The following is a 144179-nucleotide window of genomic DNA, read 5'->3' on the forward strand; positions in this document are numbered from 1 at the left end:
TTGTTTTTGTTTGTTAGTATGGTTAATATACCTAGATAAAACAATTTAAAAGGCAAAAGCATTGATTTTGACTCATATTTCAGTGGGTTCAATGCACAATCACATGGTCCTATGAACTTTGGCAGAACATCATGGTGGAGGTATGTGTAGTAGTTTCTTCACCTCATTTCAAAACAGGGAAGAGTCCAGAGACAAGATACCCTCAATGATCTGCTCCCAGTAACCCACTAACTCAAGCCAAATCATAACTGTCAAAATCTGCAGACCCCTCCCCAAATAACACTCCTAGCTAAGTACCAGATTTTCAGTACATGGGCTTATGAGGGGTGTTTCATATTCAAATAATAACTGTGTTATGCATAAAGTATAATAGAGAGAATTTTCTTTTTTCTCATTTTTCCAAAAAAAGGGAAATAAATAAATATGTGATAATTTATATAGCATTAAATTCAGCCACTAAAATTTCCAATTCTGAGGTTTTTAGTATGCACAGAGAGACATGAAAAGATCATAATGACCTAAGTTTGGAATGCTTTCATGATAACAAAAAAAACCTACCATTACTCCGTAGCAATCTCTTTTTCTATCCACTTTTCTTGCATGACAATCTTCAGTAAACAACTTATTTGTTTTTCTCCTCTGTCAATTTGGCTATTCTTGTCTCATATAAATGGGATTATACAATATGTTTCCTTGCACAAATGACTTCCTTCAGTAAGAATGATGCTTCCAAATCTGTTTATGTTGTCATATGAATCAGGACTTTGTTCTTCCTTGTCCAAAATTATTTTATTTATGGTTATACAATATTTTATATGTCTAATCATTCACATGTGAAGCATTGGGTTGTTTCTGTTTTGTCAATTATGAATAATACTTCTGTGATCAGCAATGTTTTTCTGTTTTTCTGTGGATCCTTGTGTGTTAATTTTTTCATATATAACAGGATCATGGGGTCATATGATAATTCAATGACTAGCATTAGAGGAACTCTCAAAGTATTTTTTTTGTCAGTTGTGGAGCCTGAACTCTGAGCCTGGTATTGTCCCTGAGCTCTTCCTCTCAAGGCTAGTGCTCTACCACTTGAGTCACAGAGCCACTTCTGGCTTTTTCTGCTTATGTGGTACTGAGGAATCAAACCCAGGGCCTCATGCATGCAAGGTAAGCGCTCTACCACGGAGCCACCTTCCCAGCCCTCAAAGTATTTTCTTAAACATTATAGCTATGTTTTAAATTCTGAAAGTCTATATAGAATCTTTTCACATTTTCATCACAATTTGTTGTCTATCTTTTATGATGGTCACTTTACTGTAAGAAAAGCGATACATTATTATTTTATTAATATACACTCCCTAACAAGTTAATGTTAAACATTTTTTCATGTACTTATAGAATATCTGGTTTGAATAAATGTCTCCTCAATTATTTTCCTAACATAATACTATTTATTTCATTATTAGAATTGAATTATGGATACTGGATACTGGGTCTAACTGGTACAATCATGGCATTTTGGCAGATGATGGGGAGTTTCCAAAAATTGTTAGAGGTGAAATTCTACTTTCTCATTTCCACCCCTAGGTGATAGGTGCCTGAATGCCCAGAGGCAGTTGGGGCAGGGACTTGTACAACAGGATCAGGGCCTACCAGACCTGTACCATGAACTCTTGAGAGTCTTTGAACTCTGAAGATTCCTGTAAACCTGTTCCAGCAGCACCACTTCCTAAACCTGTTCCCTAAGCAAGACTTTCCTTGGGTCTCTTGAACTTGACTGCCATTGGGCCATGCCTCCTGTCTCCCTACACCAAGGCATTCTTCTCCAACTCTCCATTAGAGTTGATATGGTTTGTTGAAATCTTTTTTAACCTGAATTTCTTTATTTTATTTTATTGTAAAGATGCTTTACAGAGGAGTAACAGTTACATGAGTAAGTTAATGAATATATTACTTGTCGAACATTGTTACCTCCTCCTCTTTTGTTTTTCTCCTACTATCCCTTTCCCCCTCACATTCTTCATCCCCTCCCACTCCACTCAAGTTGTAAAGTTCATTTCCAACAGTGTCTTGTGAGTATCATTGTTGTAATGGGTCATCCTTTGTCCTTGTTTCAGTATTTTGTTAGTTCCCATCCCATTCCCCTTCCCCTCTCCAAATTAGATAATTGTATATGCAAGAAGCAGGACACCAAAATCAAATACAGTGACAACAGGGGATATGCCATAGGGGGAACATACAAAAGAAATTTTAAAAATCACGTAGAACATTAAAACAAAAAGAACAAAGGAAAACCTCTTGTGTCCATATATTGGGGTTCATTTCTCTTAGGATCATCTTATATGGTGATATGTACATAGCTTTTGAGCTTTTCTGCTCACCTGATAAGATTATCCTAGATGTATACTAATCATTGCAAATAGGGGAAACCATGGGATCTCTATTTCTTTGGGTCTGGCTTACTTCACTTAATATGATTTTTTCCATTTCCTAACAAATGGAGTGGTGTCATTCTTTCTGATGGAAACATATATACATATACATATATATATATATATACACACACATATATGAATATATACATATATATATATATACCACATCAAATCAAAGAAAGGTTGAACAAATGGGATTACATTAATGGCAAAGAACATAGCAAAGAAAATAGCTAGCAAGATCAATAGAAACCTCACCAACTGGGAGAAGATCTTCACTAACCATACAACGGACAAGGGCCTCATATCTAAAGTATAATTCAAACTCAAAAAATTAATTCCCCCAACAACAAATCTCAAAGAAACAACTGCCTCATTAATAAATGGGCTATAGACTTAAAGAGAGACTTCTCTGAAGAGGAAGTAAGAATGGACAATAGACCCACGAAGAAGTGCTCAACTTCTCTGACTATAAAAGAAATGCAAGTCAAAACATTGAGTTTCTACCTCACCTCAGTTAGAATGGCTATAATCCGGAAATCAAATAACAAAAGATGCTGGATGGGATGTGGCCTAAAAGGAACCCTATTGCATTGTTGGTAGAAGTATAAATGTGTTCAATCAATCTAGAAAGCAGTAAGGAGGTTCCTCAAAAGACTCCACATAGAGTTCCCCTTTGATCCAGTAACCCACTTCTGGGCATTTACCCAAATGATCACAAACAAGGCCATACTAAAGCTACCAGCACAACTATGTTTATCACAGCAGTATTCACCATAGCTAAAATATCCAACCCAGATGCCCCTCAGTAGATGAATTGATCAAGATTTCTTTTTTCTCGATATTCATTCTACTACCCTCATGGTTCAGTGTCCTAACAGTATTAAATGCATTGCAGGCTGGAGGCTTTCTAATAAAGACTCCCCATTCAGCCTTTCAAAATGTGGCTTCTTTGTATCTGGCAAACAAATACTCATATAACAGATTAAAAGAAGTATTTATATGTTCTGTTTAGTAACATTTATAGATAATTTGTACATATTTTTTCCCTGTATTGCTTCTCTTTTCTTGCCTTCTTACATTCTTGATGGCTTGGTTTACAGTATAAACATTTTGATTCTGAGATAGTCTGATGTATCTGTTTCCTTAAATTTTAACAATGATTTTTAAAAATCCAATTAAATTTTATGACTATATATGTATGTATTTTTTTTCTTCAAACACTTTAATAGGTTAAGCATTTTTAAAATAAGTTTTATATTGTGAGGATTCTGTACAGAGGAGGGGTTACAGTTACATGAACAAGATAATGAGTACATTTCTTATCAAGCATTGTTGCCTCCTCCTTTGTTTTTCCCCTACCAGCCCTTCTCTCCCACCTCTACAACTACAATCTCCCCACCCCCACCTCCCACCTAAATTGTAAAGTTCGTTTTTCGACATAGCGTCTTGTACATCACATTGTTGGAATGGATCAACTTGTATCCCTGCTTAAACAATTTGTTTTTATCTTTCCCCTCCCCAAAATATACCAACATCAAATACATTGAAAACAGGGGTTATACATGGGGGAGGGACATACAAAGCAACAGAACTCACTTGGTACCTTATAAATACATTAGAAGCAACAGCAAGAAAGAAAAAAAAACACTTGTGTCCTTATCTTGGGTTTCATTTAGGTTAATATCTTATCTGACCTTTTCTGCTTGTGTCAGACAGATACTAGTTAGTGCAAATAAAGGAAACTATTTATTTATTTATTTGGGCCTGGATTACAAAATTGAGATACCACCTCATCCCAGTTAGAATGACTATAATCAAGAACTCTAATAACAACAGATGCTGGAGGGGATGTGGACAGAAAGGGAGGTTAACTGCATTGTTGATGGGTGTGTAAAGTTGTTCAACCACTTTGGAAAGTGGTATGGAGGTTCCTCAAAGGACTCCACATAGGGCTCCCCTATGACCCAGCAATCTCACTTTTCAGCATTTACCCAAATGATCACAAACAAGATCGTACTAAAGCTACCAGCACAACTATGTTTATTGTAGCATTATTTACCATAGCAAAGATATGGAACCAACCCAGATGCCCCTCAGTAGATGAATGGATCAAGTAAATGTGGTATATGTACACAATGTAATTCTATGCCTCCATCAGAAAGAATGACATTGGCCCATTTGTTAGGAAATGGAAAGACTTGGAAAAAATTATATTAAGTGAAGTGAGCCAGGACCAAAGAAATATAGGTCCCATGGTTTCCCTTATTTGCAATAACTAGTATATGATTGACACAAGCAGAAATGGGCAGATAAGTTGATGTTAGGAGAAATGAACCCCAAGATAAGGATTCAAATGTTTATTTCTTTCTTGGGATTGTTTCCAACATATTTATAGGATGATTTCTTTGTTGGTTTGTATGTACCTCCCCCAGGGTATAAGCTCTGCTTTCACTGTATGTGATGTTGATATAATTTGTGGAGGAAAAGAAATTGTTTAAATAGGGTTACAGGTGGATCCATTAGAACAATGAGATGCACAAGACATTATGTTGAAAAACGAACTTTACAAATTTGGCAGGGCGGGGGTGGTGGGGGTGGAGAGGGGGAGGGATGGGAAGGGGAAACAAAGGAGGAGGCAACAATGCTTGATAAGAAATGCACTCACTATCTTGCCCATGTAATTATAACCACCCTGTATGGTATTTTCATAATAATAACATAAAAAATTAAAAAAAGAAAATGTGGTATATATGTGCAATGGAATTCTATGCCTCCATCAGAAAGAATGACATTGCCCCATTTGTTAGGAAATAGGTTTAGTTTTTACATTTTGTTTTTTTGTGTGTGTTTTGTTATGCTTTTTTTCTACATCTAATCTAATAGATTGCTATAAGAGGAAAAACATATAAGTTCTTCCTGTAGTTCTTATTTTGAATTTTTAGCTTTTTCCATTTCTGACTTCCCTTAACATGTCAGATGGCCTGCCTTGAATATTGACAATAACAGATAAAATATGAGCTCCTGTTTTCTAGCAAACAGAGCTAGTGTCCTACATATACATTCTTGAAATAAACCATAATATCACATTTTATATCCTAATTTTACCATCATTTCTTCAGACTTCAAAGTCTAGTCAATGCTATTTTCTTCTGTGTGGCATAGTGCTTAGTAGAGACTTGAATAATTGAATAAACAAATTGATGTATTTGTGAATGTTTAGTCAATTGAGAATAAAAAGTATTTAGGACTTTATCTCTGTGGTTGATAATATGAATAATAAGAATCTTATAATATCACATGTTATTTATCTCAATACTTTCATTGTTCCTTTTTTTCCTTCAGCCTAAATACAAATGCCAAGTCTCAAATAAAATCCCCGAGTATAATTCCTTCTCCTATGGTAACTTAGAGCTATCCAGGTTGCTGACTAAAGACTATTTATTGGTGAAGTGTTTTATAATGTGGGGAATGAAGCCAGGGAGTCTTTTCAATAAAGCAACAATTTGCTCTGAAGGGAAAATTAGAATCAGCAATTTTTTTGACCTCACAAATTAACTATTTTTTCATCCAGTGTACTTAATAATTGCCAGGTTCATTGCTCTAATGTTCATTGTAGTCTATTAAATCACCTCTGTGTTACTCTGGTCTACATTCCTATTATTATATTTACCACACAGCACTGTAATTACTGTGGTTATTTATGCATCTGTTTCTATCATTAACTAGGGTTCTATGGGAAATCACAAAATATTGAATATTTGTATGCCCCAGACACCCGGCACATAATCAGTGTTCAATAAATATTTCCAGATGACCTCATTTTATATGTCATCCAGTTACCAGGATATGCTTTCATGCTGGATCCTTCAAACTACTTGAATCTAATCTTTTCTCTTCTTGACAGAATAGAGTGAATAATTGGATTAAAAAAATAAATAAGTGAGAGAATTAACAACTGGATAAATGTAGTAGAAATTGACTCTTCTATTTCACATCCACGGGTGCAGGAATGGAACTATTACACTGTATTCACATCTTGATATGATTTCATATTTTCATTTCTCATCAAGTCTCTACCTCAGAGATTCCCAAGAGAATTCTCTAGGTGCATGAATAGCTTCAGTATTGGGTTCATTTGATAGTCTTTATTTCATGATGAAGTTTTTTTTGAAGTTTCTTTGCAATGTCCATCAAGACCTTTCTGATGTGGTTGCTTCTAGTCACAGAGGAAATAAACTGTATTTCTTTGTCACTAAACCCTTAGATCAAAAGCATCTCTGCCTTTCCTGGGATGTGTGTATCCACTGACAATCTGAAGGACTAGAAGTCAGGTGGTTCTAAACCTTCTCCCTTCTCAATTCTACTTCAAAGGAAAATCAAAGAAAGCTAGGTGTCCTGAGTAATTGAAACCTGAGGTGAGAGTTGATGATGACTCTTGATGATGTGAGCATTCAGAGGCCATAGACTCCCATGGTGGCTGCATATCATCTAGTTAATTGCTAATAAAAGTTGGATATTGTGGTTTCTTCTTCTTGACTCTCTAAGATTTCCATATTTTTCCAGCTAAACAAATGTATCTTTTGGCCACAATGTCTTTTAAATAATGAATTTGTTGCATTAAATGGAATTAGAAATATTTTCTCGAGCTTAAAACTCAAAATTTTAACCATTGTAATTAAAAGCATTAAAGATAATGTAGATTTAAGTGTATTTTTTCCAAGAAGTTACTCAGTGCTAAAATAAATCAATAGATGCAATGTTATTACCACTTAAAGCAAGGTACTTACTACAATCATGACTATACTCTCTTGATAGAGACTACCATTTTTAAAGCTATATTCATAAACACTGGCTTGAGGATAATTTAGAGCCCTCTGCTAAAAGGAATTCATGGACACTTTTGTTCATGGTACATTGGCTGGTAACTTATCCTTGTACATATCCGTTGTGCACTATAGGCATGGCTCTGGGACATCTTAAGCTGATAGATATTCCCATTTTTCCTTTCTAATACACTGTTTCTTGGTTTAATATAGATTATATATTTTGAAACACATTACTTAACATAGTACAGAATAACAGCCTACCGAAACAATTTGAATAATTCTATTGAATATTGTTGGTGTTCATTTTGACTTTCATTGGAAGAAACAGATGCAGAGCCCATGTAAAGAATTAGCCAAAGCACGAGAAATAGGACTACCTCACAACTTGCAACACTATACAAAATTCCTTCTGAGTTTTGCCACCTGCCTCAAGCTATGAGTGACTTCAGAAACTGGAAAATGTGATGAAAGACTAATTTAAAGCAAAAAAAAAAAAGTAAATATAAAGCTTATTGAAAAGATATGAAAAAGCAAATACTCAGAAACCTAAAGTCTTTTTGAAAGTAGAAATAATTATCTTGCTTGCTTATAAATACTAACTTTAAATAAAAGTCTGGCAACTCAAATTAGATATTTGGGGAGATGGAGAACAAAGTTCGAATTCTTATTTACTCTCAATATACTGCATTTTTTTTAAAAAAAGAGAAAGCAGATGACAATAGTATAAAAGTTATTGAAAGGAGTATTCTGTGTAATGATATAGATAAAGTTTCTTAAAAATACAATTAAACACCCAAAATAATAGTGAGTAAACCATGTAAATTATATGGAAAAAAAGACTATTCCTGTGTGAATCACATGTATGTGTATGTCAGGGAATCTACATAGAACATAGATTAAAATGGTTAATAAGCTGGTCACTGTTGGCTCACACCTGTAATCCCAACTAATCAGGAGACTGAGATCTAAGGATCATATTTCAAAACCAGCCTGGGTAGAACAGTAATCATCAGAAAACTGGAAGTGGCATTGTGGCAAAAAGTAGTTAATGCTAGCTTTGAACATAAAACTCAGGGACAGCAACCAGGTCCTTAGTTTAAGTCCCATGACCAAAAATAAATAAAGAGAGAATTGATAATGATAACAACAACAACAACAACAATAATAATACCAAACAAAGAAAATATAAAAGAGCAGTTTTTCAGTCCTGATGTCTGACAGAGAGGAGTCAGGGAAAAAAAAGTTGTTAGTAAGAAGGACTGTCTGAAGTGTTCAGCTGTCATAATGAACCTGATAACCATTCAGATTTATTTGTTCAAAGTGCAGTAAATGTTTCAGAATACAGAAATAGTAGAATATGCTAAGTACCAAGAAGATATTAATAATAAGCTGAATTGATCCCCTCAACTAATACTTTTTCCATTCATTCAACACAAAACTCAATAAAATTATAGAAAACAGAAAGAAAGAGAAGAGCAAGACAAGAGAAAGAAGTTATATCTTTCAAACATGTATAAAAATCCAAATTCTGCCGGGCACCGGTGGCTCATGCCTGTAATCCTAGCAACTCAGGAGGTTGAGATCTGAGGATCTCAGTTCAAAACCAACCCGGGCATGAAAGTCCATGAAACTGTTATCTCCAATAAACCACCAGAAAACCCTAAGTGGTGTTGTAGCTCAAGTGGTAGAGAGCTAGCCCTGAGCTGAGAGGGATAGTGCTCGCTCAGGCCCAGAGTTCAAGCCCCACGACTGACCAAAAAAAAAAGGAAAAAACTTTTTTTTTATTGTGAAAATACCATACAGAGAGTTACAATTACATGGGCAAGATAATGAGTACATTTCTTTTTTTTAATTTTAATTTTTATTTTTTGTGAACATACTGTACAGAGGGGTTACAGTCACATGGGCAAGATAATGAGTACATTTCTTATCAAGCATTGCAGCCTCCTCCTTTGTTTACCCTTCACATCCCTTCCCCTAGTCTCCCCCACCTGATCTTCACCCCCCACCGAAGTTGTAAAGTTCATTTTTCGATATAACGACTTGTACATGTCATTGTTGCAATGGGTCCACCTGTATACCTTTTTAAATGATTTGTTTTAGGAAAAAACTTTTATTGGATGGGTGGGGGTGTAGTTCAATGATAGATCACTAGTCGAGTATGTACCTGGTCTCAGGTTCTGTCCTATAAATACAAATGATATACATATACATATGTGCAAGTGCATACAAACATCTCCCACATCATGTTCATAGACATAAGTGTTCATGTGCACACACAAATGGCTATGCATTCATATATACATACACAAATATATATGCACATATACACATAAATATTGTGAAAAAGTCACTATCTTCACCAAGAAAGTTAGAGGGAATAGATACCAATAAAGCAAACCATAAAAGATAAAACAGGATGAATCTAATATTTGAAAAATCAATTTGTACAATCTTTGGGATTTGTGAACAAGATGATCCTTGCACAGAAAGTTTAGAAATCAAATTTCAATGTAAATCAAAGAAGATAATGAAAAATAAACCTCTACATATATGTGGGGTTAAATAAATTTGTAGGCATCACCTGTAGATTACATGTCCATGGTGTGAATTGTGTAAATAGATAATCTATATACATTCATATATATAAATATGTATTTGATATATGTATGTTGAGTCCAATGGTGCTCTCTAGGAGGAAAGGTTGTTACAACATTCCTGGGGTTTGAATTGGTTGCTTGATGGTTTGTTCATGTCCTGTCTTGAGTCTTTCATTGGTTGACTGAGCATGCAGGATATTATGAGAAGAAGCATTTGAGCAGGAACCTATGACATTATGAGAAGAAGTGTTTGAGCATGAACTTAGGGGACTGTGGGAGGAAAAAGCACCTGGATATGCCACGCACAATGAAATGGTTGTTATATCTGCTAGTTTTTTTGTTATTCACCAAACAGCAATAAAACATATATAGCTCCGTAAGTCTTTTCATTATTATCATTATTATTGGTAGTATATGATAGTTACATATGCTATACCTTGAATCTATGATATATTTCATGTAAATGAACATTTATAAAAAAATAAGGGGCAAGTATAATATTTTGTATAATAATTTGTGTTTAAAGCACAGAAGGAAACTTTCAAATGGGATGGTAGTAGTAAGTGTTGGGCTGTGGATTAATTCAGAATAGAGATTTTTTTGCTTGGTTAGGTTTGATCATTTGATTTGAGAACATTTAATTTTGATAAACATACTTTCACTTATAATTTCATTTCTTCTTTGTTAACATTTAACTAGTGTGTCAGGTTATACCCTCAGAGCACCGACAGGCCATGGCAGACTATGGTATAGTTGTGATTTCCAGAACCCTGATCAGAAAGGGCAATTTCTCCCAAATTAAAATTCTTTCTAATACTAAGTCAGGCAAGTTAGGAAAGCCATGTTGTAGATGTAGTTAGCTAGAAAGCAAGATTCAGAAGAGAATACTCTTGGGAACTTATTATGAGTTCTTATTACGAGTACTTATTATGAATGGGTTACAGGTTAGATATCCAGGAATGTAGTATTGGTGAAATGGGGATTTGCCTCAGGCCATGATGTGATGAGGTCAACATGGCTGGCCTCCTTGACTGCTCACATTGAGAATTGTGCTAGACCATTCTGGCTTCAAGAAATAATGTAAGGTTCCATAAAGGATTCTGTAATATTCTGAGAGAGCCACAATTCTCAGCACTGGAGTATAAATTGAAGAATATAATATCAGGCTTAAGAAAACTTAGAAGACCAACAAAAGTTTCTTCAGTAGTTGCCCTAAATCAGTGGTAGGAAGAGGAGCTAGAATACTCCATATTGGCTTAGTGAAAAGAACAAAAGTATATAGAGAATGGTAAAACACAAAACCAAGTGGCAGTGGGAAAGATGGTGAGCAAATGTCAAGTGGATAGACCAGGAAGACAGGTATCTGAATACTTGCTTTAATCAATGGCTCAGATTGGTGCCATTGAAGCAAGATCACCCCCTCCTGTTTTTAATAAGGCCATTGGTTTTAGCCAGAAATTTCCATAGTGCTGATCCCTGTGGATTCCTTTCAACCTAAGCATTATATATACTTTAAAAGCCAATTGTAATCTTTTGAAGTGCCCAATTAAAGATATAAAAATGAATAACCAGAGATGTCTGTCTTCCCATTTTCTTTGTAAATGCACTTTTCTGTGTGAAAGAATTTTAAATCTTCCTCTGATTATGTTTCCCACTCTTCTTTTATTTCCCAGTCTTCTTCAGTTACCTTAGTTCTCCCTCCTCCATCATCCTGCCATTCATCCTCTAGCTCCCAAACTGTCCAGTCCACTATCTAAACTTTTTCTTTCTTCTGATCCTTTGCTGTTGGAGCAAATGGAGCCACATTCCACTACCCATGGGTGTTCCAAGCCTTTGCATGGAGATAATTCAGGTGTGAAGTAACCATCCTCTTTGAAGTGCTTCACATCCAAATGTGTCTTTCTCATCTTAAACTTGATCCTGAGGAATTATAATTTAACTGGAAGATTAACCTTTTTTCTAGCCCTGCTTTCAGCCCAGACTGGGTGCAATGTGCTTAAGGACAGATGGAAGCTCCTCTGTATGTACTCAGTTTGTTCAGTGCTGGTATGGACACAGCAAATGTACAAGGTCACTTACTCTGTTTCCCACTGCCACAAATACCAGAAGTTGTTTAAAACCAGAGGCTCTGTCATTTGTGTAATTGTTAGTCTACACACACACACACACACACACACACACACACACACACACGTATTATTAAACAAAGACCAAGGGCCTCCAAAAAGGTCCTATGGATAGAGCTGTTCTTGTCCATATGAAGCTGTGCAGACTTATGGGAAAACAGAGTCCACTCATGATCTTAAAGTTGTCTAATTATAGGCTGGGAAGTTGGCACAGTGGTAGAGCACTTGCCTTGCATGCATGAGGCCCTGGGTTCGATTCCTCAGCACCACATAAGCAAAAAGAAAAAAGCCGGAAGTGGCGCTGTGGCTCAAGTGCACACTAGCCTTGAGCTGAAGAGGGACAGCGCCCAGGCCCAGAGTTCAGGCCCCACAACCAGACCCCCCTAAAAAATTGTCTAATTATCAAACTATGAGATTCTGGAGGAAGATGGTGGAAGAGAAGATGGTGGCTAATGAAGCTCTCCCATAGAAAGCAGCTTTAGTGTTCCAGTGAAAAGTCCTAGGCTAGGGAATCACACCAAGTGTGCAATCAGAGTACAGAGATTTTGGCAAGAGAGGAAAAGTCCAGGCAGCTTGGTTAAGGGGACAGATTTGAGCATTTGCTAGTGTCCGCGGCAGCAGTAGCAGTGGTGGCAGCAGTAGCAGCAGGTTTTGCCAAGGCCTCCATATCAACAGAGAAGAGCCTGGGATAAAGGCAGTAGAGATGATGTACAAGTGGATTCTACTCATCACCAGAACTGACAAGGAGCAGGAATCTTCATCTTGCTGACCACTGACAGTCGCAGATCTTGGACGGCCCAGAAACCAAGGACAGGCATGAGTACCCCAAGATATCCTCACTCTTTCTTGTGGACCCAGGGTGGGAGATAGCCCCTCTGCCACCACCAGAGAACCCCACTTTGATACTGACTAAGACCCAGCTAGAGTAGCTAGCATGCAACTCAGGCCTTCGAAGAATAGGAGCCATGTGACAGGTCATAGGAACCTGACCTGCCCTGCTCACTTCTACCCAGGAGAAAGTTGCCCTTTCCAGGCAGAGGTAGGTCCACCCACAAAAGAGTGACTTTCTTCACTGGGTAAACAGCCAGAGGCTGTCCCTCTCCACTGCAGCCTAGGCAGCAGACCCAGTGGCATGAGGAGTAAAAGATAATGATTGAAATGCAGTAAACATAAATCCTGAGAATGCTCCAGGTTGGGCTCTGTGTCTCAGTAGCTGGCCTCTCAGGTTACAGCTACTGATTGTTGACAGGCCTCAACCACATGCAAACCTAGCCCCATCACATTAACCAAGCTAGAAGATACAGCCATCGCCCTCTTTTGTGATACTCAATGTAGATCTCTCTCTCAATGTACTAGCCTGGGAGGATGATAAAAAATTCCCTGGTAAGTCAGAGCTTCTTTCTGCCTGCTCAAACAGACTTTAGAAACCAATCAAGCCACAGGAAAACCAAACACCACAAGCAATCCAGAGACTCCACCAAGAGACTGGTTAAGGACACAAGGGAGACACAACCCCCCCCCCCCCAAAAAAAAAATCAAAGAACTCTTTTTTCTATTTAATTTTTTTAAAAAATTGTTTTCTTTTTTTTCATTTTTATTTTAGGTGTGTGTGTGTGTGTGTGTGTGTGTGTGTGTGTGTGTGTGTGTGTGTGTGTGTGTGTGTGTATGTGTTAAAACTCTTTTTACTCTTTTCCCTATTGGTGTTTTTTTGGTTATTTTTGGTGACATAATTGCTGTTATGCTCATCCCCAGATATATATCCATCTTCAATTATTAGTCTTTATCCTTCATTGTGTGCATACCTAATTTAGAAAATGATTACTCAGTTCACAAACTCTCAGCTTTAACTCCTTCATTAGTAGTATTATTTATTGATACATACATAATTTTTAAGTGTTACATTTTTCATTTTAAATTTTATTTTTTTCATTTTTCCTTGTTTCTTCATCTTGTTCCTTTCCTTCTGTTTCTTCTCTCAGAATTTACGTCTTGATTAAATTCCCTCTCTCCTTTTCCCTCTTCATATTCCTCTAATCTTATTTTCTCCCCATAATTCTCCTAAACCTATTAATTTCTGTTCTGCTAATTCCTCCTTTGATGGTTTTAGTCCATTAATCCATAATTGTTTGTTGTTGAACTAGATTGTATCTGTTAAACTAGATTGTGTCTTACTCATTTGACTGCGTAAAACAATCTGTGCAACTACAGGGTTCTGGTTGCCTTAAAATAGTGTTCTAGAGTTAAATTTGTTTTGCTTTCATACCATATGGGCAGAACAAGCTGGAGAAATACAAGAAAAATGGCAAATCCGAGTATCTCAACTCCCACTCATGATAATCAGGCCAAAGAGCAGTTAATGAATAATCCAGAAAAGAAATTCCAAAATGTGCTACAAACACTACTGGTAAAAATGCTGAATGAAAAGATTGAGAGCCTGCAAAGGACTCTGTCTGAGCATGATAGGGAAACACGTGAGCAGACAAGGGAAAAGTGTGAGCGTGATGAGGCTAACCAAAGATTAATACAGGAATTGCGTGAATATGAGAAAGCTAATCAAAGATTAATAGAGGAATTGCATGAGTAGCATGAGAATAGGCAAAGATTAATGGAGGCATTCAGGAAATCCACAAACAGACAGCTGAGGCCACAAAGGCATTGATGAATGTAGCCTATGTGAAGGAAAGGGAGTCCAATGAAATCATAACCAATCAACTAATGGATTTGAGAATGAACACTGAAAACCAAATTAAGGAAGTAAATAATTCCATACAGGATCTAAAACAAAGCTCAAACAAAGAGTTTGAAACCATGAAAGCTGACCAATTAGAAGGAAAAGAAATAAAAAAAAGTAGAAAGTCTTGACAGTAGGTTAGACAATGCAAAATATCAGATCTCTGGGCCTGAAGACAGCCTAGATTTTATAGAGAAAGACAGACAACTATTCAAGACAAATACAAGAAATATGATAGATCTATTCAACATTTAGAAGACACCATCAGAAGGTCTAATCCGAGGCTAATTGGTGTAGAGGAGTACTTAGAGACAGAAGTTAATGGTTTAGGAAATTTATTTAACAGGATTCTAGCAGAGAACTTCCCCAAAATGCAAAAAGATAGGCCTATTCAGAAATAAGAATCCTTTACAACCATAAATATACCAGACCAGCACAGGACTTCCCACCTTCACATTATAATCTGCACAGGATCAATTCAGACCAAGGAAAGGATCCTTAAAGCTGTCAAGGAGAAAAGATCAATCAGAAAAACTGAAACAATATATCTTCACCAAACCAGCCCTACAAAAGATACTTAAAGATGTCTTACACATAGAAAAGCAACAAAAGCACCATGAAGGCCAAGAAAGACCTCCCAAAGAGAGGATACAAGAATTATAGGAAGAACCCAATTGTCACTGCCCCCAAGAAGGTGGATAACATAGCAGGAACTACCAAACACATCTCAGTCCTAACTCTCAACATTAATGGACTAAACTCTCCAATTAAGCTACACAGACTGTCTAGTTGGATCAAAAAGCAAAATCCTTCTATCTGCTGCCTTCAAGAGACACACCTTGCCCACAAAAACAAATTTATTCTGAAAGTAAAAGGCTGGAATAAAATCTTCCAAGAAAATGGCCCCCACAAACATATGGGAGCTGGAATCCTAATATCAGATAAAATAGACTTCAAATTAAAATTTGTGAGAGGAGATAAAGAAGGTTGCTACATACTAATTAAGGAAACTCTCCTTCAGGTTGATATTACAATTCTAAATATCTATTCACCAAACAACAGAGCACCCAAATTTGTCCAAGAAACACTACCTTCCCTAAAATCTCACATAGATCCAAAGACATTAATTGTTGGGTACTTTAACACACCACTGTTCCTGCTGGGTAGATCAACCCAGCAAAAACTCAGAAGAGAAACCTAAGGCCAAAAGAATTGTATAGATCAACTAGACTTAATAGACATCTACTGAATATTTAAACCAACATCATCAGAATACATGTTCTTCTCACAGTACATACAATATGCTCCAAAATAGACCACATTTTAGGTCACAAAACAAACTTGTCCAATTTCAGAAGCACTGAAATTTTTCCCTGCATTCTCTCAGACTACAAGGGAATAAAATTAGAATTCAACACCAAAAGCCGCCAAAGAAAGTCCCATAAAACATGTAGGTTAAACAACACACTGTTGAACCACCAGTGGGTCATGGAAAAGATTAGAAAGGAAATTTAAATGTTCACAATATTCAAATAAAAAAAGGGAACACACAAACTAGCAGTTCCTCTGGGACACACCAAAGGAAGTATTTAGAGGCAAGATTATAGCTCTGAGATCCAATATCAACAAACTGGAGAGATTTGAAACCAACAATTTAATGAGATACCTAAAGCTCATTGACAAAGAGCAACCAGCTAAACCTCAATCCAGTAGATGGAAAGAAATAACTAAAATTAAATCAGAATTAAAGGAATTAGATTCCAAAAAACCATAAAGAGAATCAAGAAAACAATTGGTTCTTTGAAAAAATTAACAAAACTGACAGACCTTTAGCAAATTTTATCAGAAAAAAACAGAATACACCCAAATAAAGTAACTCAAAGATGAGAATGGAAACATCACCACAGAAACAACCAAGATTCAGAACATTATAAGGGAACACTTCTCAAGCCTTTATGCTACTAAGTTTGAGAATATAGAAGAAATTGATGAATTTTGAGCAAATATTGACAAGCCAAAGCTAAACCAAGATGATTTAAACCACTTAACATACCCATATCAAGCATCAAAATAGAATAAGAAACCTCCCACCCAAGAAAAGCCCAGGACCTGATGGATTTACAGCTGAATTCTACAAGACCTTTAAAGCAGAACTCTCACAAATACTCTTCCAATTCTTCAATGAAATTAAAAGTGAAAGTTCACTACCAAACTCTTTCTAGGAAGCCATCATAACCCTCATCACAAACCAGGCAGGGACTCATCAAAGAAAGAGAACTATAGATCCATTTCTTTGATGAACATCGATTCAAAACTTCTCAATAAAATTTTGGCCAAACAACTTCAACAACTCATCGAAAAAATCACACATCATGATCAAACAGGATTCATTTCAGGGATTCAAAGCTGGTTCTATATACACAAATCACTTAATATAATTCATCACATCAACAGGAGCAAGGATAAGAACCACATGATTATCTCAGTAGATGCAGAAAAAGCATTTGACAATATACAACACCCCATTATATTGAAGGCACTAGAAATACTAAGAATCCATGGAACATTCCTCAATATAATAAAGGCTGTGTATGAAAAACCTACAGCCAACATTATACTTAATGGTGAAATGTTAAAGCCATTTCGTCTACATTCGGGAATGAGAAGGATTTCTACACTCTCCACTTCTCTCCAATTTAGTATTAGAATGTCTAGTTATATCTATAAAAAAAGATGCAATTATAAAGGTGATCCAAATAGGGAAAGATAAAGTAAAACTCTCCCTCTTTGCAGCTGACATGATCTTGTACTTCAAGAATCCCATGAACTCTACTCCTAAATTACTCGAGCTGATTGGAAATTTTGTTAAAGTAGCAGGGTATAAAATTAACCCTCAAAAATCAATGGCTTTTCTGTATGACAAAAATGAGAAGATCAGAGCTGAAATTAGGAAAGAAACTCCTTTTGTAATACTTCTACAAAATAATAAGCTCCCTAGGAGTCAACTAAACTAAACAAGTGAAGGACCTCTATGATGAAAACTTTAGAAACCTAAAAAGGAAATTAAAGCAGGACTTAGGAAGTGGAAAAACCTCCCAGGCTCCTGGATTGGGAGGATCAACATCATGAAAATGGCAATACTTCCAAAGGCTGTCTGCAAATTCAATGTGATAACTATCAATATCCCAACCTCATTCTTCAGTGAAATAGAAGAAGCAATCCAAAAATTCAAAAGATGCCAAAAAGCAAAAACAATCCTTAGTAGAAAGAGCAGTTCTGGAGGAATATTGATACCAAATTTCAAAGTATGCTACAATGCCATAGTAATCAAAACAGTTTGGTACTGGCACAACAACAGACCTGAGGATCAATGCAATAGAACTGAAGACCCAGAAATGAACCCACAGATATATAGCCACTTAATCTTACATAAGGGAGCTAAAAAAAATAGAATGGAAGAAAGACAGCCTCTTCAGTGAAAGGTACTGGCAAAATTGGTTAAATATCTGTAGAAAACAAAAGCTAGATCCGTATTTAGCACCCTGCACCAGAATCAACTCCAAATAGATCAAAGACCTCGGATTCAAAGCAGACACCCTGATAACATAACAGGACGGAATAAGAGAAACCCTACGTCTCCTTAGCACAGGCTGAAATTTTCTAAATAGAGAACCAGAAACACAACAAATCAAAGAAAGGTTGGACAAATGGGATTGCATGAAACAGCAGAGCTTCTGCATGGCAAAGGACATAGCTAGCAAGGTCAATAGAAAGTCCACGGATTGAGAGAAGATCTTCACTAGCCATACAATGGACAAGGATCTCATATTTAAAATATGCTTAGAATCTAAATCCCCCCAAAACAAATTCTCTAAGAAAAAACTGTCCAATAAATAAGTGGGCTAAAGACTTAAAGAGAAATTTCTCTGAAGAGGAAATAAGAAAGTCCATTAGACACATGAGGAAATGCTCAACTTCTCTAGCCATAAAAGAAATGCAAATCAAAACAACATTGAGATACCACCTCACCCCAGTTAAAATGACTATATTTAAGAACGCTAATAACAAAAGATGCTGGGGGATATGGCCAAAGGGAACCCTACTGTGTTGATGCTGGGAGTGTAATCTTGTTCTACAACTTTGGAAAACAGTGTGGAGGTTCCTCAAAAGACTCCACATAGAGCTCCCTTATGACTCAGCAATCCCACTTTTTGCATTTACTCAATCACAAATAAGGCTATAATAAAGCTACCAGTACATGTATGGTTATCACATCATTATTTACCATAGCTAAGGTATGGAACCAACATAGATGTCACTGAGTAGATGAATGGATTAAGAAAATATATGATATATATGTATATATATACATATAAATATATATGTAGATAGATAGATAGATAAATGCACACACACAATGAAATTCTATGCCTGTGTCAGAAAGAATGACCTCTCCCATTTTTTAGGAAATGGAAAGACTTGGAAAAAAGTTATATTAAGTAAAGTATACCTGGCCCAAAGAAACATAGGTCCTAGGCTTTCCCTTATTTTCAATAACTAGTATAAGTCTAAGATAAGCAGAAAAGTTCAAAAGCTATGTACATATGATTATATAAGATGATGTTAAGTGAAATGAACCGCAAGATAGGGACACAACTATTTTTATTTCCTTGCTATTTTTTAACATATTTAAAATATATATGATTTTTTGCTTCTTTTGTATATGCTTCCCCCACAATATGACCCCTGTTGTCACTGTATTTGATGTTGGTGCCCTGCATCTTGTATATACATTTTTCTAATTTGCAGAGGGGAATGGAAATCACAAAATGCTGAGACAAGGATACATGTTGACCCATTGTAACAATGAGATGTACAAGACACTATGTTTTTTTTTAAATTTTTTATTGTGAAAATACCATACAGAGCGGTTACAATTACATGGGCAAGGTAATGGGTACATTTCTTATCAAGTATTGTTGCCTCCTCCTTTGTTTCCCCTTCCCATCCCTTCCCATCCCCCTCCCCCTAGACAAAACAACAGAAGTTTGTTTCCTCACAGCTCTGAAAGCTGGAATTCTAAGATCAACTTTTTTTTTTATTGTGAAAATACTGTACAGAGGGGTTACAATTACATGGGGAAGATAATGAGTACATTTCTTATCAAGCAACTTTGAGCATGGATTTTCTTCTAAGACTTCTCTATGGTAGGTCAATGTCAATCTCTTTCCAGTGTCTTTCTTTCTGGTTCTTTATGTCATATTTGTAATTTCTATTAGCATCACAGTAAGATGGACTAGGTCTCTGATGACCCAATTTCATCTTAGTTACTTCTCTAAGCTTGTATCTCTAAATAACCTTTTGAGATGCTGGGTTTTGTAAGACTTAACACAAGAATTTTTAGAGGATAGAAATCAACCCATACAGACAGTCAATATGGCATAATGTTATGCAGGGAAAATCATAAACGAAACAATGAGGGAGTACATGGTGATAATATAAGGAACTCTATTTTTAACTCCAAAAGAGAGAGAGGTGATAGATAAATAATAATCTTACAGATAAATCTAAGGAAGACAGTAGAATTAATAATCATGAAAAGGAAACACCGTGAAAGGCTGATGAAAACAATGGAGAATGAATAAAAATAGAACCTTGTTTTATTACTTAGTTTCTATCCTAGTGACTGGAACCAAGAAGTATTTGGTAATGATCAGTTAATATGGCCACATGTGAACTGGAGGAAGGATAAAGAAAGAGAAAGGAAATATAGAATAGATATAGAATCTATGTAAACTTGGAGAGGTAAGAACCTCAGAACCACAATTACAAATTATGTAAGATAAGCTTGTCATTCTCTACTTCACATAATTGACTGACATACATTGGAATTTATATTAGGGTATAAAGTATGTGTTATTTGGGTTACACATTAAAATACATTATGCATTTCCCACAAAATGATTAGAAGCAGAAAGAAGTTGAAAGTAAATCCATGTCAAGTTAAGTTCTTCCTTGAGAATAAGAGAGTTCTATCTACAAAACATGTTTACAGATGTGAATTTCAAAGGTAAACTCAGGGCAAAATATGAGAATCTGAAACAGTGTGAGAAGAAATGGATAATGATAATGAAGCAGATCCCAAGCTAGGAGTCCCTTGAGCAGCAGAAGGCAGATAGTTCATTGCTAGTGATGTCTGGATGGGGTTGTGTCATGAGCTGAATGTTTGTTCTCTACCACAACTGCTGTATGTTGAGACCTAAGCAAATGGTTGTATTAAAATTGGGTCTTTGGGAAGTGATAACAGTTATTATTCTCTGTCCACCTCTGCCACCACATGAAGATGCAATCCAGAATGGTCCTTACCACACACCTAATCTGCTGTTATTTGTGCTTGGATTTTTAAGCCTCCAAAATTGGAAGAGCAAAGGTTCTATTGGTAATAGTTGATACTTTAAATTGTTTTTGGATTAACAGCTTAGACTGATTGTAGTCCCAGTATTAGTTCAAAATCAGGTGAAAAATAAGCTCAGGAACAAGGTATATTTACTTATATCAATGATACATTTTTCAAGTCAATTGGTAGCTCCCTCAAAGGTTTAGGTTATGGATTTAATAACGTAGCTCCCTAAAAATAAAGAAATTGAAATACATATACATAATGTGTGGGGTACCGTTACAGCCTGTCCGATACCCTGGTAGTTTAGAGGACATGTAAAGCCATTGAACCTTTGCAGTGGAACTGCATTCAGGTGCAATGTAAAACTTCATTGTGTTGCAAGACCTTAAAAGACTGTAACTCTTCTGATTTTCTTAGGATTTGTCCTCATATCTTCTGCTATGGGCAATGCACATTTCAACATTATGAAAAATGAGTGCAAGTTGTAGCATTTTTGAGGGGCTGATAGAATTGTTCTATTATGTTGAGAGCTTTCTTATGTCATCTCATTGAGTCAGAAATACTTGTGCTATTCTTCATAATCTCCATTTTATGAGGTAGGAAACTCAGGCTATGAAACATAGAATGATCAGAGTTCAAGGGTGATAGTGTGCTCCTGATTTAGTGGTGTTTTCGATGACTCTGATCAGCTTCTACAGGGCTTCCTTTCCAAAGCTGCGCAGTCTCCCTATGTTGTCAGCTAAATGATGGTCCAAGTAAAAGTGTTTGTAGAAAACAAAAAATACTAGAAATCAGTGTTTTGTTGAGTGTTTTACTTAGAGACCTGGTAATTAGGCATTTTGTAGTATACATGGATTGATATACAGGTCTATTCCATGTTCTATCTATTGTCACTAAGAATTGTCAATGGATTCATTTTCTCTAGCTCTTTGGAATTTATCTAAATCTAGCATAGAGTCTGCTCTCTTATCTAGGCCTCTCTCTATTACATAAAAATTGAGTTACTTAGAAGAGTATCAGTGGCTCATGCATATAATCTTAGCTACCTAGGAGGCTGAAATGTGAAGGTTAAGTTTGGAGCCAGCCAGAGCATGCAATTCTAAGAGGCTGTTTTCTCCATTTAACCAACAGGAAGCCAGAAGTGAAGGTGTAGCTCAAGTGATAGAGCACCAGTTTTGAGGAAAATAGCTTAACTAGAGGCCCAAAGTTCAAACCCAGTACCAGCACACCCACACCCACACCCACACCCACACACACCCACACACACAAACACAAAATGCCCTTAGAGAAAATAGAATATTAATGGCCAAAATTTATTTAATCCTTACTATATGACTAATATGATTCCAAAGAATTTACATAAATTAGTACACTTATTCCTCCCAATAGCTCCATGAAGGAAACACTGTCACCTTTCCCTTGAAGATTCAATTTTGAAGTCCACAGAACTTGCACCAGATGTCAATGCCTAGAACCATGATTTTTGTTCTCAGCTTCTAGCAGAATTCCTGATATGGAGAAGTCCCTCATAAATATGAATTGGCCATATGTGCAGCATCAATATAACATAATTTTCTTGAATCAATTCCCTATCTCTGTTTGTCCCTCTGTTTGACCCATGTGAAGGTGACATCTGAGAAGTTTGGGAAAGAAAAATAGGGGGGGGGGTGTTTGTAGTAAAAGAGAAACCAAAAAGTTTAAACACATACATATTGAGGACTTCTTAGATGTTCGTTAGTCCTCTGATGCCTCTTATTGCCTGGTAAGCCTCTTCAAAATGAATCTCCACAAAGACAGATGAATAGTGCACTTGCCTTGTTAAATATTATAATAGAGGACCAATCCTGAAAGGATGAGATAACTGCCCATCAGGTACTCAGCATGCACCATACAATTTTGATCTACATATCACTTTAGACTCCTGAACCAAGAAAAGACAATCACCCCCTGTAGGTACTCTTACTATACAGCCTCTGTGAGCTCTGCTCATTCTGTGCCTACTTTCAGACTGTTTTATCCAGTCTTGGAACAAGTCTTTCCCCTTGTCTGGGTTTCCACAACTCCATTCCAAGGAGTATTAATCAGAAATTTCTCTGCATTTTAGAATGAGTTCTGGTTCATCTTGAAGAATCCCTCCAAATCTAGGATATTTTATCAGAATTGCTTCTGTACGAGGTTGGCCACACTGCACTATTAGCTGTTGCCTGTGAGCAATTTTGCTGTCCTAACCTAAAATGGTCCTTATTTCTAGGAATACCTTCACCATGACAACCATTGATTTCAGTGTCCTTTGATGGGCTGATTTCTTAAAGTCAGGTGGATTTAGGGCAGTTCAGAAATTAGGTGATAGGTCATAATCGACATAGACTTTGACCACTTCTCTTTGTTCTTGAAGGGCCTTGATGCCTGTGGTGCTTGTAGCAGTGTTTCACAAAGTCTCCTTGATGTATTTAAGAAAATGTCAGCCTACACTTTCTTCTAACCCAAGTGTTATTTTTCCCCGGACTAGGAAAAACAACTTAATATCCAAAGTTACCTCATGTCTAATGGTATCTTTGCCAATAAAAGACCTTTTCAGGTTAGCCTGAAGTCTGCTATGGAAGAAAACATGTAATAACCAAGAATTTCTTGGAATACAGAGCTCTAACTAACCAAATGAACTGGGCACTCTTGAACGTGAAGTAATCACACACTTTGCCAAAATGCTTGTAGGGCCATGGAAATGTAGCTCTGATTTGGTCTCAAAACATTTTCCCTCATTTTAGTTATGAAAATGATGCATTTGCAATTCATTCAAGAACATTTCTCAGCCTTCCTTTTCCAAGTTAAATTGGGAGATAACCAAGTGGTTCTAAAAAAGCAAATGCAAAATTAATCAGCCAAACAAGCAAATAAAACTGGATGGGAAACCAAGCCAGCAGAATTGCAGATGATTCCTGGGTGCTTATGCAATTATGTATAACAACAGAACCCTTTTATTTAGACTCTAGCTTTCTTAGTCTCATATCCTGTTGTGTGTGTGTGTGTGTGTGTGTGTGTGCATACACATGCACGTGTACCAATAACTGAGCTAGTGCTCAGGACCTGCCACTCTTGCTGTTTATTTTCCTCTCACAGCTGGCTTTCTACCTCTTGTGTCATGCCTCCATATCTCTTTCAAATGAGTTTGTTTTGGACAATGGTAACAAATGCCATTATTCTTGTGTTTAGGAGAATTCAGAGAGAACATTATAATTCAAAAGTACTCCCTCTCCTCTCCATCCATGCCTTACTTCCTTTTTTTTATATTCTATACTTGGGTCTACTTTCTTCTCCTCACCTGTTGCTTCTTTCCTTCTCTAACCCTTTATCATTTCTACTCTACCTATCTCTCCCAATAGCCCTTGAACTCTTATTTATTCATTTCTACATTTTCAAAAATCATTCTCTATCCTTTCCCTTCCAGTTATCTAGAATAATCCACGGCATTTCATATAAGGTTAGGAATTGCCAAGGGGTCTTACTAGAAATAGTTTATTGCTGTTGGAGCTGATGCTGTAATTTCTAACTCAACAACACTGAGTTGTGTGTTGTGATAAAAGCCACTTGGATGCTAAAGTTAGAAAGATTAATGTGCACTACATCTATTGAGAATTTGGGGTAGGAAAATACAGATGTTCTCATTTTGATTGAGGGGGCCAGTATGTGTGATAAATAATTGTGAACTTGTTTCCATAATTGTGTTTAGCAAATCTCTCTTTCTGAAGCCTATTTTGGTAACATGTCAACCCATGAAGTTCTTGTTGACATTTACTCTATTTTTTTCTTTTTATTATCATTTTAAGTAGTTGTACAAAAGAATTGCCATTTAACAAAGCAGTTTATGAATACAATATATCTTGCTGAATGTTATCTCTTGAAACATTCTCCCTTGTCCATTGTCTACTTTTATTTTTAGAAATAAGCTTTGGTGCGTAATGTTCTCTTATTTCAGTAACTGTAGATTTATTCATCACAGCAATATCCAGTTAATTGTAAATAATATTTTCCTATCCTAGCTAGCTTTGAACTGCAACCATCAGATCTCAGCCTCCTGAGTAGCTATGATAATAGATGTAAGTAAGCCAATAGCTCCCAGCTAAAAATTCTTAAAGAAAGGAATTCACAGACTTGCAGGTAGAATAAGCTGAAATTCTAATTTTCCTTCTCTTTGTACAGGTTGGACACAAGTAAGAGGTTAGATGCACACTAATTCTTGCCATGACTGTACTCCATTCCAGACTAGTTGGTTAAGAAATGTAAATGAACAGGTTGTGATATTTGACAGGTGTTTGATAAAGTTATGAACAAGCTCTGTAAATGATTCTTCTAAATGACCTGGCTGATCAGAAATGTTTACCCTGATTCTGTGAGAGAAGAGGGACTTATACAAAGCAAAATATGGAGAACTATGTTTTAGAAAATGTATTTTGCAAGTGGAGGTGAGAAATGAGCAGGTCATAAAGGAACATTTTCTTTTACTCTGATTATGGATAGGTAAAACAATATAATACATATTTCTATAACTGAGCAAAAAACTGATAGCCAATGACATTTCATTCTCTAGTCATTGATGAAGATCAAACAAAGAACAACAATGAAATTACATACATATGCAGACATGTCTCTCTTTCTGGGAGAGTTGTAGCTAGGGACATTAATAAGAGAAACCATGAACATTTTGATGAGATCCGCTAGGCATCCCACTGAACTTTTCTCTGGTATCTTTTTAAAGTATGAGATTTCTAAAATCAGCTATACACAACAATTTAATAAAGCAAATATGTATCTTCCAAGTGCTTGATCTGAAAGCATATAATATCTTTTGATCAGATAAGAATTCCATCTTCCTGTCATGACCCATTAGACTCAGGAAGAAAATCCCCCTGGGTACTGGATAGCAGTGTGTTGTGCCTAGCATCAGTTACATGTTATTTTAATGAATGAAATCAATAATCACAGCAGGAGGGACAGATGGAAAACCTGGGAAGGAGATCATTCACTAACTTCCATTTCCTTATGTACTTTGTTGGTGGCTAGATAGGTGCTAGGTGCAGGTGCTCAGTTCTAGTAGTCTCTGGGTCTCCTTTGCGTAGTCAGAGATAATGATGCAAACTATTTACCATTGTTCCATCACTAGCTCCTTAAACAGGTTAATGGACTTTCAGATGCATTGAATATCCTATGCATGTTTTTCAGTATTTAAGGATATGAGGCATAAAAGATCCAGTATGTTAAATCTTGACTTGATATTTATGGGAAATTATAAGAAAAGGCTTTCTAAGGGAAAGATGTTCTTTAACTTGCTAGAAAACTGAAACAAAGACTAAAGCCTCTATAAGTGGTAAAGTTTTGAGTGTGAGTGCCTCCAATTATAGCGGGTTTTTTATTTTTTATTTATTTAATTTTATTTTTGGGTCCGGTTGTGGGGCCTGAACTCTGGGTCTGGGTGCTGTCCCACAGCTCTTCAGCTCAAGGCTAGCGCTCTACCACTTGAGCCACAGCGCCACTTCCGGCTTTTTTCTTTTTGCTTATGTGGTGCTGAGGAATCGAACCCAGGGCCTCATGCATGCAAGGCAAGCGCTCTACCACTGAGCCACCTTCCCAGCCCCGATAGCAGTTTTTTAATTTTTATTTTACTTAGAAAATATCTGGGAAATTGTTGCTTAACAGTGGATTCATTGGCAAAATTTTCTTAATTTACTTTTTTTGCTAGTCTGGGATTTGAACTTGTAGTGTTTGGTAGGCTAACACTCTACTACTGAGCTATTCCTCCAGCCCTGTCTTTTGCTACTTACTTTGGAGATAGTCTCATGGACTTTTCTCCTCTGGCTGACCTTGAAACATGAACAAATTTCAATGATCAAAGAAACAATGTTTCAAAGAAACAATGTTCTCATATATGTCTCCAAAATCTAGAAGGAAGAATTATGAAAGTTTTCATCACTAAGAAATGATGCATGTTTAAAGAGATAATATGTTTAATCTAATTTAAATACCATACAAATACACATGTATCAGAGGTAACACTATAACCTATTCATACATATACTATAGTGTTTCTGTGTCACTAGTTATATGGAATTGTAAATAATGAATTGGTTCATTATAAAAATAATCAGAAAAGTATTTCTAATAACTTCGGGAGAGAAAGAGGTATATTCTGCAAGTACTCATGTAACAGAGTTAATCCCACAGATTTAAACTATTCCACATTAAAAAGAAATGTTCCTCTTCAGCAGCATGCATTGTATATTTCACAACTTTGGCTTTATGGTAATCTAGTCTTCCTGTTTATCTCAGTAAACTAAATGGATTAAAGTAGTCAAAGAAAGAAGCAGGAGTGAAGAGAAAGAAGAGAAGAGAAAAGAAGGAAGAGGAGGAGAGAAAGGAGGAAAAAAGATGTGAAGCAGGGACTGTATGCATTTCATCTAGTATCTGCTTGTAGGTACTATATTTAGTTCAAACAAAAGTTTTGTTTAAATAATATATTTGTATTAGAGATTGTAGACAGACACGGTCGTACACTCTTCTAATCCCAGCACTCAAGATACTGGGTTAGAAGGATCAAACCAAAGTAAAATCACAACCCAAATAATGTTAAAAATCATAAAGGACTAGAAGAAGAAATTGTCCACTACCATACCATAATAAAATTTTATTTTTTCTTTTGTTTCCTAACTGTTATATTAATATTCTTTCTAATTATACTATGGTATTCTTTTTTATTTAATTTAATCTAGAAAATAAAATTAAAACCTAATGAATCAATCACTCAGGGAGAAATATTACAAGTATTCCTGGAAGAAAGTGCAAGGCCCTTGCTTAAGAAGTTTGGGTAAGAAAATGACAGATATCCATTCTGTCTCTCCAATTTCTGCTGCCATTTTCATGTCCAGCCCAGAGACAGCAGAGTTTCTCAGGGAATTTAAACTGACAGCTCTGTGCTGATTAGCAACCTCGGGACATACATCTCTGAATAAGATCAATGTCACAGTGATTTTGCTCACAGCAGCCACAAAAGGAGGAAAAGTACCATCAACAAATACTTCACAACGCTGTTTATTAGAACAAAATATAAAAGTTAGAAGTGTGGGGGAAAAAGGAGAGGGTTTCCCATCATGCCCTTAGGAAAACTCTTAGCAATGACAATGACGATACTTCCCTTTACTCTGAAGAGTGGGAACAGGAGCTTGATGAAAGTGAAAAGCACACATATTTATAAGGTGATTGTTTTGTTGCTTTGTATGTCCCTCCCCCATGGTAGAACCCCTGTTTTCACTGTATTTGATGCTGGTATAATTTGGGGAAAAGAAGGGAAAAAAGCAAATTGTTTCAATAGGGATACCAGTGGACCCATTGAAACAATGAGATGTACAAAATGCTATGTTGAAAAAGGAACTTTACAACTTTGGTGGGTGGTGTGGAGCCAGGGGGAATGTAGTCTTGGAGATGGGAGGGCAGGGATGGTAGGGGAAAAACAAAGGAGGAGGCAACAATGCTTGATGAGAAATGTACTTATTACCTTGTTCATGTAATTGTAACCCCTCTGTATGGTATTTTCACAATAAAAAATTTTATTAAAAAAAAAGAAAGTGAAAAACAAAACTGGAAACTTGATATTCTTCTGAAGCAGATAAGATGTCATTCGATTTTTTTAATAAGTTTTTTTATTGTGAAAATACTTTACAGAGGGGTTACAGTCATAAGCAAGATAATGAGTTCATTTCTTATCAAGCATTGTTGCCTTCTCCTTTGTTTTTCCCCTACTATCCGTTCCCTGACACTTCCAAAACTACACTCCCCCCCACACGCCTAAATTGTAAAGTTTGTTGTTCAATAGTGTCTTGTAAATCTCATTGTTACAGTGGGTCCACCTGCATCCCTATTTAAGCATTTTGGTTTTTCCCTTCCCCTCCCCAAATTATACTGACATCAAATACAGTGAAAACAGAGGTTACCGTGGGGGAGGAAGATAAAAAGCAACAAATGTCATTCAATTTTTGAGAGTTTCTTTTGTAAAATTTTATTTCTTCAGAGTAGATCCCACCTAATCGATTAGAGTGTTCTGGAAGAAGTGGGGAGTATTATCACATGTTTTCATATGTGGCCCCAAAATGAAACTTTTACACTTTGTTAGCCAAGTTAGAAAATTGTTTTAATATTTTCTACAATGTGAAGAAACTCTTGGGAAGCATAGAACAGACCTAAGTTTACACAATAGCATATGGCTATGTTTGATTCATATTTCTTGATGATTTTGGAAGTCTTGCTTTACCCAAAACACATGTATTTACCTAATGTGGGAAGTAAAATGCTAGATGAAAGAGAGATTTTTTTTTCCTCTCAAATCTAATTCCTTAAAGTAAGCAGCAGTTTTCTGGAAACCTCAAGATGCCCAAAAACTTTGATGATAAAGTAATGTATACCAATACAATCTTGTTTGGTGATATGATTACACAACTGGGGCTTGAATTAGGGTCTGAGGATTGGCCCTTCGCTTTTTTATGTAAGGTTGGCACTCTACCACTTGTACCATACCATATCTCTACTTCTGACTTTTGGCTGGTTAATTGGAGTTAAGAATCTTGCAGACATTCCTTCTTGTGCTGGCTTCAAACCATAATCTTAAATTTCAGACTCCTGAGTACCATGAGCCACTGTGACTGGCTGATACGATTACCTTTATGTGTGATATGGTATTGATGTAGAAATCTGTATCTAGAAGTTGACCAATATGAGAAATACATTTATTGCCACCACCATAAATCCAGATGGATGATAGTGACATTCCAGATTTCATATTAAGATTCATTACCATTTACTCTAAAAGAGTTAAATATTTCATTCTTCTATTCCAAATCTCCTTGTAGAACCCGATCACTTTATGTTTTAAATGTACACAGCAGTGTTACTTTTCTTTCAGATAGTCATAGGATACAATAAATTATGTATGTGTGATGCTCTCTACCTTCTGTGTGACTAGGACTGGAGGATTATTTTTATCCTATCTAGCTTCTCTTGATTGAGCTTCCAAGGCTTCACCTAAACTACGATCCCAGCAGTGTATCAGGAGGATTGTGTTTGAACGTCAACTTGGGCTACATAGAGAGACTCTGTATCAAAAACCAAACAAACAAAAATGTGTACTATATAGATAAATAAGTTGAAAAGGGAGTAATTTCATGACTGATCTTGACAACATGTAACCCATTGGGTAATTCCTCATGCCCATCTGCATTACATAATTCTTGCTGTGTACTGTGTTCTCATGGATTTTTGTTCTTTGGTTGACCATATTAATATCTATTTGAACATATGAGTGCATGAATTTGAACATATAAGTGTGTGTGTGTGTGTGTGTGTGTGTGTGTGTGTGTGAATGAGAGAAAGAGAGATGGAGGGAAAGAGAAAGGGAGAGAGGGAGAAAGAGGGAGATAGACAGAGGAATAGGACTCCAGAAGAAGAAGGTGCAGTAGAAGCTGGGGTGTAAACAAGCTCTCACATAGAAACCAGTTTTAGTGTTCCAGTGAAAAGTCCAAGGATAGAGAGTCACACCAAGTGTGCCATCATAGTACAGAGAATTTTGCCAGAGAGGAAAATTTCAGGAAGCTTGGTTAAGGAGACAGATTCACCCTCGGCATCACAAGTGAGGACAGTGGTGGCTGCTGCCATGGCCGCCATATCAATAGAGAAAGCCTGGAACAAAGGTACCAGAGGCAATGTGCAAGCAGATTCTACTCACCTCCAACAAGAAATGACAAGGAACAGAAATCTTCATCCTGCTGAGCACAAACAGTCACTGACAATGAACAGCCTGGAAACCAAGGGAAAGGTGTGAGTATCCCACAAGACATCCTCACTCCTCATGGATCATTGGTGGGAAGGCAGCCCTCTCCCAACACTAGAGAAAAACTCCACCTTTATACAGACAAAGTTCCTTGAAAAAGAGTGACAAGCTAAACCCCAATCCAATAGACAGAAACAAATAATTAAAATTAAATCAGAATTAAATGAGTAAGCATAGAAAGAATCAACAAAACAAAGAGTTGATTCATTGAAAAAATTAACAAAATTGACACATCCCTAGCAAATCTTATCAGAAAAAGAAGATAACACACCCAAATAAACAAACTCAAAGTTGAGAATGGAAACACCACAGAAACAACCAAGATTCAGAACATTATAAGGGAATATTTCTCAAATTTTTATACTAATAAGTTTGAGAATCTGGAAGAAATGGATGAATTTCTAGCAAATATTGACAAGAAAAAACTAAACCAAGATTATTTAAATCAACTTAACAGACCCATATCAAGCATCAAAATAGAAATAGAAATAAGAGACCTCCCACCCAAGAAAAGGCCAGGATCTGGTGGATTTACTGCTGAGTTCTACAAGGCCTTCAAAGCAGGACTCACACAAATACTTCAATTCTTCAATGAAATTGAAAGTGAAAGTTCACTACCAAAATCCTTCAATGAAAACACCATAATCCTCATCCGAAAACCAGGCAGGCACTCTCATCAAAGAAAGAGAACTATAGACCCATTTCTTTGATGAACATCGATGCAAAACTTCTCAACAAAATTTTGACCAAACGACTTCAACATCTCATCAAAAAAAAAAATCATACATCATGATCAAACAGGATTCATTTCAGGGATTCAAAACTGGTTCAATATAAACAAATCAATTCATATAATTCATCACATCAACAAGAGCAAGGATAAGAACCACATGATTATTACATTAGATACAGAAAAAGCATTTGATAAAATCCAACACCCCTTTATGATGAAAGCTCTGGAAAAACTAGGAATCCAAAGAAGGATCCTCAATATAATAAAGGCTGTGCATGACAAACCTAAAGCCAGCATTATACTTAATGGTGAGATGATAAACCCATTCTGTCTAAATTGAGGAATGAGACAAGGATGTCCACTTTTTTCACGTTACTTCAATTTAGTATTAGAATGTCTAGCAAGAACAATAAGACAAGATGCAAACATAAAGAGAATCTAAATAAGGAAAGATGAAGTAAAACTCTCCCTCTTTGCAGATAACATGATGTTGTATTTAAAGCACCGTATGGGCTCCACTCCCACTTCAGCTGATTGGAAACTTTGGCAAAGTAGCAGGGTATAAAATGAACCCTCCAAAATCAATGGCTTTTCTGTATGCCAATAACTAGAAGAGTGTAGCTGAAATAAGGAAACACCTTTTGTAATAAAAATAAAATACCTAAGAGTCAACTTAACTAAAGAAATGAAGGACCACTATGTTGAAAACTTTGAAAACCTGAAAAAGGAAATAAAAGCAGAACTTAGAAAGTGGTAAAACCTCCCACACTCTTGGACTGAGAGGATTAACATCTTGAAAATGGCAATACTTCCAAAGGCTATCTACAAATTCAATGCAATATTTATCAATATTCCAACCCAAATAGCAAAAACAGTCCTTAGCAGAAAAACAGTGCTGAAGGAATATCAGTTCCAAATTTCAAACTGTGCTACAAAGCTATAGTAATAAAAAAAAATTGGTACTGGCACAAGAACAGACCTGAAGACCAGTGAAATAGGACTGAAGACCCAGAAATGAACTCACAGACCTATAGTATCCTAATCATCAACAAGGCAGCTAAAAAATAGAATGGAATAAAGAAATTCTCTTCAGTAAATGGTGTTGGCAAAACTGGTTAAACACCAGTAGAAAACTAAAGCTAGATCTGTATTATCACCCTGCACCGGAATCAACTCCAAATGGATCAAAGACCTTGAAGTTAAAGCAGACACCCTGAAAACATTACAGGAAGAAATAGGAGAAACTGTAGGGCTCCTTGTCACAGGCCAAAATTTTCTTAATTGAAACCCAGAAACACAGCAAATCAAAGAAAGAATTGACAAATGGGATTGCATAAAACTGCAGAGCTTTTGCATGGCAAAGGAAATAGCTAGCAAGATCAATAGAAAGCCCATAGATTGGGAGAAGATCTTCACTAGCCATACAACAGACAAGGGTCTCATATGTAAAATATACCTGGAACTCAAAAAATTAAATCCCCCAACAACAAATCCTCAAAAAACAACTGCCTTATTAATAAGTAGGCTAAAGACTTGAAGAGAGATTTCTCTGAAAAAGAAATAAGAATGGCCAATAGATACATGAAAAAATGTTCACCTCTGGCCATAAAACAAATGCAAATCAAAACAAGATTGAGATTCCACCTCATCCCAGTTAGAATGGCTATAATCCAGAAATCTAATAACAACAGATGCTGGAGGGGATGTGGCCAAAAGGAACCCTACTGCATTGTTGGTGGGAGTGTAAACTTGTTCAACCAGTTTGGAAAGCAGTGTGGAGGTTTCTCAAAAGATCCCACATAGAGCTCCACTATGACCCATCAATCCCACTTTTGGGCATTTACCCAAACAAGGCCATACTAAAGCTACCAACACAGCTATGTTTATTGCAATATTATTCACCATAGCTAAGATATGGAACCAACCTAGATTCCCCTCAGTAAATGAAAGGATGAAGGATGGAGAAAACATATATATTATATATATATATATATACACACACACACACACACACACAATGGAATTCTATGCCTTCATTAGAAAGAATGACATTGCCCCATTTGTTAGGAAATGGAAAGACTTGGAAAAAAATTAAGCCTGGCCCAAAGAAACATAGGTCCCATGGTTTCCATTATTTGCAATGACTACTGTATGTTTAGGACAAGCAGAAATAGTCAAAAGATATGTACATGTGACCATATAAGATGATGCTAAGCAAAATAAACCCCATGATTGAGACACAAGAGGTTTTATCTTCGTTGCTCTTTTTTTAAAAATATACTTATCATGTAATATGTGGTTTTTTTCGTTTCTTTTGTATGTTCTTTCCCCATGGTATAACCCCTGTTTTCACTGTATTTGATTACATTGCCTTGCATCTTGTATGTACATTTTTCTAATTTAGGGAGGTGAAGGGAAATAACACAAGCCTGAAATAAGGTTACAGGATGACCTATTGTAGCAGTGAGATATACAAGATGCTATGTTGAAAATGAGCTTTACAACTTCAGGGGTAGGGAGGGAGTAGTTGGAAGTAGGGAGGGAAGGGATGCTGGGGAAAAACAAAGGAGGAAGTAACAATACTTGATAGGAAATGTACTTATTACCTTTCTCATGTAACTGTAACCCCTCTGTACAGTATCTTTGTATATGTGTGTGTGTGTGTGTGTGTGTTTGTGTGTGAGTGTGTGTATATATATACACACATATATGTTAAAAAAGAAAGAGGAAAAGAGGGAGAGAGAATTCTTTCAGGCTGTGATCATTTTTTGGTGTGGAATATTATGTCAGTGTTTTCTTTCAAACAAATGTGAGTAAGAATGGAGTGAAAAGGGACTGAAGTCTAAAGAGCACGAGAAGAACATTGCCTCTGAAGAGTTCACTGTAGCCCAAAGGATCTGTACCATCCGTGGGCTGGACACAGCACAACAGGGCGGCAGTGCCACGACAGAATGTGACTCCTTGATAACCTTATGTAACCTTACATATCTAAGATGAAAACATATTTAAGAACGATATTTTGGCAAACTTGTTGAGCTATAATTATATGCAACAGATTTGTATACATATTAAGGTGTATATTTGTGAGTTTTGATTTATGCATCTACTTGTCAAGCTTTCAACCTAATCAACATAGTGAATAGTCCCATCCTCTCCAAGAGTCAGTCTGTCCTTCCTTCCTTCCTTCCTCCATCCCTTCCTTTCTTCCTTCCTTTCTTTCTCTATTTCTTTCTCTTTTTTTCTTGACCAGTTCTGGAGCTTGAACTCAGAGCTTTGGTTCTCTCCATGAGCCTCGTTGTGCTCACAGCTAGCACTCTACCCCTGGAGCCACAGCATTAATTCTGTTTTTTTTTTGAGTGGCTTATTGGAGATAAGAGTCCCAGGAGGACTTTTATACATGGCTGGCTTTAAACCATAATCCTAAGATCTCAGCCTCCTAAGTAGCTAGAATTACAGGCATCAATCACCACTGCCCTGATCTCCAAGAGTATTTATGCCTTGGAAGTTCTCATCACCCTTGTCCTATTGGACTCTCTCTCTCTCTCTCTCTCTCTCTCTCTCTCTCTCTCTCTCTCCCCTCTGTCTGCCTCTCTCCCTCTTTTCTCTACTCTCTTCCCTTTTCTCCTATTCCCTCCATCTCTCTACATCTTTCTAACTCCATTTCTCTATCTCTCTCTTTAGAGGTATTTTTCATTTTCCCAAGTTTTATATGGATTAAGTGGTTCTGAATTTGCTTACTTTTTAGACTAATTTAATCTGCACTGAAATTTTTAAACATTATTATTAGTAGTAATTATGATGATTGGTCTCTGAATTAGCATTTTTATACACTGTCATTTAATGTCATCTACAATGTCATCCAAACTAAGTTATGAAAATGGTCCTTAAAATGGCCCTGCGGAAAATGGTTTGTTTCTGACAAGAATAGTCACTATATTAACAGAAGGTAATTATTTTCTTGTATGAGAGCAACAGTTCATTGTTTTGGTTCAGCTAACAAAAGATGGCTTCAATAGAATGATGTTCAGCCACTTGATTAGTTGTTTAAGGAGAATGGGAATTTCCCCCTTATATTCATGTTGTTTTTAGCTTTCAGATAGGGATAATGCGCACTCTATCCTCAAAGTTCTTTTTGAAGTGTCAGTTCTAGAAGTTGTTTTCTTTATATGTTGAAGTTACTTCTTAAAGCTGATTTTAAACTTTGAAAATACTCTCAAACCAAATTTGACACAATGGCTTCCTGCCCTGAACCAATAGTATTTAGGAAAAGAAATGCATATTTCCCATTAAATGCTCCAAATCATAGAACAATAGAAAGGACAGAGGATAAGTCATGATGAATTAGGCATGCATAATCGTATGCATTTGCAAAACCACAAGGAAACAAAATTCCCTTCATGACCAGAAGCTGTCTGAAAGCCACGTGGTCCTGAGAAACTGATCTTGGCAGATTCTGTGTATCAGAAGGTGAGGAGGAAACAGAAAGATGTGGTCAGGACTGGTAGATGCATTCTGGAGACTGGAAAATGATCGCCCAGGTGAACAGGGCACAGATAATGTCAGGAGAAGCAGTTCTATGAGTGGGGGACGAGAGACATGGTGGAGGATCAGAAATGTATAAGGTTGGAGCAACCAATGGATGATAATATAATCATCCTGGACTTTGGTAGAGGCTACAACACATGTGCTCAGCACCATGTTCAGACCGTTCTGTGATTTTTTACTCTTATTCTCCCCAACAGCCTTGTATAGGCTCAAAGCTGACATTCAGGTCTTAAGGGAAAACATTCATAGGAGCTTCATAGCACTGGTGTGGTGGAATATGTGATGGGATGTTGCTAACCTCAAAAAATTCATCTACAAAGCCCAAAATATAGTCTTTTGTACTTAAAGATCAGTGTTTTGATGTAGGTAGAACACATACTGCTATCTACATAACAGAGCCTGAGAATGCCCATACTTCATTCAAAACCATATGAGTAATAGACTTGGTACATATAATTGACTTTCCTCAGCTGCCATTTCAGCAAACCAAGTAGCTATTGGATGCTGACCTTATTCAAAAGGCCGGCAAGGTCGAAAAATAGTACAATCTGGAATTCAATCAATATTAGAGGATGGTGGTGACCTTTGGGAAATATATTTTGTAATGTCTTTTCCTATTACGTTATTTGTACATAATCCAGACTAAAATCTTCCATTTTGAAACTCATTATTTTTTAAAAATAAGCTAACTGATCAACAATGCTTGATAAGAAATGTACTCATTACCTTGCTCATGTAACTGTAGCCCTTCTGTACAGTATTTTCACAAAAAAAACTTATTAAAAAAGAAAACCAGAAAAAGAACAAGCTAACTAAATTCAGACTAAATTTTTCCTTTTTCTGGTTTCTTTAACCTCATCATACAGAATGCTTTGGTATTTTGGTCAGTTACTCCAAAAGCACTGATCTCATCTGATTAGACCACTGGACTTGAGGTATGTGGCTCCGCTTGCAGTGCTGTGACCTCAGTATCAGAGCAGTACACCAGCTCAGGGGTTACCTGCAAGCCCAGTGATTCTTGAGGACAAATCAATAAAAGTGGATGGCTGTCTTAGTCCATGACAAGAACACACATACCTGACTCCACAGGATGAGCCTCATTGAGTTATAATTATTCCTGTTTAGCATTTTAACCCGGTTCTCTTTTGGTAACAACCAAGACACCAACCAACAGCAGGGAAAACAAAAAAAAAGACCTAAAATGTCTTCTTTAATGTTGGTTAGTACATGCCAAATGGTGTTTTAAAAACTCATTAGCAGCATATTTTGTCAAAGAAATGAAAGAATTTCACACTTCTTTCCCTCTCTATTATCCTCTGATATTTCTATTTCCTTGGGTTGATAGCTCAGTGAATACATTTACTCCTAAATATTATTTTGTCTCACTTCTGTACAATCCACAGAGGGAAAAGTAATTAGGAATCACTCAGGTCAAATGGGAAGCTATGCTCAAATATGCCATTCTCTTAGAGGAAGCTTGTGGTTGGAAGAATTTGCCATACATGCGTGTGTGTGTGTGTGTGTGTGTGTGTGTGTGTGTGTGTGTGTGTGTGTGTGTGTGTGTGTGTGTATAGAAGAGTTTGACTTGGGGACTTATAGTCTTTGTCATGCTTGGCCTTCTCTTTCTTTTAGAGTTTTTTATTGTTATTATAAAAGTGATGTACAGAGGGATTATAGCTACATAATTCAGATAAAGAGTACATTTAATTTTGAACAATGTCACCACTTCCCTCACTCTCTTCTAGTTTTTCCCTTTTATCCCACTCACAAGTTGTATAGTTCATTTTCATCACAGTATCTAGTGAGGACCACTGTTTCCCCTCCATTTCTGTGCCCCCTTATCCTCTCAAAGACAAACAAACAAGACAGAAAAGAAAGAGAACAAAAGCAACCATAAAGGCAAAGCCTCTTGTTTCCATTTCCTGGAGTCCTTTTTGGAAAACATTATTTTAAATATTCAGAGGTACATAGATAAGATGCCTTTGTGTTCCTCTTCTAAAGAATATCCTCAGTTGGTACCACTGCATGTGAATGCCTAGAGTACTAGCATTCTATCACCAGAAGCACATATCTCCTTCTGTCTTTTTGCTGGTTAATTGAAGGTAAGAGTCTCACAGATTTTTCTTCCAGGTTGGATTCAAACCTTGATCCTCAGATGTCATTTTTCTGAGGAATTAGTGTTATAGGCATGAGACACTGGCACCTGGCATTGCCTAATACTTTAATTGATTTACTTAACAGAAAGTTCTTGGCAACAAAATACAGTCAGGTGTTGAAAAATGTCATTTTGACCAATGATTGATCTAATGATTCATAATGATTCCAAAATATCATAACAGATCTGGAAACTCCCCATTATGTGTGATGCTATGTGTTTCTTAACATTACAGCATAATGTATTACTCTTAATTATGTGGAAGATGCCCATATCTACTGGGCTATATGTCAGTACAGCATATATGCTTATATGCCACATGGAATACTCAATACAGTATGGATACCTAAGTTTTGGTTTATGTATTCATTAAACTATACATTCATTACTTTAGTGCATAATCTTACTAACCAAACAAATAACTTTATTGCAAAACCAGATGCTGTTTTGTTCCTACTTACAGTGAATCTTTTAACAGGCACCTTACCACAATGAGTAAGGCTGTCATCTGGTTTTGTTTATTCAATGCATATCCTATGGTATTAAAGAAATTGGAGAGGAGTTAGGTGAAGAGGGACAGGGGATAATGATGAAAGGGATAACATTGATCAAGATGAGCTGTAATTACAAACTAATTTGTTCAATTACAACTCCTTTGTACAACTACTTAAAGATAATAAAAGTAAACATTTAAAAGAATAGAAAAGAAAGGCTAGCTGTGCTGAACAGGCCTAACACTTCAGGTCTCAGAGTGTCTGTCTCTTGGCCAATTGACACATCACTGGACAATAATAAACTTCATTGTGAGTAAAATATCAATTTCTTCTTTATAAAGGTGTCAGAACACATTGTACTTATTGACGTTGTAGAGACGTTATATATAGCTGGTTCTTAAATTTCAACATTAAGGAAATTTTTGATTGTAGGGAAAAATTGTTAAGTATGGTAGATAAATCTGTGGCAATGTGGACAACAGTCAGTTGTTATTAATTTGAGAATGGACAAAAAGGAGATGATGTCTTGTGTTCTTTTGTTTTTGTTGTTATTGTTTGGTTATTTTTTTATTTTGCTTCCACTAGAAACTCCAGAAGCTTGTTATTTCTCTGGCTGCCATCTCAGATTTGCTATTTCCTTAGATTGCATTCACTATGGCCTCTCTGAGAACGTTACCCCGTGAATGTGTTCCTTTAGTGACCCCTCCCACAGCTGAGCAAAAGGTCCTCATTACAGAAGTCCTCAGGCAGTTTTGACTAGATGCCACATACATGGTGTGCTGGAGCTGCAGAAGTGAAATGTCCAAAGCCTACTGTAAGGGGCAGGAGGAACACAGGAAAGCCATCAGAACCTCAGCTCTGGGTATGAACCCTCTGAAGAGCTATGCAGAGCTCAGCAGAGAAGCAGTTACCTAGACAGATATAGAAAGGAAGTTTTCCTAGGAATCAAAATTGCTCATCAAGGATATAATGCCTTAGTTGAGACTCATCCTGAGGTATATCCCAGGGACAAGAATAAAGGATATTCCAGGCAGAAGTAACAGAACATAGAAAGACTTCTAACGGAACAGTGCCAAGTTGGAACACACATTGGCTGGAGATAGTTGGAACAGATGTGCACCCAAGGGGAGGGAGGCAGCCAAACCAGTGTTGGAAATTGGATAGATAGGCAAAATCCTTCATCACAAGGCAGCTGGAGTAAAGTGAGTGAAAAGCAAGGGTGAAAGAAATATGAAAAGTCTGTGGGAGATAGAATGACAGATTGAATTAAAGTTAAGAGACAAACAGGTTGCCTAGGGTGTGAGGAAAGGAAGCTCAGTGAAGACTCCCACTTACCTCCCCGATCCTCCACCCTCTATGTCCATGTTTCCTTCCACATGCCCATGTTTAATATGGTTGAGGGAAGTGGAGCTATTAAGGTCAGCCTCTGTCAAAAGAGGAGGATGTTCCAGACAGAAGGACAATTCTTCCTGTGTTGCTGACTCAGCCATCAGTACAGCCAGATGAATCTGGAATAAGGGCTCTGACTGCCGGATTTTCAAGGTAGCCATAGTGGAATCCTCTTCTCTTCTGCTTTCTCTTTTCCATTGAAGGTAAGAATATGTTTTATAATATAGACTAATAAATTCTATGATCAAATTTCAAAAATATTTGTCCTTCACAGGCATTAAATATGCTGACAAGAAATGAGCAGAGGCTCTTATAAAAATCAAATCATAATCTCTGAAGCTTTCAAAAGTGGTTAAATTTCAACAAGAGTTATCTATCAAGCTATTTTAAACCATTTGTTTTATATCCCAACCTTCATTTTATGTGGCCCTGATTTCTGTGAGAAATATGAGAGAATGGATCATCAAACTCTCAAAAGCATCATTAAGTTAAATGTAAAAGACAAAGTTTATCAGATTTAGTGCAGAACAATATATATTGATATAGATATATGTCCACAGTCCCCAAATAATCTGTCTTGAGTAGATGAGGGTTAACATTGAACATTATGTGAGAATTCTTCTATTCTGCTAGGTGAATCATTGATTTACTTTGATGTCCAAAATAGGACTATTGAGAAACATTAAATTTGACTGAAGAACAGAGCTCCCTCTCCCCCTTTTTCAATGAGCCACCAAATGGCAAAAATAGAAGGTATAGACTTTAATACAAATATGATTGCCTCTACTCAGAGTTGAGAGATAGAGAGAAGCAAATTGTTTGTTCTAATGCTTACTGAAAAATGTCAAGACCTGTACATTGTCACCGTCATGAAAGGGAAATGAAAGTAAAGATGATTGATGTATCCAGGTGCTGGCTTTCTTCTTGTCTGTCCTTTCAGAGTTTCTACTGTATAATGAAGAAGATAAAATAAAAGAATCATAGCATGAGAAGCGTAAACAAAAAGAATACCTACCAAACATTCTGTGATTCAGATTTCTCATAGCATATATAAATATATTAAATTTTATTGTAAAAGGGATATACAGAGGAATTACCATTACATTCAGGTACTGAGTACATTTCCTTTTGAACAGTGTCATATCTTTCCTCATTCTCTCAGTTTTCCCCTTCCCTAGTCCCTCCCCTAAAAGTTCTATACTTCATCTCCAACATAGTGTCTAGTGCATTTCATGGTGAACTGGTTCACCCCTTGTCCCAAAATTTCTGTGATTCCCTTCCCCCTCCCAAAATCAGATAAATGTATATAAAAGACAAAGAGTTCAGAAATCAAAAACAGCAACAAGAGACAAAAGGGAATTAAGCAAAGAAAAAAGGAAAGAAGAAAAAAGAACTCCAAACAGTTCAATAAAAACACTTCTTACTGACATTTCTTGGAGTTCATTTCAATAAACATCATATCATATGTTCTTATGCAAACAGCCATTGAGCCTTTGCAATTGCTCCTAAGAATATCCTCCTTTGTTCTCATTGTATGAATGTTTACTTGTAAATTTATAGGAACATTCTAGTTATTGCAAATAAGGGAAATCATGGAGCCTATGTTTCTCTGGGTTTGGTTTACTTTACTGAATATGATTTTTTCCAAGCCTTTCAATTTCCTTACAAATGAGGCAATGTCATTCTTTCTGAAGGAAGCACCAAATTCCATTGTGTATATGTACCACATATTCTTGATCCATTCGTCCACTGAGGGGCATCTGGGTTAATTCCTTATTCAGGCTATGGTAAACAATGCTGCAATGAATATGGTCATGCTGCTGGCTTTCGTGTAGTCTGGTTTGTGGTAAACTGGGTAAATGCCAGAGTGGGATTATTGAGTCATAGGGAAGCTCTATGCTTAGTCTTTTGAGGGACCTCCATACTGCTTTCCAGAGTAGTTGAACAAGTCTTCAATAAATGGTTCTGGCAGAATTGGATATACATGTAAAGAAAATTGAAGTTAGATCTTTATATATCACAATGCACCAGAATCAACTCCAAATGGATCAAAGACTTCAAAGTAAGACCAGATATCCTGAAAATATTATAGGAAAGGACAAGAGAAACACTAAGTCTCCTTGGCACAGGTCGAAACTTCCTAAAATCCAGAAACATAATAAATCAGAGGACTAGATAAATGGGATTGCATGAAACTAAAGAGTTTCTACATGGCAAAGGACATAGCTAGCAAGATAAATAGAAAGCCCACAGAATGAGAGAAGATCTTTACTAGCTATACATCAGACAAGGGTTTCATCTCTAAAATGTAGTTAGACCTAGAAAAAATTAAACTACCCAAAAACAAATCCTCAAAGAAACAACCCAATTAATGCATGGGCTAAAGTCTTTTTTGTATTTTTTATTGTAAAAATGCTGCACAGAGGGGTTACAGTTATATGAGCAAGGTATGGGCTAACGTCTTAAAGAGAGACTTCTATGAAGAGGAAATAATATTGGCCAATAGACACTTGAAGAGATGTTCATCATCTGTGGCAATAAGGGAAATACAAATCAAAACAACATTGAGATTCCACCTCACTCCAGTCAGAATGGCCATTATCAAGGAAACTAACAATGATGGATGCTGTGGGGATGTGGCCAAAAGGGAATGCTCTCATGGCTTTTAGATTGGCATGTTGCCTCAGTAGATGGCAGAATTTCAGTGCCGAGGAGGCAGCTCAGTATTTGCTGAGTCCTCTTCCCTTCTCAATTTCCATTGCAGTAAGGAAAAGTAAAATAAGTATTTGACAAAGTTAATTGCATATCATTTGCTTTTAGATGAATGACCATGTAGCTTTTGAATGTATGTATGTGTGTGTTCATGGACCTACATGTGTGTCCTAATAAATACATAAGGTACATTGAAGTCACCAAGCAAACTAAAAGCCCTTTCTTTGTTTTAAGAACTGTTAAAAGGTATACATCATTCCCTTAAGACTAGGGTGGAAACCCTTTCCTTATCTTGATGACATGATGAACTTGATTATTAATTATGTTCAGCTCATCCTTCTATGGTAATGAGTGATGTACAGTTTAATACATACATTAAATCCTCTTGTTACATAGAAACATGGTGAGCATCTACCACTACCACCACTACTCCCAGGAATTTGATTCATCACATGCTGAGTTAAAACAAGAATCTGAATTCTTCTCAAAGATATAGGTAAAGGTAGAAGCAATGTTTTAGAATGTAGCCACCAATTCTCAATGTTATCTGCATATTAAATCTTTCTTGTGTTCTTTATTATATAAGTTTCATTGTTTGACCCCCACACCCTGAAAGTAAAAATTGAATTGTTTTAGTAGAATATTTTTTTGCAAGATGTGCAGATCATTCCAAGGTACAGTCAGGGCAAAGCTAGATTATCACACTAGAATTCTGAGGTTAAAAACCTCCTTGTCAGGTGACTTCTAATTTCAGATATGCCCCAGCTGCTAGGATACTTATTAGCAAAACATCATTCTTATCACCATTGCAAGAGAAATCACCACCAATAGCAGAAAAACTGCTTCTCATTCTATTTTTTCTTTTCACATTTCATGCACTCTTATACTTTGCATTAGAGATGATTTTGTTTGTTATTGTACTCTACTCAACCACAGTCTAGGGAGAGGTACAAAGAAATCTACATCTTAAATATGTGTACCAATCCTCCTAAACCATCCCTCCTTCAAAGCTGCCAATGTATATTTTAAGCAGCATGGTCAATTTGTGATGTAAGTCTGAGGTTAGATTATCTATGTAAGAGATTTCTGTGGCTCTTGCTGCATGCTGACCCACTGTTTTGTGCTCAAGTAGTGGTTATGAGTATTAGAAGCAAGCATTTAAAGCTTTCTTGCAGTAAAGATTTCCTCATAGAACTTTTTGCTTTCCTGCAGGCCTCAGCCTTGCTTTTGAGGTTCAGCTTTCCCTGGCATTCTTTATACATACTAGTGAATGCAGTGAGGATCAGGAACACAGAACATGTTAGCTTGAAAGGTTAAAGTGGAGAATAAGTCATAAATAGCAACACAGGAGTGGAGCTTCACATATGTGTGTATGTGTGAGTGTTGTATGAGTAATAGACATGTGATGGACATGTGAGCACACATGTATTCCTTGTACCAGTGAAGGGCACTGAATGATGGAAGTGGATCTTGAGAGGAGCTCACGCAAACTCTTAAAGGTAATCACAGATATCACGGGATAAACAAATATTTGAAAGCTTTGTATCACAGCTTCCCAGGGGCATGGTGTGTCTTTGTTTTTCTGAAATAATTACATTTCCCTGTGACATCTCATGACAGCAGATCATCCAGACCCATTTGTCATGGAGTATATATGTCACTTTTTCTCAGGTTAATGAATTCAAAATAGGGCAACCCAGATAATGTACTCATCCAAAATTAGACACGAATTCAAAATAACTTTGCTTCTAACAAATTAACCCCCTTCTACAAACAAATAATCAGGTCCATTGTGCTAATGGGCTTTGTAGAAGGTTGTTTCTGGCCAGCCGAACTCTTGGCTATGAAAACTTGAAAACGGAGATTCTTACTGAAGAAGGAAGATGAAAAACTTGCATTTGACAACGGACTAATGAAAGCATTAAACAGATATTCTGGGTGCTCAATGAGAGTAAATTGGACCTGATGTGTCCAGAGTATACCTTCCTGTGGCCTTCCCAGGCCTCCCTCCACATCTCCTATAGTCCTTGCATTGATGAACAATGGTATTAATACTAACATAGCAACTTGAATATTAAAAGAGAATCTGTTTTCTTTCCTCACTGCATTTGGCAATATTTTCTCCAAATAGAAACATTAAGTTTTGTTCTTCTGGCTAACTAAGCTAGTAATCTACTGCTATTTAATACAAGTGGCTTATGAAAGCCATGGGGAGACAGGAGCAGTGGTCATGTTTTCCATGCATGAGAAGAGAGGATATTACAAATCAGTCAATTTAGACAGAAACAGATAGAGAAATTGCCAGAAAAGAAAGGAAGGTGAGAGGTCCTGAGAAAGATAGGAGAGATTTTGGACCATGGGAATTTTCCAGGAGTTTAAAGATCACCATCAGCTTTACCTCTCGTCCTATAAGCTAGTAAACCTGGGTCACTGCAATAAATTACCTTTCATTTGTAGAAACATTTTTTTAAATGGCTTTATACTTTGAAATTACATGAAAAGTAAAAACATATTCAGTTAGTAAGCAAATTAAAAATTATAAAAAGAAGCATAATATTTCATATTTGAAAGTGTAGCTTGGGTTGTCACAGTCTACCCTAATCTGAGCTCTGACCTTCATTTTTTCAATCTTTTTATTCTGATACTGGATTGAATTTAAGTTCTCAAGCTCTTATGATGTTTCCACTCATAGCTGGTTCTCTACCACCTGAGCAATGCCTCCAATTCCAGCTTTTTCCTGGTAAATTGGAGATAGGAAGCTCACAAATTTATCTTTCCCCAGCTGGCTCCAATTGAAATCCTCAGACTCAGCCTACTGAATAGAAAGGATTATAGATTCGAACCACCAATATTTTGCTTGGTTTCCATTTTCATTACTTCTTTCTTTCTTTCCTTCCTTCTTTCTTTCTTTCTTTCTTTCTTTCTTTCTTTCTTTCTTTCTTTCTTTCTTTCTTTCTTTCTTTCTTTCTTTCTTTCTTTCTTTCTTTCTTTCTGTCATGGGGCTTGAACTCTGGGTCTGGGGGCTGTCCCTCAAGTCTTCAGCTCAAGGCAAGTGCTCTACCACTTGAGCCCTAGTGCCACTTCCAGTTTTCAGTGGTTTATTAGAGATAAGAGTTTTATGGGCTTTCCTGCTCAGGCTGATTTTGAACCATGATCCTCAGATCTCAGTCTCCTGAGTAGCTAGGATTACAGGCGTGACCCACTGGCGCCCAGCTGTTTTTCATTTTTAAAGGAAATATTAATTGTTCTAAAACTCAGAAAGTATTCTGAGACTCAAGATTGGATCATGTCCAGACTGGAAAATCTTTGAACAGCAAGAAATAGGAAGGGTTGATTCTGGATATGAGAGGATTTCATATAGAATTACAAAAGCTTTTGCTAGTATTCATAGAATTGTGTGACTATATTACATTGAATTTTATACTTTGAGGGAATAGTATGATATATTAATTTCATCTCAAGGTTTCTTTTTAATAAAAGATTCCATTCAAGTTCATGTGCAAAGAGAATGAAGATTCTAGAGACTGATAGATGCTATTCAGGTTTCTGACAAACCCAGTAATGTTTTCAATTCATTAATTTTCAAGAGCTATTAATTAGTATCTCCTATATCTCAACTATAAAGGTAACTGTAATGTACGGTTTTTATTTAATGGTTGCTCTTTTGCTATAGAAAGAAATTAAATGTTATAGAAATTTTCTTCCTCTCCCAGCCATCCAATATTTGGAAGTAGTCGAAAGAACTTAATGAATATAACAGAAGCAGCTACTTTGATATTGTTCATTGTTATGGGTCTTTAAAAATACTTCCACCTATTTCCATATAGAAGTGATATTTTCAACTGAATTTATTGTTTGACTACAATAATATCATTTACAATTATTTCAAAGTTATGGATTGGTTACAAATAAACCAGCAGATTTTTAATGAGTTCACATAAAGAACAGGCTTTGCTATTAATTAAATGAAGCGAACTTCTCTTCTTCTTTGCATAGGCTCATTTCATTGAGCCAAGACATGGTAATTTGTTTATTAAGCAACAGCAGAAACAAGTGATTGTGATGAATGGTTTTGTAGAAATTCTTAATATTGTACTGTCACTTGTATGTTACTCAAGTGATTTTGTGTGGAGAATGAATATGATGAAATGGGATTTGTAATTCCACATTTTAATTAACCAAAATAAAGGACCACTGAGAAGGGAATATTAGGTGGGGGTCTGATCCTCGAAATTATTAGCTCTTTATATGGTATGATTTAAGAGGCAATATATAGATTACTTAATCTTTTTGCTTGGCGTATGTCAGTGGTTAGTTCACCACTACTCGTGCTGTTTGATCAATAACACATGAATTAACATGTCTGAGAATGTTTCCAAAGATGCAAAGTAGAGACTAAAGGCTGATCTGGTGGATTTAGTCACCATGTTTCCAGTGTAACTAGTGTAGTGTGTTGTAGCTATGAACATGTGTTTTATGCCATTCCACTCCCAGCACTGTTTTCTGGGTGAAGTCACTTCTACAGTTTACCATGTTTGGAAATTGCATAATTATGTCTCTTCTCCTCAGTCTTTAAGTCTCTTTAGCTCTTAACATTCCCATAAACTGTACAGCACATACAGAAATACACTGATGGTGGCTTTGAAGTTAAAATGGACTTGTTGGATTTGATTTGGACCCAAATATGTTCAAACTCTGACTAAGAAGCCTAGTTGAGCATATAGTAACACAGATGAATAAAACTTTAAGCACTGATATATTGACCATAGCATCATTTCAAATATATGGTATAGGTATAGCTAGATATCCAAATATATGTTTCTATTAATCAGCTTTCTGAAACTATGAAAAATTACCTGAGATAATCAATTTAAAAGGAGAAAAAAAGCCAGGGTCCATGGCTCATGCCTAATATCCTAGCTACCCAAGAGGCTGAGATGTAAGGATTGTAGTTTGAAGGCAGCCTGATAGGAAAGTCCATGAGATTCTGTCTCCAATTAACCACTAGGAAGCTAGAAGTGGAATTCCGGCTCAAATTTAGAACATCAGCTTTAAGGAAAAAATCTCATTGATAGTATCCAAGCCCTGAGTTCAAGCCCAAAAACTTAAACACAGAGACACACAGGATACACAGACACACACACACACACACACACACGCACAGACACAGACACACACACACACACAGACACACACACACATACGCACACACAGATTTACTCTGACTCATATTTTCTAAGATTGTAGTTTGTGGTCACTAGGCCTTGTAGATTTGAGCATATGGTAGTACAGTGTATCTTGGCAGGAAGGAGGTGGCAAATTACCCTGTTCACCCCAGGATAGTCAGGGTACAAAGAAAGTAAGGAGGGTTGTGTTCAAATGTCCCCTTAAAGAACACTCTTCAGTGAGTCAATATCCTTCTATTAGTCTCCACTTCCCAAAGGCATCAACATTCACACATACATACATAGGCAATTTGCCAAGGCTTATAGTACACATCCGAACCATAGCAAAATCAATTAAATTCTGGTTTATCCCTTAGTATCCACGATTATCCCTAGCACCATTTCCCCATTTCCAGTATAAGCCAAAATCCAAATGAGGAATATGAGTACCAAGCATATCCAATATTGATTGGTCCAAATAGTTCATCACCAATCAACAAGACATTATGCACCTAGGAAAAAATTACTTTTACACATTTTTATTGTTATTTTAAAAGTGATCTACAGTGGGGTTTCAGTTATGTAAGTCAGATAAAGAGTACATTACTTTTTAAACAATGTCACCTCTTCCCTTGCTCTCTCAGTTTTTCCTACCATTCCCCACTCACCATTTATATAGTTCATTTTCAATGTAGTGTCTAGTAAGTATCACTGCTGAATTTGTTCACCCTTTGTCTCAATATTTCTGTGCCCCCTTACTCTCCCAAATATAATAAAACAAAAAGAAATGGAAATAAAAACAGCAACAAAGAAAATTACTTCTGGTTTTCATCTCCTCAAGTGCATTTCTATAAATATTATTTTATATGATCGCATGTACATAGTTATTGTGCTTTTGTGCTCCTCTCCTAAGAGTATTCTCCTTTGGTCTCACTGTGTGAATGCCTAGAAATATGTATAATTAATAATTTCCCAATGTAATTTTTTACCAGCTAGTGGGTTTATTTGTACATTTATAGGCACATTATAGCTACCACAAATGAGAGAAATCATGCAAACTATGTTTCTTGGGTCTGACTTACTTTAACTAATATAATTTTTTCAAGTCTTTGCATTTTCTTATGAATGGTATATATCATTCTTTATGATGCATGAGTAGAATTCCATTGTGTATATATACCACATTTTCTTGGTCCATTCATCCACTGAGGGGCATTTGGGTTGATTCTATAACTTGGCTATGGTAAACAATGCTGCCCTGAACATGTTTATGGTGGTAGCTTTAGTGTGTCCTGAGTGCTACTGGATAATGCCCATGAGTGGAAACTTATAGAGAAACTCTGTTTAGTCTTTTGAGGAACCTCCATACTGCTTTCCAGAGTGGTTATACAAGCTTACATTTTCACCAACAGTGTAATACAGTTCCTTGTTGTCCACATCCACAATAACATTTGTCATTGTAAATAGAAAGCTCACAGAATGTAAGGTTTTTTCTAGCTGTTCATCAAACAAGGGCCTCTGCTCTAAAATGTACTTAGAGCTCAAAAAATTGACAGCCCTCTGGAAAAATAAACCTTCAAAGAAACAATTAGAACCCAATTAGGAAATGGGCTAAAGACTTAGAGATTTCTAAGAAGTAAGGCCTGCCAATAGAATCATGAAGACATGCTCTACATCTCTGTCCAGAAAAGAAAGCAAAACAAAACAACACTGAGATTCTACCTCACTCCAGAATGGCCATTATTAAGAAAACTAAAAAAATTTCTTTAAAGTATTTTTCTGAGGATATTTTAAATTAATTTCTCAGGGGTAACCAAATATGATCAACGAAAACAGCTAAATAATAATACCAAACGCTGGAGATCAGAAAGCATCTTAACAAAATACTTATCCTTACTCAGGCCTAAGAATGCCATTTTTTGATTGTCTTGTCTTCTCTAAGCAATATCTCAGTCAGCAATATAAGCTCCCTTCTCCTCCCACAAAAAGCTGGATACATATCTTATGTATCATTTTCAAATTAATACATATGAAGGAGATTGTACTTTCCTTTTTGTTGTTGTTGTTATTTATTGTTTTTGGTGGGGTTTTTTAAAGTTGTTTTTTTTTTCTGGAGGTGATGTAGACAGAAGGGAACCTTACTGCATTGTTGGTGGGAGGGTAAACTTGTTCAACCACTTTGGAAAGCAGTATGGAGATTCCTCAGAAGACTCTACATAGAGCTCCCCTATGACCCAGCAATCCCATTTTTGGGCGTTTACCCAAATGATCACAAACAGGACCATACTAAAGCTACCAGCATAACTATGTTTTTGCAGCATTATTTACCACAGCTAAGATCTGGAACCAACCCAGATGCCCCTCAGTAGATAAATGGATCAAGAAAATGTGGTATATACATACAATGGAATCCTATGCCTCCATCAGAAAGAATGACATTGCCCCATTTGTTAGGAAATGGAAAGACTTGGAAAAATTTATATTAAGTGAAGTAAGCCAGGCCCAAAGAAACATAAGTCCCATGGTTTCCCTTATTTGCAATAACTAGTATATGTCTGAGACAAGCAGATATGTTCAGATAAGATAATGTTAGGCGAAATGAGCCCAAGATAAGGACTCAAATGTTTTTTTCTTTCTTGTGATTGTTTCTAACATATTTATAAGAAGATTTCGTTGTTGCTTTGCATGTGCCTCTCCCATGGTATAACCCCTGTTTGAACTATATTTGATGTTGGTATAATTTGTGGAGGTGAAGGGAAAAAACAAATGTTTAAATAGGGATACAGGTGGACCAATTGCAACAATGAAATGTACAAGACGTTATGTTGAAAAATAAACTTTACAACTGGGGAGGAGGCGGGGGGAGGTGGGAGATGGGAAAGGGAAACAAAGGATGAGGCAACAATGCTTGATAAGAAATGTACTCATTACCTTGCCCATGTAATTGTAACCCCTCTGTATGGTATTTTCACAATAAAAAACAAAACTTAAAGTATTTCTTAGTGCTTCCTCCAAACACTCCCTATGCAGAGCCCAAGAAACAGTGGTGATGCCTATATTATGGATCTACATATAGATATAGATATAATTCTGTAACAATATTTATATGTGTGTTGTTTATAGAGGGAAGCAGAGAAGGAGAAAACCAAGAAAGATTTGAAAGAGATCTTTTTCCCTAGATAGACATATATATATATAAAATTATGTAACATAAATATAAATATAACAATGTAAAATTTTCCAACTGATTTAAATTATGTTAGCACAAGCTTTTTTTTTATTGAAAACTGTTTTCCAGTGTCTGTGGGGATATTACCGTGCATTGTCAAATAGAATTACTATTGAGATAATACTTTGTGATGCTCTACAGATAGCAGACTAACTTTGGAAATGAGGACTTTTAGAGGATCTCATTCCACCACTGGTCCATTCAAGTTGTGTGATAATCACTCACTCCAAAGCTGCTGTCAGCCAGCCACATCCATAGGAAACTCGCTTGAGTTCCACTCTCATGGGATTTTCACCAGAGCCACAAAAAGAATACTTCTTCCTCAAGGTTTGTTGGGAGGAGCAAGTATTTCCTCCATTGTACTTATTATGCTTAAATAATGAGGCTACAAATGAAAGGAAGGAAGATGATCAGCTACTTGAAGATCAGCTCCCCTCCCTTGAGATACATTTTAATAAAAAATGTAACCACATAAAGCATCAAATCTTTAGAATTTTTTTATTAGTTTCAGACTAATTTTATGACAGATATAAATACCCCTTAAATTATTTGAGGCAAACACATTTCCTTTACGGCAATTAAATAGTCTTACAATGTTATCTTATATTACAGGTATAATTCTACCAAGTTACTCTATTTTTTTAAGTGATTTTTCTTGCAACAATGTTCTTTTCTCTTTTTTCTTTTTCTGCCGGTCATGGGGCCTGAACTCTGGGCCTGGGCGCTGTCCCTCAGCTCTTCAGCTCAAGGCTAGTGCTCTACCACTTGAGCCACAGCACCACTTCTGGCATTTTCTGCTTATGTGGTGCTGAGGAATTGAACCCAGAGCCTCATGCATGCAAGGCAAGCACTCTACCACTGAGCCACCTTTCCACCCCCAACAATGTTATTTTCTAATGTATATTATTTTTTAAATTTGTTCATGTTTGAAATTGTAAATACAAAAATACTAATATGATGAAATAGTACTCAGAAATTAAACCACACAAAATGAATTAGAATATGACTCATAATTTATGTTCAATATAATTTAAACTGTATAAAATAAATTGTACACACATTAAAAGTGGTTAAAATAATCTTAGTGATGGGATCATGTATTTTATTTTATAGCAATTCTCTTTCTTCATTATTCTTAGTTCTGATGATAAATATATGGCAGTAAAAGTCATGGGAAATATCTGTGCTTTCTTTCACTTATGTCAGGAGAATTAAGCATAATTTCACAAGTTCCAAAACTGTAACAGTACTATGCTCAGTGAATATTGAGGCTCAATGAATGTTCATTTCTCCTGATGATATTTGAATATTTAAATAGAATAGTTTCACCAATGTATCTCTTGCAGAAACTTTCACAGTGCTTCAAATTTCACCATTATAGATGCTGTCAGTAGGGTCTCTGAATCCTATGATAATCCATTTTATCTTGGTAGGAGACAGAAAAAAATGTCCCTAGAAATTTCTAGATAACTCCTGGTATGGAGAATGAATCTGACCAGACATCCTACCTTGTCTGGTTGTTATTTCTCTCGGCTGTCAGAAATCAATGTAAATGCTAGTCTGTAGACTCTGAATTGTATAAAGGTTGATCTCCCTTAGAAGTACTCCTCCAATTAGACTAAATAGATTCCAAAATATCCCCAAGAGAGATCTCTCATTGACTTTCCACCTTTGCTGACTGATTAATGTACTTATTTCTCTAAAAGTTTGTCTCATGAGCTGACTATAGGTCAGGCATATTTGAATGCTACTGAGTTGTATGTAGCAGAATAAAACTGGCCTGAATTTTTGTTGGGTACTGGCCAGACCATGAGGACCAACTGCAGATGATTTCTAGTCCCCTTGGAATTTTTTCTTATGCAGTAGATGAAAATGAGACTTCTTAACTTCAGAATAATTACTATAATTTAAAATTAGTGCTTCACTTACACAGATCCTAATTGTCATGCCAAGACTATAGGGTGACCATTATTATGAGCAAGACTATTATTACTATGAATATTCTTATATTACCCTCACAAAGATGACACATTAGGAGTTTGGAAATATATCTAAGTTTTATGTTCATGGTTTCCTGTTAACCTTCAAGGCCCACTTGGGAGAGAAGAGAGACTCACACGAAGCCCATTATCCTCACAACAGTTGCTGTTTCCAGGACATTGCATACATCCTACCTGTGCAGCTACTGAAGCCATGAAGAGATAGCTTTTTGCTTACCAATACTTCCCCAGCCTTAGCTGGACACATAACAAACTCAATGCACTATGTAAATACATTCAGACTTTCCCTAGCCTACGGCTTCTTTTTTTTATCTCAACACTAGAAAAGACATAAAGAGCCTGTTACAGAAATTTCCAGTGAGATTTTGTAGGAAAAAAAAACATTTTAGCTTGACACTGTCACTTATTTTTTTCTAAACTTTATTTTATATTTTTTCTGTGCTGATAATTTGGAGGGAATTGAGTGAGGAAGAAGATTTTTATTGTCCAAGTTGAAATTTCAACATTTTGTAGTGGACACAGTATTGCACACCATTTATCCCAAATCACATGGAAGGCTCAGATTGGGAAGATTGTGATTCCAAGTTTGCCCTGCCAGAAAGTTCCACAAGGTTGTATCTCCACAGATGAAATCTGAATGTAGTGGCTGTGCCTGTCAACTGTGTATCACCAACCAGATACATATCCTGGTGGGAAGTGAGCTTCATCTAAAAATAATCAGCAAAAACTACCTGAAGACATAGGTTAGCTGTTGAGTGCCAGTGTAGTAAGCATGAGGTCCTCTGTTCAAATCTCAATGTTACTAGTACTTTAGGTTAGTGGATCAAGATGAAAATAGCATGTTCTTATCCAAAATTGCTGTGTAGTGTCTGCAGCTATGGTTGTATATAGGTATGAATGTGATTTTATAATTTTTATAGCTCTGCTTTGTCTTATAGCTTTACTTTGTATTCTTTATTGTTAGTATATAAAAATTTATTATGAGAGAAGGCTTACTGTTATGGATAGGGAATACTCTAAAGCTAAATGCTTGGAGTTCGAATACTAAATCCACGACTTACAAATTCAGTGGCTAAAATTGGCTGGTAACCTACCAGCTGGGTACTTACCATTAGTAGTAGTATTAGTATTAGTAGTAGTAATGTTTACATCTATCTATATCAGTAAATATCACCCAGGAGCATCTTTGTTTTAAAATTAACACACTTCTGTATATTCCCATCATGGAGTAGGTTCTAAAGTCACTAATATAAAAACCAGCCTGACTTATGATTTCTGGCATTGAATTTTCTGAGTAGAAATTTATTGGACATATTAAATATGTTGTTTCCTTTTCTCATTATATCTTATTAGTAAATGTCATACCTTAATTTCAACTGCTTTAAAAGTCAGCTACCAATCAAAAACCAATCCTTCAGGGCTGCTTCACATCAATGCTATTTATGTGTTGTACCGCATTTTTTCACTCAGAGCAACCAAACACATTCTGCATGCTGCTGAAATTCAGGGATTTGACTGCATAGTCAGGGGACAGTGGCAATTTACACTAGCTTGTAGGTCAGACAACAGTCACTGTAATATGTCACTTCACTTCCACTTTGTTGCTTCTAGACTGTTAATCCAGTCTTGTTCCTCTTTTTTAATTACTTTAATCTAATTAATTAATTTTTTAAACTTAACTTTATTGTCAAGGTGATATTCAGAGGGGTTACAGTTGCATAATAAAGTAATGAGTACATTTCTTGTCCAACATTGTTAACCCCATCCTCATTTTTCTCCTACTTTCCTTCTCCTCCAACTCCCCCCCCCTCCCCCCCCCCTCCAAGTAGTAAAGTTCATTTCCAACATATTGTTCTGTGAGTGTCACTGTTGCATTGGTTCAGCCTTTGTCCTTTGTCTCACCATTTTGTTGTTCCTCTTCCCGTTTCCAAATCAGATAAACATATATGCAAGACACAGGGTACCAAAATCAAATACAGTGACAAATGGGGATAAATTAAAGGGAAAAAAAAATGAAAGAAAAAAGAAATAACTTCACACAGTGCATTAAAAACAACAAAAAGAGAAACCTCTTATTTCCATATGTTGGAAGTCATTTCAATTAACCTCATCTTTTATGGTCATATGTACATAGCTATTGAGCTTTTGTGACCCTCTGTGTGGAGTACCCTAGGCATAGCCTAACTGTTACAAATGAGGGAAAACATGGAGCTTATGTTTCTTTGGGTCTGGCTTACTTCACTTAATATAATTGTTTCCAAGTATTTCCATTTCTTTATGAATTGACTTCTAATTTTGACAGTCTGTATAACTCAACAGTCACTCTTCTTGAAGGAACATAAGGGATGAGTTCATGGTTGTATTTAATTAACCTGCTTAAAGCCATCATTGTAATCTTTAAAAATCATATATTATAGCCAAATACCAGTGGCTCATAACCTATCATCTAGCTATTTGAGAGCTTGATACCTAGGGGATTATATGTTCAAAACTAGTTCTTGGCTGAAAAGTCTTCATCTTCATTAATCAGCAAAAAGCAAGACTGGAAGTATATCTAAAGTAGCAAAGAGTCAGTTATGAGCAAGCAGTTCCACTGAAGGTGGAACTGAAAGAATAAGCCCTGAGTTCAAGTCACAATACTAGCACAGAAAGAGAGCTGGGGGAGAGGGGAGAGAGGATATCCCACAATATCACCAGGAAAGAAACTGGTTTTCCAATTAATGTTATCTTAGACTCGGCATTAATCATTATCTCCAATAGTCTTCATATTTGTCTAGTTTTTTTTAATAAGAAAGAGATGCTTTATTGGTACTATGTAATATTAAGAATGGAGTAAGCCGGGTGCCAGTGGCTCACGTCTGTAATCCTAGCTATTCAGTAGGCTGAGATCTGAGGATCAGGGTTCAAAGCCACCCAGGCAAGAAAGTCCATGAGACTCTTATGTCCAATAAACCACTAGAAAACCAGAAGTGGCGCTGTGGCTCAAGTTGTAGAGCACTCACCTTAGCTGAAGAGCAAAGGGACAGCAACAAATCTCAGAGTTCAAGTCCCATGATGGAAAAAAAAAAAGAATGGAGCATTAAGCAATCATAGCAATCCTAAAGGTACCCATTGTAGCATTCTTGCAATAGTAGCAGATGAAATACAATGGAATACTGGGTGAATAATCAGTGAGAAATTAACACAGAAAGGTAATTGTTAACTATTAAACAGATAAGATTGATTTGTAACAAATTATAATTACAAAAACCTCAGAAAGCATATGTATAATATATTCCAAATATTTTTTTAAATTATTTTTTTCTATTGTGAGAATACCATACAGAGGAGTTACAATTACATGGGCAAGATAACGAGTACATTTCTTGTCAAGCATTGTTGCCTCCTCTTTGTTTTCCCTTCCCATCATTTGCCATACTCCCCTTCCCTCCACCCCCACCAAAGTTGTAAAGTTATTTTATCGACATAATGACTTGTACATCTCATTGTTGCAGTGGGTCCACCTGTATCCCTACTTAAACGATTTGTTTTTTCCCTTCTTCTCCACAAATTATACCAACTACAAATACAGCGAAAGCATCGGTTACACCATGGGGGAGGGACATACAAAGCAACAAATATATCATTTTATAAATATGTTAGAAACAATTGCATGAAAGGAAAAAAAATTTGAACACTTATCTTGAGGATCATTCCCCTGACATCAACTTATCTGACCTTTTCTGCTTGACTAAGACATATACTAGTTATTGCAAATAAAGGAAACCATGGGACCTATGTTTCTGTGGGCCTGGCTTACTTCACTTAATATAATTTTTTCCAAGTCTTTCCATTTCCTAACAAATGGGGCAATGTCATTCTTTCTGATGGAGGCATAGAATTCCATTTTGCATATATACCACATTTTCTTGATCCATTCATCTACTGAGGGGCATCTGGGTTGGTTCCATAGCTTAGCTATGGTAAATAATGCTGCAATAAACATAGCTGTGCTGGTAGCTTTAGTATGGTCCTGTTTGTGATCATTTGGGTAAATGACCAAAAGTGAGATTGCTGGGTCATAGGGGAGCTCTATGTGTAAGTCTTTTGAGGAACCTCCATACTGCTTTCCAAAGTGGTTGAACAAGTTTACACTCCCACCAACAATGCAGTTAACCTTCCCTTCTGTCCACATCCCCTCCAGCATCTGTTGTTATTAGAGTTCTTGATTATAGCCATTCTAACTTGAGTGAGATGGTATCTCAATGTTGTTTTGATTTATATTTCTTTTATGGCTAGAGAAGTTGAGTATTTCTTCATGTGTCTATTGGCCATCCTTCTTTCCTCTTCAGAGAATTGTCTCTGTAAGTCTTTAGCCCAATTATTTATTGGGCAGTTGTTTCTTTGAAGATTTGTTTTTGAGGGATTTAATTTTTTGAGTTCCAGGTATATTTTAGGTATGAGGCCCTTGTCTACGGTATGGCTATTGAAGATCTTCTCCCAATCCGTGGGCTTTCTATTGATCTTGCTAGCTATGTCCTTTGCCATGCAGAAGCTCTGCAATCTCATGCAATCCCATTTGTCCAACCTTTCTTTGATTTGTTGTGTTTCCAGGTCTCTATTCAGAAAATTTCGGCCTGTGCCAAGGATATCTAGGGTTTCTCCTATTCCATCCTGTAATGTTTTCAGAGTGTCTGCTTTGATTCTGAGGTCTTTGATCCATTTGGAGTTGATTCTGGTGCAGGGTGATATATAAGGATCTAGCTTTAGTTTTCTACAAATTAGTTAACCAATTTTGCCAGCACCATTTACTGAAGAGGCTGGCTTTCTTCCATTCTATTTTTTTTAGCCCCTTATCGAAGATTAGATGGCTATAGGTTTTTAGGTTCATTTCTGGGTTTTCAATTCTATTCCATTGGTCCTGGGGTCTGTTCTTGTGCCTGTACCAAACTGTTTTGATTACTATGGCTTTGTAGTACAGTTTGAAATTTGGTATTGATATTCCTCCAGCGCTGTTCTTTCTGTTAAGGATCGTTTTTGCTATTCGGGGTCTTTTATTGTTCCATATGAATTTTTGGATTGCCTCTTCTATTTCCTTGAAGAATGAGGTTGGAATATTGATAGGTATCACATTGAATTTGCAATTAGCCTTGGGAAGTATTGCCATTTTCATGAGGTTGATCCTCCCAATCCAGGAGCATGAGAGGTTTTCCACTTTCTAAGTTCTGTTTTGATTTCCTTTTTCAAGTTTTTAAAATTTTCATCATAGAGGTCCTTCACTTCTTTGTTTAAGTTAAGGTTAAGGTATTTTATTTTTTGTGGGGCTATTATGAATGGAGTTGCTTTCCTGATTTCAGCCACACTTTTCTCATTGTTGGCATACAGAAAAGCCATTGATTTTTGAGGGTTAATTTTATACTCTGCCAAAGTTTTGAATCAGTTTGAGTAATTTGGGAGCGGAGTTCATGGGATTCTTTAAATACAAGATCATGTCATCTGCAAAGAGGGAAAGTTTTACTTCTTCTTTCCCTATTTGGATCCCCTTTATGTTTGCATCTTGTCTTATTGCTGTAGCTAGGCATTCTAATACTACATTGAAGAGCAGTGTGGACATCCTTGTCTCATTCCTGAGTTTAGAGGAAATGGCTTTAGTTTTTCACCATTAAGTATAATGCTGACTGTAGGTTTGTCATGTACAGCCTTTATTGTATTGAGGAAGGTTCCATGGATTCCTAATTTTTCCAGAACCTTTATTATAAAGTGGTGTTGGATCTTGTCAAATGTTTTTTGTAGTAAAGATGAGAGTTTGAGAAAATTATATTTCTGTGTATGTCCTATATGTGTAAAGCATAATATTTATATTCTATTACAAATACAGGAAGGATACAACAAAGAATACTGTTAAGTGTTCTTTAGTGGACGGATAGGAATTGCATAATTTTTTTTAGTATACCTGAGTACATCACCTTGACTTGAGAATCATGTATGTATATTGCATGTTCAAAAGCTAAAATTAAATTAAAACTCATAAAAATTCAAACTTTCAATTTAGAGGTATTTTTGTTAGAAAGAAGTATAACTTGAAATTAAATTACCAACAAAATGACTCAGAAAAAAAATCCGTTATTCTAATCATATTGGATGCAATTACACATGGTTTAGTGAAATACATTTTAAATAAAAAGTAACTGTTGAAGTAATACTAACTTTTTCTGGTAAGTGTACTGTTGAAAGTGGCAACTGTGTAATAGTACTGAAGTCCGTTTATGAACTACAGCTTTAAATGAATGAATGAACATATTAATAACGGGATGATTTCCTCACTGAGAAATTGATAAAGGTAAAATATACAATCAATGAAAATGAGAAAGTACTTTGTTCATTTGGGAATTAGTATGAAGTGTCTAAAAAAGAAAAAAAGAAACAAAACAAAACAAAATTCAGCAAAATAGTTCTTTCCATTGAGAAATCTTGCCTTATTTCTAACCCTCAATCATAATTTTAAAAGAAATTATTTGAAAGAAATGACTTCTTAAGAAAAAACATGGTTGCAACAATGAGAAGTACAAAATGTCATGTCAAAACCAGCTTTACAATGTCGGTGTGGGGGGGGGTGAGGGGGGTATGACTGGGTGGGGGGGAGGGGGGAGGCTGGGAAGGGAGGTGAAGGGTAAACAAAGGAGGAGGCTGCAATGCTTCATAAGATATGTACGCATTATCCTGCCCATGTAATTGTAACCCCTTTGTACAGTATGTTCTCAAATAAAATAAAATTAAATTAAAAAATGAAAAAGAAAAAGAAAAAACATGGGCTCCCTTTAAGAAAGTTCAGTTCAAGTTTGAGACAAGAAATTTGTTTAAGGATCTTTTGTGCTATTTGATGGTAAATCAGAATTCAAAGAATGCTGTACATATGTGCATAATACCACTTGGAATAATGTACTAGGGACAGGAAATAAGAACTGATCAAAAAGTTGCCACTGATCAAAATTTGAACATCTTGAGTGACCAAAGAAACAGTGGAGAATGTCCACTGACAATTGATAAAACAAATGATAATATTTTTTAAATCAGAATTTGCTGCACTTTCCCTACTCTTTAGTGGCTGATTCAAGCAAGAGCTAGTAAATACTATAACCATTAGCTGGCCCACGAATAGTAAGGTTGAGTACTAGATAGCCATTAAGAAAGATGAGGATGAAAACATCTATTGTTTTGTTCCATAGATATCACCTGCATTGTTCAGTTGAATAGTGGTTTAAAAAGATGTTGACATCCCCATCTCTTCACTGTGCATTTTCTAGAATCTTTACATGGTGAGCAATTCATTCAAGTTCTAAATTTCTTACAAAGCTGTCACTCTTTCCACTGCTAGGACACAGTTCTACCCTATGGTCATGATTTTATTGTAAAGCTGGCAAGATGTGCCCAAGCTCAAAAGGGTGGGGAGTTAGGAGTACTGGTGCCATTCTTTTAAATAGGGATTGAAACTTGAGATTCAAAACTTTTTTTTTTAATCATGCTTTTGTAGAGATATGAAAGGAACATCTGCCAAAGCTTTTACTGAATCCATCAGTAAGGCTAACAGCAAGATATTACAACTGGTCCAAAGGAAAATCCAAAAAGCTGCACATATATAGGTTGTTAAGAAGAAATAAGTTTGCTTAATCGCTGTAAAATTTCAAATCCGTTCAATGTCCATAAGGCACTCCAAAAGGAATAAAATTTGCATTTCCATGTGAGAAAATTCTGCATTACTGTATTATTTATTTATTTTTATTTTAAAAATACTGTACAGAAGGGTTACAATTCCATGAGTAAGGTAATGAGTACATTTCCTATTAAGCATTGTTAGCTCTTCCTTTGTTTTCCCTTACCATCCCTTCCCTCCCCACCTCCCTGACTCCTCCCATTCCTGAAATTGTGACGTTTGTTTTCAACATAGTGTCTTGTACAACTCATTGTTACAATGATTCAACCTGTATCCTTATTTAAGCATTTTGTTATATCCCTTCCCCTCCCCAAATTATAAAAATGTATATTCAAGATGCAAGACACCGGAATCTGATACAGTGAAAACAGGAGTTCTCCAGTGGGGAAAGAACAAAAGAAGCAAGAGAATCACATAGTGCATTATAAGTACGTTAAAAACAACAGCAAGAAAGAAAAAAAAAACACTTGTGTCTCTGTCTTGGGGTTCATTTAGCTTAACTTTATCTTATATGGTCATACATACATAGCTTTTGACGTTTTTTGCTTGTCCAAGATGTGTACTAGTTATTGCAAATAAGGGAAACCATGGGACCTATGTTTTTTTGGGCTTACTTCACTTAGTATAATTTTTTCCCCAAGTCTTTCCATTTAATAACAAATGGGGCGATGTCATTCTTTCTCATGGTGGCATGGAATTCCATTATATATATGTATGCATGTATATATATATATATATATATATATGTGTGTGTGTGTATATGTTAATATATATATATGCATATATATATATATATATATCACATTTTCTTGATTCATTCATCTATTGAGGGGTATCTGGGTTGGCTCCATATCTTAGCAATGGTGAATAATGCTGTGGTTTTGCTGGTAGCTTTAGTATGACCTTGTTTGTGATTGTTTGGGTAAATGTCAAAAAGAGAGATTGCTGGATCATGGGGGGGGGGGGGGGGGCGGCGGGCTCTATGTGTAGTCTTTTGAGGAACCTCCATACTGTTTCCTACAGTGGTTGAACAAATTTACACTCCTACCAACAATGCAGTAGCCTTCCCTTTTGGCCACATCCCTTCCAGCATCTGTTGTTACTAGATTTCTTAATTATTGCCATTATAACTGGGGTGAGATATGGAATCTCAATGTAGTCTTGATTTGAATTTCTTTTATGGCTAGAGAAGATGAGCATTTCTTCATGTGTCTAATAGCCATTCTTATTTCCTCTTCAGAGAAGTCTCTCTTTAAGTCTTTAGCCCACTTATTAATTAGGCAGTTGTTTCTTTGAGGATTTTTTGTTGGGGGATTTAATTTTTTGAGTTCTAAGTATATTTTAGGTATTAGACACTTGTCCATTTTATGGCTAGTGAAGGTCTTCTCCCAATCTGTGGGCTTTCTATTGATCTTGCTAGCTATCTCCTTTGCCATGCAGAAGCTTTGCAGTTTTATGCAATCCCATTTGTCCAACCTTTCTTTGATTTGTTGTGCTTCTGGATCTCTATTAAGAAAATTTCAGCTTTTGCCAAGGAGCCCTAGGGTTTCTCCTATTCCTTCTTGTTATGCTCTCAGGGTATCTACTTTGACTTTGAGGTCTTTGATCCATTTGGGGTTGATTCTGGTGCAAGGTGATAAATACAGATCTAGCTTTAGTTCTTTGCAGGTGTTTAACCAATTTTGCCAATACCATTTACTGAAAAGGCTGTCTTTCTTCCATTCTATTTTTTTTAGTTCCCTTATCGAAGATTATGTGGTTATAGGTCTCTAGGTTCATCTCTGGGTCTTCAGTCTTATTCCATTGGTCCTCAGGTCTGTTCTTGTGCCAGTACCAAGCTGTTTTGATTACTCTAGCTTTGTAACAGCGTTTAAAATTTGGAATTGATATTCCTCCAGTACTGTCCATTCTGCTAACAATTGTTTTTGCTGTTTGGGTCTTTTATTGCTCCATATGAATTTTTGGATTGCTTCTTCTATTTCCTTGAAGAATGAGGTTGGGATATTGATAGGTATCACACTGAATTTGTAGATAGCCTTTGGCAGTATTGCCATTTTCACGATGTTGATCCTCCCAATGCAGGAGCATGGGAGGTTTTACCACTTGCTTAGTTCTGCTTTAATTTCCTTTTTCAGGTTTTTAAAGTTTTTGTCATACAGGTCCTTTACATCTTTTGTTAAGTAAACGCCTAGGTATTTTACTTTTTGGGGACTATTACAAACGGGGTTGCTTTCCTAATTTCAGCCGTGCCCTTCTCATTATTGGCATACAGAAAGCCATTGATTTCTGAGGGTTAATTTTATACTTTGCTACTTTGCCAAAGTTTCTGATCAGCTCAAGTAACTTGGGAGTGGAGTCCATGGGGTTCTTTAAATACAAGATCATGTCATCTGCAAAGAGGGAGAGTTTTACTTCATCTTTCCCTAGTCGGATCCCTTGGTGTTATTTCCCTAGCTAGGCATTCTAATTCTAAGTTGAAGAGGAGTGGAGAGAATGGATATCCTTGTCTTGTTCTCGAATTTAGAGAAAATGGTTTTTACTTTTTGCAATTAAGTATAATGTTGGCTCAAGGTTTGTCATACACAGCCTTTATTATATTCAGGAATGTTCCATGGATTCTTAGTATTTCCAGTGCCTTCAATATAAAGGTGTGTTGGATCTTGTCAAATGCTTTTTCTGCATCTATTGAGATAATCATGTGCTTCTTATCCTTGTTCTTGTTGCTGAGATGAATTATATTAATTGATTTGTGTATATTAAACCATCAAGATTCCAAATTCTTAATATCTTTCAGTAGTTGACGTTTTTCTTTTACTTGAAGTTGATCTGGTCATTCTAAGATCCTGTTTCCATTTGAAGTTGTGTCTGAATTCTCACTAGTTTCCATATTTCTCAGATAACTTTGAAATTGTTATTCTCCCTTTCTTCCTAACTCCTACTACTCTAGGAAAAATTTCCAAAATCCATATAGATGAATTGAGCAAATTCCCAATTATAAGGTCTCTTGAACTCATTTTATCCATAAATCTTCCTATGAATACCATTTTGATGAACTATGGACATGAAATAGGGACTGATCCAGGGACAAGAAGGGGCCAAAGTAAATCAAGAAATAATATTAAAGAAAAATATCAATATCTTACAGCCTGTAGTGTATAGATATAGGATCAATAATCTTCAAAGAGGACTTTATATACAATAATAATAATAGTAATTATAATAACAACTTGAATTGTAGGCATCCTATATGGTCTTCTAACTTGCAGTCTTACACAACAAATAAAGTATTTCTTGAAAAGTCATCTTACTCAAGCCATAGCTGGTGCAATCTTGAACTTTATCTCCCAGATTTAATAAAATAACCCACAAAGCCTACAAGGCGTAAGTTTCTTGAGAAACCAGTACTCTGTCTTGAGGGTGAACTTTTTTCTTTGTAATAAAAGATCTTTCCAGTTTCATTCTTGGTCTCCTCAATGAATTCATCGGCCTATGTCAAAAATCTGGACAAACTAAGCAGAGGCTTCAATCTGCTCCTTCTGTCTCCCCTGGAGGCCATTCCCCACAAGCCTTTACCATCATCAACAGATGCCCTAATCAGCTCCCCTAAAATGACACACTCCCATTTTATCCTAATATTTGATTTTCTGACCTTTCTTCTGCATTTCCAGTCCTGTCTCCCTGTACTTTATGATTATAGCATGGAACTTCTCATTCTTCAGCCTACATACTCAATGGTACATAACTTCACCACTTTATAAAATTATATTTCTACCTACATCTGGATGACTGATGACTTTGTATCATAAATAACTTAATTTTGCCTTTAGAATTTCTTACATCATTTCACTGTTTTTCTTTTTTTCCTTTCTGCTTTGACAATTTTGAGTGAGCTTTAATCTAGTTTCTGGTCTCAGAGGCAAAGCATGTGATGTTTATCATTAAGAATGGTACCTGCTGCAGGCTTTTTAGTTGACTTAGGTGTGTACTCTTTATGTGCTAAAGTATCCTTTTATTCCTGACAGTCAAGGAGAATTTATCATGAATAGCTTTTCTATTTTATCCAATGATTTTTAAAATTTTTTATTTAAATATATATATATATATTATTATAAAGATACTGTAGAGCCAGGGGGTTACAGTTACATGAGCAAAGTAATGAGTCCATTTCCTATAGAGCATTGTTACCACCGCCTTAGTTTTTCCTCTACTATCTCTTCCCTCCCCTTCTCCCCAACTTCTCCCTTCACTCTACATAGTGTCTTGTACATCTCATTGTTACAAGGGGTCATCCTGTATCCTTATTTCGGCATTTTGTTATTTCCCTTTTTTTTGTTTTGTTCTTCCTCCATAGTATATCCCATGATTTTTTTAAATTTTATTTTATTATAAAGATGCTGTACAGAGGGGGTTACAATTACATGTATGCATTGAAATCTACTTTTCTTTCTCTCTGTTATTTTAAAGACTTGCAATACCTGATTTTCAAGTATTAGATTAACTTTACATTCCTAGCATAGATGCAAAATTGTCATGGTTTATTTTCTGCAAAGATATAAAAAGATTTTAATGTATCTTTGTGATAGTGAATAAATTACCATTTACCTTTATTATAATGGCCTTGATAGATATGTCTAACAAATCTTGCTGGTGTTTAAGCTAGGTGTTGGTATCTCAAGTTTGTAATGCTAGGTAATCAGGAGAGTGAGATCTGGAGTATTGTTATTTATGGACAGCTCAGGAAAAAAAGTCTATTTCATAAAAATTTCCACAATATTCAGGAAAATCTAGATGTTTGGCTAAATTGGTACAGTATCAGCTAAGCAAAGAAAGCTGAAAAAGTTGTAAGGCACTATGTTCAAAACCTATAAGCATGAAAAAATCATGTTGGTCTCATAAAATACTTTGTACAGATTCTCTATTCTGAAAACTTATTCAAAATGGGTGTATGTATTCCTTACATACTTGCCATGCTAGAAGTTTTCAAAGATAATTTCAGAATTACAAGATTATTTGGCATTCTGTGCTTCTTATATATCTTTTGGTACACTGAGTTTTTATTCTAGAAACTATCCATTTTGTTTCCATTCTTAAAGCTAATAGATATTATATTAATTCTGTTTTATTCTGTTTTAATTATCTATAGGTACTGTCATGAGTTGCAGTTACTCATTTTTACTACTTTTCTTCAGCAGGTTTATTAGTTCAGATCAAATCTAAAAATGTTTTCAAGGAACCATTTTTACCTTTTCATTGCTTGTCTTTGATTTTATTATTAATTACAGTGACTTTATTTCCTTTTTAACTTGATTTAATGCAGTTTATTTTCTAATATTGGAGTTGAATGCTTAATCTACTAATTTTTGGACTTTATATCTAATACATGCTCTTAGAGTCTAACACCCTATCCTCCATGTTCCTTAGTTGTATTTCATAGATTTTCAGATTTTTTAAATTTTGTTCTGTGTTAGTACTGGGCCTTAGACTCAGGGCCTTAGCATTGTCTTGTCCTTTAGCTTTTTCATTCAAAGTTAGTACTCTGTCACTTGAACCACAGCTCTACTTCTGGCTTTTTGCTTATTAATTGGAGGAAAAAGTCTCACAAACTTTCCTGCCCAGGTTGGCTTCAACTTCTGATCCTCAGATCACAGCCTCCTAAATTGCTAGGATTAGTTGTGAACCACTGATACCTGGTGTATTTCATAGTTCCAAGCATAGGCGTTGAAATCAGGGCATGGGTGTTGTCCTTAAGCTTTTTGCTCAAGATTAGTGAGCCACAGGCTCCATGTCGTGCTGTTTTAGTGCTTAATGAATATTACAAACTTTTCTCCTTAGCTTCAATCTGCTAACTCAGCCTCCTGAGTAGCTAGAATTATAGGCATGAGCCACCTGTGCCCAGTCATTTCATAGTTTTTGGTATATTTTATTTATGAATTGTGTTGAGTTGGAAAGATTTTCTGATCTTTTTAACATCTTCTTTTACATAAAGTATTTAAAAGTGTTTAGAAATGCTTTCTTTCATGTTGTTTTTTTCTTTTCTTGTTATGGAGATCAAACTCAGGGTCTCATATATGCTAGGCAAGATTTCTATCACTGAATGAATGCAATCGACAGTCCTGAGGAAGTGTAGTATGTAGTAAGTAGTAAGTTTATGGAAATATTTAGATACATTTTGACCAAATTCTGTGCTTAAAAAGCTTAAACATTGTTGAGGCATACATTCTAAGCCATTATGTAGTTCACAATTTCTTAATTGTTCTTTCACTTTGATAATTACATATTCTGTCATCTTAACATATTCTATCATATATATGTGTATATGTACAATCAATTAGGCAAAATGGATTAAATATGTTTAAAAGATCTTTACTATTTTTATATCTGCTTACTCTATCAGACAGATTTGTTCAAATTTGCTGCTATAGTTGGGTGTTCTTCATTCTCACTTGAAGTCATCATATTTTGCTTTATGTGTTTTTAATTTCTATTGTTGTTGCTTATAAGACCTGCTAACTAAGGCTTGTGGGGAACTATTGTTTTGAATTAAACCCCTTCACTAAACCACAGCAGACCTGACCGGACCAGAATAGAACCACTCATACTAAATGCCACAAAATCAAAACAGAAATTTGTAGAAGTGAAGTTTCAAAACAAAATAAAGACAAGCAAACAAACAAAAAGAGATTCAAGGGAATGATGATTGTCTAAGTCAACCTGACAACCTTTTCTGTTTACAACTATATGAGGAAAGCATTTGAAAATAACTACTTTCTATTCTATTTCTCCCTTTTTAAGCCTTTTATAACAATGTGCTAATCAGACCTGCTCAACTCAAGAGAACTTTCTTTTTCATAGATGGCATGCTGTTCAATTTGTATATTATTATTAAAGGCTAATTAGATCTGTAAACCCAATTTAATGAAATTTTGTTCTTTGACAGTCTAGAGTCATTTTGTTAGATAAATTATATTTTTCTCATCAGGTAGTGTATTTTTAAATTCTCTTTTGTTTATTAATGCTGGATTTTTTTAGTAACACTCCTAGATCTTTTCTCCAAGGAACAAAATTATGATGTTGTGAATTTTATTAATCAGGCTTCCATGTGGATTTGGTTGAAAGTATACACTTGGCAAGATATGAAAAGTTGATTAGAGAAATAGGAAAAAAGAGAGAGACAAAGAGCGATCACTGAATTATTTCCCTTTTTCTTTTCTGTTGTATCATTGATGGTAACAGCTTAAGTTTACTATTTTTTTTCTATAGTATACCTTCTGTATTATATATAACTGTTCTATTTTGGTCAATCATATTTTTTATTAACAGGTTTTTCTTATTGTGAAAATACTGTACAGAGGGGTTACAATTACATGGGCAAGGTAATGAGTACATTTCTTATCAAGCATCGTTGCCTCCTCCATTGTTTCCCCTTCCCATCCCTGCCCTCTCAAGCATCTTGTACATTGCATTGTTACAATGGGTCCAGCTCTTACTCGTTATTGTGCTATTATATCAAGGCTAACTTTAAGCCATTATTTCCTGAATATTTCACTACTTAGTCTCACATGTCTACCTTCTTTTAAAAAACTCACTTATCTACTAATTTTGAACTCACTTGTTTATTATTTGTGCAAGAATGATACAAAGTAGTATCATTGATCAAGATGATTTGTGCTCATAAACTAACATGTTGAATTAAAACTGCTTTGTACAACTAAGGATAATAAAATTATAAATAAAATAAAATAAAAAGAGTATATTTGCATTGGCAGATGAACCTACAAAAGAAATCTTCATCCACTTTGCGTGTATCTGTGTGTGCATGTGTGTGTGCATCTGCGTGCATGTGTGTGTGTGCATGTGTGTGCTCGCACACACACAACTTTTCTGATATTTTGGTATTCTACCACTTAAGTCATCATTCCACTTGAGCTTTTTTGGTACTTAATGGGAGATAGAGTCTCACAGGCTTTCCCACCTAGGCAGGTTTCAAACAAACACCCTCAGATTTCAACCTCTGGAAGAGCGAGGGTTATAGGTGGGAGCTATTAATGCTCAGTTTTTCATTCACTTTTGATGCTTTCAAGTAGACCTGGATGTAATATGCTACTGTCCTACAACTGCATGTAAATCTACTGTTTCAGAAACAGGCTCAAATACTTAATTGTCACCTAACAAGTTAAAATTTCTCTTTTTTTGGGAGGGGGTGGTTGTCTTTCCTTTTTTGGTACTGGGGATAAAATCCAAGATGTCACACTTGCTAGATAAGTGCTTTGCCACTGAGCTACATCTAAGCCCACCTGAAAAATTATATCCCAGTACCACAAATATTAACAGCATGACATACTCTACACTTATTTCTCTATATTTCACATTAATCTGTTTCTTTTCTTTCCTTCCTAGTAGAATGACGTTCGCCAATGGAAAATTTCATAATGCACAACTTTAGGTTATGCTGGGAATATTGGGAAAGTTTATTCTTTTCAGAGATTTTTATCCATCTTCCCAGAGATATACTCAAGGGTGTCATTTGGTTTTTCTCCTCACATATGATTAAGGAATTTTTATTTTTTACTATTTTTCACTTTTACTTATGATAGTGACTTTCAGAGTACCATCTCTATATAGTTTTCAATTGAGCCTTTTAGCTTGAGGAGGCTCTCAACTTTACTTTCCTTCTTTAGTTAGATGTTATGAACAGTAGCTGAAGAAGTAAGTTTTGGCAGATGTCCTTAGAATAAAACTAGTTCCATTGTGTATATACCACATTTTCTTGATCCATTCATCTACTGAGGGGCATCTGGGTTGGTTCTATATCTTAGCTATAGTAAATAATGCTGCAATAAACATAGTTGTGCTGGTAGCTTTAGTGTGGTCTTGTTTGTAAACATTTGGGTAAATGTCCAAAAGTGGGATTGATGGGTCATAGGGGAGCTCTATGTGGAGTCTTTTGAGGAACCTCCATACTGCTTTCCAAAGTGGTTGAACAAGTTTACATTCTCACCAACAATGAAGTAAGGTTCCCTACTGTCCACATCCCCTCCAGCATCTGTTGTTATTAGAGTTCTTGATTTTTGCCATTCTAACTGAAGTGAGGTGGTATCTCAATGTTGTTTTGATTTGCATTTCTTTTATGGCTAGGGATGTTGAGGATTTCTTCCTGTGTCTATTGGCCATCCTTCTTTCTTCTTCAGAGAAATTTCTCTTTAATTCTTTAGCCCACTTATTTATTAGGCAGTTGTTTCTTTGAGGATTTGTTGTTGGGAGATTTAATTTTTTGAGTGCCAAATATATTTTAGATATGAGACCCTTGTCTGTTGTATGGCTAGTGAAGATCTTCTCCCAATCTGTAGGCTTTCTATTAATCTTGTTAGCTATGTCCTTTGCCATGCAGAAGCTCTGCAATTTCATGCAATCCCACTTGTCCAACCTTTCTTTGATTTGTTGTGTTTCTGGGTCTCTATTAAGAAAATTTCGGCCTGCACCAAGGAGACCTAGGGTTTCTCTTATTCCATCCTGTAATGTTTTCTGAGTGTCTGCTTTGATTCCGAGGTCTTTGATCCATTTGGAGTTGATTCTTTGCCTCCATCAGAATGAATGACATTGCCCCATTTGCTAGGAAATGAAAGACTTGGACAAAAATTATATTAAGTGAAGTAAGCCAAGCCCAAAGAAACATAGGTCCCATGGTTTCCCTTATTTGCAATATTCAGTATATGTATGAGTCAAGCAGAAAAGGTAAGATAAGGTGATGTCAGGAAAATGTACCCTAAGATATGTATTTAAATGTTTTTTTTCTTTCATGCATTTGTTTCTAACACATTTATAAGATTATTTCTTTGTTGCTTTGTATATCCCTCCCCCACAGTACAACCCCTGCTTTCACTGTATTTAATGTCGGTATAATTTGTGGAGGGCAAGGGGAAAAACAAGTTGTTTAAATAAGGATACAGGTGGACCCATTGCAACAATGAGAAGTACAAGTTGTCATGTCGAAAACGAACTTTACAATTTTGGTGGGGGGGGAGGGGGAGGATTAGGTGGGGTGGTGGGGGGGGGGTTGGGAAGGGATGGGAAGGGGAAACAAAAGAGGAGGCTACAATGCTTGATAAGAAATGTCCTCATTATCTTGCCCATGTAATTGTAACCCCTCTGTACAGTATTTTCACAATAAAAAAAACCCTAGTTCCGTGTTTCTTACCTTATAGGAATTCCATGTTTTCTTTCATTTCTCATTCTCTTTCCTTGTTTTCTCCTTTACTTTCTTTCTAATTTAGTAAAAAGCATTTCAGTTTCATTTTTATAATTGTATTTATTTTATAGCTTTTACTTTATAAATAACAATTACATGTATATATGACATACAATATGATGTTTCATACATTCATTTTAGAATGATTGAATCAGCCTGAGTATACTCATCAGCTCAATTACTTGTCATGTCTACATGGCAAGAACCTTTACAAATCTACCTTGTAGCTATTTCTGCAGAGACAAAGATATACTAACCACATTTAATATTCAATGCATTATTACCTACACTCATTAAGTAATTTTGCTATGCAATAGAAAGCCAGAAAGTTACTTTATGTACCTTGAGTAACATCACCCCAGCTTTTAGCACTGTCAATTGATTCCTACATGAATTCAACATTTTAGATTTTAAACACGAGTAAGGTCAAATCATTTCTAAAGTGAAAATCTTTGTAGTTTTTCAATGGAGTATTTTTGTATATTTATTTGTCTATTAAGCCAGGCGCCAGGGGCTCACACCTGTAATCCGAGCTACTCAGGAGGCTGAGATCTGAAGATAAGGGTTCAAAGCCAGCCCCAGCAGGAAGGCCCGTGAGACTCTGATCTCCAATAAACCACTAGAAAACAGGCGTTGTGGCTCAAGCTGTAGAGCACTTGCCTTGAGCTGAAGAGCCAAGGGACAGTGCCCAAGTCCAGAGTTCAAACCCCACAACCGACCAAAAAATATATAAAAAAAACATTAATAAAAAAATAGAGCTTAAAATCCAGGGAGTCAGGGTGCGCTTTACAATAACTTAACTGATGTAAATGTTGTTGGTTTTCATGGTTCTTCTGGTTTAGTATTGCGTACAGAAAGAAAATACTAGTAGATCATCTGATCCCTGTGTTATAGTTGTGTTTGAAGAATTGCTCATAAAAATCTAAACGTCTCCATTCTCTTCTGAAGTAGTAACTGGGAGGTGACTGTTCAACCAATGCCTGTGCTCCACATACTTCATTCCTTATTGCTGGGGTCACATTACTTCTTAACACAGACTTTTTTTTCATTTTATTTTATTTTATTTTTTGTGAACATACTGTACAAAGGGGTTACAATTACATGGGCAGGATAATGAATACATTTCTTATCAAACATTGCAGCCTCCTCCTTTGTTTACCCTTCACATCCCTTCCCAGACGCCCCTCCCACCCCCCCATCCAATCCTCCTACCCTCCTCCCCCCCACCCCCATCAACATTGTAAAGCTCGTTTTCGACATGACAACTTGTACTTCTCATTGTTGCAACAGGTCCACCTGTATCCTTAAACGACTTGTTTTTCCCCATCTCCTCCACAAGTTATACTGACATCAAATATAGTGAAAGCAGGGGTTATACTGTGGAGGAGGGACATACAAAGCAACAAAGAAAAAATCTTATAAATGCCTTAGAAACAAATGCATGAAAGAAAAAACATTAAAATGCATATCTAAGGGTTCATTTTCCTAACATCACATTGTCTGACCTTTTCCGCTTGACTCATACATTTACTAGATATTGCAAATAAGGGAAACCATGGGACCTAAGTTTCTTTGGGCCTGGCTTACTTCACTTAATATAACTTTTTCCAAGTTTTTCCATTTTTTAACAAATGGGGCAATGTCATTCTTTCTGATGGAGGCATAGAATTCCATTGTGTATATACACCACATTTTCTTGATCCATTCATCTACTGAGGGGCATCTGGGTTGGTTCCATATCTTAGCTATGGTAAACAATGCTGCAATAAACATAGTTGTGCTGGTAGCTTTAGTGTGGTCTTGTATGTAAGCATTTGGGTAAATGCCCAAAAGTGGGATTGCTGGGTCATAGGGGAGCTCTATGTGAAGTCTTTTGAGGAATCTCCATACTGCTTTCCAAAGTGGTTGAACAAGTTTACATTCTCACCAACAATGAAGTAAGGTTCCCTTCTGTCCGCATCCCCTCCAGCATCTGTTGTTGTTAGAGTTCTTGATTTTTGCCATTCTAACTGAATTGAGGTGGTATCTCAATGTTGTTTTGATTTGCATTTCTTTTATGGCTAGGGATGTTGAGGATTTCTTCCTGTGTCTATTGGCCATTCTTCTTTCTTCTTCAGAGAAGTTTCTCTTTAATTCTTTAGCCCACTTATTTATTGGGCAGTTGTTTCTTTGAGGATTTGTTGTTGGGGGATTTAATTTTTTGAGTTCCAAGTATATTTTAGATATGAGACCCTTGTCCGTTGTATGGCTAGTGAAGATCATCTCCCTATCCATGGGCTTTCTATTGATCTTGCTAGCTATGTCCTTTGCCCTGCAGAAGCTCTGCAACTTCATGCAATCCCATTTGTCCAACCTTTCTTTTATTTGTTGTGTTTCTGGGTCTGTATTCAGAAAATTTTAGCCTGTGCCAAGGAGACCTAGGGTTTCTCCTATTCCATCCTGTAATGTTTTCAGAGTGTCTGTGTTGACTTCGAGGTCTCTGATCCATTTGGAGTTGATTCTGTTGCAGGGTGATATATAAGGATCTAGCTTTAGTTTTCTACAAGTAGTTAACCGATTTTGCCAGCACTATTTACTGAAGAGGCTGTCTGTCTTCCATTCTATTGTTTTAGCTCCCTTATCGAAGATTAGATGGCTATAGGTCTGTAGGTTCATTTCTGGGTTTTCAATTCTATTCCATTGGTCCTGAGGTCTGTTCTTATGCCAAATACCAAGCTGTTTTGATTACTATGGCTTTATAGTAGAGTTTGAAATTTGGTATTGATATTCTTCCAGCAGTTAACACAGACTTTTAGGAAGCAAGTATGAATTCTTTACTTATACTTTTTCATTCCATTAGCTAAATTTAAATAGTTCAAAGACTGGGATAGTTGGACAAGAAAGTGGAAATTTTATATCTCTGGTTGAGTTTCACCTTTGAACAATCAATGAAGAAGTTACTTATTACTTTGTTATGCACTTGAAAGTTTGAATTATTTGTTACCATAATACTAGTGATTGCAATCCATCCAAATTTACTCATTGAACTCCTAATTCCAAAAGTGACAATATTAACAGTTGGTAATTTGGATCTATTCAGTTATGGAGGTAGAACCCTCACAAATGAGATTCAAGCTCTTATATAAGAGACACTTTGCCTACTTTACCTGTAAGGATACAGTAAACAAAGCTGTCCAGGAACCACTATGTAAAAACTCTTAGACATGCCACTCTGCAGAACTATAATGAATAACTTTACATTATGTATAAGTCATCCACTTTATATTGTATTTTGTTATAGCAGACTGAATAGACTCAAACACACAAGTAATCGTTAAGATTCACATTTATTAAGTTCTACAAGTTACAGCTTGCCTTCTAAAAACTTTTACATATTCTCATTTTTCCTGGTCCTTTTAGATAGCAAATTTTTAATTGCAAATTTTATGCATAAGGAAAAAGAAACTAAAACACATTTATTATCTTGCTTCAAGTTTGGGGAAAGCTGGGCATGGAAGCATCTGTTTGTAATCCAGCTCTCTGAAGACTAAGTAACGAGGATTTCAAGTTTGAGGCCAACAAAAACCTATTGCAAAAAAAAGTGAAAGCAAAAACATTTACATATCTCTCATCTTCAAATAACCTAAGTGCTTCCCTTTCATTATTTTTATAGTAGCAAAATTCTTTATTTGAGGCTTCTTCTTATGATTCATCCTGTTCAGTGGCAATCTTCATTCCACTTATTATAGGAATGTAAGGTTAGGGTTAGGACTAGGGTCAGGGTTACATGTATAACAGACTACATGTAACATATGAATATTTCCCACTCATTTCTGACAAGACAAATCACATTCTTCCTATGGGTTCACTTCTTTGAGCTGATGGGCCATGTTTATTAGTGTGAACTGAGAAGATTGACTGTGATGCCCTATACATTTTTATCTCTCTTAAAAATCAAGATTCTAAACAGAAGTTCCACATTATATAATTTTCTTTTTTTTTTCTTTTACTTTCTTTCTCTTTATTTTTTGTCAGTCCTGGAGCTTTAACTCTAGGCCTGGGCTCTGTCCCCCAGATTGTCAGCTCAAGGCAAGCACTCTGCCACTTGAGCCACAGTGCCACTTCTGGTTTTTTGGTGGTTTGTTGGAGACAGGAGTCTCACAGATTTTCCTGCCTTGGCTAGCTTTGATCTGCGATCCTTAGAAAACAGCCTCCTGAGTAGGTAGGATTACAAGTGTGAGCCACTGGTGCCTGGCTACAGTTATAATTTTCCCATTTACAGTCCATTAAAAAAATCTTTCTAGAATTATTAGTTATTCTTATGTAATAGCTTTAAAAAGCAAAGAGCTTCTAAAATTAAGATTTAAATGGCTACATACCTATGTATAAATGAGTACAACCTTTTTCCTGTTGAAGGAGTGCTTCAACATGATTTAATTTAATATTTAATGAGAAGTATGTGATGAGGTGGTCCTCTCCATTTGTGGTGTTTTTGTTTATTGTTTATTATTTATTTTTTGCCAGTCCTCGGGCTTGAATTCAGGGCCTGAGCACTGTTCCTGGGCATCTTTTTGCTCATGGCTAGCAATCAACCACTTGAGTCACAGCACCACTTCTGGCTTTTTCTGTTTATGTGGTGCTGAGGAATCAAACCCAGGGCTTCATACATGCTAAGGAAGCACTCTACCACTAAGCCACATTCCCAGCCCTCCAATTGTGTTTTAAGCACGTGTGTCATATATACAAACAGACCTAGAATGAACTGCTAAATAGCTTTCTCAGAGGTGGCAGCTGTCTTTTAACATGGGGGATATTCTGTTCAAATAAACTCATCCGTTTTTTATCTCTATGTTGGGTTACATAGCAGGTATTAGATATGATGCTTACAAATAGAGTAAGACAATGGATCTATGTTCTTAATGCGAAGTTGTCTCCATTGCCACTGGTAGGTGTACTATTAAAGAAACATTTTACATGCACAACTCTGTCCAAAAGAAGAATATGTCCTAATCTAGACCTTACCCAAGCAGGTAATCTTTCCTCTCAATGATGAAGAACTTGCAGTCCATGCAACTATGGGAAATAGTAAGCTGCCAGTAGAAACAGAATGCTTATGTTAGAAAGAGCAAAGGGGATAAAGCTGCATTAATAAAGCAAAGTCAAAATAAGAAAATTTAGAGCAAACATCTTATACTTCATGTTATAAAGGAAAAAGAGTTTACTGTAAATGTCATGCCAAAGAAATTTACTTGACATGAACCAACAGAATAAGAAAAATGGGGAATGTTTTTCATGTTGAAAAGATATAAATATTATCTATTAATAGAAAATAAGACAAGATGATGACATCAAAGGACTATTAGAAAGAAACATGTAAAATTAAGGATCTGAGTGAGAACAAATCATTTAACTTATCCATTCATTCAATTATTTTTGTAAGTACTGACACTAGGGCTTGAATTTAGAGACCCATAGCCTTGTTTGACTTTTGTTTTCAAGCCTTTCCCTCTACTACTTGAGCCACTTCTGACCTTTCTGTCATTTTAGTGGTTTATTGGAAATAAGAATTTTCCAGATTTACTGGCCCAATTTGGCTTAGAACCATGATCCTCAGCTCTCAGTCTACAAGGAACTAAGATTACTGTTGTGAACTACTAGCATCTAGCCATTCATTCAGTTTTTGACAAACTCATTTATTTAGTTTATTATATACACTAGGCATTAATGTAGGCTCTGAGGCTACACACATAAATAGAATTTAACCCTACCTACTAATGTGTAGAATCTACACTATGGTCCCAAATCAAGTAAGGAGTAAATATTTTCTAATGAGAGAGGAAAAATTATTTTGTATAGAAATTGTAAAGTCTGCCCTTGGAAGGTGAGGCAAACTCCTCTCTCTCCTCTTGGCTAAGTCTCTCAGTCCGTGTGTCACGTAGGTCACTGGCACACCTGGAGGTCACATCCTCTGTGCTTCTGTTCACACCTCCTGTCCAACCTGGGGAGAGTCCTAGGCCCTGAGGTCACATCCACATCTGGTGTGGCCACACCTTTCCTCACCTGACCACACCTTCTCCCTACCCCCCCTCAATCTCTTTCCCTACTTAAACCCAGGTGGGACCTCAGCCCACTCCTTTGGGCCATGCTTCAAATATTTCATGATTTTGTGATTGGTGGATCTCTTTTCTGCTATCATTTAGAGCCTTTGTTTGACCCATGTAAATTCAGCATTTTTCTTGATTTACACCCCTAGACTCAACTTTGTTCCCAGTGAAATTCCACAGAATTAAAAAAATAAAAGCTAGTAACATGCGTTGCACAATTCTTCCAGATGGTGGATAGACAGAGTAATTTCAGTATTATTTCCATTACTGGAAGAAATGAGAGCTGTATTAATCTAATCAGCATTTATCACTTTTAAAAAAAATATTATTTAGCCAGGTACCAGTGTATTCATAGCTACTCAAGAGGCTAAAATCTGAGGATCACCGTTCAAAGCCAGCCAGGGCAAGAAAGTCTAGGGGACCTTTATCTCTAGTAATCTAGTTTAAAAAAAAAAAAGTGGTCCTGTAGCTCAAGTGGTAACCCTGGTTTTGCTCAAGTCCAAGCCTTGAGCAAATATCTCAGGAACAACATCCATTCCCTGTGTTCAAGCCTTAAGATCAGCACATGTATAAAACAAATCATTATTCATATCTTACATAGTCATTACAAGATTTTAACTTGATGCTAATGAAAATTATTAACCCTTTAAAATTAAGACCATTGAAACCTTACAGAAAGAGTTTTAGTGTGTAATAGAATTTCTAATAAGTTATTTAGACATAAATTATCTAGATGAATCATGCATTTTGGCTGTAGATACACACAATGATATCTAGGGATTTAAAGTAGTATAATTTGATATAGATCTATCCATTCTCACCAGGCATTTTATAGATTTATTTCAGGAACTTCAAACAATTGAAGCTAATATAGAGGTGATATTATATTTGCATTATGTTTATAATATGTTTTTGTGTGTATATTTATGTATGTATGTTGTGCATGTGTGTGTTGATACTATTCTAAACCAAAGGTATGATTCTCCATCTCCAAGAGGTAAATAGAGTAAAAGGTGCTAGGAAGTTATTTTTTTTAATCCACAAGATCTTTGATTATTCTAGACAACATCTTTAGCCATATAAGCAGGTGGTGCAGTACATTTGTTTAATTGTAGATATAATTTCCATTAATCTACAGGTGTTTTTTAATTCTGATTCGAGTAGAATAAATCATATATATGGCATGGGATTATCTGGTTGTGGATTTAATACCTGATGAAGGCCAATTGGTTGCATAATAATTTGTTCCTGGATCAGTACAGAAGACAGTGTATTGTTACCTAAACTAGATTGCTTGAGTTTTCAAGCATTGGGAAAAGTGGCTCATAGCAGCTTCCTATTTATTCATTCTCATTGATAAGATGACAATCTAGAGGAAAAGGGGACTTACCACTTCAAGAAGTACACAACCAATCTTGCTATGGAGAAATCAAATAGTACACAACTAACCCTGCAGGAAAATCTATATCAACATGTCTTTGTTGATATAGAATTTTGTATACTTTCCTATAACTTTTTATCCTTTACATCACACTATCATTTATGATATAATGGTAATAATGTTTATCAAATGATGCTATTTTGGTCATTTATATTGTTCTGAAGTATTTCATGCACGTGGACAGAATTTTAGCAGGTAATTCAAATCTTTCCTCTATATTTTTTTACCTAGGGAAAATCATATGCGCTCAGGCTTGAGCTCTCCTCTTTATTTCAAGAATCTCTATAGGAAATCCATCCTGAAACTCATCATTTCATACTATGCTCAAAACAGCCTCTTCATTTTTTATTACAAGGCTTGTCTATGATGTACAGAATGGTATCGTGGTTGGCTTTTGCTTCCCAGGACACCAAGAATTCAGCTCAATTTTGTGCTTCTATTGCTGTTTCCTTGGTCCTATGCCAACCTATAAATTCTAAGATTCATGGTCCCTACAGTCTCCAGAAACTTCTCTTCAATTTTCTCAGCATCAAACTATATTTTGTTGATCACTTATTATATATGAGGTACTTTGCAATATTAGTAGCTACTCAGAAAGACTGAGTTACACATTGACTCTTCCCTTTCATTTCATTTTTAATATGAAGAAAATTTCACCTTGTTAAAATTGCACAGCAAATTATAGCAGGGCTGGAATCTAAGCTACACTATTGTGTCTCTAGAATCTAGGCTACTTTACTTATGACATTTATCCTGGTTTTTAAAATACTGATGGCGGAACACGTTTCAGTTGGTAAAGCACATGTCTAGGAGAGACAAGGCCTTGAGATCAAATTCTAGCATTCAATTATAATTTTAATATATATATATATATAGGTTATATATATTTATAGGTTATATATAGGTCAGTTTTATATATAGGTCAGTTACATATATATAGGTTATATATGTCAGTTTTACAATGAAATACATGAAAACTCAGAGAGAATAGAAAAAAAATCACAAAGTTATATACTTAATAAGCAGCAGAATTGAGATTTGAGTCCAGGTCTAGCTGATATAAAAATGTCTAATGTCTAGTAAATAAATTTAAAATTTAGAAATATATTCATGGAGACAAGTTTTTTTTTCCTTATGCTGCTTTTTTTGTTTCCCCCTTTTTCTTTTTCCTTCTTTAAATTCTTTTTGAAGGTTTTTGCATGGACAAAGTCAAGACAAAAGAAGGTCTACCTTTTAAACATTTCAATTTTATGTTTGTGTAATTTTTCCTAAGCAACAATAAAATTTAGATAAAATTTTAAAAATGGTTAAATTCAGAAATATTTCTTCTTGCTTTGAGTTTCATAACTTTAAAATTCCTTATGTGTTATTGTCTATTACTCTTTATGATATTTATCTTTCATTAAAATATTGGGAAACACAAGATTAACTCTCACAATGAGTCAGAACTGTATTGTGACTATGGGGCCAAATAGAAAATGGTCAAAACCTAGTCCCTACTCTCTAAATATCAAATGTGGTTATCAGTTTTAACAAAGGCTTTGGGGCTATGATGGACACTGAATAAAGCAAACCTATTTTCTACATTATTCAGGACTCTGCAGTGAGTAAGAAATTAAGAAGCTAAGGTATCTTCGTGTACTTTGTGTTGTTTTTTAAAAATTACCTCAGGCTGGATAGTGTATTTAGCTCAGAGTTTTGGTGAATGAAAGTCCAAGGTTAGGCAACCCCATCTAATTCAAATCAATTAGTGCTTTCAGGAGGTATTGTCACATGCAAGCTGGTATTGTGAAAACATATGCAGGAGTGAACAAAAAGGAAGTTTGAAACTTGGAGGGGTCAGGCTTGCTGCTTTAGATGCTAGTGAGAACTCATCTTGTATCAAGAAAACTGTATTAATGTCTCTGAGAATTAAGAAGAGATTGTATCTTCATTTCCTGATCATCTCTGAGAGAACCTGTCAATCCTTTAGACTGAAGAGCAAAGTTCTAGCCCTGAACCTTTGAGTGGCCCACTCTGATCATGTCTAATCCATAGCCAAGGGGAAAGGAAGATTGCAGGGCTTTCTTCTGCCAACACTGTGAAATGGGGCTCCATGTTTTCCTGTCCGTACCTGAGAGGCAGAGATTGTGAGATCATGGCTCATATAAAACCTGGGCAGGAAAATGTTTAAAAGACCCTTTCCAAATGAAAGCTGGACACAGTGTTAGACCTGTTGTTCAAGTCACTGGAAGCCTAACATAGATGGGCCACATGCAGGTGAACTATGGGTAGGAAGTGCGACATAATCTTAAAAATAATAAGCAAAGTTCAAGATTGTTGGTGTGGTTCAGCAGAATGAGTGTCTGCCTACCAAACATAGAATCAGAGTTAAAACCCTAGAAGTAGGTGGGGAGGGGGGTAGAAACAATTTTCTTGCTTGTTTCTTTGTTATTTATTAAAAGTATACCTTATGAATCAGAGTTCCCCAGTCTTTGTGATGGCTCTATATCTGACAGGTTGTTTGGAAGCTTCAGTAAGAGAACCCTCAGCCTATCTCTGGAGGTCTGGAGGCCCTTCAGGTGACTTCCTGGATTGCTAGTCTAGCATGCCAGAAACTTTATAATGGTGTAGGCAGCCAACCATGAGTCAACATCTGTTTTTCTCACTTCTCCTATTTGTCTGGAGAAATCTAGACAAATTATATTTGCAATTGGCACTGCACTTACAAATTTGCATAGATTCCCTCTAGATTATGTGTTTGCTGATACTTGGGCTATGCAAATATTTAATATGTGATCTGTAGTGAAAATGCAGACTCTGCCTCCTAAAAAACTGTACATTAAAGAGCCACTGTGAGTATCAGCATGCTGGATCAACAAATGTTTCATGCAGAGTGGAGTCATGTGTAAAGGTCAGGACATCCACCATGTCCGGCAAAAAGACATGATGCTCTCTGTGCCAAGTGTTTTGTCTGAACCAGGATAGGCTAGTAATATGAGTCTGAATCAAGTTGCAAAGGGAAAAATTGGGAATGTAAGAAGTAAAAAGTTGGCATGAGTACACCTATGAAGCCAGACTCATAGGCATTCAACTGGACAAGAAAGATAATAAAGCCTACTTGCCAGACTGCAACAAGGCCCCACCTAAAAGAATGATCTGTGAGACCATCAGAACAAACGTGTTGATTGAGACTGTCATCTTTTTAATAATTATTCATGCCTCTTTTTCAATGCCCCCAATATCTTCCTTGTGTTTAAACTTAGGATAAATATTTGCATGGGAAAGAGGGATTCTTTTTTTGGGGGGGGGTCAGTCATGGGGCCTGAACTCTGGGCCTAGACGCTGTCCCCCAGCTCTTCAGCTCAAGGCAAGCACTCTAACACTTGAGCCACAGCTCCACTCTCGGTTTTCTGGTGGTTTATTGGAGATAAGAGTCTCATGGACTTTCTTGCCCGAGATGGCTTTGAACCACAAGCCTCAGATCTCAGCCTCCTGAGTAGCTAGGATTACAGATGGGAGCCATGGGTGCCTGGCTGGAAAAAAAGAATTCTAACACTACCTTTACTTTTCTTGTGGCTTATCAGGTTATGTAATAAACCTCCTTTCTTTCTCCTTCACTATCACTTCCATTTATTTTTTTAGCACGCTCTGCTGAGTAGCCAGGCATAACATGTAAAATCTAGGACTTTAAAACTTTGGTAAGTAATTTTCATCCACCATAAGTAAGCTAAGCAGGAACTTTTTAAATAAACTCCCAAGTTTATAAGTTGAAAAAGAATCTGGTAAAATCTAGAATAACCTCCAACCTGACATAGGGAAAGGTTAATAAGTAATAAAGCAAAAATGGCCTGAATGGAAAGTCACAATTTGATCCTAGTAACCAGCTGAATATGAATAAACAAGGAAAAGAATATTCTGCAATCAGCTTCTGCATAGACCCTCTCTATCTTAATTCATCCACCTTCTTTTTTTCTTCTTTTTTCTTTACTTCCTTCCTTTTTCTTTCTCTTTCATTTTTTTCTGCTTCTCTAAACTAGTAATCAATAAACAGCCTTGTCAACTTACACTTAGTACTAATGTGTTGAGGAACTATTCAATGTCTTCTAATAATCCTTACGCTATTCTTCTTATACAAGTGAAGCATAGAATGGAATTTTCTTTATCAGGCATTGTCAAATCACTGCAAATACATGTGAGTCTCTGTCATATGCTAAGTTCTTGGCCCCTAAATATAGCACTAACACAAAGAAATGAACCAGGAGAGACATATCTTTTACCATCTGGTTTTCCCTTACTCTGTCAAAAAGTTATATGGAAGAGTTTATAGTCCATATTTGAAGATGGGAAATACATGAAAAATTTTCTAGAAACACATATGTATATATGCAAATATGTGTGGACATACCACAGCCATACACATTCATACATATACAAAATATACATATCTACACATAGATATGTGTCTATCTATCTATCTATCTATCTATCTGTATGTATATATGTATTTATATGAAATTGTCACAGGAAGGGTAAAAAATTTCCTTAGCTTCAAAATTTTCAAGGAAAATTACTTGAGGTCCATACATAAAAAGAATTTCAGGGTATCTTCCAAACATGAGAGTCTCACAAGATGACAGTTTAAACAAGGATTTATTCTAGTGTAACAGGATAAAGTATGGAGAAATATAAAAAGACGGTAACATTTCTTGATTCCCAAGAAGAAATGGGATTTAAAGACTGAAAATTGGGGCTGCTATCTGTAGCCATTATAGTTTCTGTGCTGGGAGACTGAACAAAATCCTGCCTATTCAATTCTGAGACAGATTTGAGGTTGGTAAGATGGGTAAGTCCTACCCAAAGTTCTTCAGAAGTTCCTTTTGTCAAGCATGGAAACCAAAGTTTTAAAACTCCAGGAATTGGGCTTGGGCATTTGCCCCTTTCTGTCAAATAAAGAGACATGGTGGGGGGCAGAGAAAAAGAGATTAGGTATGTGCGTGAAGCCATGAGAAAACAGAACTACAGTATATATTCAATATAACATAAGTAATAAGCTTAGATGAAAAAGGTATACATACTTGGAACAGTCCTGAATTATAGATGTGTTAAGTGCTGATCAGAGGTAGTATCAGGTGATTGGACAATGGATTCTCTCAGGATTAGTCACCTAGACTATGTTACAATAGAGTCTTTGACACTGGGCATGGTTCTAGTCTTTTCTTAATGCCAAGGTGGCTACAAAATGACAAAGGAAGAGAATGGCTCAAAGCACAGAGTATCAAAACAAAACAGAAGCTGGTATGCATCACTTTTATCTTGCTTTTGAATTGAATAAGTAGTGCTCCATATAGGAAGTCAGTGCTTTGTAGCAAAAGCATTTTTTTTTGTTGGCTATGGGGCCTGAATTCTGGGCCTGGGCACTGTCCCTCAGTTATTCAGCTCAAGTCTAGTGCTCTACCATTTGAGCCACAGTGCCACTTCCATCTTTTTTCTGCTTATGTGGTGCTGAGGAATCGAACTCAGGGCCTCATGCATGCAAGGCAAGCACTCTACCACTGAGCCACCCAGCCTTTGTTAGCTAACTTTATGTACTTTGTTGTATGACAGATATCTACAACTAATTAATATTATATAGTAAAAATGTATACCAATTAAACAACAACTTTTAATTTGTTAATCTCCTACTCTTTGGGAGCTATCATTCTCCTCTCTGTTTCTATTAACATTTTACATATGATGATATTTTAAAGCAGAGGGAAAATACTGTTCAAACACCCCATGGGGAAGTAGCATGAAGACAATCTAATGGGAATGAAGCTTATACTTTAATACCTAGCACATCCCCCTTTCTCATTCCGCCTAATAAAAATTAAGACATTCTTAGCTCCAAAGGTCTTCATCGAATCTCCTGTAAAAGCTTATTTAAAAGTAAAAAAAACTGCTGAAATAGTAAAACTTTATTTTTAAGTTAAAAGGAACAAAGTCAGATCACTTTTGTGATGTGAGGATAGAGAATAGTAATGGCACTATCAAAAACATTTTTAAAAAATCTGTTCCTGTAGACAACTCCTTTGTCTATCACAGTAACTTGGTGAACAGTTTGGAAGATTTCTGTACTACCTGGCCAAACCCCCAGATATTTTAATTCAGAAGGCCAGAGTTTACCACTCACTGTGATCTTGGCTCAGCAGCATGCAAATCTTCAGAGCTCTTGTTAGAAATATAAAATGTCAGGCACCACTTCAGTCCTACTTAATCAGATTCCAAGATACTGTGGTGATTCTTATGCATATTAACATTTGAGGAACACTAGTCAAGGATATTTACAAAATAATCTCTAACTGTTTCTAATGTTTAGCATTATTTGAGTACCACTGATGAAAAATATGGCCAAAGTAATGGAAGTAAACACACACAAACACCAAGCAAATCCGACACTATAATGCTCATTTACTCAATTAGCACAGTATTCATAGAGTGCCTACTATAATTAGGCATCGATACCAGGTAAAATCAAGCACATTTCTTTCTGTGAAGAGAATACATGTCTAGGAGTCAGAAAGGTTAAAAAAAACCTCACAGTAACAAAATGCTAGACACACAAAAAGAGACATCAGATAACTGTGAAAGTCAGATTGAAATGCAAAGGGGAGTTCTTAGAAGAGAGCCTAATCTGCTGAGAAGTCTTGGTCCATGTGCATGTGGTCACATGCCAGGTAGATGTGTGGAGCTTGGGATCAACCTGACAAGATGCAGAATTCTGAACACCCTGGGAGGCATATATGAGATAGAAAAGAATCTCATGGTCATATGATGCATGGTAGAGAATCTACATATACAGCTCGTGACCCTAGGAAGGCCACAGCTTGAAAGAGGGGACTGGTAAGTGAAGGACAATTAAATTGCAGAATGATAAATGCTTTCATAACAGGTGCTTGAAATTGCTTTTACTGAAAGGCACTGACACTTAGCAGGACTATGGATTCACTAAAAGTAAGAGAAAAGCTTGGCAGTTTGCCACCATTTATATCTGTCCTTGTTCTAAGTCATTTACCTTGTAGTCACTTTGATATCCAAAAAGCAAGCCTCCTCCATAACATGCTTACAAGAAGGAAACACAGTATCAGAATCAGCCAGTACCAGTGACAGTGACTTCTCCCCAAAACCACAAATAAGGACTGAGATAATTAAGACCATAATTTGACTGCTGAACTTTTTTCTTTGTCTATTTAAACCTATTGCTCATATCTGTATACCCCCCAAATAGCTGAGGATGTGTTGCAGTGATGAACTAAAGAAGCAAACTCGAGGTGGAGTTTGTGTCTGTAGCACATTCAGTGGCTTAGTGCTTAGGCATTTTATTTTATTTTGAACAATGGGAACTCGATTTTTATCATTTGTGAGTGAGAAACCCTTAAGTAACTTTAAATAGGAAAGCAGTTTAATGTCATTTGAATTTTCAATATTTTGAAGCAAGAGCTGCAGAGGAGCAGAAGAGATTCAAGGATGGGAGGATAGGAGGTGGTCCCCAGAGTCTAGGTGGGAAAGGAAGCAAATTGAATCACAGACAGGAGTATAAGAAGGAAATGCTTATTACCCAGAACTCTCAAAACATTGATTTAGATTGTTTTGTTTTGTTTTATCCTGTGTGATATATTTCTCAGAAGGATGGTTACTGAATTTCTCTGCTTGTGGAATAACTTATTAGCATACGATAGAATGTGATATGGATGAGTGTGAGATAAGCAATTGCTTATTGGCAATCCAACTAAAAGCAGGAAGGGAAAGCTTTGGGGAGAACATAATGAGGAGAGAAAAACAAACAAGCAAACAAGATGTAGATCCAGGGCCTCCAAACACCTGTCAATACCAAACCACTTAGTGTGGGGCAGACAGCCTGGAAATTTCCATGGATCAATGTATTTAGAGCAGACAAGAATACCAGATATTCACTTCTGAGATCACAAATCATTTCTGGGGTGTGTTGCTGAGTGAATTAGAATAGATTGATGAGAGAAATTTCTATTATTTTTAACACATATCAAGACTTAGACATTGAAAACCAGAATGTAAACTGAAAAAGCAATTATGCTTCTCTCTCAATATACCTTCTCTTAGTTGTTAATATATTTGAACAAGAAGATCTAAGATGGACAGTCTAGGTAACCTTAAACTCATTTAACTCACCTATTGTCTCTCTGTGTTGAACTTATCTGGACACATCGCTATAATATTCAGCACAGCTTTTAATATTCTTCATATTATCTCTAAGTAGTGATGTAAAGGAGTTACCATTCAACGTTTATGAATACAATGCAATTCGATCAATGCTACCCCTTTCAATGTCCTCTCCTATCCTTTTGTTATTTTTATTTTTTGGCCTGGTCCTAGGGCTTGAATTCATGACCTGGCGCTGTCTTTTAGCTTTTCTGTTCAAGGCTAGTTCTCTATCACTTGAGTCATAGCTCCACTACCTTTTTTTGTTATTAATTGGAGATAAGAGTCTCCAAGACTTTTCTGCCCTGGCTGGCTTTAACCCTCAATCCTCAGATCTCAGCTTCCTGAATAGATAGGATTACAGGTATGGGTCACTAGTGCCTGGAATAACATACATCCTACCCAGAACCACTGCTTAAGGATCAGTGGCTGTTTGCCCACATGACACATGTATTCAGCAATGTTGAAAAAATGAAGACTACAGCTAGGAGATGCTTTTCTTCCATCTCCAATTCTTCCTACTTTAACCTGTTACATGCTGAAAGAAAAGCTAGCTCAACTTTTCACCTTGTGATGCTCTCCTTTTTGTGAGAGACCTTTTCCACACATAGATCTCGATGCTCTGAGATTATATGTGGAAACCAGGAAGCTGGGGAAACCCTCATCCATCATCGAGTGACACTGAAGATAAAGATGTCCTAGGATATTCACAATAAGCACTAAAACTTGTTTGGCACTTTCAGGTACACATGTGAAACCAAACAGTTCTGCAACTGCTTGGTGTACTGCCCCTCCCTTCAATTGTAATTCTGGAAAAAGAACACACAATTAGGGGTCCAATTACCCCCTGGAAGTTAGCTCCATCCACTTGGCCTTGAGTGGAGGTGGCTGTAAAATAGGCACAAAGGAGAAACTGCATGAGGCAAAACTCCCCAGCAGTAGCCTCTGTGACTTCCTGATTATAGTAATCATGAGTGGCAGCCTGCACAGCCACAAAGAGGACTTGCGAATACTGTGTCTCAGAGCAAAGAAAGCAGTCAAATTATAACTCTTTGGTTTTAGGGTCAGAAAATAAGACTGGCTGCATAATTTTTGTGCTTCCTCACAACACCCAGGGGTATTACTGCTGAGTTAATTTCCTAAATCAGCCTCTCTGAGAGAGGAGTGGGAGGGGTGTGATAAAATGCAGGAGTTTAGAGGGCAAGATGTCTTGAGGAAAGAAGACCAAAGTGCCACAAAATGAAGTGATATGGGAATGCATTCTAAGGCTAAGGAATTTTCTTCTGGGAATATGTGTCTGTTCCAAATGCTGGTTGTGAGGGCAAAAAGGTACTGTTGAATGCCAAAGGTAACAGACGATGATATGGAAGACTGACCATTATGAGAGGAAAGGTGAAATGAGATGACTGACTGGAGAAATTCCAGACTTGCAGTTACATTTGTTCTGTGATGACTATAGATGTTAATCAATTTATATTTCCTTAAGGAGATTTCCACTGATGCCCCCATGTTGCAGAAAAGAATATGGCAGAACTAAGTAGCACAAGTGGAATTTCTAAAAGGTAACACAACAGATACTCTTGCTGGGCCTGGGGGACTAGAAGTCCCTCAACTTTGTTTCTGTGCCCTTTGATCCATCTATACTTTACCCTAGTCATTATACAATTATCTTGGATGCCAATCAAGACTATATTGTCATGGATAAGCATTCTGTGTGGAAGATAAAACAAGTAATGCTTTCTGCTTATCATCTTAAAGAACACTGTCTATATCTCAGGAGATCACCAGGCAGGACACTAATTCCTGTTAACTTTCCAGGGGTAAAATCATAATAACATTTTTGTAACGCCCTCACCCAAGGATTGAGCTAATGGTTCCTGTGATTTGGGACTGTTTTAACTATGTATATCTTTCATACCTCTGCTCCTAACTATTTAACCTGAAGCCAAGTTAGGTCTGTACCCTGGAAGATGGATGTACTGAAGTGATGTCTCTTTATTTGGCATATAGGGACCAGTGGCTAGACCTAAACCAGTAATCCTGAACTTTGGTTTTGGATGCTAAAAGTCACTCTGTAACAGACTTTCCAGGCTCCAGAATACTATATCTATAAAAATATGGATTGGATTTCACTGCTTATTTGCACTGAAAAAATGTGACTAAATTGATAGGAAAAAAAATCTCTGAACTTGTAGTTACCCTTTGTATATGAAGCTGAGAAGCACATTTCACTAATCTGATCAACTCAAGGCAGATATAACTGTTACCAGATTTTGTTTATAAAGAGGATCATCCAGATTTTTTTCTTCTGGTAGGACTCCCAAAGCTGGGCCTTATATAAAAGAGGATGGGCAGATATTGAAGTAGCCTTCCACGTTTGCTTTTCATCTTCCCACAAGAAGTCATCAACCATCATTTACCTTCTTAGCTTTACCTGGATTTACCTTCAAAATCTGTGCTTCAGACAGAGGATTAGCAGGCCATATGACTAATTTATAGTCTTTACCATAAACTTGGAATGCACTTCTCTCAAACAAAGCATACATATTTAAATTTCCCTCACAGACACCATAGCAAGCCTGGAGCCATGGTGAGCACATATATCACTTACTTCATAAGATTTTTGTGAGGACTGAAGCGAACTTAGCACACGGTCATTCATCAAACTGTAATGTTTGTAATGTTGCTCATAATAAATTATTTTGTTTTATATATGTTCTGTTTTATATATGTTTTTTTAAGACATAAATTCTTCTCATGAGCCTAGATAGTTTGCTTGAGTTTCTTCCATCGATGGCTTTGGCATCAAGGCTGAACATTCTCCTCAGCATCCCTAACTGTCTTTCATACCTTTAGGGAAGAGCTAATGTATTCCATCACTGCTAACTCTCAAAGAAGTTTAAGAGCATCATTTAATATGCACAAATGCTGTTCTCTCTGGTTTTTATTAAGTTCTCATTTTTGCAGATAAACAAGCAAATATCCAAATAGAAGTATCAACTTTTTCAATGTCACACTACAAGAATTAGTGAATGAGAATTAAAAGAAGCCATCTTGGTTAAGAAAGATGTCTTTTATTCCTTCCTTCCTTCTTTTGTTCCCTAGTTCCTTCCTTCCTTCCTTTCTTCTTCCTTTCTCTTTCTTTCTTTCTTTCTTTCTTTTCTTTCTTTTGTTCTTTTTCTTTCTTCCTCCCTCCCTCCTTCCCTCCCTCCCTCCTACCCTCCACTCCTTCCTTCCTTCCTTCCTTCTTTCCTTCCTTCTTTCCTTCCGTTAGGTTTTGAACTCAGGACTTTGCACTTGTTAGGCAGGTGTTGTATGACTTATCACTTCACCAGTCCATTTTTCTTTCAGCTAGAATCTCACTTGTTTATTCAATGCCTCACATCACAGTTCTCCTACCTACAGCATGTCATGTGGCTGGGATAATAGGTATGAAGCATAATGTCTGACTTATTGGTTGAGATAGGATCTTGTAAAACTTTGATTTAGGTGACCTCAAATCATGATCCTCCTGATCTCTGCCTCTCGGCCAATTGGCCAGCTTTGTGAGTCCTAAGAGAAAAAAATCTGGATGATCCTCTTTATAAACACAATCTGGTGACAGTTATATCTGCCTTATTTGATCAGATTAGTGAAATGTGCTTCTCAGCTTCATATATAAAGGGTAACTACAAGTTCAGAGACTTTTTTTCCTTTCAACTTAGTCACATTTTTTCAAGCCATATAAGCAATGAAATCCAATCCATATTCTTATAGAGATAGTATTCTTAAGCTGGGAAGGTCTGCCACAGAGTGACTTTTAGCATCCCAAACCAAAGTTCAGGAGTATTGGTTTAGGTCTGGCCACTGGTGCCAACCTGCCTATCTCCTTAAGAAATATTTTTATAATGTTTTTAAGACAATTATGTTTGAACAGTAAAGCATCTAAGAAGATTATTCCAGCCCAAGATTTAGTATGTCTAGTTTCCTTCTTCTAATTCTGTCTTCCAAACATTAACTGGTGGATATCCACACTTGAAAAGCAGTGCTTCAAGAATGGAGCAATGTGAAGTGCAAGTCAAGTGCATGATTCTTACCTTGCTCTTTGCACCACTTTTCTACTTCTAGCTCAGGCCCTTTTGTTTATATTCAGTAAACATTTTTTAAATTTTTTTATTGTGAAAATACGATACAGAGGGGTTACAATTACATGGGCAAGGTAATGAGTACATTTCTTATCAAGCATTGTTGCCTCCTCCTTTGTTTCCCCTTCCCATCCCTCCCCATCTCTGCCACCCCTTATCCCCCCACCCCCCGCTAAAGTTGTAAAGTTCGTTTTTCCACATAATGACTTGTACATCTCATTGTTACAATGGGTCCACCCATATCCATAGGGATATATTTGGTAAACATTTTATAGAGGCCTCATGCATGCCACCCCTAGACTGAACACCACAGAAGGTGCTTAGGAAAATACAGCACAGAGAAGTGGTATTTGCAGGGAAAAAAATCATGTGAATTAGGAGCAGCACAAAGTAGTTCTCAAGGTGGTTTTATAAGGAGAATTACTATAAGATGTGCTGTGAGCTCTTACTTCACATTTGTGGTGAAGCATGGCTGACTTTGACCTGTGTGATGAAATTTGCTTAGCTCAATTTAATCTTATTTTTAAAAAGTAAAAATCTAAAGCAAAGCAACTAGCCAACCAAACCCAATGACTACAGAAACTTCTTTGTTGTAGAGGTCATTCAAATAGAATTGACACTAATAGTATATCACAGTCACTAGAAGTACCACTTTTACTTCTTTCTTCTCTTCTCCCAATAGCACTTTACACTTCTAACACTTTCTTTCTCCAAGATCTCAGATCATAAAGATAAGTATATGTAAATATATATATATATGTATATATACATAAATCATTGTATAATATGGGGCTGGGAAGGTGGCTCAGTGGTAGAGCACTTGCCTTGCATGCATGAGGCCCTGGGTTCGATTCCTCAACACCACATAAGCAAAAAGAAAAAAGCTGAAGTGGCTCTGTGGCTCAAGTGGTAGAGGGCAAGCCTTTAGCTGAAGAGCTGAGGGACAGCGCCCAGGCCCAGAGTTCAGGCCCCACAACTGGACCCCCCCCCCAAAAAAAAACAAAAACAAAAACAAAAAATATAATATTTAATATATAATTATAGTAATATAATACATATGTAATTGCAAATATCAAGGCAAGCATGCAGAAGCAAGCAATTCTGGGTCTAAATTTTACAGTTTAATTCTAATATATGATCACAGATTCATTTTTTTCAACCAAAACTATTCATCCATCTTTATACATACTTTTCCTTTATCAAATAGACTTAGACATGTACCATAGCTTCAAAACCTTTGGAGAATTGTCAATGTATTGAGCTTGGTCACAGGAATATTTATTTCCTCTATTTCTGTCTCTAATGTTGGTTTAGAGCTATAGTCTCCACCAATAATCTCCACTCAGTAAATCTAACTTGGTCTTCAAACTTCTGGTAAACCTACAACTCTTTCTTGACCCTGGGTTACAAAAGGTAGCCAAGTTTTGTTTGGCCTGACTCAAAGACACTCTTACTTTCATAGTCTGTTGAGGCTTTCAAGCAAGAAAGGATGAATGAAGAAGTAAGTGGTAGGTTGGCTTCACTAATGCCTTGTTACTAAGGCTCTTCATCCTAGGAACACAGGCTCTTTTGCCTGGTCATACTTGTTAAAAGAGATTCTGACTCTGGAAAAATGAAGCATATTCCATCTCTCAGAGACTGTTCTTGATTTCCATTTATTTTCCAAATAGCAAAATAAAAAGTGTATAAATGATAAGACAAAGTTGACTTGTATTCCATTAAAATACAATGGAGTAATATAGAAATATGATAGGTACTAGTTTTATTGATATCAAATTCTGATTAGCAAGTTGCTGTTGGTTTCCCAGGAAACCTTTCTTCTCTCATTGCTGTGTAATGATACTTTTAGATAACAGCAAGAGAAAGCATTGAGGTCAGAGACCTGTTAGCAAGATTTTATTAAATATAGACAGGGTTGGAATATAAAAGTAGTCAGATAAGCTTCTGCTACTCATCTTCTTATAAATGAATCATATCTGAAAGTGAATTAATAGAAAACTAAAATCTATAGTTTACTAATTAGTTATATTAATGCTTAGGTACTAAAATAATAGTTATTATTAATGATTAGGTACTAAAGAAAGAATTGGCTTCTAAGAGATGAAACCGTTTCTCCAGAATTACAGAATCAGGAAGGGCTAAGTACATCTTGAAATCTAAGTACATGGTTCTAAAAAGTTTGACAAATTGACTCTCCTTTTCCCTATTGTGGCAAGTTAGGGGGAGAAGGGTGAAGTACCTCATAGCATGCTGATGGACTAACAATCCGAGCAGAGTTTATGGAGTAAATGAAATAAAATATGATTTTCTTCAAAGTTGGCTAAATATGGTTTTTGCTGTGTGATATAGTTAAACACATATTTTTGCTTGAGTGTTGTGCATTATACTACCGAACAGTGGATTGTATTGGAAATGCCAGTGCATATTTTAATATAAATACTCAATATGTTCGGTAAATTATATTGGCTTTCAAATAATAGTGTACTTTTGACTTGATTTATATAATTGTTTTACCTACTGGGGAATCATTGGTTGTTTTTAGTAAATATTCTGGGAAATGCTTTCTCACTTAGCTAAAAAAGAAAGCTTCTCCGTCAGCAATATTCTGTTCTTTTTGTTTTCTTTTTAAACAGCAAACATTTTTGGTCATAGAACACATTCTCAAAATTGATCTGAAGTTGTTACTTCTAACTGTTTACAATCCGAAGACCTAAGAGAAAAAGCTTATTGAGAAACAAGTAATGTAAGCCAGGTGCCAGGGCTCATGCCTGTGATGTCAGCCTCTTGTGGAGCTGAGAGTTGGAGGACTGGTATTCAAAGAAAAGCCAACAAGACTCTATCTCATTTTCAAGCTGGAAACATGGCTTAAATGACAGAGTGCCATCTTTGAGCCAAAAGCTGAGCCATAATTCAAGATCTTGAGTTCAAGCTCAGGTATAAGTGAAATAAACAAATAATGCATTTTAATCAAGATATAATACTGTAAATATAGGCTATAACATTTTCCTGAACATTATTATAAACATAAAATATCTCAAATATATAAAATTAGTAAATAGAAATGGCTGCAATTTTTAAGTAATAGATTTCCATTTTCGTCATCTTTGATTAGTCCTCAAACTCAGACAGAACAACTTAAACAATATTTAGCTTTATAGACACATTCTAATTATTACAAATGAACAAACCTTGCAACCTATGTTTCTTTAGATCTGGCTAACTTCACTTAATACATTTTTTTCCAAGTCTTTCCATTTTCTTATGGATGGTATGATTTCATTCTCTCTGATGGAAGCATAGAATTCCATTGTGTATATGTACCATATTTTCTTTATCCATTAATCCATGGAGGGGCATCTGGGTTGATTTCATCTCTTAGCTATGGTAAACAATGCTGCAATGAACATCCTTGTGCTGATGGCATTAGTGAGGTCTGGTTTGTGGTCAATTGGATAAATGTCCATGGGTGGAATTGCTGGGTCATAGGGCAACTCTATGTTTGGTCTTTTGAGGAAAATCCATACTGCTTTCTAGATTGGTTGGACAATTAAATGGAATGAATAGTAAAAAAACAAAAAATTAAACTTGGACATGATTGATTAAACAGGACTCTAAAGGAGACCAAAGGAGAATATTCTTATGAGAGGATCACAAGGGCTCAATAGCTATGAGCATAATTTCATACAAAATGATGCTCATTGAACTGGACTCCAAGAAATGGAAATGAGAGGATTTTTTTCATTGTACTGTTGGAGATTCTTTTTTTTATTTTTTTCTTCTTTTCTTTTTCCCCCCTTTATTGCTGTTTTTGCTTTCTGTACACTTTGTCTTCTGTATAAGTTTATCTGATTTGGGGAGGGGAAGAGGAATTATAGAAACAGTGGTAGGACTAAGGGTGAACTAATTCAGCAGTGATATTCACTAGACACTATGTTGGAAACAAACTATATATCTTGCAGAAATGGGTCAGGAGGAGAAGAAAACTAGAAGAAAATAAGGGAGGAGGTAACACTTTTCAGAAAGAAATGTTCTCATTACCTGACTTATGTAACTGCAACCCCTCTGTACATCACTTTTGTAATAAAAAATCTATAAATAAATTACAACTTAAGGAAAAAAAGACTTAGCATAGCTACAATGTGTTTCTATTAAACATTTCTGTTGTTCTTTTAGTATGTCAACAACAAATTTCATAACTTTCACTCACATTGTATCACTCATAAAATCACTGCATTTTATATAGAGTTAAAACTTTTTCCCCTTAAATTTATGTACACTGAAGTACTTAAATTGTGACACAAGCATTAAAGCACTGTACATCTTACAATGATAAGCATGTTAGAAAAATGATCTCTTGCCCATTGTGAAAAAAATAAAGTGTTTCCTTATGCCAGAAAAAAATCTAAGTCATAAGCCTAGGACATTGCAACTAAGCCAAGATAATTTTTTATTCTAATTATTTAAATCTATGTAAATTTTGAATTTCAATGATTTTTCTCTCTATCAATGCATTAATAATTACTGATCTTAAATAATTTAACTATGGAAATAAAAGCATTTATTTTCTGTGATGCTCTGAGCTTTCAAATTTTTAACATTTTATTTTAATAAAATCATTTCAAAAAAGTTAAAAAATACTGCATTTTAATTAGTAGATATCTAAATGAGTCTTCAGTATAGTTTGTGATCATGGTTAATTGTACATGACATTTAGATATTGCATATAACATTTAGTTACTATTGCTCTACAAGTTGATATTTTAAACTATGTATTCATTGTTAGAGATGGGACACAGCCTATTAAATGTACCTGCAGCTCTTTTGGAGCAGGAACTTAGCATCTTTATTACTATTAAAATAGATTGTAAGTATTTTTGGCCAGATTTCTTGGTCCTCCTCTTCATTTCTGTGACACATTTCTATCACACAAACTACATTTTTCAGGATTCTTTGTCAGAGCCTTCCCAATTGTTTCACCCAGTGGGAGGCCCTGGAGGGTGATTAAAGACAGACCCTGGGAGAAAGTTAACTTCTCTCTGTGCTCTCTGCAGAAAAGACCATGTGCCCTCTATATATACTAGGATGTACTAGCTGGCCACAATATACTTCTGCTTTGACAGCTAACCTTGCTCCCAGATGTCAGCAATGCTACCTTCTCTTCTTAATCTACCATATTCCAAGGCAGTTAAGTCCTCTTTAATTCTTTCTAGGTTCCTTGGGTTTTGTCAAACTTCTATTCTCAGTTGACCAATTTCCACATTAAATTTCTTCTAATTGAAATATTGGATTTCTTTCTCCTTCCCTGATGAGACCCTACACACTAAATAATATTTTCATCATATCTCATGACCACCATAGACATTCACCTGTTGATACTTTTCTCAGAGTTTGTGAAATGGGAAATATATACTAATTATTATAAGGATCTACAATAGACATGGTGATGGATGCTCCCCCCTCAGTACACAAAAATATAGAATACAATCCCATACTCATCCTAATCACAGTATGGAATGATGATTCATAGCTCTCCTCACTATTCCACACCCCAGATAACTAAGGCATCCTTGTACTTTAAGTTAAATGTTCCTGAAGATTTCTGTGATTTTATAGTGCTAGTGTTTTCCTATTGCATCCACATTTCACCATTAACTTCGACATTCTACTATTTATAAAATTTGTTAATGATTTATTGTGTCCTTGATACGTGAATGTATCACTTTACCTATGAATATGTAAGCTTAGTAAAGGCTAAAGCTAAATATACATCATTAACTTCTGTACCCACTGCAGATACACAGAATTTACACATATAAATTGGTGTTTGATGCTTGGTAATAAGTTATTACATTCTTCACAGTATTCCTTTAAGCTTATTTTTCCCCTATGGTAAATAATTTTATTTGATTTATTCTGTAATGTATTAAACCAGTTGTTATATTGCATGTGCTGTTTTCAATGATGACAATAAAGTGATAATGAAAGCAGACAAAAGTTCTTTGCTATATGAAATCTACATTCTAGTTGGAACATTTACAATAAGCAAGTGAGTACTTACTCATTTCTGTGAGATGATGATAAGTAATACTTAAAGTATATCAAGGAAGGGCAATAGACAATCTTACATGGGTCTACATGTTGTTCTGAAGGGGAAAGTAAGGAAGACCTAAATTCTATTTTGATGTCTGAGCTGAGAACTGAAGGAATTTAGATAAATAACTGAGTAGACAGAAAGGAAAAAAGCATTTCCAGGTTGAGAAAATGACATCAGTTTTGAAGAAATAACATTTTAAGAATGAAACAATTTTCCTGATGTCATAAAATATTTCCATTTGTAACCAAGTCCATGAAATTCCAGGACTGTGTTTTATGAAATACATTTATGACATGCATTATATTCTTGTATGTGGGTTATAAAATAATTACAAAAATCTCACCATTATTCATATAAATTTGGGATCACTCAGCCATGCTTGGAAACACCACTGCCTACCATGCTATGCATATTTTAAAGGAGAAGTAGCAGGCTCATACATGTTAAGCATAAATACCACTAACTGATTCTAGAATTTCCAGTTAAAACAGGTATTTTTAAGGTGCTTTATCAGGACAACAAAGCTATGGCAATTTTGCTTTGTAGAAGCACCAAGAGGATGGGAAGGGATGGGAAGGGGAAACAAAGGAGGAGGCTACAATGCTTGATAAAAAATGTACTTATCTTGCCCATGTAATTATAACCCCTCTGTTCAGTATTTTCACAATTAAAAAAAAGCACCAAGTTCACTGTTTCAGGAGTATGGAGAGACCCACACCATTTGGAATGAAGGGGCAATGAGGATGGTGTGCAATTGAAAGAGCATCTATAATGATAGGTAATAATTGAAATCTCATGTCAATTTCATCTTTGGAGGCATTTTTAAACTATCAAAGTAATATTTTTGAAACCTCTACCAATGAAAAACTTGTATTTAGTTCTTTGTCTTTTAAGCTAACTGTGGCATTTCTCAAAATTATTGTGATGAAACAACTGCCCAATTAATAAGTGGGCTAAAGAATTAAAAGCAACATCTCTGAAGAGGAAAGAAGGATGGCCAATAGACACGTAAAGAAATGCTCAACCTCTCTAGCCATAAAAGAAATGCAAATCAAGACTACATTGAGATTACACCTCACCCCAGTTAGAATGGCTATAATCAAGAACTCTAATAACAACAGATGCTGGAGGGGATGTGGACAGAAGGGAACCCTACTGCATTGTTGGTGGGAGTGTAAATTTGTTTAACCACTTTGGAAAGCAGTATGGAGGTTCCTCAAAAGTCTCCACAAAGAACTTAAAAAAATAAATCCCCCCAAAACAAATCTTCAAAGAAACAACTGCCCAATAAATAAGTGGGCTAAAGACTTAAAAAGAAGCTTCTCTGAAAAAGAAAGACAGATGGGCAATAGACACATGAAGAAATACTCAACCTCCCTAGCCATAAAAGAAATGCAAATCAAGACTATATTGAGATTCCACCTCACCCCAGTTAGAATGGCTATCATCAAGAACTCTAATAACAACAGATGCTAGAGGGGATGTGGACAGAAGGGAACCCTACTGCATTGTTGGTGGGAGTGTAAACTTGTTCAACCACTTTGGAAAGTAGTATGGAGGTTCCTCAAAAGACTCCACATAGAGCTCCCCTATGACCCAGCAATCCTACTTTGGGGGTTACCCAAACAATCATAAACAAGGCCATCCTAAAGCTCTCAGCACACCTATGTTTCCATACAGCATTATTCAACATAGTTAAGATATGGAACCAAACCAAATGCCCTTCAGTAGACAAATGGATCAAGCAAATGTGATATCTATCTATCTATCTATCTATCTATCTATCTATCTATCTATCTATCTATCTATCTATCTATCTATCTATCTATCTATCTATCTATCTATCTATCTATCTACCTACCTATCTATGAAATTTATACCTCCATCACAAAGAATGACATCATCCTACTTGTTAGGAATGGAAAGATTTGGAAAAAATTATAAAGTAAAGCAAGCCAAGCCCCCAAAAACCTAGGTCCCAAAGTTTCTCTTACTTGTAATAACTAGTATATGTCTAGGACAAGCAGAAAATGTCAAAAGCTTTGTACATATGATCATATAAGATGATGCTAAGCAAAATAAGCCCCAAGATAGGGACACAAGAGGTTTTATCTTTTTGCTGTTTTTTTAAATGTACTTAAAATGTAGTGTGTGTTTTTCTTGTTTCTTCTATATGTTCTTCCCCCATAGTATAACCCCCTTTTTCACTGTATTTGATTCTGGTGCCCTGCATCTTGTATATACATTTTTCTAATTTGGGGAGGGGAAGGGAAATAACAAAATAATGAAATAAGGATACAGCTAGACCCATTGTAGCAATGAGATGTCCAAGACAGTATGCTGAAAAAGAACTTTACAACTTTTTGGGAAAGGGAGGAGTTGGGGAGGTGGTGAGGGAAGAGATGGCAGGGGAAAAACAAAGGAGGTGGTAACAATGCTTGATAGGAAATGTACTCATTACCTTATGCATGTAACAGTAACCCTTATGTACAGTATCTTTACAATAAAAATATATATTAAAAATTATTGTGATGAGTGAAAAGCCATTAATGAAGACAGATTAGACAGAGGCTTATGCAGACCCACAGTATGACAGTTCCTATTATATCATTCTAGTGTTCTTTGTATCACAGCTGTATACAATTGAACTGCTGACTACTTTTGCACATTTCCTTCCTATTATGTCTATGAAACCCAATATTAAAAGAAAATGCTCAACTTGGGTGCAGAATAGCATTGGCCAGTAATGGAATTTTAATTATAGAATCAAGATGGAAGAGTGGTAAGAGTGGTAAGAAATTTTTCCCTCTCTGAGTCACACTGTAAGAGCTTGTTTTACTTAACTTTGAAGTTTAATTCAAAACTATTGGCAGTATGTAGTAAGTATGTTAATATTATCTAACATACACAGGATCTGTGACAAAGGATGAGTACTGCATCTATTTTGTGAGTATAAGATGAGTTCAGGAAAAGTGAAATTAGAAAAATTACAAGCTATTACCAACAATGTTGAATTTTGCCTTGGTCATTCCAATAAGTAATACTCTATGTGGCGTTATATAATGGAATCCATTGGGCTTATTTATTTACTTATTTTTGATTGGCAATTAGGAGATTTGAACAGAAAATATCACATTCCTTTTCAAACAAAATCCCCAGTTCTCTAGCTCATATTTTGTATTCATTTGTATATGGTGGTGTCCAGCCTTTACAGGAAAATGTAATCCAAACCACTTGAGAGCATCTGTCATTCCATCCATCACACAGTGGAATAAACTTCCATTAAAAAACATTACATTTGGGAAAGACCTTCCATTTCCAATCCCAAATAGCACATTGATTCAATATGTAATATTTTCAAGGCTAACAGAAAGGTTAGTGATACTTCCTTAGGTGGTCCTAAAAGTTTATTTTTAATATCCAGTTCTCTAATTTTTATAAAGCAAGAAATAAACTTTTTATTTAGGTATTAAATTCAAAGAAATAAGAGCAAGCTCCTTTCCAACCTAAATTAAAACTCTAATAGGCCTTTGTCTTTCTGGTTTTTCCCCCAAAATTTCTATTTAACTCATAAATAAACCTATCTGTATTAATGAGGTTTGAAACTTCAGAAACCTTTATGATGACTTGCTTGAGGATAAATGGCTTTTTATCTGAGTATTCTGTTTTCTTGCATTACCTATACCATGATCATTTGACAGAACTGCAGATACTTTTGTAGATTTCAATTATCATCTCGTCTTACAAACATTTTATTGCTTCCCCTGTGACCCTGTCCTACATCTTCCCATCATTTTCTCCATGGAAAGAGGGAAAAGAACCTCATATCATTATTTAGCCTTCTTCTAGGGTCCATAAAACATAAACTATTGTGATCAGAGCCCTTCCTTGGGAATTCTTGCTCTTCTACTTGGCAAACTGCATCTCTTACTTTGTAAATTTAAGCAACCATAAACTCAAAATCTTTGTAATTACATGTCTTTGCTTTTGAATCCTAGTTTATCTTACTTTCTAGAAAATGTGGTTCATTAGTGTTTGTCTTTCATTTCTTCTCAATAGCAGTGATAATGATGATTTTTATGTGTCAGTGAAGCTTGATGTTATTTATTACTTTTTCACTGACAAGGAGTCTATATGATTTATTTACAAATGTAATCTTCTGGAAGAAATTAGAATATTAAAATAATTATCAACATAGAAAAATGGACGGAGCTTCAGATAGGCATTTTATAAAGAGAGATAGGCCAACTTTAATCATACACAAAATTTTTCCTAGTGGGCTATGAAAAGAAAATGTGAAAGACTCTCTATTATGTAAAATGCTGGCAAAGTCTGGAAGTTGACAAAGGCTTTGTTATTTAAACTACAGGAAAATAGTGCCAGTAAAAATGAAAATGATAGGGCTGGGAAGGTGGTTCAGTGGTAGAGTGCTTGCCTTGCATGCATGAGGCCCTGGGTTCGATTCCTCAGCACCACATAAACAGAAAAAAAATGGAATTTGCGCTGTCTCAAGTGGTAGAGTCTCAAGTGCTAACCTTGAGCTGAAGAGTTCCCAGGCCTAAAGTTCAAGGCCCATGACTGACAAAATAAAGAAAATGATACAATAACTTTGCTTTGGGAAGTGGCAGCATTTTGCAGGCTTATATGACCATTTACTCTTTGACCTAAGTATTTCACATTCAAGGTATCTATTACAGAGTATGTGCACATGACACATTTTAGAGAACTCACAGTAAAATCAAAGAATAGGCAGAATCCAAGACCTCATTGTTAAGCAACTGGTGAATAAATACCGTCAGTCTGTAGAAAGCACTCAGATAAGCTGTAAAAAAGAATGAGCAATGCTTTCTATTCTACTCTGAGTCAAACTGCACATAGTATAAAGGAAGGATAGTAAAGTGGAGAAATATAGGTAGTTTATTATAGCAGAATAATTTGCTGTTGTTTGCTTAAGTGTGTACACATACAGTACACACTTCAATCTTCAAAAAAGAAGAAAGAGTATAGATATAACTAAACAGAGGATGGCCTCCCCTTGGTACTATTGTCCAGAGCTGGTGCAGAAGTGCTATGGGATAATGCAGTGGGTAATTTTCTAACTCTTGATGATCAGGATAAGGGAGATAACAGGTATAGGTAAGACTATGCATAATGACCATGCACTCCTGAACTTGAATTGGAAATACCAATGTATTTTAGTTCTGAAACGAACGTCACATTTTCTAGCTCTTTCCTGGAAAACACCTATGAAGAAATAATCAAGCCAATGAAAATAAGCTTGCTTGCTTGATTGCTTGCTTTCCTTCCTTCTTTTTTATTTTTTTCTTTCTTTCTTTTCTTTCTTTCCTGTTGTTATTTGGGCTTGAATTCATTGCTTTACACTCTTAACTTGGCCTTTTCACACAAAGCTGGTGTTTTACCACTTGAGCCACAATGCTACTTCCAGCTTTTATGCTGGTTAACTGGAGATAAGTGTCTCATGGATTTTCTACTTGGGCTGACTTTGAACCCTAATCCTTACAGCTCAACCTCCTGAGTAGCTAGGATTACAATTGTGAACCATTAACCCAAAGCTGAGACTTACGCTCTTAAATGCTATTTCCTAGTAAAATGAGCCAAGAGTCCTTGGAGAAAGGTTCAGATTGCAAACAGGAAAAGATGAACTCAGAACTTCTAGTCCAATCATATATCAAGATACTTTCAGAGACTAAGAATATTTCATTAGTGTTATTCAGTAATCAACTGGCTGAAGATTGGGCACACTAAACATGAATGAAGAATAAGTCTAGATATGCTTGACAAATAAATCCAAGAATTCATTCATAGGATACCCAAAAAATGGATAATTTTAAAGATTTGTCTATCTATCTATCTATCTATCTATCTACCTACCTACCTACCTACCTACCTACCTATCTATCATATTATTTGTTGCCTTTATGGACTAGATGTCAAGATCTTCAAAGAATAGTTTCTTTTAGCAAAGCATTGAAAGTAATGTACAAAAAAGAGATGTAATTAATATATTTTTTCACTCCCCAATATACTGATGAATATACAAATTAATCATTGGTGTATAGAGGAATAAACTTACCTCCAACGTAGCCAGCTAGAAAGTGTGTGTGTCTGGTGGAAATATACAACCTTTCTATGAATTATCCTTGCCAAATTCCAAACAGTTCATTAAATGTAAACATCAATTTGTAGGAACAGACAAAATGTGTGCTGAGACCAGAGGGATAACCAGAGAAACTTTGCATCACAAATAGGTTTTCTCTGACACCTAGTTGCCAAGAAAAGAAAAAGTGGAAAGGTTGCAACTTAAAATTCACATAAGCTAATGGCCTAAAATATAAATGTAAAGAAGCAAACTTTCAGAAAGTGACCACCAGAAACATGTAAATACTTTAAAAATTACTGATAAAATTAAATGTTTTCAGCTAATAAAGTTATGGATTTGATCATAGTAACATAGCTATATTTAAAAGAAAAATGTATTCATTGGTTTGTGACCTTTTAGGAATAGTTGATGATATGTATATTGATGAAATGATGTTCTTTAAGGTTTTTTTCCAAATATTCAAAAGTGGGGAGACTGTCTGATGATATAGGTAAAGCAAAATTGATTATGTTGATCTGAAAAATTCTGTATATTGGGGACATATACCATTCATACTATTTTATATTTAAAACATATTATAATCAAAGGTACAATAACAATAGTCATTATATCACTAACTAGAAGTTTAGCTTATCTCAGATATTAATAATATAATTAATTTGTAAAATTGGACAAAAGTTCATTTCCCCAATCATTCTCAACATGAAAGTGCTTTCTAGCCAGCACAGACCACCTTTCATATATGTTGTTATTTTGGGTGTAATATATAGCTTTAGCATCTAACAATCCATTATTAAAGTGAATATTTCCATATAGAAGTACCATTAGACAACTGGAAATTATAAGTACTAACTACAAAATAATGACTAAAGGTAGAAAATGTTGATATTAGAATGGAGTTAAGATTGGGAAGGTGGCTCAGTGGTAGAGCGTTTGCCTTGCATGCCTGAGGCCCTGGGTTCGTTTCCTCAGCACCATATAAGCAAAAAAGAAAAAGAAAAAAGCTGGAAGTGGTGCTGTGGCTCAAGTGGTAGAGCGCTAGCGTTGAGCTGAAGAGCTGAGGGACAGCGCCCAGGCCCAGAGTTCAGGCCCCACAACTGGACCCCCCCCCCCAAAAAAAAACATACTAGAATGGAGTTAATCCTGTCCTTGTAACAATTTAAAGAATAGGTTTCATTCTATCTAGTTAAGTTCAGAAGGGCTATAAAATACTGTGTGACACTGCATACAAGGACTGGGAGAGTTGAGACTAAATTCCAAGTTGAGCTTTTGAGTATTTCTCCCAAAGACACTCCATAAACCTGGGATGCAAGGTTATTGTTGCACATTATAGAAGGTGAAGAGCTTGCCAGGCACCAGTGGCTAATGTCTGTATTCCTTGCCACTCAGGAGGCTGAGATCTGAGGATCACGGTTCAAAGCCAGCCCAGGCAGGAAAGTCCATGAGACTCTTATCCCCAATAAAACCACTAGAAAACTGGAAGTGGTGCTGTGGCTCAAGTGGTAGAGCGCTCGCCTTGAGCTGAAGAACACATTGACAGCACTCAGGCCCAGAGTTCAAGCCCCATGACCAACAACAACAACAAAAAAAAAAAAAAAAAAGGAGAAGAGCTCTGTTTGGGAGTCTGTCCCATTACTGAAGCCAACTATATGACTATGAGCCACACTTGTATTTAAAAGAAGTTAAAAATAGATGCAAGAGTTACCTAATTGGCTGAATTAAAACCAAATTTGTAGTTCTAACTTAATTTTTTAGTCTCTGCAAAATATAGTTTCAACTCCCCAGACATCATAATCATAAGAAATGTACTCATTACCTTGCCCATGTAATTGTAACCCCTGTGTACAGTATTTTCACAATAATAAAGAAAAGAAGTCTCACTAGGTAAAAGTTAGACTAGGGTACTTCTTATTTTATACAATTACCATGCCAGGTAATCATAGTAATCTCTCTTGTTAACTTTCTTTTTATTTCTGCCTCAAACTGACTCCTCTGTGACTGTCTATAATCAACCATTTCTGAAGCCATTACTAGGTCCCAGCTTCTACTTCTGTTTAATTTTCAGGCTTAGCATGCTTTTACAATATAATGCAAAGTAGATTCTGCTTTTGAGTCAGATGGCAACTTTTGCATATGTCATCCTGATAACTTGTTCATTGACTTGTTTAGCGTGGTTATTCCTCATTTTGATCATGTTTTGCCCATTTCTGCACCCTTACTATCCATCAGAAAGTGATGCCATTCACTAGTTACCTATTGTGAGCCCAGTGGAATTGCCCAAAGAGAACACAGGGAGATCCGGAACACAGGTAGGATGAACTTCAATGATCAGAGTTTCATGCAAAAAAACAGCTTCATGGAAAAAAATTAGTCTGATACACTATGAAAAACATAATGTGGAAAGTGTCTCCTAGAAGAGGCACTGTTTAACTTCAGAGCAGCTAAATGATAGCAGCTACTTGTATTTTCTCTACAATATAAAAATGATAATAATAACAGAAAAAATATATAAATATAGTAATCAAATTCTAGTTTCAAATAATGTACCAGCAACAAGAGTAGATAATGGCATCTAATTAAGACATTAATTAAAACTCATAATACTCATCTAATTAGAAAATGTAAGAGTAGTATTTGATTCTTTTCTTTTTAAATTAGCTGAAGCAGATGATTAGCAGGTGTTTTCAATGCATTTCTTATTAAATAGAATACACACATGAGGGAAAATTAGACTTGCTTTAATAATAACCTTGGAATCAATCATTATTAAATGTTTGGAGAAATGGCAGGAGAGGTGCTTTGGAGGTGGTGACGCCAACTACCTGAGACCTTTCCAACTGCATAATTGCTTTGTGCTTACTCCTAAATTCTACTAAATTGGACAAGCACTATTTTTCACCTTTCTCCTGAACTCTCTAGGAGTCTGAATGCCCTTTGATTTGCCTAGAATTTAGGCTGCAAAGGGAAGAACCCAAGAGAATGATCTAAATTGAAGCAGAGGGAGTTGCAGGTTAAAGACAAGAAGAATCATAGTAGACCCCAAGTACCTTAGCAATATATTTTAGGGTTACCGTGGAGGACAAATTACATTCTCAAGTACCTCAAGTAGTGTGACAATAGGCATCCGCTACTCACACCTATGTATTATCATTTCTAGGTACAAAATCCACATTTACATACAGTGTATCATATTATAAAATGTATTTATTTCCATTCTGAAGGTTAAAAGAGACATTTTCAGAAGAATAGCTCTTAGTCTGATATATTGCACTAACTGTTGTTCCAAAGCAAGACTGAAGACATAGTAGTTCCTCAGTAGACACTGCTTTATTTTCATTTCCTTTTGTCTTGTTTGTTCATTTCTGTCTTTGGAAGGCCAAGAGTGGGCACACAGAAATGGTGGAACATAGGGTGAACAAATGCAGCAGTGATACTCATTAGACCCTATGTTGAAATGAGCTATCCGATTTGTGCGTGGGGATGAGAGGAAAAGCTGGGAGAGAGCAAGGGAAGGGGTGTCATTGTTGAAAAAGAAATATACTCTTCATCTGACTTCTGTAATTATAACCCTTCTGCATAATAACAAAAAATGCATTTTAAAATATTGAGATTTTTGGGAAAAAAAGAGTTATAGCCTGAGTTGGGAGAAGGGGCTCAAGCTTGTAATTTGATTTGGAAGGTGCAGACAAGAGATGATGGTTCTAACCTATCTAGCCAGAGAATAAAATATAAAAGTTCACAAGACTCCATCTCAGTGTCTGACTGGATGTGGTGATGTATGCTTTTTAACTCAGCTACAGGGAAATCATGATGGCTGGCAAAGTGGCACATCTTGTCAACCCTGGCAACATGGGAAAACACAAAGAGGAGGATCACAGTCCAGTCACGCCCAGGAATAAAGATCCTACCTACAATGACACAAAAACAAATATGTCTGACAGTGTGGCTTAAGTAGGAAAGCACCTGTCTAGTAAGCTTGAGAGAGAAAACAAAAAGCAAGTGACAACCTATGCAGTTATGCAATGACTGGAAAAATAGTGGGGCCCAGGAGGGAAAGAACTTCTAAGGTCATGTTAACAGGGGTACGATTCATTTACTGACGCTCTAAATTAATCACTGGTGGGCTTCCATTAAAATATTAGCTTACACAATTTGTAGTTCAGAAATCTCATTGAGAACTCTGTATGACTGTGGACTTCTGGGGGGAAATCTGAGGAACTTAATAACCTTGGGATGTAACACATTTCTTCCAACTTTAATTTCTAGTTTCTTCTGTCTAATTAAATCAGGAGGATTGCCTTTCTGATTTTTTCAGAACTTTTCTTTAGGGCTTCTATATTCCCAATAGAAGTTCTTAAGTCTATTGAGGCTTCTTTGAAAAATAAAATATAAAAAGTATAATTTGAAAGAACTTGGAATCTATCACTATCAGTGATTTCCCTTATGGTTTCTGTGAAAGGGCCCATCTCCCTTCCCTAGCGTTGGGATATGTTGAGTAAAATCACTGATGTCTTCACAAGAGAGGAGATATAAAAGTGTTACCTAAAATTGCTGGGAAGCTATAAAGAAAATAAATGACTCTATTACTTTGAAATGTAAGCAAACATCGACACTAAAGCCCTGGGCAACACATGAAACCATCCTCTATTAATAAATGGGAGTTTGATGACTTCTTTTCTGATGGCATATAAAGGAACATGAGCGTCATTGTCTGGGAACAGAAATTGGCTTGCCTGGTGTTGCAGTGGGAACATGAGGGTATAGAGAGCTTTAGATTTTCCGCTTTTCTCTGTTTGGCTTCAGGTTTGTTCACAGCCCTCAGGGGAATGTGCCATCTGCCTTTGGCCAGTGCAAAAGCTTTAAATAAAATGCAGCCCACAGTAGTCCAAGAAGAAGTCAAGTAATTTTCCATATCTCTTTTACCTTACCCTTGGTAACTCTATTATTTCTGGGGTATTCCTGACTATTTGCTCATTTGACTCCAGAGAAGAGAACACTAGTGATACCTCGGTCAGAGCAGGAATCATTGCTGGGTGGCTTAGACTGAGATGGAATGAGGGGAACATGTTTAAAAGGGAGCTAGTTGAGAGCTCCCATATTCTTTCCTCTTCCCAGGTAATCTTTTATCCTGCTGTTGGGATTCTCTGAGCTTTCATTTCATTTTCCTTTCTGTTTTCTCTTCTGTGTTCTAGCCTCTTTTCTCCTGAGGCTAGAAGCTACCCAGGTGGTTATGGGTTCACACAATTCCCTAAATTAAATCCCAGAAATCATAGAGTGATGACTACTGACAATCATGTCTCAATTTATGTTTGCACAGAAAACCTAGGTGGATAGTGCTCTTAGGAAGCTTAGTTTTTACTATTGCTGAGGCAGCCAGACTTGTAAATGGGTCTGTAGGGAGATGCTAGGATTCTTTTGGTATTGGTTCAGAGCTGGTATGGTTGTTCTTGGTAGCCAGGGCTCTAGCTGAGACCCTCTGATTTCAGCTTTGTTGTTTTTTTTTCACTCTAACTAGATAGGGACACTGGTGGCCAGAAGATCTTTTGCCCTTCTCTACTCTGTCTACAAAGTTTACTGGCCCTACAAGGGACATGTGTTGGCTTTAATATCTCTAATTCTGTTTTACTTTGAATTGACGAACAAGGCAGCATTAATACTTGCATTTTGTTTTTCTTATACCTTCTGAAGAGAGTTCAGTAAAAATGCCCACATATTTTCAGAAAAAGAAGCTAATTTTAGTCTATCCTTTTGAGCTACAGTTCATATAACAAGGCTGATAAATACCTTTAGGCTCCCAAGGGGAGATTAGTCACTGGTTTCTTGTCTGGTGACTGGAGGAAGTTGAGAGATGACTCCTTCCATTGACCTTGAACCTGAAACCTAGTTTAACAAATCTTCTGGAGTCTTAAAGCTTAACCAAGATGGCTTTGAGCTCCTTCACCTGCCCTTTGCTCTCAATAACCTAGAAGAGTGACAGGGTGGTTAACATGGTGGAGTCCATGCTTTCTCCTCTTGCCTTTGATATAGAAGGTAGCATCAGAATCTAATGTCTGCTTTGAACAGCTTTAGGGCACTGTGTATGCTAAATCTCCAGTACCAGTTCTGTTCTTTCAGAGCAGAATATAACAGAATCACCTTCCTCCTGCTGAAGTTAGGCTAAGCTCAACAGAGTTGGGAGCTTGGGAAGGGCATATCATCTCCCATTACAAGGAAATACTTACTTTGTAAGAAATCAATGGTACCAACAGGAAAGTAGGAAAAGAAGAAATGGAAGAAAACCAGTTCCAAGTACTAAGGTACTTAGGACCACCCAAAAGCAAGACAGAATGATCATATGTTAGGAAGTAACCTTGCATGAATCATACCTATTTTGTGTTTTTGAAACCGAGGATTTCATCCTTTCATCCTGACTCCAGGATTTCATATGTCTAGTCTTGCCACTTGCTCTACATGTCAAATAAGGAGACATGGCAAAGGCCAAAGAAAGATGTTATTGTATGTCATGAGCATGCCATAGGAAGACATCACTTCAACTTATCTTCAGTCACCTTTGGGAGACAGATAAAGTATATGCTTAAATAGGGAACTGGGGATAAGGGAAAAATTATGCATATATTGCCCGAATCTTAGATTGGGCCCAGTTGATCATTATCTCCTAAGCTGCTATTTTTGTCATCACAGGTCAGGATAAACAACTCAGCATTGCCTGGTTGGTGTTCTTTTCCAAGAAGATTCCATCTATTCTTTACTTGTACTTATGTCCTCTCTAAAGATATCATTATTATTATTATTATTAGAAATTTTACACAATATTATTTTTAAGGTATCTTGAAGTAATTGTGCAAAAGAGTTAGCATTTCACAAAGCAGTTTATAAACATTGCATCTTGATCAATGCTACACCTTTCAATATCCTCAACTATCCCTCCCCTAACCATCCCTTCTCTCATTCGTTTTAACTTGGAACACTATACACTGGATTCTTGTCTGCATTTTCTCCTCTTCTCTTCTTCATTCCTTTCCCCCCTTTTTCCTTCACCCCACCCTATCCTTTTCCAGTACTCACTTCCTGGTGTTTGATTTTAATGAACTTCGATTTGGCTTTCTGAGGAATTACCCTGAGTTCTCCCTTGAATAAGTGGTAAGTCCTGTTCTCCACAGATACCAAGTTGATTCCAATATGACTGTAGAGAAAATGGCTTAGAGCAGAGATATGCAAAATGGAGGCAAAGGTGCCAAACTTTTCTCCTGATTTTAGTTAATTCAGAAGTCCAGCAAAAGCAGGTTTTAATCATCTCTTTTACTGTTACAAAGCAAATAAGGACACAAGTGGAGACTATGACTTCAAACAACTTCAAACACATTTTACATTTAGCTGCCTAGAAACAACCTTTCAGTCAACAACACGCACTGTTGGTTTGAATCCCTTGTTTCTAAGTGTGAGAACTACTGGTAAGAATCCTTCGTAGATTTCTCACCCTTTTCAGAGAACCACAGCCTGATATGCTCAACATCTTGGCCTGGCTCCATCAGACTTCCTAATGAAAGCTTGCCTGTAGTTTTGTAGATCTTGTCACACCTCTACTGGTTCTGGACCCAAGAATCAAGCTCTATAAAAGTATTGTACAAGTTTTCATGTCGAAAACCAACTTTACAACTTTGGTGGCAAGGGATTGGGGGGGTGGGGGGGGTTAGGTGGGGGAGGATTAGTGGGGGTAGGCTGGGAAGGGATGTGAAGGGTAAACAAAGGAGGAGGCTGCAATGCTTGATAAGAAATGTACTCATTATCTTGCCCATGTAATTGTAACCCCTCTGTACAGTATATTCACAATAAAAAAATAAAAATAAAAAAGAAATACTAAAAGTACTGAATAAGTAGGTTAGTCAAGCACACGCTGACAAGTCAACGAGTTCTGAAAAAGGTTCATTTGGCAACTTTACACAGTAACCAGTATTTTTATGGGTAGTTAACTTGAGAAGGACACAAGGTTTTTTTTTTTTTTTTCTTTCTTGCTAGTGTTTCTAATGTATTTATAAGGTACCATGTGATTTAATTTTGGTTGCTTTGTATGTCCCTCCCCCATGGTATAACCCCTGTTTTCACTGTATTTGATGTTGGTATAATTTGGGGAGCAAAAGGGAAAAAACAAATTGTTTAAATAAGGATACAGGTTAACCCATTGCAACAATGAGATGTCAAAAAACGAACTTTAAAATTTAGGCTGGGGAGGGGAGAGGGGGGTGCAGTGGGGGTAAAGGAAGGAATGTAGTTGTGGACATGGGAGGGAAGAGATGATAGGGGAAAAACAAAGGAGGAGGCAACAATGCTTGATAAGAAATGCACTCATTACCTTTCTCATGTGATTATAACCCCTCCGTACGGTATTTTCACAATAAAATACTTATTAAAAAAAAAAAGAATCCAGAGATAAGAGGTAAGGGTCTAGTGATAAAAGATCAGAGTCTCAAGGTTTTCCTGAGGAGGCTGGCTTTGAACCTGGTTCTTACATTTCAGCCTCCTCCTGAATGGCTAAGATTACAAACATGAGTCAAAAGCACCAGCTGGAAATGTGCTTTATTGTATTGCAATTGTTATTATTGATATTTATGAAAATGTATTTTAGGAAAATAGTAATAAAATCTACAAGGGAACTGGCAGCTCAAATCAGTTACAACAGGTTTCAGTGTGCTTTCTCCAGGAAGCCCACATAGGTGTAAGGTTCGCACAGGGACACCTCCCTACCTCTTGGCTAAGTCTCTGCCCAGTATCTGTTACCCAGGTAACTGGCAGACCTGGAAGCAGTCACCTTGCCCTCCTGCTAGGTCACATACTGGGCTACCTCCAATTACATGACTCCCATCTAATCTGAGAAGGGTCTCAGATCCTGAGGTCACACTCAGATCCAGTGTGGCCACAACTTTCCCACACCTGGCCATACCTCTTTCTATACCTGGCCCAGATAAGTCTTGGCCCAGGGGTGGGTAGCCCCTTTCCTTTATAGCCATGCTTCTCCAGCATGCACGGTTGGGGCAGCAGTTTGGTAAACAAACTTCTTCTCCTGCCTGAATAGTGCATGGTATTCTCTTCATCAGCTACCTAATGAAACCCACCTATTTAATATAGCTTACAATAGGAGTATACATTTATCTTGAATAAGGAGGCCAGTTTTATTCTGTATTTATGGCTTGCTTAGATTTATATTTAATTGAGAAAACTTACCATGAAGGAAAGAAGCTCCATAGATCAGCTAGGAGAAAGAACATATGCTCAGTTCCTTGTTGTGAATTATGGGGAAAACATAGATGCTTCATAAAGCTTACAATTAATTACCAACTCAGCAAAGGTATTGAGGACTAAAGAAAATAATCTTGAGAACTTACAAAAAGATTTCTAATATTTTATGCCTTTTTCCTTAGAAGAAGAAAAATGACATCGTCTCATAAAGGCATCTATATCTTAGGCTGCAGATATCACTCAATTGTAGAGAATGCACTTAGCAAACTCGAGGCCTTGGGATAGATCCCCAGAACTAGAGGAGAAAACAAACAAACAAACAAACAAAACAGTATCAATGTGTTAATCTCTAGAAGCTGGGAATGTCTTAGTTATGTGACAAAGAAAATGAAGGCTGCAGATGGAATTAAGTGCTCTAACCAGCTGATAACCCAATGAAAAGATGCTTCTAGATGGTCTGGAGGATTCCCCCATGAAACCACAAAGTCCTCATTAGTGGAAGTGAGAGACCAGAAATAAGTTTAGCAGTAATTTCAGACAAAACTATAAGGAAAACATTTGTCATCTGTTACTGCAAAATAAGTGTTAAGGCAAGATAACAGTAGGAATTATTAAGGGATCAGGCTGCCCCGACGAATCCAGGAATTTGAGACAGCCCTGACTGATCACCCCTCCCAACTCTGTCAGGAAACAATTTAGGACAAGACGTAATTCAGCATTCCTGTGGTTATCCCCACTTATCCAACCAATCATACGCTTGTTATGTATGATTTATCTTATCCTGTAACTGCTAAGCTAGAAAGTCCCTGCCCTTACTGGAAATGATCATACCTCAACCAATGGGCTTGAGACAAGATTCATCCACCAAACACATAACAAATGTTCAAATGATCCTTCCCCCTGCTAAATACTCAATAAAAACCCTGCTGGACATGGGGTCGGGGCTCACAATTTCCAACCTGCTTCGTCAGGAAGGGTTGTGAGTCCGGCTGGAGCTGTAATAAACAACTCTCATGCACTTACAGCAGTGATGGCTCCTGGTGGACTTTGGGGGAGTCTTCGGCCTGGTACTACAGAAGGAGAAGACAAAAATTGAGTGTCAGAGAAAGAAGACATAAAAAGGCACAAATGGCCATTGCTGGCTTTGAATATGAAAAGAGAATACAAGCCAAGGATTGCAGAGAAACTTCTAGAAGTTGGAACAAGAAGAAATAGGTTCCTTCCCAGCACCCTTTAAGTCTGTAGTCCTGTCAACACATTGTAAGCTGGACCAGAGCCACTTTGGACATCTGAACTACCTAATGGTCTGTCAGTATTATTGTTTGTTTAAAGAGACTAAATTTGTGATAGCTTATTGTAGCAGGGACAGGGAATGGAGACCACCTGTTTATTATTACTCTTATTCAAATGAACATTCTACTATTTCTTGGTATGCTTGATTTTTTTACATATAATATGTACATGGAAGATTTATGTTCTGAGATTCTAAATTGTATTTGATGACTTTATTTTATCATATCCACCTGGTGTTTGAAATCCAATCCTCCACTGAGCCTTCCATGGGGTGTGAAGACTGAAGGTGGGTATCTCATTATCTCTGGGTGGAAGTGGGGTTTCTAACCCCTAGGAGAACTCATGGATATCACCTTTCTGGGACAAGGAAACTTGTTACTTTTTCTCCAACAGTATGGGTTTTGCTTCCTCACTGCTGGACATAGACCAAATTTGAAATCTACACCAGGTCTCCAAACACAGCACTCCAGCATAAAAGAGTGTATGTGTTACCGTTTGATGTGGCAGAAAGTCCAGGAATCCAATGTGGTCTACATTTATTCCAGAAAGAGAAGTGTGTATTACTATCCACCAGGATGGGTGCCTTTTTTTCTATCCAACTTTCTCTGGAGCCACTATGGAGCAGTTTGGGATGCTTTGTGATCATATGGACAGAATGGATGCATAAGCTATCCTGTCAGCTCTAGTTGAGTGGTGAGGAGAGACATAATTATAGTATGATGTTCACATAATTTAGAGTAGTTGCTGTCTGACATGACTGCTGGCTATATTTTTAGATTCTTTTTTTCCTATTTTTTTAAATTGTGAAAATACCATACAGAGAGGTTACAATTACATGAGCAAGGTAATGAATACATTTCTTTCTTTTTTTTATTGTGAAAATACTGTACAGAGGGGTTACAATTACATGGACAAGATAATGAGTACATTTCTTATCAAGCATTGTAGCCTCCTCCTTTGTTTCCCCTTCCTATCCCTTCCCATCCTTCCCCTTATCCTCCCAACCAATCCTCCACCCCCTCCTCCACCAAAGTTGTAAAGTTCATTTCCACATAACGACTTGTACATCTCATTATTGCAATGGGTCCACCTGTATCCCTATTTAAATGATTTGTTTTTTCCCTTCCCCTCCACAAATTATACCGGCATCAAACATTTCTTATCAAGCATTGTTGCCTCCTCCTTTGTTTCCCCTTACCATTCTTTCCCATCTCTCCCCCCCATGCCAAAGTCTTAAAGTTCGTTTTTCAACATAACGTCTTGTACATCTCATTGTTGCAATGGGTCTACCTGTATCCCTATTTAAACATTTTTTTTCTTTCCCTTCCACAAATTATACCAACATCAAATGCAGTGAAAACAGGGGTTATACCATGGGAGAGGGTACAAAGCAATAAAGAAATCATATTATAAATATGTTAGAAACAATAGCAAGAAAGAAAAACCATTTTTCCCCACATCTTGGCTATAGAGCAAGGTTTTTGTTGGGGTTTTTTCTTTGTGCTCTTACAGTATTTCTTGGTAACCAGCTTAATCCACCCATGTCTGAGAAATTTAAGGCATAAAAGAAATTCAAGAGCCTCAATGTCATGCTATTTATTCCTTGTGTCTTGAGATCTCTAATTCAACTCCTTTCTTCAGTCTATACATTTGTCTTCCTAGGTTATGTTCACATATACACAGAACATATTTTGTTTTGGTTTTAGCACTTGGCAGTAAAAACATAGGAATAAAGACACAAGACACACATTCAATTAGTCTGTTCTGTGTTGCTAAAACAAAATACCAGATACTATGTACTTTTTAAATCAGGAGAGGATTATTTGGAAAATAGTTAATTATGGTGGCTAGCTGGCCCAAAACACATGATCTTGGTGTCCTGGCAGGAGGCCTCTTACCTATTTCAGAATAGGATAGAAGAACTGAGAGGACACCAGCTCTATTCTGAAGGAGACAGACACATAGCGTGGGATCACTTTACAACAACGCATTTGGGGTGATGGGCTAATTCACCCCCATGAAACCCATCCCACTCAACAAGACAGCTTTAATCCATTCATGACAGTAAAATCCATTCATGGTTTTGCATTACATGCTAATGCAAAGTTCATCCATGTCAGCACTAACAAACTTGGCATCAAGCCTCCCATATGTGAACCATTGCGAGACAAATCATACATTTTCCTAGAAGCAAAATTTCTGAATCGGGAGCCAGTGGCTCACACCTGTAATCCTAGCTCAGGAGCCTGAGATCTGAGGACTGTGGTTCAAAGCCAGTCTGGGTAGGAAAGTCTGTGAGACTCTTATCTCCAATTAAACACCAGAAAAGGGGAAGTGGCACTGTGGCTCAAGTGGTAGAGCGCTAGCCTTGAGCTAAAGAGCTCAGGGACAAGTGCCCAGGCCCAGAATTCAAGCCCCATGACGTCCCCACCCCCCAAAAAATTCCACCTCATTCTTTGTAATAAGAAATAAAATGAGACACAAAGATGTTAAATCACTCATTAAGGTTTGCACATCTAGTTATCTAGCAAATGTTGTTTTTGAATTCAATGATGCTTCTTCACTTTCCCATCATTCTAATAGTTGCAATGACAGCTTAAGTTGAATATTTTAAAGGCTAGGTTAAATAATAGATATTTTATTTTTAGGAAACATTGAAACATTGAAAAAAACAAATCAAGTAAGGCACAAAGCCAACTAAGCCATCTGGATAAAGGATTTATTAAAACAGGACATAATCTTACTTCTGAGTCTAAGACATTTATCTTCATGATCCTCCTGTAATTTCTTTGAGCACAGGCTATGCTTTTGGTTGAATAGCTATTTTTGGTTTCTATTTCGAATTCTCACAGGCATTTTCTTAAACCTCAAAATAAAACACCTAGAGGAAGAAGTCTGTATCCTGTCAAGTTACCAAGGGTCTCATGGAGAGGTTGGGTGATAAGTGTCAAAGGTTATTTTGAGAGAGCTGCCAAAGTACCGATTTAAAAATATGTATTTACCCAGTCTACTTTAGCACCACCATTGTAGATACTTCCTGAAAGTCCCAGAGTACCTACATCTCACAGAAACCAGCTCCTTTGGATTTATTAATTTAAGCAGAATATATGCATGCACATGTGCACTTTTACAGAGCTAGATGTACTGCATATCATATATACCTTGAAATCATAGGTTTATTTTTCTTCTCATTTATTTCTTCAAAAGTTGCAAGGAAAAATCCTTGTCTAAGCAAAACAAATTGATAATAGTAAACATTAACTAAGAATATATACTTAATATGTTAGCTGTACAAGCGATTACAGATCACTGATAACTTTATACTTTGAAACTTGTTTCAGCTTTACCAACCCATTTATTTCAATTCTATTGATGTTCGGAGATAACCTTATATCCTACATTTTGAGTATAGGTCTGCCAAACAGACCAGCTTATTTTACATTCTGTTGCTTTTAGTTGGAAGTGGTGATGCACTTATGTTGCTTCTATTTACTTTTTTTGTCAAAAAATAAGGTTTGTTTATCTCTTTTCCAAGGCTGGTTCTCTACTTGTGAATGGATTATCTGGTTTTCCTTCGCAGTATAGAGCAGAATTTATCAGTTTTGCTGCTTCCCCTTGGTGGCAGTGTCTCAGTGACTTTTGCATTGATGCCTTGGTCAGAAGAATTACCTCACAGTGTCATTTATTACATCAATAACATTTTAAAGAGTTCATGAATACTTATACCCTAGAAACTTTGTCTCTGTTAAAAGCTTAAGTTAAGTGATTTTAAAAATTATTTTATTATTAAAATAAAAATTACTTAGTAGAATAGGAATTTGACAACTTTTAAACCTTGGAATCATAGTTTGCCATTATGATCTCATTTTATTTCACAATGGTTTTCATTAAGCACTCATTTGATTATTGTTTGTTTTATGCTAGTACTGAGACTTGAACTCAAGGCTTCTTGCTCTTGGTTAGCTTTTAACTCAAGGATAGCTCTCTACCACCTAAACTATACCTTCACTCCCTGTCTTTTTCTGATTAATTGGACAAAACATTCTCACAGACTATGCTACTCAGATTTCATCCTTCTGTCTCTGTCTCTTTCTCTGTCTGTCTGTCTGTCTGTCTGTCTGTCTCTCTCTCTCTCTCTTCAAATATTGAGAACATAGGCTCATATCAATGGGATCAGGGTGTCTTCTAAAGTAGAAGATCCTCTCTGCCTCAGGAAATAGTCCCTACATGGCCTCACAGATGTTGAGGGCCAGTCTGCTTCTCTCAAAAGTTAAAGATACCCATAGTGGTCACAGAAGTCTGCTTTATTGTTCAAGAACACTTCGGTTCCCATTTGGGAATCATGAGTTTAGCAATTACAAGTATGAGCCTCAGACTTAGAGAGTGTAAGGTCAAATCCTAGCCTAGAAAAAATCCTAGGTATGACTTGTGTTTGCAAGTATGCACATGTGTCTATGCACAGGGTTTTATTTATGAATGTTATGACAGATTTTTTTTTCTTTCTGTGTGTGTGTGTGTGTGTGTGTGTGTGTGTGTGTGTGTGTGTGTGTATCTGTGTATATTACTGAACTAGAGTTTGAACTCAGGGCCTGAATGCTGTTCCTGACCATTTTCACTTAAGGCTAGCACTCTTCCCCTGGAGCCATAGTGCTTCTTTTGCCTTTTTGTTGGTGAGAAGATAGTAAAAATCTCATAGGCTGGGAATGTGGCTCAGTGGTGGAGTGCTCACCTCAAATGGATGAGGCCCTGGGTTCAATTCCTCAGTACCACAAAAACAGAAAAGGTTGAAAGTGGCTCTGTGGTTCAGTAGTAGAGTGCTTGCCTTGTATGCATGAGGCCCTGGGTTCGATTCCTCAGTACCACATAAGCAGAAAAAGCCTAAGTGGTGCTGTGGCTCAGGTGGTAGAGCACTAACCTTGAGCTGGACGAGCTGAAGGACAGCACCCAGGCCCAGAGTTCAAGCTCCATGAAAACACACACACACACACACACACACACACACACACACACACACACACAGAATAATAGATTTGTCTGCATACACTGGCTTGAACTGTGTTCTGCAGATCTCAGCCCCCTGTGTAGTTAGGATTGCAGGTATGAATCATGAGAAACTCGTTGATAGTTTTGATTTTGTAGATTTTATAAATTAAAATTAAGTTCATTTTTATAAAATATGAAACATTTTAAACCATCCTAGTCAGAGTTTATGTCATATAAGTAAAGATTAGGTATTTATGTTAGCTATGACTTCATATCTAAAACTTAAAATTTTATATTTATTAGCACTTTTGCGCAAGGCCTGATATATGCTAAGGACTCAAATGTTTTCTTCTTTCTTGCTATTGTTTCTAACATATTTATAAAATATTTCTTTGTTGCTCTGTATGTCCCTCCCCCACGGTATAACCCTTGTTTTTACTGTATTTGATGTTGGTATAATTTGTGGAGGGGAAGGGAAAACAAATTGTTTAAAGATACAGATGCACCCATTGCAACAATGAGATGTACAAGACGTTATGTCTAAAAACAAACTACAACTTTGGAGCGGGGGGTGGGGGGGTCATGGGAAGGGAGGGTAAGGGGAAACAAAAGAGGAGGCAACAATGCTTGATAAGAAATGTACTCATTACCTTGTTCATGTAACTGTAACCCCTCTGTACTGTATTTTCACAATAAAAAAAAGAAAAAGGAAAAGTCAGAAGGGAAAAGGGAAAAATGGAAATGATGATCTTGCATATGTGTGCTGTATTTACTTTATGATAATTATTTTTGGGGAAGGAGGGCATTCCTACAGATTAAGGCAAGTTCATGTAGTTTCCCTTTGAATTTGTATTTCACATATCTTTTCCCTGCTTTTGCTTGGTCTAGTCTTGGAATGTGATCTTTCTAACCCTACTTCTTGAGTAGCTGGGATTGCAGAAATAAACCACCAAGACCAGATGTGTAGCGTATAATTTGATCTTTAGCTTTTTTATATCCTCGCCTTTTTTCTATTTTTCAACCAAAGTCAATATGTAGTAACTTACTATTTTTATCTGTCTTTATGGACCTTTCCAAGTCTTTCCTTTGAAATGAATTTGTCAATAAAAGTGCTCTATAATTAAAATAAATAACTAAATTTAAAAAATAGATAAAACCACAACAAAAAAGAAAGTCAAAGGCCTTTTCATACTTTTGTTCTCCCTTAAATCATCCCACCTGTTCTCTTCTGTTTTTATAGCAGGTACTTAAATGCTACTTCTGCTAGAAAGCACTGATCTTTTGGGTTTATGAATTACCTGCAAACAAGGTAACAGCTTGGCACACAGCTTCCATTTTCTATTTTCTCTGATCTGTTTCCTTGTGCAGATACTTTGTAGCAATCCTGGATTCCAGGAAAGAAAATCAGGGGCTCTGTAGAGAAGATTATCTTCTAAGCAACAATGAATATCATTATTATAAGGCCCTGCCTGCTCAATCTTGAGGTAAAATGAGCCACTGGACCTCCTGGGATCTCCATCTGAAAACACTACTACACTGGGAATACTTAATAATTGTGCATATCTCTTCTCATGCCCCTAATTCTTTCTCCCCTATTTAAATATACAACATATATACAGGGAAGATGGGATGAGGGTGTCTTGTCTCTTCCTTTGGTTTGCCCATGTAAGTCAATTAACTTTTCTTTGATAATTGCCATTGTTTCTGGTGTTCTGATATAACTACTCACCCCTGACCTACAGACCTTGCAGTGCATTCTGGATGCACAGATTGCTGTCATACCTCTGACACATTAGAGGGTGCTGGAAAGTTCTAAGTCTCTGTTTATGCTGCTATTCCAGATCAGGCTGTTACAATCTGTATTTCTTACTCAATGCAGAGAAGTTTGTCCTGGTGACTTTCTATTCACCTCAATTTTTAATCCCAATTCTTTTTCTTGTGTCAATGATCATAGAATGGACACTTAATTAAATCCAGAAATTTCCACAGTAGAAGACTTAAGGTACAGGAAGCTTAAATGAATATGGAAGTTTATGAAAATCAAATAGCTTTGTGTGTTATTTAGATGCTCAGTCAACACAGAGAACCAGGAATCTGCATCTTCTCTTTTATTCATTTTCATGAATTGGTATTCTTTGTGCCAACCCTTATAAAATGATGACTACCAGAATTTTACCTCTACCTTACCATGTCCTGTGAGCATCACATTCTGATGTGAACTTTTCTGTTACATATTTCTGCTTATCTCCATACCATAAGCCTAATATACGCTAATATTCAATATTTCATTAGCTTGCCTCAAATTTTTATTACTTTTTATGCCCAACCTTGAGAGATGCTGTAAATACCAGATCTACTTTCCATCTGGCCTGGGAAACTTCAAATTTATCCTTCCTTCTCATAAGTCAACATTATTCAGTTGTTAAGTATCATAGATTCTATAATCTTTCCTTAAACGCTTAACACTGGTCATCTCTATCCTAGCAACTATCTGACATAATAGAGTGTGGAGGGTATGTGAAGTAATTTAACAAAGCTAATCCCAATTGATCAGTATAAGAACTCTGTGAGGTGGGAAAAGAGGTACTGTTATCTCCATTTACCAGATCAAGAGCTTAAAGCATGGAGAACTGCAGGGTTTAAGCTCATAATAAATCAACAAAATATTTCTACACCATGCACTTTCTCTGAGACCTTTTGGGTTCTTTAGTAATCCCAAAGAATAACTCAAATGTTCTGAGGCTTGAAAAACTTAGAATTCCTTGCTCATTTGTAAATTCAATTCTTATGAATTCATCAGCTCTCTCACTGATATGAATGTCATGATAACCAATGTGTAAGAACTCCTTCAATCATTTCTTTAGCAGCTTAAACTGTTGGTTGTAGAGCGATCAACCTGAGGCCTTTATGTTATTGACTTTTAATCTTCAACTTAAATAATTTACATATGATTTCTTTCTAGCAATTACATAGTATTAGAAAGTTTTTTCTAAGACTATGGTCTTTGTCAAAAGTGGAAAAAATCTAAACTGGAGGAATTTATGAATATAAAACTCAGAAAAAAATCTTCCTTTTCCTTTAATTTGAAGCATTCCTTCTTGTATTATATGCCTTCTATGTTTCTGTTGCTCTCATTTTATGACTTGTGAATGAAGAGATACTACCTGGCGGCCACATATTCTTGAGTAGATGAGTTTCCATTTCCTTGTTGACCTTTCCCTATTATATGACTGACTTTTGTCTTGCCCAAATAAACAGATTTAAATTCGTATCCCAGGGACAAACATCAACAAAAAGAATACAGTGCTTATTTTGTCCTTGATGTCCTTTCTACACACCCAGCCACAGAGCATCATAGGCTTTTCAACCTCATCCAGTTTGAGGCAAGGTTAGAACTTGAGCAAAAGATCTAAGAAACTTCGAATTCTTAACAATTTGAAGTAATTTGCTACTAATGCAATAGCCACTTTAATTTTTTTTAAGTTAAGGAGAATTAAATAGTTGGTTTATATAGAAATGACCTTTGAAAGAGGGAAAACAGTTGAACCTTTTTATACTTGGCAAATACATGACAGAGGAGAGAATCAAAGGTTAATTCAGAACTGAATTAAATATTAAAACTGAGATACCAAGATGAGCCTTGTTTAAATACCGTGCATGTTCAGCTAAGAGAAATAAAGTTGTATTGCTTTATCTTCACAATAAATTATTGCCTCAAGGGATTCTCATCGCTTCTTTTTCATTGAGATTGCTTTATAAATGAAAATATTGCAGAGAAGAACAATACTAAAATGCAAGCACTCAAAGATGCATCATCTGATATAGTCTTAGTGGGATAATATTATCTAAGAAGACATTGGTGTTAGCCACAGTAGCTCTCTTATTTCAAAATGTAGGAGGGGAAATCATAAATAACAGATTGGGTCTGGAATTATCCAATACAATATCAGTAGTAAAAAATCCCTAATCTGTCAGCAGTGCTGAGCCAAATTAAATTACTATGGTACCCTAAATAAAAGAGAAAGCCAAACTGAACACAGAGGCTGAAGATTCTGGGATCTATTTGCCTTTCTGCCATGCAGTCCCCAGACCATGGGCTGATGATCTGAGGTCACTTGATGTTTTCTTCTCCCAGAAAATATCCGTATTTGTTCCAGGATTAATCTATTATTTGAATTTTCCTGATGATAGTTATTCTAGGCTACTGGACTTTGTTCCTTTTATCCCAACACCAGCTTTTTACAGCACTCTTACTGTGCTTATTTCATTGCATTTCTCTAATTTATATATGTGACTTCATCTATTTTTTTCTTTTTAGCAAATTTATGAATGAAGAGAGGTGTGAAATGAGCAACAAAGAGGTTAGGAGGACTAGAGGAAAGCAATGCAGAAGAGAAAGCATATAGTTAATTCTTCCTTACTCTGCAGTTGCCAAACAATCAGTGCCATTCTATTCTCAGCCAGAAAAATAGTATCAACACAAGGCACAGCTGCATAGAAACCAGCATTTTACTTGTAGTTTTATAAAGAAATTTTATAAAGAGAGAGAAGCTAAGATATAAAAGCAGCAAGAAGAATCATATGCCTAGTACAAGAATCTCCTAGGAGCTATACAGTCATTTGAAACTCAGCCTTCAAACTTTCAGGGTGAAGAGCACACATCTTAATAACTGGAAAAAGCTGAATAGAAAATTGTACATGTAGCACGTGAAATATATGATGAAGAACCACAGCGTTCAAAATTAAGATGCCACTTTTATATGATTTAAAAAAGAGAAGAAGAAAACTCCAGATCTTCTTGCAAATAAGCAGTCTTATGCTCTGTCTTTCTAAACATCCAGACAAGTCTCAGCTTCTTATTTACATATGCTAGTCTGTCTTCTCGTGGATAAGTTGAATTGACAAGCCATACTTTTTATTCCTGTTGTAGACTGGATAGCCTATCAAATGTTGGTAGATATATAAAATTGACTACTAAGTACAAACACTGTATTTGAGATGGGGCATCTCTGCTCCTTCAGGAAACGGAGACAAGGGCAAAAGTCATTTTTCCATAATTATGATGTGCTGCTGTTACTAGGCAGAGAAAAATGTAGTCAGTGGAAATGCACACAGGCAATTATTTGCTCTCTCACACATATGAACAAGCAACATATGGAGTTCAGATGGGTTACTAAAGGATGTGGAGAATCACTAGGACCTGGCTTTCCCATGTGTTACTTTTACCTAGTGCCATTGGCTCACACCGATAATTCTAGCTGAATTATAATTCAAGGGGCTGAGTTTTGAGGATCACAGTTGGAAACATTCCAGGCAGAAAGTTTATAGAAGCCTTATCTCTAATTAACCACACCCATCCCCCCCCCAAAAAAAAACAGAAGATGATGTGAGGTTCAAGTGGTAGAGTATCAGCCTTGAGCGTAAAGAGCTGAAGTCAAAACTGCCACCCACATCCCCAACATACACTAGAATTCTGATCTTTTTACATGGAACCTCATGGACACACAATTGTTTCTTCAGTGTTTCACTATTTATTATTTAGTGGTTTACTATATTAATTCATTTAAACAAATATATAAATAAGAATGATTCCTTTGAAGATTTTTTTTTTTTTGGTCCAGTCATGGGGCCTGAACTCTGGACCTGGGTGCTGTCCCTCAGCTCTTCAGCTCAAGGCTAGCGCTCTACCACTTGAGCCACAGCGCCACTTCTGGCTTTTTTCTTTTTGCTTATGTGGTGCTAAGGAATCGAACCCAGGGCCTCAGGCATGCAAGGCAAGCGCTCTACCACTGAGCCACCTTCCCAGCCCGTCCTTTGAAGATTTTTAAGGGAAACAAAAGATTTTTTTCCAAAAATGCAGGAATACATCCAGTTAATTTCCACCTTTAGTCTAAATTTTTGTCTCCTATCTACTTCTGCTCCAGAATCTTCTCTGATTTTAGTGTCTTTCACTTTCTCCATTCTGCTGGATTTTTCTTTTATATACTTTACCCTCTTCAAAGATGTCACATCATCCCAAATTTCTCTTTTTATATCATGTAGAAGTGCTATCTTGTTAATTTCCTCTTCCCAAATTAGTTATTCAAATCTATGGTGCTTAAAGTCAATAGGAGGATACTTTTACCATCCTTCTCCTTCTGTCCCCTGCACCCTTCCCCCTCCCTCCCCCCCCACGCCAAAGTTGTAAAGTTCGTTTTTCGACATAATGTCTTGTATATCTCATTGTTGCAATGGGTCCACCTGTATCCCTATTTAAACAAATTGTTTTTTGCCTTCCCTTCCACAAATTATACCAACATCAAATACAATTAAAGCAGGGGATATACTGTAGAGGAGGGACATACAAAGCAACAATCATCTTATAAATATGTTAGAAACAATTGTATGAAGCAAAAACATTTGAATACTTATCTTGGGGTTCATTTCCCTAACATCAATTTACCTGACCATTTTTTCTTGTCTCAGACATATACTAGTTATTGCAAATAAGGCAAACCATGGGACCTGTTTCTTTGGGCCTGGCTTACTTCACTTAATATAAATTTTTCCAAGTCTTTCCATTTCCTAACAAATGGGCCAATGTCATTCTTTCTGATGGAGGCATAGAATTCCATTGTGTATATATACCACATTTTCTTGATCCATTCATATACTGAGGGGTATCTGGGTTGGTTCCATATCTTAGCTATGGTAAATAATGCTGCAATAAACATAGTTGTGCTGGTAGCTTCAGTATGGTCTTATTTGTGATCTTTCCGGTAAATGCCCAAAAGTGGGATTGCTGGGTCATAGGGGAGTTCTATGTGGAGTCTTTTGAGGAACCTCTATACTACTTTCCAAAGTGGTTGAACAACTTTACACTCCCACCAACAATGAAGTAAGGTTCCCTTCTGTCCATATCCCCTCTAGCATTGTTGTTATTAGAGTTCTTGATTATAGCCATTGTAACTGGGGTGAGGTGGTATATCAATGTTGTTTTGATTTGCATTTCTTTTATGGCTAGGAAGGTTGAGCATTTTTTCATGTGTCTATTGGCCATCCTTCTTTCCTATTCAGAGAAGTTTCTCTTTAAGTCTTTATTCCACTTATTTATTGAGTAGTTGTTTTATGAGAATTTGTAGTTGGGGCATTTAATTTTTTGAGTTCCAGATATATTTTAAATATGAGACCCTGGTCCATTGTATGGCTAGTGAAGATCTTCTCCCAATCCGTGGGCTTTCTATTGATCTTGCTAGCTATGTCCTTTGCCATACAGAAGCTCTGCTATTTCATGCAATCCCGTTTGTCTACCTTTCTTTGATCTGTTGTATTTCTAGGTCTCTATTTAGAAAATTTCGGCCTGTGCCAAGGAGACCTAAGGTTTCTCCTATTCTGTCCTGTTATGTTATCAGGGTGTCTGCTTTGACTCCAAGGTCTTTGATCTATTTGGAGTTGATTCTGGTGCAGGATGATATATAAGGATCTAGCTTTAGTTTTCTACAGGTGATTAACCAATTTTGCCAGCATCATTTACTGAAGAGGCTGTCTTTTTTCCATTCTATTTTTTTAGCTCCCTTATGGAAGATTAGACAGCTATAGGTCTCTGGGTTCATTTCTGGATTTTCAATTCTATTCCATTGGTCCTTAGGTCTGTTCTTGTGCCAGTACTTAGCTGTTTTGAAAATTTCTCAAAAGTTACCTTGTATTCTTTCATTTTTAAATCCCAGCTAACGGCTAGGATCAAATTATCACTATTGGATTTTTATCTTTCTTTGTTAGATTTCCCTCTTATGAGCATGTAGAAAACAAAAATAGCAGCAAAAATTAAATGAATAGATCTTTAAAAAGTTGAATGCAATGCAACAGAAGGAAGTAATGATGGTTTTGTCTTCTTTTCTTTTTATCTTCTTTTTTTCTTATCTCTCTTTGGGAGTGTAAGGGGGCAAAGAAATGAAGGGACAAAGGGTGAACAAATGCAGCAGTGCTCTTCACTAGACACGATGTTGAAAAGGAATTATAAAACTTGTGGGTGAGGTCAGGATGGAAAACCTGGGAGAGAGCAAGGGAAGGGCTGACTTTATCCAATAGAAATGTTCTCCTTACCTGACTTATGTAACTGGAACCTCTCTGTACATCATCTTTTTAATAACAGTATGATGTTTAATTTATTTTTAAAATTTACTTATTTTTTGTTGTCAAGGTGATGTACAGAGGGGTTACAGTTACATAAGTAGGGTAATAAGTATATTTTTTTTGTCAAACTTGTTACCCTTTCCCTCGTTTTTCTCCTATTTCCCCTCTCTGCCACTTCCCCATCCCCCACGTTGTACAGATCATTTCCAACATATTGTCTTGTGTATATCACTGTTGCATTGGTTCTCCTCTTTAATCGATCCCCTGCCCAGAACACTTCCTTGTCATTGAGCGAGGTAAAGAGTCTTCTCCTTGTACCAGTGTTTAGAACATCTGCTGGCCACTAAAAAGTTAGGAACATAAAAGTTAGGAATACACTTAAATTATACTTAAAAATAACAGTAAGGATCCTGTGTGGATCCCAATGTGTTCACAGTTTGAAAATTTAACTAATCAATATTTCTTTCATTGGGATAAACTAAAGAAATAAAAATATTCCTCTAGGAGTATTTTCAGTGGATTGATAGGATACTTAACTGAAATTTAGCAAAGCAGAGGAAACAAGATCATTTTGTTCTTTAGTGAATTATTTAATCCATTAAATGCACATGCAATAAAAGGATATAGGTTAAGACAATAACTTAATTTTTAAAAGCAAACATTATATTTGAAGGCAACACTTTCATACAAACCCAAGATCGGTCTGAATTCTTCACGTAAATTGCTCTTCATTCTTTGGAAAATCTCTATTCTCTAGGTGGATTTCCTGTGTCTTTTTTCTTGTCTATTACTTTGTTTTCTCTCATTCTTACTTTTCCCATTTTATTTCTACCTCCTTTTTTAGGCATGGGATTTGCTTAGTTTGTTCAGTGTACTTTTATACTCTGTGAAAGAGGAGAAACATTGAGAGATGAAACTAACTTTTCTCAAAGATATAAGAGCTGTTCTCTGAAAAAGGCAGTAATTACCTCTATTTTGTGGGCATTGCGTAAGTTTTGTGGAGTCTGGGAGCTAGTATTATAACCTTCTGTAAAGTGTAAAGAAATGGCACATAGGGCCCTTAATTTCATTCCTGTTGAACATGTGCACTGTGTACTTAGATTGCAAACCCCACAGACACACCTGCTTCTTTAATTTGGAGCAGAAAGGCTAAGAATTATTATTAAGATTCTGTTAGATCTCCATGATTTAGGACTCCTTAGAGGAAATTTGGAGTAAGATACAGATTTCTTGATTTTTTTTTGAGCTGGTCTAAATATTCCTCCTACCTCATAAATAAGTCATTTGTTAACTTTTCCTAATGCTCTATGTTATGTAGAAACTTTACTTTGGACCTGATTCCTTGGGAGAGCCCTAGATTTGATTCCAAAATAACCACATACAAATTTCATAGGTTGGATAACCAGCATCATTATGAATAGGCAATGTCAATGCACAGAATTTTACACTAACAAAGTTAGCATCTCCTGGTTGCGCTTGCAGAAAGAGCTTTATATCACGTTTAGTACTGTGGGAATATCACTGTGCTTCCATTCCAACTACATGTAGAGTCAGTAATCTGTAGTAGGGCACACAGGGTAGAGGATTCTTTTATGGTGCAGTTTCAGCTACCTTTCAAAATTATCTTTAATTTATTGTACAAAGGGGTTCAATTCACCCTATCATCTTGTAAATAAAATGCATCTTGATCAATGTTATCCTTTTCTTTCTTTTTAAAAATTTTATGGTCAGATGATGTACAGAGGGGTTACAGTTACATAGGTAAGGTAGTGATTACATTTCTCTTGTAATTTCTTACCCTTCCCTCATTTCTCTCTCTCTTTCCCTCCCTCCCCCCCCCAAGTTGTACAGATCATTTCCAACATATTGTGAGTATGGCTGTTGCATTGTTTCCCCTTTTGTCCTTTGTCTCACCATTTTGTTGTACCCTTTCCCTTCCCTATTTCAGATAAACATATAGACAATACTCAATGTACTAAAATAGAATGCAGTGACAACAGAGGATAAACCATAGGGGGGAAAACACAAAAGAATAAAGAAATGATGTAGTACATTGGGAACAACAACAAAGAAAAACCTCTTGTGTCCAGAGTTCATTTTGCTTAGCATCAACTTATATGGTCATAGGTACATGGCTATTGAGCTATTCTGTTCATCTGATAAAAATTATCCTAGATGCATACTGATTATTACAAATGAGGAAAACCATGGGACCGATGTTTCTTTGGGTCTGGCTTACTTCACTCAATATGATTATTTCCAAGTTCTTCCATTTCCTTACAAATAGGGCAGTGTCATTCTTTCTGATAGAAGCATAGAATTCATATATATATATATATATATATATACATATATGTTATATATGCATATATAAAACATATATACATATATACATGTAAATATAAAACATTATATATACATATATGTGTTATATATGTATATTTATAACATTTTCTTGATCCATTCATCTACTAAGGGGCATCTGGGTTGGTTCCATGTCTTAGCTATGGTGAATAATACTGTGATAAATATAGTTGAACTGGTAGCTTTAGTGTGGCCTTGTTTGTGGTCGTTACAGTAAATGCCAATATCATCCCTTTCATCAGTCTTCCTCATTGCTTACAACTCTTCCCGTCCCCTCACTTCTAAGTTCCCAGCTTTGGCAACAATGAATGGAAGAAGCTCCTCACTTGCTCTATCCACCATCATATCGTGCCTTTGTGCATCCTCAAATCTGGATTAACGCATTTACTTTGTATATAGTGCTGTGGAAAACAAATGGAACTATCTAATAATAACTGAATTAGATACTCTTGGTACTATGGATTTGTTAGCTGATTGAACTCTAACTTGACCAATCATATTAGAGCAGTCCCCCTTTATTTGAAGTTTGGTACTCAACACTTTCAGTCATCTGCAGGGAAATATACTTGGAAGATACATATGGAAAATAGTAAAAATATATAATTCATATCTTATTTAAAATTAATCAGATAAACATAAATGTTTGAAATGTTTGTTACTTCTGAGTAGTGTATTGAAGTCTTTCATTATTCTACTTTAGCCTGTCCAGCTGTCAATCATTTTATTGCCCAGCCCCACCAGCTATTCACTTAGCAGTCATGTTAGTTATCAGATCAACTGTTATAGTGTTGTCATGCTGTGAGTATGTAACCTTTATTTTACTTAATCACCCTAAAGCATTTGAATAGTGATGGTGCCAATATGGGTACACTATAGAGAAATTACAGAGTACATTCTTTAGAGTTATTATTTTAAGTGACATGTCTAGCAAATTTTCAAAGCTCACCATGAACTCTGTCTAAAAGGGTGTTTGCAGAGAAGATTGATATGTAGATCAGTGAACTAAGAAGAAACCTGACTGGAATGAGGATGGTGCCATCCAATAAGCTGACGGCTCCAAGAGAACACAAAACAGGTGGCAAAATGGCTTTTGTATACAAACAGAATTCTTTGTTGAGAAGTTGTGCTTCTTTTTTTTGAACTGTACTCCTCAGATCTCAGCCTCTTGAGTAGCTAGGATTACAGGCATGAGCCACTAGTGCCTGGCGAGAAGTTATGTTTCTGACTGCTGCTTTAGGCTCTAGATTATTCAGCCTTTGAAAGATTTTCACCAGTGACTCTCCAGGAAGCTGCCAGGCTTCAGCTTTGGAATAGGTCTACATCAACAATCACCTTCTTCTGAGATCTCTACTTTCCCTGTCTAGCTGGAAGCTGGCCATATGCGGGACACGGCCCCCATGTATGTGTGTCTGTGTGTGTGTGTGTGTGTGTGTGTGTGTGTGTGTGTGCACGTGTATGTGCATACATGTGTACAAGTGTGTGAGGTTCTATATAGGAGAAACTTGATTGATGCATGTTGTTAATCTCTTAGTGTACCTAAATTATAAATAAAAGTAAATATAAGCATATGTATAAGAAACAGTATAGCAACAGTATATCTGTTGCTATACACAGTTTCAAATACACATTGAGAACTTTGGATGCTTATTCCAGGAATAAATGGGGATCATGGCACTTAAATTCAAATTAGATCAACATTTACAAGAAAATAGGCATATTTACATTGCTTATTCTGGTGCAAAGGTATTTGGAGAGGAACTGTGAATTTAATTAAAACACCATATCAAGTTGTGTATGTAGAAGCATACACAACTTGACAAGAATATCACACTTACAGCTTCCAGTTCATTATTTTTTATGACAGTCCTGGATCTTGAACTCAGAGCCTAGGGTAAGGCTCACTTTTTCACTTGATCCACAGCTATAGTTCCAGCTTTTTGTGGTTAATTGGAGATAGAGTCACATGGACTTCCTGTGCAGGCTGGCTTTGAACTATAATCCTCATATCTCACTCTTCTGAGTAGCTAGCATTACAGGCAAGAGCCATTGGCACCTGGTTAACCTCGAGCTATTTTTAAGAAGATTAATATTGAATTACAGACAAAATGCACCCTTCTTTTTATTTATTTATTTATTTCTAATTCATTTTATTTTAGAGGTGATATACAATGGGGTTACCTTTATCTACATCTGGGAATAAGTACATTTCCTTTTGCATAGTGTCATCTGTTCCCTCATTCTCTCCCATTCCCTATCTCCCATTTCCGCCCTTGAGTTGCATAGTTCACTTTCATCAGTGTCCAATGCAGCCAGTGCACTCCACTGCTGCACTTTTTCATTTGATTCTGTGTCCTCACCCCACCTTCCCTCAGGTGTACATGTGTATACACCATACACCTTTCTTCTTGTATATCCATATTTTAATACATCTCACAGAATCAAATTACAGTAAAACATTTGAATATTTGAGTCCTCAATTTGTAAATGCCTTAGATTTATGAATCCTAAAACTTAGATTAAATTCAGTTTAAATTCTTCCTCGATTAAAAAATTAATATCCTCATTATATGTTCCTTGTCACATTATGTGGCTGAATAAAAAGAAGAACCCATTTACAAAGTCTAAGTAGGTGTATAGTAAGATGTTTTTAGATGTGTATGTTTGTGTTTCTTCTTTATTATAGTTTTATTTTTCTTTTTCACAGAGTATTTAGTGAAATAAAATAAATAAGGATTTGAGGAAACATATACACCAATAAAAAGAAGGAAAGGGGCTTTTGATAATTGAGTGAATTTAAGATGTTGAAAGAAGAGCCACTTAAATAGAAAGCCTAGTCAAAAGTAACTTCTGTTAACAATGGGTATGCAGAAGTCCAGAAGGACTCCACAGGGTCCTAGGGCAAGAAAAACAAACAGACCTGAAAATAAGGGGGAGGAGTGGAGAAAATGCATCCATTAAATCTAAGCCAAACGTCATTCTTACTGTCACCCTTTTCTAACTTCCTCTACCTAAAGAAATGCTGCAATATTTATATCCATGAGAAGAAAACAAAGCCAAAAACTTTAGACTAATGAAACTAGGGTCTATTATACAAATATGAAGCATGAAGAAAGAAGAATGGGAAAATATTGTCTATCATAACATTAGTGAAAAGCCATATAAACTGAAAAATTATAACAGTTTTTGAGTCAGAGAAGCTTTATCTATTACTTTTCTTTTATAAAAAGATGACAAGGGGCTGGGAAGGTGGCTCAGTGGTAGAGCACTTGCCTTGCAAGCATGAGGCCCTGGGCTCGATTCCTCAGCACCACATAAGCAAAAAGAAAAAGCCGGAAGTGGCGCTGTGGCTCAAGTGGTAGAGCGCTAGCCTTGAGCTGAAGAGCTGAGGGACAGCTCCCAGGCCCAGAGTTCAGGCCCCATGACTGGACTCCCCCCCAAAAAAGATGACAATACCCAGGTGCTGGTGGCTCATGCCTATAATCCTAGCTACTCAAGAGGCTGAGATCAGAGGAACACCGTTCAAAGACAGCCCTGGCAAAAAAGTCCAGGAGACTTTTATCTCTAATAAACTACCCAGAAAAAGCTGGAATGGGCCCTGTGGCTCAGTGGTAATAGTGCTAGCCTTGAGCACAGAGGCTCAGAGACAGCACCCAGGCCATGAGTTCAATCACAATAGAAACAAACAAACCAAAAACCCTTGAAAATAACAATTATCCTTCCCTAACTGTTTCCTTCTAATCTTCCTCAAGCCAGAAGTCAATGCCTGCTGTCCTGACCCATGTATGCACTGCTCCCACCAATCCACGATTTCTCCATTGTCTAGTTTGTTATGAATAGTTCTCTTTTAGGTACATGTGTATTCCAGTACTGGGGCTTGACCTCATGGCTTTTTTTTAATTTTCTAATAAGACTGGTCTATCACTTGAGCCTGACCTCCATGTCGAGATTTTTGGTGGTTAATTGCCAATAAGAGTTTCCCTTATTTATAATTAGTATTCATCTAGGATAATCTCATTAGATGAGCAGAAAAGCTCAAAAGCTATGTACATACGACCATGTAAGGTGATGCTAAATGGAATGAACTCCAAGATAAGGACACAAGAAGTCTTTCTTTCTTCTTGTTGTTTTTAATGTAGTATGTGATTTTTTTTTTGTTTCTTTTGTATGTTCTTCCCCCTAGGTTTATGCCCTGTTGTCACTGTATTTGATTTTGTATATACATTTATCTAATTTAGGAAAGGGAATAAAAACATGCTGAAACAAGGACACAGGTTGACCCATTGCAACAATGAGACTCACAATACACTTGTTTGAAATGAACTTTACAACAACTTTGGGGGAAGAAGTGGTAAGTTGACGGAGGAAAGGAGTAGAAGGAGAAAAAAATAAAAGACAAAGTAACAATGCTCCACTGGAAATGTACTCATTATCTTACTCATGTAACTGTACCCTCTGTACAGCTTCTTTACAAGAAAATAAAATTTAAAAAAGAATTCCTTATTGTTATCTGCCTGGTCTACATTTGAATCAAATGAAATCCTCAGATCACAGCCTCCTGAGTAGCAAGGAATATGTATGTAAGCCACTTGCACCCACCTGTGGAAAATATTTCTTATTTGTTTAGGACACCAACCTGAGAGCAGGAGGTGCATCTTAAGGAAGAATCAACAAATAATCACTTTATATGCTACATGTGGGTTCTTGTGCTATGAAGAAAATTTTCTCCTGTGGAAAATTTTCTCCTTGTTAAGTCAGTGGCATATGCCTAACACGATTCCTGTTTGTTGTATTTTTAGAAAATGATCCCACAAATCACATCCTGCCTTGTAGAACTGACAATCAATGGTGAAAAGACACAACAGGTACAGTATTATCACCTGGACTGTGAACCATGAAAGCCTCATTTCCACCACTATGCTTTCTTGACATTTAAAGCCCTTGTTTCCAAATGTTCAACAAGTCAATTCTCCTAGGATGTTTTAAAGCAGCATGTCTCATCAGAATTTAGCAATATTTCCTGACATATTTTTTTCTATTTTCAAATTACCTAAGTACAAATAGTGGTACTTCATTTAAAATTGTCTTTAAGGATCTAGCTTTAGTTTTCTACCAGTAATTAACCAATTTTTCCAGCACCATTTACTGAAGAGGCTGTCTTTCTCCCATTCTATTTTTTAGCTCCCTTAATGAAGATTAGATGGCTATAGGTCTGTGGGTTCACTTCTGGGTTTTCAATTCGATTCCATTAGTCCTGAGGTCTGTTCTTGTGCCAGTACCAACCTGTTTTGATTACTATGGCTTTGTATAGAGTTTGAAATTTGGTATTGATATTCCTCCAGCACTGTTCTTTCTGTTAAGGATCGTTTTTACTATTCAGGGTCTTTTATTGTTCCATATGAATTTTTGGATTGCCTCTTCTATTTCCTTGTAGAATAAGGTTGAAGTTTTGATAGGTATCTCATTGAATTTGTAGATAGCCTTGGGAAGTATTGTCATTTTCATGAGGTTGATCATTCCAATCCAGAAGCATGGGAGTTTTTTGCCACTTTCTAAGTTCTGTTTTGATTTCCTTTTTCAGGTATTTAAAGTTTTCATCATAGAGGTCCTTCACTTCTTTGGTTAAGTTAATTCCTAGGTATTTTATTTTTTGTGGGGCTATCATGAACGGAGTTGCTTTCCTAATATCAGCCACACTTTTCTCATTGTTGGCATACAGAAAAGCCACTGATTTTTGAAGGTTAATTTTATACTCTGCTACTTTGCCAAAGTTTTGAATCAGCTTGAGTAATTTGAGAGTGGAGTCCATGGGATTTTTAAATACAAGATCATGTCATCTGCAAAGAGGGAGAGTTTTATTTCATCTTTCCCTATTTGGATCCCTTTTATGTTTGCATCTTGTCTTATTGCTGTAGCTAGCCATTCTAATACTACATTGAAGAGAAGTGGAGAGAGTGGACATCCTTGTCTCGTTCCTGATTTAAGAGGAGTAACAAAGAGGTTTAATGTCAAAAATCAGTTCACGAGTGAAACACTTCTTGATCAATGTCATCCTTTCCATCACCACCCCCCATCTATCTCACCCCTCCCCATTCTCTCAAGTTACCTCTTTCACACCTGATTCATATATTGTGACTGTATTCACTCACTGTTCTTCTCTCCATTCATCTATCCTCACCCTTGTGCGTCTAATTCCCCTCTAGCAAAACATGTTTCAGCTTCCTGGCATTCATTTTGTGTTATATATATATAACTGTATGTTAGATGTGCAAAGGGGTGACACCATCGGAATCCTCCTCTGCACATATCATACTTTAGTCAATTTGACTTTGCACATATTTAGGAACACAAAATTAAAAATATGTTGTCATATATGCTTATAATTTATATCTACCTTCCACATATTACATATTTTATTTTTATTATCTTTGCATAGCTGTACCAAGGGGTTTCAACATGTCAATATATGAGTATAATGCATCTTTATTAATGTCATTCCTTCCATTGTTCTCCTTCTTTCCCAATCCCCTTCACCCATGGAGTTACTGGGAACCATTTTCACATATGTACATTGAATATGTATTTTCTATAATCAAATTTTTATGAAAGTAGTAAGCCCTTTACCAACAGCATGCTTGTATTGTTGCAGTTTTTGTGTATATGGCTAACTCTGGCCAAAACTCTAAACAATTTCATCCTTCTTCTGTTCTTGTCTTCAGTTTGGTAAGTACAAATTTACCACCCTTAATGTTGAATTAAGTTTCATTCTAAAATCTTGGCTTTATTACATGCTTTTAACACTTACAGCACCAGCACTGATTCCTATAATCAGTTGTTCCTTTGTCAGTGAGAGCTGTTGGAAAAGGTCATATCCCAGCAGGATGTGAAAGGCTAAGAAGAACTAAAAACTAGTGCTTGACAGGGAGTTGAATTGATGTGGGGAGCTGAGGGAGGGCGTGTTGGATGTGCGAGGTGAGATTCTTATGGAGAAAAGTGTATATTTGAATACCAGAGGCAAGGGATACTGCAGTTAAGTGTGGTAATGAGGGAAAAGAGAATTGTTAATATTGGGCAGATACAGAGGTCAGAAAAGGTTGAGCAGAAAACCTCCTGCTAAGGAGTGTAGTTTTACTTTGCAGTCACTAGAAAGTCAGAAATGGGCTTTTAGCAAGATAATTATGTGATTGGATTGGAACCTTTAAAGAAAAATCATTCTGTGAGCTATTTCTGAGTATTGCAGTTCCAATTGTTTATATTCTTTTTCCATTAGGTTAAAGTCAAGGGTAAGGACCATGTCTTCATTCAATTCTAAATCTCTAGTGAGAATCAAAGTGCTTGACCCATTGCAGGCATGTACCCTTGATCAATCGATAAGAGATGATAGGAGAAATTCTCCTCTAGGCATTTGCCATTTAGTTATGTTTTTGAATTATCCTGGAACACTTCAACAGTGTGAATTTTCTCTCTTGAAATAGATTACTACTTGAATTTTTAAAAAATCAACAACTATAATACCATATTTTATCATTACATTTAAAGAATTGAAGCAGTGCACAATGGCTCATGACTGAAATGTCAGTTACTTGGGAGATGGAGATCACAAAGATTATGATTTGAAGTCAGCCCAGAGTAAAAAAAATAGCTAGACTCTAGTTCAATAAACAAGTTCAGCTTGAGGTACACACACTTGTCATCTAGCTACAACGAAGGCCATAGGTAAGAGTATAAATACCCACGTCTTCCCAGGCAAAATGTGAGACTGTGTGAAAAATTATTACTGAAAAAAAGGGCTGGAGGCATAGATCAAGTGGTATAGACCTACACATATACACACACAAACACATGCACACACAAAGAACTAATTAATTATTAATTATTAACAATTCATGGCCATTTTCATTATAACAATTGGTAGCATCTATTATTATTTTAAAATATCAGTTAAGCTGTGCACTGGTGATTCAGGGTATTTAGGAAGCTGAGAGCTGAGGATTGTGATTGGAAGCCAGCTTGGGTGGGAAAGTCCATAAGACTCTTAACTTCAGTAAATTTCTAAAAACAAACCTGAAGTGAAACTGTGGATAAAGTGGTAGAGCATGACCTTTGAACAAAAGATGCTCAAGGACAGTGCCTAGGTCCTGAGTTCAAGCCACTGGATCATCACACATATATACAATTAAGCTTCTGTTCTTTAATAAATATGGGTAGATTTTTCTACCTGGAAACATGCTACAGGTGTTACAGCTTATTCTAGATTATCTCATTTTAATCCATTAATTCTTCCAAAGCCCAGAAATGACTCTTCTCTCCAGCTTGAGTATACCCTTTAAATTAATTTGTCACAGAGTGTACTAATATTGATATATTTTGGAAAAAATGTGATAAATCTCAAAAAGTGGTGATGTGATTTGTTTACATAATTAAATTATTGACATCTGTTTCTTCAGCAAATATTATGCTAACCTAAAACCCAAGCAGGAAAAGAGAAAGAAATCAACTTCTGTTCAGAACTGTTTTCCTTGAAAGCATCAATTAATAATTCATTCATCATATCAGAGTGAAAGTTGTTCCAATAAATTATTAATAAGAAACCATACTCTATATTGATATGCAAAACCTGTCTCTAGCAATTATAGCATGTCACAACCCACTGTAAGTTATAGCAAAAGTCTACATGGTGTAAATCTCTGATAAAAAACCATAGAGTGCTTCACCATCATTGGAAGCTTTTATTAAGCCCTTAATTCTACATGACAATATGCAAGCAAAACACATCAACCTGGTAACTGTGGTCTCAAGGATTGAGATTTGTAACTTAAATAATCCCTGGTATTTGTTGTTATCTGTAAACACTAACAGGCACCATAACAGATAGTTTGTTAGAACATCAATGGAAACTAAGATCTATGTTGGGGTTGTCCATATATTATTGAAGGCATAGGCACTTGACTGAGGTGATATTAGGAAGACATGGAGTCTTCAGGACCTAGTTCTTATCGAAGAAAATTAGGTCATTGAGGGTATCCTTGAAGGGGATGTTAGGACTCCTAAACTTTATCTCTTTGTTCCTGATCACTAGGAAAGAAACAACTTTGCTCTACAATTTGCTGGCACCTGTAATGTTCTTTCTCACCATGTACCCTAAAACATTGGATTTTCATAACCATGAACTGAAACTTCTAAAATCATGAGCCTAAATGAACCCTTCCAGCTTGTGAGTTGTTTATTTCAGGTATTGGTCAAAGATGATTAAGATGACATTTCATAGATTTGAAGACTGTTTAGTACTTTTCTTCTCTGGAAGTAGGAAAGGTCTAGAGTTGTACTCATTGCAAGACTGTGCTATATGCACTGATCAGACTGTAGCAGGTCTCTGTTATCTGAGCACAAGGTTACCGTAAGGATGTAAGGATAGCTATGTCCAGCAAGTCAGATAAGGAGACCACTCAGCTTTTCTAACCATTCATGATGTGGTAAGTGGGTATAGTAAGTAGCTTTTTAATATGCTAGAACAGAAAAAAATTATTGAATTAATCCCATAATCAAAAATTTGACTGTCTTTCCAGAATGACCAAACTTTAGCTGTTGTGTTGTATGAAGCCTCTTGATCACAAGAGACAGATGAAGGTGAACTAAGTGGGGAATTGGTACAGAAATCTGATCTTTAAAAAGGAAAAGTTTACAACTTCCACATTTCTATTAGGTGGTAACTGAGAAAATGATGAGGTGGGATTCTAACAGGAATTTGAAACCTACATGGTGGAGACTGCATGAGGAAAGGCAGTCCTTAGCTAGTTATGTTGAGAGAGAAATAGTAGCAATTAAGATTTAAAGTTAATTATAAGCAGATACAAATATTATCCTGCATATATGGCTCTTACATATATTCACATGCCCATTTATAGATAGTGAGAGTTTTTTCACTGAGGGAATATAAAAGGATGTGACTAAAAGAAGAACATCCAAGTCATAATAAACAGATAAGTGCAGAAGGACAAATCAGAATATTTTGTGGGAATATCTGGAAGGCTGGAGGCAGGGAGAGAGGCATAAGGATGGGGCTGAGTGTTTTCCATATCCTGGGAAATGCAGGGAACTAAGGCAGAAAGCAACACTGAAAAAGTTCTTCTTTACAGAGAAAGAAATCATTGCTAATGCAGCTTGTTGACTCCTAAAGTTGAACAGAGATAATTACAGTTAGACCACCCCAGTTAGAACACCATTATTATAGTTAGAACACCACTTTCCAGAGCCTTGCTAGTGTATTTTAGAAAAGTAGGGAAAGATGCACTTAGGGGCTTAGGATCTGGAATGGATGGCTCTCAGATTAGCTTTGCAGGGTCTGGAAGAGGCCTCAAAACCAACATGCAATTGAGTTTGGGCAAAGGAATATGGAATCTGGGGACATGTGATCTCAGGGGAATGCTGTCAGGCCAGCTGCTAGTCTTCACAAGTGAACTGCTAGATGAGACACAGCTTTAATCTCCAGGTAAAGGTTTCTTGATAATAAATCTAAGTAACTTTAACTTTATCCTGGTATTAATGATCACAATTGCACAAATGTTCTTCATCCTGGAATTACTGAACATAGAATCAGGAGAATATCTGCTTGGTTCCAGTTATCATTGAATGTTCAAGATATTAGGGTTTCCACAGAGTGTGGGAGAAAGTGGCTGAACTTTCATCTGATGAACTGAAGAACACATGAATATAATTACTCTTTGTGGGTTGTATCTCAAGTCCCCAATTCTGGAAGTTCTCTAATGTTTCTGTCTCTGTGAAGTGATCCAAAGATGGCTTCCAATGGGTTGGTGGTAGAATGTGTCCCTCATCCTTGGGTATTCTGTCTACTTTCCCTGTGATGGAAAAGAGCCACAGGAAGCAAACTACTAAGGCTACTGTCTCATCAATATGAGCCTCAGGGTTCCCCAAAGCCCCAACTTTCACACATCCATCTCTTCCTGTTCTGTGTCGATTTCAACAGTGGGAAGTGCCCCAGGGCTGGAATAGACACAAGTTCCAAATGCATCAATGTCCTGTAAGCCAAGTGCTATGCCTTCAAGCAAGGCAGAGCAATTATTACCCAACATGGTGCCCGACATTTCTCAAGGACAAGCAGGAGAAGTGAATCCATCACAGCTCTGCCATTTAAGAGGCAACAGAAGCTGTTATATGACCATCATTCATTTGCACTTGGTGTCATTCCCTTAAAGACGGGCAACTCACACAAAGGAAATGAAAGGACAAGACATTCAATGTAAGTTGAGCTGAGGATGAGACTTCCCTGCTGAGGGAAGAAAAATCTTTGATGAGAAAGCATCAGGTGAGCATTTTTATTTAACTTGACATTCTTCACCATGACCTGGTAATAGTAAAATGTGTGTGTGTGTGTGTGTGTGTGTGAGCGCATGCGCGCGCAAAGGCGTTCATTCCTAATATATATTCACAGAAGTCTTAATTTAGTAGACTGGCAAGCACTTAGTCTCTCTTTTGAGGAATGCGGAGGAAGCAGTGTAAGAATATCCTGAATGCATCCCATGACCAACAGTGGAGACAGAGAATAGCAATTACACGGGGAAATCACAGTAGCAGTGAGATTAGCAAAGTGAGTGAGCAACAGGAGCATAAAGCAGCTTCTTTGCCATACCTGGTAGGAATGCCCTGGGTTGCAGGGAGGAAGATATTTTGCTGAACTGAATTTGAAAACATAACAGAGCAAAGAATGGCCAGATAAGAGCCATTTGGGGACTAGGTGTCATGTGCTTAGATGGAAGCTGTTGCACTGGGAAAGCGGAAGGCTGATTGTGATTTAGACATGAAGTATGGAGAAGGAAGGAGCTGGTCTATGTCTGTAATACTGACACTGAGGAGCTGGAAGCAGTAAGATCTCCAGGCCAACCTGTACTACTCAATGAGACCCTGTACAGGAAAGGCAATCTGTAAACAGAGAAAGAGATAGAGCAAGATGCTGGTACACCTTCTCAAAGCCATGACAAGAGCCAGACCTTATCTGGTCCCAAGAGAATCATGGGAGATTTTCTGCAACAATGATCACTATCATGTAAATATTCTACCAAACTGGAGACTCCAGACACGTAGTGATTTTTTTTTTACTTTAAATGCTAAAGAATATTTTAAGAGGATGATGTGAAAAATGTGTTATCTACATTTTTTAAATTTATTTTTTATTGTGAAAATACTGTACAGAGGGGTTACAATTACATGGGCAAGATAATGAGTACATTTCTTATCAAGCATTGTAGCCTCCTCCTTGGTTTCCCCTTCCCATCCCTTCCCATCCTCCCCCTACTCCCCCCACCCAATCCTCCTCGCCCCCTCACCCAATCCTCCTCCCCCACCAAAGTTGTAAAGTTCATTTTGGACATGACAACTTGTACTTCTCATTGTTATCTACATTTTTTATTCAACTATTTTGACCTAAAATGTCTGACTTATTTTGTTTTATTTCATCACAGTTCCATTAGATGGAACACAGAATTTCATGTTTTTTTTCATGTCTGGCACTCTACAACTTGAGTCATGCCTTCAACCCAGATTTTTGCTGGTTATTAGTGACATACCAGAAGTTAGATGGAGTATTTTCTCCTCTAACTAACTTTGAAGTTTACTACTCTCATCCCACCAACCTGAGTAGCTAAGAGTATAGATAGGAGCCACCAGCACCAGATATCTGACTTTCATCTGAAACATAAACTCTTTCAATTGGTACCCACTTTATGTTGCCAAGTTACTGTTTCAAATTGTGCTAGTTTTATTTACTTTTCCCCCAGCTGAATATAAGCTGCTTGAAATCTTCCATTTATTTAGGTTTTGTTTGCTTGCTTTGATTTTACTTTTCTCATCATATAATAGATTTAGAACCTTTCACATAGGAAGTGTCCCTGATGAAACATTTTGGAAGTAATATTCAATCAAGCCTCTGATGTTCAGTGACAGAGCCTCTAACTGTATGCCTGATAAGCAGGATTCCTTTTTTTTTTCAGGCAGGAGAAGAAGTTTATTTACTGAACTGCTGCCCCCGACCATGCATGGTGGAGAAACATGGCTGGAAAGGAAAGGTGAGTGAGGGGCGGGAAAAGAGGCGACCCACTCCTGGGCCAGGAATTATCTAGGCCAGGGACAGGAAGAAGTGTGGCCAGGTAGGAGAATTCCCAACAAATAGGATTCTTTTTTTTTGGGGGGGGGGTTCCGGTCGTGGGGCCTGAACTCTGGGTCTGGGCGCTGTCCCTCAGCTCTTCAGTTCAAGGCTAGCGCTCTAGCGCTTGAGCCACAGCGCCACTTCCAAATTTTTTTTTTTTTTTTGCTTATGTGGTGCTGAGGAATCGAACCCAGGACCTCATGCATGCAAGGCAAGCGCTCTACCACTGAGCCACCTTCCCAGCCCACAAATAGGATTCTTTTTTTTTTTTTTTAATTTAATGTAATTTTATTTGTGAACATACTGTACAGAGGAGTTACAGTTACATGGGCAGGATAATGCGTACATTTCTTACCAAGCATTGCAGCCTCCTCCTTTGTTTACCCTTCACATCCCTTCCCAGCCTCCTCCCTCCTCCCCTAATCCCAATCCTTCTCCTCCCCCCCCCCCCCACCAATGTTGTAAAGCTCGTTTTGGACATGACAACTTGTACTTCTCATTGTTGCAACAGGTCCACCTGTATCCTTAAACAACTGGTTTTTCCCCATCTCCTCCACAAGTTATACTGACATCAAATATAGTGAAAGCAGGGGTTATACTGTGGGGGAGGGACATACAAAGCAACAAAGAGATAATCTTATAAATGTGTTAGAAACACATGCATGAAAGAAAAAAACATTAAAATACACATCTAAGGGTTCATTTTCCTGACATCACATTATCTGACCTTTTCCGCTTGACTCATACATATACTAGATATTACAAATAAGGGAAACCATGGGACCTACGTTTCACTTAATATAATTTTTCCAAGTTTTTCCACTTCCTAACAAATGGGGCAATGTCATTCTTTCTGATGGAGGCATAGAATTCCATTGTGTATATATACCACATTTTCTTGATCCATTCATCTACTGAGGGGCATCTGGGTTGGTTCCATATCTTAGCTATGGTAAATAATGCTGCAATAAACATAGTTGTGCTGGTAGCTTTAGTGTGGTCTTGTTTGTAAACATTAGGGTAAATGCCCAAAAGTGGGATTGCTGGGTCATAGGGGAGCTCTATGTGAAGTCTTTTGAGGAACCTCCATACTGCTTTCCAAAGTGGTTGAACAAGCTTACATTCCCACCAACAATGAAGTAAGATTCCTTTCTGTCCACATCCCCTCCAGCATCTGTTGTTGATAGAGTTCTTGATTTTTGCCATTCTTACTGGAATGAGGTGATATCTCAATGTTGTTTTGATTTGCATTTCTTTTATGGCTAGGGATGTTGAACATTTCTTCATGTGTCTATTGGCCACCCTTCTTTCTTCTTCAGAGAAGTTTCTCTTTAAGTCTTTCGCCCACTTATTTATTGGGCAGTTGTTTCTTTGAGGATTTGTTGTTGGGGGGTTTAATTTTTTGAGTTACAAATAGGATTCTTAACACCAGCATAAGGCAGCTTGACTTTCATAAAGGAGGGATGCAGTAGGCTCTCAGAATGTAGATGGAAGTAACAAATAAGACCATCTTTTTGAAAGACAACTGGAATAGAACACAGGATAAAGAGATGGTCATGAGTGAAAGAAATTTAAAAAAGAGTAGAGTTAGAACCTAAAGGAGCAAGAATTTGTGAGAAGAGGTCTTAGTAATCTTA

This window comes from Dipodomys spectabilis, unplaced genomic scaffold (assembly GCF_019054845.1).
Source record: "Dipodomys spectabilis isolate Male_0828 unplaced genomic scaffold, ASM1905484v1 ptg000094l, whole genome shotgun sequence".
Classification (NCBI taxonomy): Eukaryota; Metazoa; Chordata; class Mammalia; order Rodentia; family Heteromyidae; genus Dipodomys; species Dipodomys spectabilis.